This window comes from Thunnus maccoyii, chromosome 10 (genome assembly GCF_910596095.1).
Source record: "Thunnus maccoyii chromosome 10, fThuMac1.1, whole genome shotgun sequence".
Taxonomy (NCBI): domain Eukaryota; kingdom Metazoa; phylum Chordata; class Actinopteri; order Scombriformes; family Scombridae; genus Thunnus; species Thunnus maccoyii.
This window is the reverse complement of record NC_056542.1, coordinates 24,771,673-24,881,967: the sequence shown is the minus strand read 5'-3', so window position 1 is coordinate 24,881,967 and position 110,295 is coordinate 24,771,673. Positions and strand designations below refer to the sequence as shown.

At 39.1% G+C, this 110,295-nt stretch overlaps 3 protein-coding genes and 15 long non-coding RNA genes across 22 annotated transcripts in view; 16 read left to right on the top strand and 2 right to left on the bottom strand.

Annotated features, from left to right (window-relative positions):
• Positions 1–7,197: 7,197 nt before the first annotated feature.
• On the top strand, positions 7,198–20,352 carry ncam3 (neural cell adhesion molecule 3). 3 transcript variants are annotated; one of them, XM_042425320.1, is made up of 16 exons: positions 7,198–7,279; positions 12,198–12,269; positions 12,396–12,590; positions 12,725–12,862; positions 13,521–13,664; positions 14,012–14,129; positions 14,785–14,939; positions 15,144–15,274; positions 15,379–15,514; positions 15,646–15,813; positions 15,992–16,112; positions 16,864–16,990; positions 17,159–17,327; positions 17,553–17,739; positions 17,846–17,965; positions 18,634–20,352. In XM_042425320.1, the coding sequence occupies exons 2-16, from the start codon at positions 12,206–12,208 to the stop codon at positions 18,674–18,676; spliced, it is 2,016 nt and encodes a 671-aa protein (XP_042281254.1). In that variant the 5' UTR covers positions 7,198–7,279; positions 12,198–12,205; the 3' UTR covers positions 18,677–20,352. The 3 variants fall into 3 exon arrangements, with proteins under 3 accessions (XP_042281254.1, XP_042281253.1, XP_042281255.1); XM_042425319.1 differs by lacking the exon at positions 7,198–7,279 and adding an exon at positions 9,170–11,482; XM_042425321.1 differs by lacking the exons at positions 7,198–7,279; positions 18,634–20,352 and adding an exon at positions 9,170–11,482 and having other exon boundaries at positions 17,553–17,747; positions 17,846–17,935.
• A 2,495-nt stretch (positions 20,353–22,847) lies between these two features.
• Positions 22,848–48,544, top strand: mroh1 (maestro heat-like repeat family member 1). 2 transcript variants are annotated; one of them, XM_042424146.1, is made up of 45 exons: positions 22,848–23,007; positions 24,099–24,213; positions 24,474–24,619; positions 25,899–26,030; positions 26,200–26,362; positions 27,263–27,361; positions 27,676–27,827; positions 28,947–29,087; positions 29,274–29,366; positions 30,946–31,024; positions 31,409–31,522; positions 31,717–31,790; positions 31,890–32,012; positions 32,556–32,663; positions 32,909–33,053; positions 33,214–33,254; positions 33,722–33,863; positions 34,236–34,288; positions 34,671–34,778; positions 35,318–35,437; positions 35,589–35,711; positions 35,850–35,996; positions 36,467–36,493; positions 38,123–38,245; positions 38,340–38,419; positions 38,763–38,904; positions 39,172–39,267; positions 39,687–39,791; positions 39,959–40,094; positions 40,308–40,420; positions 40,689–40,841; positions 41,050–41,106; positions 41,372–41,469; positions 41,655–41,820; positions 42,208–42,377; positions 42,520–42,657; positions 42,930–43,044; positions 43,254–43,400; positions 43,533–43,599; positions 43,844–43,965; positions 44,144–44,293; positions 44,429–44,563; positions 44,826–44,928; positions 45,214–45,279; positions 45,386–48,544. In XM_042424146.1, the coding sequence occupies exons 2-45, from the start codon at positions 24,192–24,194 to the stop codon at positions 45,460–45,462; spliced, it is 4,911 nt and encodes a 1,636-aa protein (XP_042280080.1). In that variant the 5' UTR covers positions 22,848–23,007; positions 24,099–24,191; the 3' UTR covers positions 45,463–48,544. The 2 variants fall into 2 exon arrangements, with proteins under 2 accessions (XP_042280080.1, XP_042280081.1); XM_042424147.1 differs by lacking the exon at positions 36,467–36,493 and having other exon boundaries at positions 22,849–23,007.
• A 9,015-nt stretch (positions 48,545–57,559) lies between these two features.
• LOC121906067 lies at positions 57,560–58,808 on the top strand. The gene is made up of 2 exons (XR_006098526.1): positions 57,560–57,880; positions 58,420–58,808. It is a non-coding gene; the product is annotated as an uncharacterized LOC121906067 (long non-coding RNA).
• Positions 58,809–58,996: 188 nt separating this feature from the next.
• On the bottom strand, positions 58,997–65,024 carry LOC121906080. Its single transcript, XR_006098538.1, has 2 exons — positions 64,626–65,024; positions 58,997–59,324 (listed from the first exon to the last, which is right to left on the bottom strand). It is a non-coding gene; the product is annotated as an uncharacterized LOC121906080 (long non-coding RNA).
• LOC121906074 lies at positions 60,199–61,448 on the top strand. Its single transcript, XR_006098532.1, has 2 exons — positions 60,199–60,517; positions 61,059–61,448. It is a non-coding gene; the product is annotated as an uncharacterized LOC121906074 (long non-coding RNA).
• LOC121906069 lies at positions 62,858–64,109 on the top strand. Its single transcript, XR_006098528.1, has 2 exons — positions 62,858–63,178; positions 63,721–64,109. It is a non-coding gene; the product is annotated as an uncharacterized LOC121906069 (long non-coding RNA).
• Positions 65,025–65,546: 522 nt separating the features above from the next.
• LOC121906078 lies at positions 65,547–66,797 on the top strand. Its single transcript, XR_006098536.1, has 2 exons — positions 65,547–65,865; positions 66,408–66,797. It is a non-coding gene; the product is annotated as an uncharacterized LOC121906078 (long non-coding RNA).
• Positions 66,798–68,228: 1,431 nt separating this feature from the next.
• On the top strand, positions 68,229–69,480 carry LOC121906072. Its single transcript, XR_006098530.1, has 2 exons — positions 68,229–68,547; positions 69,092–69,480. It is a non-coding gene; the product is annotated as an uncharacterized LOC121906072 (long non-coding RNA).
• Positions 69,481–70,873: 1,393 nt separating this feature from the next.
• Positions 70,874–72,124, top strand: LOC121906073. Its single transcript, XR_006098531.1, has 2 exons — positions 70,874–71,192; positions 71,735–72,124. It is a non-coding gene; the product is annotated as an uncharacterized LOC121906073 (long non-coding RNA).
• A 1,435-nt stretch (positions 72,125–73,559) lies between these two features.
• On the top strand, positions 73,560–74,810 carry LOC121906077. The gene is made up of 2 exons (XR_006098535.1): positions 73,560–73,878; positions 74,421–74,810. It is a non-coding gene; the product is annotated as an uncharacterized LOC121906077 (long non-coding RNA).
• A 1,446-nt stretch (positions 74,811–76,256) lies between these two features.
• LOC121906068 lies at positions 76,257–77,481 on the top strand. The gene is made up of 2 exons (XR_006098527.1): positions 76,257–76,548; positions 77,093–77,481. It is a non-coding gene; the product is annotated as an uncharacterized LOC121906068 (long non-coding RNA).
• Positions 77,482–78,874: 1,393 nt separating this feature from the next.
• On the top strand, positions 78,875–80,125 carry LOC121906076. Its single transcript, XR_006098534.1, has 2 exons — positions 78,875–79,193; positions 79,736–80,125. It is a non-coding gene; the product is annotated as an uncharacterized LOC121906076 (long non-coding RNA).
• A 1,402-nt stretch (positions 80,126–81,527) lies between these two features.
• Positions 81,528–82,764, top strand: LOC121906070. Its single transcript, XR_006098529.1, has 2 exons — positions 81,528–81,831; positions 82,376–82,764. It is a non-coding gene; the product is annotated as an uncharacterized LOC121906070 (long non-coding RNA).
• Positions 82,765–83,694: 930 nt separating this feature from the next.
• LOC121906075 lies at positions 83,695–85,378 on the top strand. The gene is made up of 2 exons (XR_006098533.1): positions 83,695–84,448; positions 84,989–85,378. It is a non-coding gene; the product is annotated as an uncharacterized LOC121906075 (long non-coding RNA).
• An 867-nt stretch (positions 85,379–86,245) lies between these two features.
• Positions 86,246–88,010, top strand: LOC121906079. The gene is made up of 2 exons (XR_006098537.1): positions 86,246–87,078; positions 87,623–88,010. It is a non-coding gene; the product is annotated as an uncharacterized LOC121906079 (long non-coding RNA).
• A 4,057-nt stretch (positions 88,011–92,067) lies between these two features.
• On the top strand, positions 92,068–93,321 carry LOC121906066. The gene is made up of 2 exons (XR_006098525.1): positions 92,068–92,388; positions 92,933–93,321. It is a non-coding gene; the product is annotated as an uncharacterized LOC121906066 (long non-coding RNA).
• A 1,446-nt stretch (positions 93,322–94,767) lies between these two features.
• On the top strand, positions 94,768–100,153 carry LOC121906065. The gene is made up of 3 exons (XR_006098524.1): positions 94,768–95,043; positions 95,586–97,522; positions 98,981–100,153. It is a non-coding gene; the product is annotated as an uncharacterized LOC121906065 (long non-coding RNA).
• Positions 100,154–102,650: 2,497 nt separating this feature from the next.
• Positions 102,651–110,295, bottom strand: part of LOC121906064 (cholecystokinin-like) — a 7,735-nt gene continuing 90 nt past the window's right edge. Inside the window, exons 2-7 of one of the 2 annotated variants that reach the window (XM_042424742.1) lie at positions 109,863–109,911; positions 106,761–106,821; positions 106,507–106,571; positions 104,156–104,235; positions 103,590–103,779; positions 102,651–102,855 (exon numbers count right to left, since the gene is read on the bottom strand). In XM_042424742.1, coding sequence (XP_042280676.1) covers positions 102,722–102,855; positions 103,590–103,779; positions 104,156–104,233 — 402 coding nt within the window. In that variant the 5' untranslated portion in view covers positions 104,234–104,235; positions 106,507–106,571; positions 106,761–106,821; positions 109,863–109,911 and the 3' untranslated portion in view covers positions 102,651–102,721. The remainder of the gene's footprint in view (positions 102,856–103,589; positions 103,780–104,155; positions 104,236–106,506; positions 106,572–106,760; positions 106,822–109,862; positions 109,912–110,295) is intronic. The other variant, XM_042424743.1, reaches the window with a different exon arrangement.

Sequence of the window (110,295 nt, the reverse complement as noted above, 5' to 3'; positions counted from 1 at the left end):
AGTCACAGGCAACTGTACGTTCTGTGTTGCACCAAAAGACTAGAAATGTTATGGAAGGTTTAACCACAGAATAGAAAAAGTGGCCTCATTGCTTTATTTATGGTTGAAAGAAAATAATGTTGATTATTTTCATTACTGATTAATAATTCAATTATATTTTCAATTACTTGATTATATGTGTAGTCTCTGAAATATCAAAAAAATAGTGAAAAATGCCCATCACAACCTCCCAGAGCTCAAGGAGTCGTCTTCAAATGTTTTGTTTGACCAAAAGTCCAAATCCAAAAGATATTCAATTTACAACAATACATGATAAAGAAAAGCATAATTTGAGCTGAAACCAAAAAATGTTTGGCCTCTTTTCATTATTTGTATGTGTGTGTGTGTGTGTTTGTGAGCGAGAGGGTGAAAAGGGGGTCAGGGGGGTGGGGAGGGTTGTTATTTACCGTATGTGTTTAAGTCTGACATTTTCCCTTTTACCCTCATCAACTCCCAGAGGTAACGGCTCAACAAAAGAATAGGTCTCAGTGAACACTTGAGGCTGAGATAAGACCCAATAACAAATTACTTACAGTAATGCAGCATGGAAAGGTTACGTGCCAATGTGCCCAACACTGTGTCACTGAATGTCTACATGGGTTCTTCTGCCCCGCTCTGATGAAACGTGAAATATGAAATATGAAATATGAAAGTACAAGATAGAGAGAAAACAAATCTGTATTCATTCTTTATAACAGGATAGTTTAAATGCTTTGACTTTCAAACTTTCAAGAAATCTGTTGTCCATATTTGTGAATCCTGTATGTCATTAACATTCATTCATAAAATTCAACATCAGATTACTGACAGAAAATCCAAAGCATGGCGGATATTCATTCAATCAGTTTTAATGATGTTTTCTAAATGAGAGGCTGCATGTGTTTGGAAGAAAACATCCTTAGTGGAAATTCCAGTAAAACATCAGCTGCCTGCAAACCACTCAGAGCCTCCTGCAGTGTTTGGGCATAAATTCATTCACTCATGTGATGGCATGCAAAATAAACGGCAAGTAAAATAAACAGGGCTCCATTCTGGTAAAATATTGTTTGTATTCCTAAGCAGAGATGGGGTCAACAACTTCCCCCTCAGTTCAAAATGTCATGGGAAACTGTTTTAGCAACAGAGCTGTCGACCCATTGACACACATATATGTAATTTATGTGTTTCTTTGTTTTAGGTAAGTTAACTGATTCATCTGACTGTTAATGGAAGACTCATATGAATTCTGCCAGAGATTTCAATTACATCTCATGGTCTTCCTCAGCAGATGAGAGAGTTTGCAACAACGTGAAGATTATTTATATTTTGTTAAAGATATAGACGTCAGAGTGTAGAGATGCAGAACCAGCTTGCAGGTGCTCATTAAGTCCAAGTGCCTGACGAATTAATCCTGTTAAGTTTGACGCTGCTCTGATTGATTAGTCTTAGCACAATTTAGACAAGCGGACTACAGACCAGCCTGCCGTACCATCTGTCTTCCTACTATTGTTGTTGCTGATTGTATTCTGAATTTCAGTGACGTAACATGCACAGAACCCATCTACTGTATATTCTGACTGAATCCATCAGATTGGCTTCAGATGACAGACTGATGATGGACTGAATGAGTGAAGAACAGAGTTTACTTAATCATTTCTTCACCAGATTTAGCTCTTGCCACTTTTCTATCAACCAACAGACCTGAAATGCTGTCACACATTTGACATGTAAAAATATATTTGGAGATGAGATCTTAGTGGCAAACAGCTCCACATTTAAGCAGCTCTTGCAGCAAACATTTTATCAAAATTTCCAAATCTTTATCCCTGTGGTGTCTTTATAAATGGCTCAGCAGCATTTCCCTCACTTGATGTAAAATAATGTAATTCTGAAAGCAGTAGTGCTCAGGTCCTCACACTCGGATGTTGGTATTTTAATCAGAACAAAATGAACAGCACATCTGCAGCTGGATCTGCCAGAGTGGGTTTAGACGTTCTCGATGTTCAGATGAAAGATCTGATGAGAGACTTCACGGCGACATTCAGGATTGTTTAGACTGCCCAGCTGTTTGATGAGGGACATGGCTTTGGCTGAAAAATCATCTCTTAGAGTAGTGGCACACTTTGTACCAGCCTCGCCCTCTCTTTTACTTCACTCCACCAAATAGCTCTGGCAGTGCTGTTGTTGTAGGAATACTGCCAGAGTGCTGTTTCCCTGACCTTAAGTCTCTCGTAGTTTTTTGATCACATAACCCAAGTTCATTCTGCAAGTGGGTCATCTGTCATTTAACTGACATGAAATCATCTGCTCAGAGAAAACCAAGCAGATAAACAGATGTTAGAGGACCACCTGCTAATGCACTATGATTTTCCTATAGGGCACAAGAAGACAGGAAGAGAGGAGCAGAGAGCAGGAAGTCGTCTGGGTCACTCCCCTTGTTAGCTGATGATTTGTGGAGGTACGTGGGTCCTACTAAACACTGGAGCAGTCCAGAATAGACGTGACATAGTAAAAGCACACACAATCCAAGCACGTACGGTGGACAAGGGGAGAACACACTGTTGTGTTTATTTATTAGCTGTTTATGTGACAACAATGGTTGGTCTAAACAGAGGTTTTGATGGCCGTCTCTCTTATTGTCTTTTGTCTCTGTGTATAAATATAACCTGGATAAATATAGCGACCAGCTGCGTTGTTGTCACTTTCACATTGATAACAATAGAGAGCATAGGGAGAAAGGGAAATCTTCCATTTGTTTAGAGTCTGGACTGTTGCTATTTTAGTAACAGTGATGATACTATAGACGTGAGCATAAACAACGGCCCTGCGTGCGAGGAATCAGCACTACTTGGAATACTGTGATGCTAAAAAAAATAAGTGTTACACCATTTGCAATACCTACAAGACCTTCATGGTGATGGTATGACATCTTGGTCAAGCAACACTGCAGTACATGAAAAGTATTTTTCCAGAAATGCTGCATTAATTATTATTTGTAGGTAACTGTGTTGTGCCAACCAGTCATATAAATTGGATAAAGCCAGTGCCTTTTTAGCACTGCAGAGTGTAAACAACAAAATGGGGCAAAAGGAAAAATGCCCGTTTCAGTCAGTTCAAGTCAGTGTAAAATGAACAATAAATGTATCTTTAAAGATAGACGGTGAACCATTTCATTACTACTAGTTTTATGAAACATGATTTTGTGAATTCCCCAAGAACTGCTGCCATGGAGTTATCATTTGTTTGGTAACTGTCAGTCCAAGATTATGTGTTGGACCTTTAAATGATAAAATCAGCACTTTTTTTCTTCCAAATTTACAGTTTATTTACATCTTGCCTAAAGGGTATGGAAATAAAAGAATACATAGTAATAGGACAAACACATGTAGCATGCACTCAACTGACTCCTGACTTGGTATTTACAGCTGATTGAGAATGAAAAGCTATTAGTATATAGTTAGAACTGTTAGATTGTTATTGAATTTTAAATTTGGAAATAATAGTACTGCCATACTTTCAGCTGGGTGGAGAGGACGTGTGTAGGCATTACGTACATACAGGCACACGCACACAAACTATTAGTGTCACATGTGCAGGCTAAAGCACTGATCATTATCTTTGTGTGTGAACACTTGGTACTTCCTGCATCTTGATGTCGCAGTAATAGTATAGAGTGACGACATGATTGCACTGAAATGGGGGCAGTGACATGATTCTTCGTTTTACTTTGACTTGAAATATTTCTCGTTCTGTCAGCAGGAGGAATTTTACTGAAGTTGCTCTGAATTGAAGGAATGGAAGCTGTAGCAGGCTTGGAATAAAGGAGAAAGCAAAATTTCTGTTTTTTTTAAGTTTAATTGTGGGCTAATATCTATATAATACACACCACTGATCAGTTCAATCAAACATAAAGGAACAATGTGTGTCTGTGTTCAGGTCAAGAATCACTAAAACTATTCAAGTGAACTATCAGATTGAAGATTTACAGGATTTTTGATTTACAGTAAAAACAGTGAGAGGAACACAATCCTAAAGGCAGATGGTTTTCACCCGATATCAAATATACCTTATGGCCAGTTTCAGAGACTTAGGAGGATCTATGATACTGAGAATGAATATGAACACTAAGCTAAAGACATGTACACAGATTTGAACAGAGTGGTTACAACAAAAAGGTTCTCAGTAAAGCTTTGACTAGAGCCAAATCTTCGTCAGGAAGCAACTTCTAAACAAAAGACCCTGTGAACAACAACCACCCAGAATCTATTTCAGCACACAGTACAGCAACATGGCCTATGATAACACACACATCATCACTAAAAACTGGGACACTTTGCTCAGTGTTTCCCGAGCCTCCAGTCTTCTCTTTCAAAAGGGCACCAACATTCAAAGACAGCCTGGTGAGGAGTCACCTACCCCCACTAAACCCACTACATGATTCCCAAAACCCACCGGTACATTCAGATGTAGCTCTTGGTTCTTGCAACAGACAACACATTTGTGGATGTTTTTAGTCAAAAGACATTTCAATGCCAAAGCTTTGCTAATTGCAGCACAACATATGTTGTTTATATATACTTATATATGTGAGTCTGGCTGTTTCTACATCGGCTGCAAAAAAACGCAAGCTGCAGGAGAGACCGGCTGAACACAACTACACTATTAGGACCCATAACCCAGATACCTTGAAAGCCATGGCCATCAACGGGAGACTTTTTGGGTTTATACCCTCAGGGCCACTTCCTTTTCCAGGCCTAAACAAGGAGATTGACTTCTCCCCCTTTCTATAACTTCTTTTGTCATGGGATAGAGCACCTATGTGGATTTTTCTGTTGCTATACTATACTGTCATGTTATACTATACTGTTTTCATTCTGTGTGAGTGCTGTTTTTTTCTATCTCTGCATTTTATATAATATCATTATTCCTTCCTCTTAGTACTGATTATTATTGTTTTAATTATGAGCTTTGACCACCTGTTGACAAGTACTATTAAGGGTGATCCATTATGAGTATTTTCACACTGTAGGGTGTTATTAAAGTGCTGTTTACCTACAGTAGTGTATATTATCAGATTGTCCTTAACTTATACTCTAGGCTATTGATTTGTGATTGAATATTGACTCTTATCTCCTTCCTTTTTGTCATTATATATGTGAGGTTGTTATAATATATGTTTTCACTTGTTTTGTTGTTCTTACTGTTATGTCTCATATGTGGTCTCTTCAAGGGGCAGAATGCCATGTGACCTAGTCACATGACCACTTGTTTTAAATTGGACACCTGTTCTCATTGCACTTTATACCCTGATGAAGACTCTGAGTTGAAACACGTTGGTTTATCTGTGATTTAATAAAGAATATTTAAACTTATAATTGTATAATAATGCCTTGAATTCTTTTTAGACTGCCTACCAAAACCATGGACTTTCATTAAAAATAAGCTGGTTACATAAACCAATGGTTCATAGCTTATCTGTGTGGTAAAGATAATTGAAGACACGCACATACACACGCTCAGGTCTATTTTGTTCACACAAAGGGGGAGTGAGGGTGTGTCTTCTCCAGTCACGAGAGTCTGTCTCTGTCTCTCTCCCCTCTTCCTGCCGTCTCGTCCTCATGTCTTCAGCTGTCAACTCATTGTTTCTTTGTGTCTGTGTTACATGTGGCTGTGTTTGTATATACATTTTGTGTCTGTGTATTATATGCACACATATATAAAAATGTATTATGTCAAAGTATTATATTATTATACAATGTAGTTTGTGTTTTTGTCGTCAGACATGAAAACAGACACAAGAGTACACAGTACACGTGTATTGTCCATAAGTATCCACCCTGCTGAACTGTCCTTCATATGTAAACTAGCCTAGAACGTTAATAGCTATATACAGTAGGCTGCTAGAGTCAGAGTTTGTTGTATGATACAGTAAAAGCTCACAGCTCTGGTCAAAAACAGACACCTGTAAGTTTATCTGTGTTTATATTTTACCTACAACTTAAATAATTAACTATCATTAATTATTTTACATCAGACTATTAATTATTTTGAAGCACAACACATATTGTACTTGGACATCTGGTTGAGAATCACACTGTTGGCTCACTTTTTCTTGAACTTACAGTGTTTTTTCTTTAGATTATGTAACACTGTTAATTTACTAAAATTGAATTGGCATGTGTTTGTGTATTTGTGTGTGTGAGTTTTTGAATACAATTCTAAACATAATATAGAGATTTTGGCACCAACAGAGCAGCTATTGTTCTCAGTATTTTGTTTATTTATGGGTCACAAAGACAAAGAGAGGAACATTGAACACTCAGTGTCATGTGTGTGTTTGTGTGTGTTGTCCTGGATGAAAAGGCAACTTTCCATTAGTGTTGTTTCTAGCTAATATTAATAACTTAACAGGTAACTTGGTGTTACATTATTTCAAAATCTGCAGCATTCTCCATTTATTGTAAGAAAAAAATCTCTAATAAATTATGAAGGTTTTAATCCCTGTTAGAACTGTCACATATCTCAACATGTCAGTTGCACAAGACACACTTAAAGCAGCTATAATCAATATTTTCTATAATAATAATGTATTAAATGACAATTTGTCATGTGAGACGCGGTGCTCATAGTGATGAACCTAAAGAGAATCGGCTTTATATCATCCCATTGTTTAGCCGTCCAACTCGCAACTTCACTGTTTTGGTTCACTCTCACCGCTCTCATAGCATTGTTTTTGGCTGCGGCAGGTAGCTGCTCAGAGAAAAAGCTTTAAAAACCCACTGTACACTACCTGCTCAGCACCAGACTAATAGCTAAAGAGCCAAATATCTCCCTCAGGATTTGGTAGAGACCAGAAACTGAGCTCAAAGAGAGTCATTTGCAACATTATCAGTCAAATGAATGATAATGTTGCTCCATAACTGCTGGATGTGTAATGAGCAACTGTTTACTAACAAGTTCAACGCATCACCTTAGAGGACCAGTTTGTAAGATTTAGTGGCAGAACAAACTTGGAAGAAATGGAGTATAATATTCATGAGTATGTTTTAATCAGTGTATAATCACCTGAAATTAAGAATCGTGTTTTCATTACCTTAGAATGAACCTTTTATATCTATGTAGGGAGCGGGTCCTCTTCCACAGAGTCTGCCATGTTGCACCACCATGTTTCTACAGTAGCCCAGAATGGACAAACCAAGCACTGGCTCTAGAGAGAGCCTTTCGCGTTTTCCGCAAGTTTGTGTCTGGCCACCTGGCTAATGTAAGTCTCATATATTCACGCTCTCGCTTTAGCTCTGTTTCTCCTTATTTTTTAGCTTGCACAACCTTCTTCTTCAATATCTTTGTCTTTCCTTTGTGCTGCACAGGTATCATAATTTTGAGACTGCAACTCTTTTGATTAGCATTAGCTAGCTAAGTTAATGTAATAGCCTGTTATCATGTTTTAAGAGGTAAAAGCTGCTTTTGACAGCTTTGAATCTTGGCTGGCTAATGAAATTCAATGACCTACACATTGTCAACAACCAATAGGTGCACTCTCTCCAGCACCAAACAGGAAGCAGCAAACTGGGTAGATAGTAAACATGGCAGGAACTCCACGAAGGCGCATCCTTGCTGTCCCCGTTCTCTCAACCAGGGTCGTGTCCACATTCTGCGGTTTCTTCTCTTTTTCTTTCTGGCTGGTTTTTCAGAACAAACCACTGCACACCCAAGGGCAGCTGTGGCCAAGAGCTGCTTCTATTTATGCTCCATTGTTCAACAGCTTTTCTTCTTGTAAATTTCCAACAGCAGGATGGGAAATAATCTCAAAAGGAATCTAGTTGTAGTCTTGCAGACACTGCAAGATCCCCAGTCTTTGCAAAATTATGACACATTGTCTTTAGATGTGAGAGGATGTCAGACTTTAGTCTTTTCAAAGTCTTCTTAAAGTCTTCTAGTGTATGGTAGGCATTAGTTGGCCACGCTACAAAATTGAACTCTTCTCAGTTGTCTGGTTGGTGTTTTCATGCTGTTGTCTGTTAGGCTATTTATCTATACTCTGTCAAAGATGGTTTCCACAAGAAACACCACACTTTATCGTGATTGTATTGAGTTGATGAATAATTCTCTGAGGGTTTAATGACCCCTTTCACATACATGTAACTATTTAACGCTAAATAAATCATTGCTCAAAATATTAATTAAAACAGCTTTAACAGGATGCCTATGCTGGATGTTTGTTAAATAGATACACTTGCATTTTGACCAATGCAGCTGTCTGCATAAATAAGAATCATTCACTCACATTTTGCATAACTGCAACTCAAGCATCTTAAAGTCAGTGTTTTGCCCAGTCATGTACATGACTGTAGGTTTGACTGTGAGCCTCAAGTCAAAATCCATAAGTGCAAGCCAGCACTAAAACTTAACAGATCCATTTTAGTCATTAGTTACTGCAGCTACTGTCAACCAGCTGCTTTTACTGTGTACCATGTTTTCTCAGTTTTATGAATTACAATCGTTATCAAGTAGAAAAAAACACAGCTAGCAAGAATGTGCTGCAGAGTAGTTCTCAGAGTGTGCCCACCCTCGTTAATAGCCCTCGTTAACAGCCCTCATTATGAGCACACTCCGCTCTAATGAGCCATAATAGCGCTTCCTGATAATCAACCTGATAGGCGGCCCCTTTGGACTCTGTACCCTTTGATTGGCTGGCTGGACGGCGGTGTAGAGACTGATAACCTATCAAGGGGGAGGTGGGAGGGGCAGGCTGGCTGTTAGCCAATAGAAGTGATAGGACCCAGAGGAATGAAACTTGACTGGCAGCGGGCACTAACGCGACGTAGATGAAAGAGCAGTGACGTAAGCCGGGTGTTCATGGGCGTGTGTTCGAGGATGGTCATTTGGTTGACCCTTTTTATCTAACCAACGTTGTCACCATGGTAGCAACTTGCCTGTGACAGCACCCACCTGTCACTCAAAGCAGCCACGCTTTTAATTATACATAACTTTAAGCCTTAATGAAATTTAAACGGGTGAATTATGTAAAAATTCACCTGGCATACAGTTGTAATGAAAATGGAAATTAGCTATAGAGACCAAAACTGTTTTTTGTACCAGGCTGTAAACATGTTTATTTCTGCTGTAAAGTTGGGCATTTTAACATGGGGGTCTATGAGGATTGACTCGCTTTCGGAGCCAGCCTCAAGTGGCCATTGGAGGAGCTGCGGTTTTTGGCACTTCTGCTTGGATGAATCCCATGTGAGACTGTTTGTTTTTTTCTAGAAACTTTTTCAGGAATATTCCACAGGCGTTTTTCATATAAGACATTTGAACGTGTGATGAGAGGAAAAGCACAGGCATAGGGGCCTGAGCAATGAAGCAAGTGGAGCAAATGCATCCCCATTATTCAGTTAGGGAGAACAAAATTATGGTTGTGCTAGCCCACTTTTTGTCTTTTTAAAAATAAACTTATCATCATACAGTCCCCACAATCAGGTGATTATATTAAAGCAGCCTATATCAATGATCATTTTTCTATTCTCAACAACTGATAAAAACAAGTAATAAAAAAAATCTGACGCTTTTGGACTACCATTTTAGTTGAGACCAACCCATCATGAGAGAGACAGAAAGACAGAGTGGAGCTTTTCCTCAAAGCGCCAGAGTGTCTGAATTAACAAACCACTGAACATTTGGAAAGTAACTTGTTTAGACCTCTGCAAAATACTCTGCATTCATTTCAGTTTTAGTCAGACTTTGGATGGAATTATCTTTAAATATGATGAGGCATCACTCCATGTAATGTAATCTCTCATCCAGTTGCTTTGCACTGTGCTTTCATTATTATGATTATTCTCTCATTTCCTGATACAGGGTAAATGAGAGCTGTAAGTTTAGTCTAAGGGGAAGTAAGGTCTAGTCCTCAACTAAAATGGCCCTTTTAAGTCTTGAGGAGCAAAAATCACCCTCTGAGTTGTGCATTAAAATAGTCCTTGATTTGAGATAATGAAGATTAAAATAATCTGCATGCACCTGGACCCTGAAACCAACGCAGCTAAATGGTATTCAGCCGTCATTCATTTTACACCTGTGCTTTTCCTACTGTGACATGAATGTCTTGGAAAAAGGCCTACTGCACATGCTAGCTCAGTGACATGACTTATGCTGCGTTCACACTATCTCGCATGGTTGGGATAGATTGAAAAGAGTTGATGTTAGTCATAGGAGGGTTTGAAATACTTACAAAATTACATTATATCAATTAAATTTGGGTTTAATTACATTGAATGACAGACTTTGGCTGATGTAAGCAATCCAGGTTTGCTTGGTTTTCAGGCACTTTGTATTATTAAGTACCAAATCGGATATGTCTGAGCTTTCAGAAAAATCCCAGTTTCCCAGTTCTGGGTTTAAAAAATAGATTTTCTGATTCAAATCAATCTTCATTTGAATTATCCAATATCGATTCATAAAATCCCGAGATCAATCTTTTAATATATGCCTATTCCCATAACCCCGTTAGCCTTGTGTGGCCAACATTTGGTTCTTCATGCAACTGGATCTGGCCACGTGAGATAGTGGGCAATAACGTGTGTGTTACAGTTTGGATCAAGTTGGTTATGGACCAGGCTTTATGTGACTACAAATAAATTTCCATTCAACATTTTCCCTGCCTCCTGTGGACTTGTGAGTACATTGGGTTTCACAAGAAAAGTGGATTTAATTCAGTGGGACATGAGTCATAACTAATATACTTTGCAGATTAAATGGCTTAGGAACTTGGAACATGGTAAAACGGCCATTTTTAAATGAGAGAGGAAAAGATGATGGAGTGATAATAATATCTTTCCCCATCTCTTCTTCCCCTGGGGGGCTGCCTCCCCGTCTTTCATCCTGGAGGGAGAGGGTGGGGGGAGAGAGAGGAAGGAGTGAGAAAAAAAACAAAGATTGGTAAAGGTATAGAGAAATAATGACAGGCAAATGACAGATAGGACTAATTGTGAGGCAAAAAGACAAAGAGAAATAGAAAAGGAATGAGAGGAGGAGGCACGTAATTCAATCATCACCTCCCATTTCTCTTCATGAATGACCTACAGTAACTCTGCAGTCAAAGGAGGGATGAGGACCTATGTGCTTTCTCTCTCTCCCCCCACCCACTTCTCGTTTCCTCTCATGTCCTCTGCTCTGGTACCCCTATATAACCTCTGACACAGACCCTCTCCCTGTCATAGTGATGGTAGTTAGCAACAACAGGTGTCTGAGTGTCAGAGTGGTACTGGGTTACAGATATTTGAGGTTTCTTTGTGTGTAAACTTTATTAGATAAAACATTTGAGTGTTCTGTCCAGTTGAGCAGAAAACAAAAAAATTCAGACCTAAAAGACAAACTGTAGAGTGGTGATTTGAGGTGAACATGACAAACCAATCAGCTTCCATCCTGAGAATGGCCCTGCTGCTGCTGCTGCTGCTGGTGTACAGTACAGGTAAGATATTTTAACATTATTTAGATTTTAGCTGCAAAGACAATGTTGTAATGAAATGTTTTGATCCACATCACAAAGCAAGAGTAAGCAGAAGTTGTTCCTGGCTTAGTGAGCCTATGTTGGTCTTTTCAAGTGTAAGCATTGGATTTCCTCTTTTTTGTCCCCAAACTAAAGTTTCCATGTTTGTATAAACAGGGAAAACACTGGTTTCAGTTGGTTTCTGCCTGTCTAAACATTTAGAAAAGATATTTTGATTAAGCTGATGTTTTGCATTTTTTTTCACTATATAGCTATAAATATACATTTTATGGTTACCATTTATGTTTTGCAATCAGTTTTTGTTGTCTTCTGTCGTATTATGAGGTTTTTTTGGATTGGTTTTTTAAAGCAGAGTTTCGTGTCATAAAGTGGACTCTCTTTACACTTTAAAAGCACAGCTTTGCATAAATGTCTTATGTAAGGCCATTTTTATTTTTATTTTAATAAATATCATTACCGCTCCGTGACTCTATTTAAAAAATGTTAGTTAGGAAATTATGAAGAATTTACAAAGAAATCAGGAAATTACAAATATATAAAATCAATCTATTGTGTCATCAACTGAATCTTGAACTTCCCCCTAGAGCATCAGTTTCAATCAGGTCATTGTTAACTGGAAAACCATCAGTAAGATTTTTCCCCTTTGATAACTCCTCCCCCGTCCTGTCTTCTCTAGATGCTAAGATGGAAATCATTAACAGTAAGAAAGATGTGTCGGTGGGAGAAGACGTCTTACTATTGTGTAAAGGTGAGTCATGAAATTTTTCTGTGTGTCTGCAACGTCTCAGCTTGAACCTCTTCTAGATGCTTTAATATAAACCTACACATTTATTTTAACTCCCTCTCTTTCTTCCCATCTCCTCTCCTGTCTTAGCTGGGGGAGAAGGAACGATAACATGGAAAAAGGATGGAGAGGACGTAGACGAAGAAAACGTGCAACCAGTGGATGAGACCTCCTCTAAATTGAACATTAAAAAGGTTAGGATGTCGGATGCGGGCATGTATACCTGTCTGTGTGAGTTCGACAGCGGACACAATGATGAAGCTCAGGAAAGGCTGTATGTTTATGGTATGTAAGAACAATCATACATTATATATGTGTTGGTGCATCCATTCACAGATACAAATTCATGTTTGATGATGATGATATTAATTATTTTGTTGCTTTAAAATAAGCATCCTAACCCTTTTCTCTTTTGTCAGAGGGTCCATCGTTTGGCAGCAACAAGACCTACTATGAGTTTCTTGAGGGCGATGATGCAAGTGTTCCGTGCCAGGTGTCTGGCCGGCCAGCAGTGGACGTTCTATGGCTCAAAGACAAGGAAGAAATCCCTTCAAATGGTAAGACCAGCACCAATGCACTGTTAAAAATGTATCTTATTAGGTAACAGCAAGATAGTTTTATTTAAAGATCCCCTCCTGACATGTTTTAGACATATAAAAATGGAATTTTGAATAATAGTTTGTGTCTGATATGATGTTTCCACAAAAAAAGTTAAATTACCTAATTAGAAATTCTTAAAATTACATCTATTCCTTCTTCCTTAATAAAAATTCTGAATCTATGAATATGCAATATTTTTCACTTAAAAAGTTGAACTCCTGGACATAAGATGTCTCCTACACATTTTTGAGTGGAGGGGTACTTTAATTAAGGATTTGCTTCTGAAATAGGATTTAGATAAGTGTCTGTGACTGTTACTCTTTTAGATGTAGACATACAGTAGATACTGAATGTTTTGGTTGCATACAGTTCAGTGTTTCTTTCTGTGCTGTCCTTGTGGTGCAGCAGAAAAGGCTCTGCAGTCCGATTTCCTTGTCCAACTGCAGTAATGTCACTGAATACTGGGCTTTATCCAGAATCATAATTCTGTCTTTCTGTGTGTTTGTCTCTTCCGTTCCCTCTCCCCATCACTCTTGTTTCTGCATGTCTGTGTTGCACATCTGTTTTTCTTGCATCTCTCTATGTCTGTCTCTTTCTCTGTCGACATCACCTCAGAAGGAAAACGTGTGCATAAACGGAGTGATAACGCACTCATTATTGAAAAAGTTAAGAGAGGCGATGCTGGGACATACATATGTCAAGCCAAGATCAAAAATAGACCCGTCCTGGAAGAGCTCTCCGTCTCCGTTGTCGTCAATGGTCAGTATCTCCTTCATATGATTTAAATAATGACCAGTGTTTCTAAAAATCCATTATGACATGATTTTTTTGGTTCTTGAAAAATTTAATGTGTGCATGAGCAGCTATAGATGCTGTTAATAAGCCTTTAAGCATGACATTGACACACCTGATTGCTCATTGAGTAAAGATAAAAGAAAATCTGCCATGGAGTGTTGTGGTTAGGGATGCTTCAAGGGTTAGGCTCTATGCTTAACAAACACATTTCACCTTAAGTATTAATGGTGCCATAATACATTTGAAGCACAACATTTTGTTTTATGTAAAATGGGAAAACTTTTGCCTAAAATATGAGCCTCCCTCTGCAGCTCCTCCTTCTGTAAGTGTGAAAGAAGATGAGAAGAGAGTGATAGCTGGATCAGACACCAATGTTTCCTTGTTGTGTCTGGTGGACGGCTTTCCAACACCCACAATCACCTGGAAAATGTAAGACCTGGTTTTACCTATGTGGAGAGTTGGAGACGAAACAAAAAACAATAGACTGCCTTCTTCATTATGCATCAATGTGTTGACAATATACAGGATAGTACAAATGGAAACCAATGCTGATCTGAACATGTTTTCTCTCCATTTCACAGCATAATTTATGAGCTTATTTCAATTCATTTTTTTCACTTAAATCAGTTGACTAAGATGTTTTTCACAAATATTCAATTCTAATATTTTATTTTTCAATTACAATCTTGGTTGAAGACATCTACCAACTGTAACAAAACTGGGTTGTTTTGTGTTGATATTTAGACTAGTGCCCCCTGATACTTAGTATTGCTAATGTAGCATACCATCTTGTCTGTGTGCCGGAGGGTGGAGCAGAGTGCGTGTGTGTCCAAGGAGGAGGTGTGTGTGTGTGTGTGTGTGTCTGTGTGTGTGTGTGTGTGTGTGTGTGTGTGTGTCTGTCTATCTTTCTCCCCTTCCAATTTTTTCTCTGTCTCCCTCCTCCTCTGGTCTCTTTCTCCTCCCCTTCCTCATTAAGTTGTAAATATCTATAGCATCGCTATATCTCATATTTTGAATGCCTATTAGCAACAAATCACTGCAACATCACTCAGTGTGTATTTTGCTTTACATTTCCCACTTCCAGGCCGGTGGAGTTTGACCACTCACATCATCAGTTCAACTCCGACCGTAGCCAGTTGACTGTATTGTCTGTTGTCAGAGCCGACTACGGGGAGTACATCTGCACCGCCACCAACAAGATAGCTGAGAGAAATGCCACCATCACAGTTCATGTCTTTGGTTGGTTGAACTGTTTTTTCCCCCCACCTTTCTGATAACTCCATCAGAACATGACATAAAGATGAAACCATAAATCAGCATCGTCAACATGAACCTGCTTTTCAACCATGGTGTTACTTTATCCCATTGTATTAAAATGAAATGTGTTTCTTTAAATGTTGATATGGTGGTTACTGTCATGATGATGGAGATGTTTCATTTCAGAGGCCCCAGATGTGTCTGTGACAGCAGAGGAGCAGAATGTGTCAGTGAGTGAGCGTGTATCTGTGTCCTGTAATGTCTCTGGACATCCTCAGCCTGAGCTACACTGGCTCAACCCCATTGGACAAAGAGTGGTAAGAGTGCATGGATGCATACCACACACACACATCTCACTTAATCTGAATTTATGTTTGGTCTAATATGTGATTGGATGTTTGTTTTTGTGTCTGTTTGTCAGAGCTTTGCTTCTGGGCGAGTCCATGTCACGGATGGTATTTTGGTGATTGAAGACATGATGCCCTCTGATGGTGGACTGTATTCCTGCATGGCTGTCAGCCCCCATGGAAATGCCTCCAGAAAAGTTGCAATACTCAGTAAGACTTTGTGTCTTTGGTGAAGGAAAAAAATAGATGCAACTATGTTTTTAAACATCCAGTTTTATTCTTTTGTCATTTTCTAACTTTAGTTTTTCCTTCTCCAATCCTCCACCCTGCCTCCTCCATAGCCCAGCCTGGTCGACCTCACTACCTGTCAGTCTCACCTGGGCTCGCCTCAGTCCTCTTCTCACTCAAAACCGAACCCGTCAGTGGAGGAACAACAATCACAAGCTATGTCCTGCAGTGGAAGCAAAGTCCAGAAGAACAGTGGAAGGAGATCATAGTCCCAGCTTCAGGTAACATTTGCTCCTCATCAACAGTTTTGTATTTGTGTATCATGAGTCTCAGGAGAAAATCAGATAGTGAATCATGATACTCTATACCGTTTACACCTTAAACTATGTTCTGCCACAAATAATAATATGTAATTATGTACAGTAAATGATGTCTTTGTATGTGTTTGTGCTCTTTTAGATGCACTAATTGTCAACTCCCTCAAGCCATACACAAAGTACATGGTGCGTTTAGCTGCCTTGAATGCACGGGGACTGGGAGAGTTTTCAGACACAAACAACGTCCGCACACTGGGAATGCGTAAGTGTTACACACACTAACAGGATATTAGCAACACACACTGTCAATACACAGCAAATACACATTTAATGTTGTGTGTGTACTTATTTACACATGTCTATACATATGCATGAATGTATCATGTATGCAAATGTAGTGATGTACCATTTACAGTATGTGTATTCATGCGAGCTGCTGTGTATGTTGCACATACCGTATGTATTGAAAGCAAGGTTTTTCCTTCTTATCTGACATTATTCATTTTCTTCATCTTTCATCAAACCGTCATAACATTTCCATGCCATTATCATCTGCTGCCCGATGTTCATTCATGCTGCTGACGACACCGCCATCCATCCTCAGGAGGTAAAGAACTCACAGTGATCTAATCAACTAAGAAATAATAAACTGATATGCTTAGTACAGTAATAAAATCTAGTAGGTATGTGTTTATTATTATTCATGACTGTTAAATGTAAATGTATGGTCATCTGTTCTTGCAGTAGAGTCAACAGCCTACTCCTCACATAACTACTAGTCTTTTTATGTCCATGCCACATGAGAGTGCTCAAATTATATCTATCAATTAAGTTATAAATGTCACAATTGTTTTTTTTCTTATTTTGATTGATTGATTAACTTTATCATCCCAAAGGGAAATTGAAAGCATGGGCACAAAAAAGAGAACATGCACAATATAAACAAGTTGCAGTCCACAAATGACACCAGAGTCATTCAATTCTCTTTTCTTTGTCCCTCCGCCTCCTGCCTGTAGGTGAACCAGACAGTCCAGTTTTACAGACCAATGCGATGAAAATAGAAGCGAACTCCTTCTTTGTCCCCCTTAAAAAGAATGATGATGGAATTCCTCTGCTGAACTACAACATACGATACAGACAGGTACGGGAAGGCATGAGTCCATTTTTTGAGTGTTAAGTGGAGGTATACTTTGGACGACCTAGTATAAACAACCACTTATATCTCTCCCCTGTTTTCTGTTTCAATATTTTCATTTTATTTCCTGAACCTCCCTCTTTCTATCCTCTCCAATGCGTTCTTTTTCACCAGGATAAAGAGGGGGCTGAGTGGAAAGAGAAGGAGATGTCATCGGATGCTGATTCTGTCTTCCTCAAGGACCTGCCTTTGGGCTCTCAGTATCACCTGGAAGTGACAGCAGTCAATGCTAATGGTTCCTCTATCCCTGCCAAGTTCAGCTTCACCATCGCAGAACAGAAAGGTATGTAGCCTGTAGGAGCTATCCTGTATCCTTAGACATAAGATATCTAGAAATTTGGTTCAGACTATCAACAAGGAGCACCAGTGCAAATGGCTCTGAAATTAACGATACCTCAAATATATTGCTCACCACGACGAAGATGTTCTCCAAACTTCAATCCACTTTTAAGTAAATCATCGAAGTCTTTCTCCTTCCCCCTCCAACCCTCTCTCTCTCACCCTGCAGGCGGCGTGACCAAAGGCAGCGTTGTTGGCATCGTCATGTTGATCTTCCTGATTGTCTTCTTAGCGGTAGACGCCACCTGCTGCTACAGAAATCGCTGCGGTATGCTCATGTTCATCGCCGTGAAACTCTTTGGACAGAAAGTTCCAGGCCTCAAAGGGGTTGAAGATGGAGAGGGGACCACGAATGGGTAAGTGGGTATGTGTTTATGTCCTGTTCTCTGTGCACAATACATTGTATATGACAGCAAATTGGCATCATTGTAATTCAAACCTTTGTGTGTGTCCCTGCTGTAGAGAAGTGAAGCTGAATGGACTATCTACTCCGAGAGGCAGTGTGCAACAGGCAGAAGTTCAGACAAAGGAGGGGGGGCTCACAGAAGTCACCTGTGACAAAGCCCCTCTCACCAAACACGAGTACGTATATTCACTCCCCTTTACAGTAAACCTACTTGGATATTTAGTATAAAGTATTTAGAGTAAGAATAATCTGTGAAAACACCTTCATTTCACTTCTTATTCTCATATCTGAGCCATCTCTCTATAAACAGTCACAGGAACAAGCTGTAAACCAAATGCAAACTCCATACTGTGTATAAACCAGTTAGAAAAAATGACATTTTCTCATCTTATGAAAAGAAAATTTCTTTTCATTGTTTCACATATGTTAACACAAACCTAAAACATGTGTAGCACATATTCATCATAGTCTTTTAGTTTCTCATAATGACATGAGCAATATTAGCTTTTATCTTAATGTAAAGTAACACTAATTGTTTGGCTTGTTTTAACACCTGTCGTTGTCACTGGAAAGAAACAACAGTCACGTGACAGTTGAAACATGCATTTGAGTTTGTTGTCTTGAGGACTTCCATGTTGAAACTGAAGATACATTTAGTTACGAACAAAATATCACCTGGAATATCTGCTAGATCTGTTTGTAAGACAGTCTTGCTCTGGCTAATTTATAGCACATATAGATTAGCCAGGGCACATATAGAGTAAATTGTTATAACTCTAGTTTGTTTATATTTCTATATGTTTATATACCAATATGTCATTGATGAATTATTTTGTTCCCACAGGAAAACACAGCCAGGTCGAGACTTGCCTACTGCTGACCCATGAGTCCCGCAACTGGAAAAACAAGAAACAACAAATAATAAGTGTGGACCAACAAGTGGTAATGTATCGACAACAGGAGAAGATATCAAACCATCACTCAGTCTTAACAACTGACTGAGAAGAGTCAGCGATCTCTACATCAGATGCAGCTACGATGGGAAAAAGTCAAAGTGATTGATGTTGTCGACTTGTGTTAAAACTATAACAGCCTCTTTCAGACCTCTGTGCTATTGAAGTAAACAGTGAGAGGACAGCGGGCCTGTGTTCAGCCTCTCCTGACATCATGTCCTTTCCTCAGGATGAAAAACCTTCCAGCTTCCAGCTTGCATGAAGACTGCCAGAGACTACAGACAGGATATGATGTCATTTTGTAGTCTTTTTGTAGTTCTGTCCGCTCTGAGATAGATTAGTTCAATATAAGAAAACTAAAATCTCCTTTTGCAGGGTAATCATGATGTCTGTGTTTTACAGGGTAAAAATATCAGTGTTATTCTTTTATTCTGCATTTTGAATGTTGTACACAGACACAAAGTATTATTTTATTTTACTCTTTAATCATATCATGAATATCCTGTGTAATGCAGCTTTTTTTACCTTTTGTCTGTGTTAGTATAATGTCAATTCTTTTCATTGTTATTGACTTTTTATCATAACATTGCATTGTGGCTGCTACTGATCATTATCTTACTTTTAGATTAAATGTCACTGTATTCTGTTATTGACCAGCATAATCAAACATTTAAAGGGCAATTAAGCTTAAACTAAAACCAATTAACCTTAATATGATTATTATGCACTGATATTTATTGGTTTTAAGACAGCTTTACTGTCAAGCACTTACCTGTGAAAAATCTTTGAATGGGCAGCAGCTAACACTGGCCACTCGGAGGACCTGTAATTAAAAGCTACATTTATCTAACCTTCTTTAAAGTACCTGTAATAATAATGTAAATCATATATACATCTAAGTAAATGGACTAAGACTATAAGTTTTGTATTTTATAGTCATATTTTACAAATCAAACATCTAACTAACTCTAATGTAACTCTGCTGTTTTTTGTTCACAAGATATTTGACAGAAAGGTATGCATGTCTGCAAATTACCTGAAAATATGAATGAAGTGTTTTGATATTGTTGTAATATTGTATTGAACACTGTACATGGTTGTACATACACATGTTGTTACATCTTTGTGCTTTATAAAACATGGCCTGTTAAGCAGCTTTATGTGTTATTTGCCCATCAAATAAATGTTTTTCTTTCTCATTTTAGCAGCAACATCATCACATACAGTAAAATTATTACTATAACACCCAATGGAAAATGTTTTGGTCTTTAATGGCTGTACAAATCCTGAAAATCAGATATCTATTCAGAGAGCCAAAGACTGACAGGATTATGCTCCTTTCAAAAAGACTGAATTGATCCTGCAGATGACTTTAACAATAAAAACTAGAGTTCTATTTATTCAGGATTTATCATCATACCCTCCAACCCTGTCTCCTGCAAAATACATTTATATATCACTAAATTATTTTCTCAATAAAGTTGTGGTGACAAACATGATCACTGCCTGGATTATGTTCAGATGCAACACTTTTTAGTGAAGGAATCACTTTATGTACCGCACCAGAATCGTTGGTAGGTGGTCGGGGAGGATGGTGGACGTCCACATACACCGGCTCAAGTCGCTGCCCCTTTGCCCTCTTTGGCTGAAGTGCCCCTCTGGACAAAGTTAATATATATAATAATAATATATTATCAGAATGTTATTATTAATGATAGTAATACTATAAAGATTATTCTGATTATTATTATACCAAGTTATCACTATTGTTGTAAAGACAACAACATCAGGTGACTTGGATGCAAACTGTGATGCTGCTGCTGAAGGTGAACATGTAGTTGATAAAACAACATTATGCTGTATCATAGAAACTTTTATTTGATTATTTTATATGTCTTTTACTGGCTCTTTTTAAGTGTAAAGTCCCCCTCCAGTCATAAATGTGTTTTTCTTCTTGTTCCTTAAGTTGGATGTTTACCCTAATAGTGATGTGGAAACATGTAGCTTCCAGACTTTACAGTGAAGAAGGAGACATCTTGTATCTAGCAGTTAAACCTTTGAAAGGAAAAATATTTGCAGAATGTGTTTCAGTATTTTCATCATTTGGAGTATATATCTCTAAATATTTGTGCTTTTACTCTATTATGTTCTAATGAGAGAACACAGGCCATACATATCATACATACATCATGACCTTGGGACTTTAAATTTGCACTTACTGATAATTTTAATATTAGTTTTTACTGTGAAATGTGTGTATGATGTCTGCTATGTGTGACTGAACTCTCTTGTTCTCTTGTTCTCTGTAAAAGAGATCTTCATCTCAATAAAACTTCCTGAATAAACAAAGTGTAACTGAATAAATAAATACTTTGATGACTCTGTCTCCTGTGAGTCCTCCAGTCACATGGAGATGCAATACTAAATCACTGGAGTAACCCTTTAACATCTGGGCTCGTATCTGTCTCCAGATTGTTAAGTCACCAGTTGGTCGACATCTACAGTCAGGATGTTAATTTGCTGTTATATTTTCAAGTCTACACTAATGTAAAATACCAGGTAAAATCTCATAAACTGTGTCTTGTACTTCAGCATAAAGACGTGATCTCTAGCATGTTCTTTAGCTTGCACTGGTGGCTGAACTGTTCAGACTTCAGCAGAAAACATCTGCTGTGTCTGCTGAAGACATGAATGATCTGCTGGTGGAGGACAGCAAGAGCACAGTGAGAGTGAATTGAATTACTGGGACACACACACACACACACACACACAGTCCAGCACAACACCTGACGTTAACTTGTCTTATGTCACGCCAATTTGTCTCTAATGAGGAAGAGAGAATGAGTAAAAATGAAGCTTGTGTTTTCTTTCTGTTTGAAGGCTCTGGGAGTTTGAGCCTCTTCTCAAGCTGGCAAGAAGAATCCTGAAGAGATTTCACTTGTCTCATCACACTTGATTTATTCTGTCAATATGTCAACTCTGCTAATCATATCTGAACCAGGTCTCCACCCCTCTGTGCACCATGCTGCATCAGGTCACCTTCTCACACTCCATCAGAGATGTCGTGGTCCTGTCTATCCAGGAGAAGGTTAGACAGAGTTACACTGAAGACGTCCTGGTGAAGAGCATGAACACCATCACTGATGTCGCAGTGGGAGAGATCTGTGTCCTGTTTCAGCCTCAGACTGACCGAGACTCTGCTGCTGTCTTAGCTCCTCCACCTCGTCTGATGCCTCCAGCTGAAGTTTTGTCAGTCCCGGATGGTGAGACCATGAACGAAGAGCCCAACAGAGAACCAGACTCTGTTGTGGTTTCTCCTCCACCATATCCTGTTACTCCTGCTGATAGACCTCCTGACATCCTTACAACAGAGGTGCTTGCTTCTATACAGCGTTTGGAAATAGGCACTTGTTCTCCCTTCTTAGCATTTTTCCTCTCTTTTTCCTCATTGACTTACATGGGTTTTAAACTGGTTTGTTTTTCAAAGCCTTACTGGTCAGTCAGGCAGCCACCAGACTTTATATGCTACCTCAGGCCAGGCCACCAAACACTCACTGACTGGTGCCTTCACTTGCCTTTTTTTCTGGAGGACTTTTGTCTGGGCTAGAGGTAGACTACTATTGTTGCAAAGTCTCATCTAGGGCACCGATATAGTCAGGGCTGAAGATAAACCGTATTTGGTGACCCATCAGATTCTGTGAGCTGCAGTGTTGGTTAGGTTTAGGTATGAGTGAGATGGTTAGGGTAAGCGTAAGAATATCAGGGCAGGTCACAGAATTTGATGGGTCACCAAATATGGCGTAACATTTGCCCTGATTATAAGCTTATCATATATTATTTCATGTAACTACAGCTGTTAAATAAATGTAGTGGATTAAAAAGTACAATATTTCCCTCTGAATTGTAGTGGAGTAGAAGAAAAGCAGCATAAAAATGACAACACTCATGTAAAGTGCAAGCAGCCTGTCTAAAAACTGATGAAATGTGCTTAGTTAGACCCCCGCAGCAGACAGTGACAGTGATGGTAGTTTAGGTAGATGAGTTGCAGCTCTATGTGTCTCAGTGCTGTGACAGACTGTGTGTGTCCGCCCACAATGCTGCTGACTGGAAGCACATGACCAGGCGTGTTTACACCTGCAGTGACAGCAACACACACAGCGCTAACCTCCGCTGTGGCACTGACAGGGAAGTCTACAACCTAAACCGAGACGACAAGTAGCGTTAACGTGAGAGGTTACCGTTTACCGGACGCTCGCTGGGAGTCGGTAAGTTAGTCTTATTAGCGAGGCTGTGTTTTATATGTAATCAGTGATGTGTGAATGCTAGCTGCTCTTCCGTAGCAGCCGCAGCTAGGTTAGCATGCTAATGTTTTTCAGTAGGTTACTTGGCTAACACTGCAAGGTGTGTTTGTCTTTTAATGTCCTCATTTCGTAGCTTTGTTAACGTTAAAATTTACTGTACGAGTTAGCTAGCTGCTTCGTGTCCATCTGTAGTTGGTGGTAAATGCGACATAAGTGGTTTGAACAGGTGAGTCACTGTATCTAAAGCGAAGAAACCTGAAGTGACACATGTTAAAATATTTCAGCCTTCATACAAACAGTCCTCTGTAGCTCTTAGTTGGAGACAGTAATGTTGTCTCATGCGCTGCTTTGGCTGGTTGTCTGTCACGGAGGTTATAATGTCAGCTGTAAGCCATCATCACCTGGCCTGACAGTCATGTGAATGTTTGTCAAGGTTGTTTTTCAGAAAGCTCCTGTGCTTTGAAGTTACAAGCAAGTCAGATGACTTTAGTTAGATATATACAAATAGTTCTTTAGTTAGATATATATAGAAATTGTTGTTTCTGGCTTGGGAAAATTCACATTTTAAGTGAGGAAAAATCATGTGTGCCATATTTAGAGCCGACCGATATATCAGTCTGCTGTTATCATCGGCCAATATCAGCTTATCTGTATATATGTCGGTCCAATATACACCAATATTTTGTAATTTTTTAAAGTAATTCCCAGTGAAGTTTACTGTTTTAGTGCAATGATATCATTTTGGATCATAAAGTTGATTGTTAAACTGTCTGTAAAATATCCCGTCTCCATCACATATCTTTGTCACAAGTGATATAGGATACTGGCCAATATATCAATATCTGAATTTTTTTTACTCCCTAATATCGGTATCGGTATCAGCTCCAAAAATCCAGTATCGGTCAGGCTCTAGCCATATTATAGGCACACATACACAATACACAAAATATTTTCAATGAAAATAAGCACATGTCAGTCTGTGAAACCTTGACTTTACTGCTAATGCATTTTATATTAATATTCACTTTATATCCTCATTATACTCTGTTCCTTAGCTGCAGACAGCCTCCTCTGCCCATCTGTCCCCCAGGAGGGAAGCTCCGTCCTCAGCCACAGGCTCCAGGAAACCAACCCTCTTTCTGTCCACCATGGATGAGACAGATGTGGAACGTAAGCTCTTCTCTGTTTCTCTTTCTGCTTGTCTGTCAGCTATTTCTTTGCTCTACTGGACACAGCAGAAATCCAGTATTCCCCATTGTGTTCTAAAATTTCTTCAGGCTCTTACTCTGCTCAGATCATGTTTCAGACAGCAGTAGTTTTCTCAAATTACTTCCACAATCTGTGTTTATTCTGTTACTCTACATCAAATATTTGTTTATATGACTTTCTACTTTTTAAACTTTCTCTATCCTGTTGTGTTAATAATCTAGAGGTGACCCTGGCACTACTAGATGCAGCCACTGATAAAGATGCTGAGGTCCAGGAGCAGGTCAGGAAGTCTATGTTGACCCTGGGAAAACAGCAGCCAGACCGAGTGTTAGCCATGTGTCAGGACTACCTGCTGAAACATCCTAAGGTAAAACACCTCGATTATTGTAAACACCTGCCAGATTAGCATGACCACATGTATATGGTAATACTGTCATAACTCTGCCTCAACAGCTGGTGTTATTATTAGTATCAAATGTCAAAACTAGTTACTATCACATACAAGTGCTTAATTGCTGTGACTGTACTGTGTGATCATATTGTACACACTTAGAGTGAAAGCTGCAGGGGAAGTTCTGCATGCTTCTCATTTCTGATAAGGGGAAACACCGCCCTTTTAAACAGGCTTGCAGCAAACATTATGAACTGTTACCTACAGTATATGATTAACATGGTCAATGGTTTTATTACAGATCTTTCTTGACTCCTGTAACTCCAGCTAACAATAGTCTGCTGCTAATCTGTTAAACCCGGTCACACTTAAAAGGCCTCTCAGAGCCCCTAGCATGTGGTTTGCCAGCATTGTTAGAAACAGCAACAGCATTCCAGCTAAGCCATTCTTTCTAGAGGTTTCACTCAAGTTTAAGATGTAAACACTGCAATAAGTAGTTGTATGTGTCACAGAGACAAACTGAGTGTTAGTCTGGGGTTGTCAGATTTCACAAATGGCAGTCAAGCAGTCTTTTCTCCCCTGCAGACATTCAGTCACTCAGAACTGTATATACTGGGACATGATACAGATAGTTGTATTAGACCTTTGAGCAGGGCTACTTTATGACAATATTGTATCTGTAAAATATTTCTTAATTCCAGAAGATTTACTATATCACTATTGATATATAAATAACAAATATCACCCAAACCTAAAATCCAGTACCTTGACTGATCTAAATATCAGTCCACCTACAAGACTGCAAAGCAATAAGTCATGTAGCTTGAGGTTTAAAGGCAAATTTTGTGGTTTGTTTTCGACTTTGTAGCACATTCTGTCCTTAGAAATGTCGCCAGGAAACCATGAATCAGCTCGATGCTGCAACATCTTTTCATACAGTCACAGCCCTCAAGTTTGTGACAATCAGTTGATGAATCGTTACACTGAGGAAACGTTTTGATGGAAACATCAGTGACATAATACATATATGTCCTTTTTTATTGAAATGTTGTTGAAGGTACCGTACTGTATTTTACTATAACTATATGCCTTTGTGAAGGACTATTGCAAACATATTACTTGGTATTTGCAGCAGTTTGATACAGATAAATAAATGCTGTGTTCCAATTTTGTTTTGGTTTTATATTTTAAATATGCTCTTTACTCTTATTCCTGTCTTCCTTCTCTTGTTGCCTCTTTTCTTCTCCTCCTCTAGTTGGTAGTCAGTCACAGGGTTGTGATTCTTCAGACTATTGAGCTAATTGTTGGCTCCAGAATAGAGGCGATCAGTTACCCGAGGATAAAGAGCATCATCTCCCTGGCCTCAGATGAGATGACACGATCAAAGGTAGAATATGTCAAATGTTGAATGTCAAATTTTCTGTGTCTTGCAGAGAGTAGCTGAGCTTTGGACAAGATGACAAAGTACATGATTATCTACTAGTATTTGTGAAATTTACACAGTCTCTTCCTTATATCCATTTTTACTGCTGTCTCTGTCTTCCTGGCTCACTCAGGAAGTCATCCCCGATTGGCAGCAGGCGGCCAGTAATATTTTGGTTGCTGTGGGTAACAAGCACATCAATGACATCATGGAGGAGATATTGAGCAAGTTTCAGCCAGGTGTCTTACCTCACTTCTTTGTGGTCCAAACACTAGCCAACCTGTCTGATTCCAATGGTAAGAAAGCTATTACACACACAAACCAACTGGAGGAACACACACACACACACACACACACACACACACACACCAGAAAATCAGGACTTTGGCTGACAGGGCAGGTATTCACAGGTGACATGTTAAGACATTGTTGAGAAACACATGAACCTGTTAAACCTGTCCAAAAACAGCGTTTGGAAGCAAAACATTAAGCATAACACCAGAATACGTGTCTTTAGGAGCAGTCTCTTGTGGTTTTGAAATGATAATAATTAGTAGTATATTTTACATGGATTATGTAGCACTCACACCTGAAGAGATGTCCAGAGGCACTGAAGTGATCAGGACATTTATAATCAATTAGCACTTGGCATATAAAAAAGTTTTCTTATTCTTAAAGCATTGAGATAGAATGAACTGCAGGGTAAGACATGCAAATGAGTTTCACTGAGCAGTTTCAATTAATGATAACCACACCGAGAGTGAAGCAAGAACAGGAACTGGGAGTTAAAGAAGAATTTGCTCTGTTTCAGCCACATTTTGCCAGTGCACCATGTCTTTGTAATTAAAACTAAATATAAACTGGAGTCTCTGTTTCATGCTAAGGATGATGAGGGGCTTTCCAAACTTTCTTTTCTTCAGACTTAACACTGAAGAAAAGTAAAGTGCTACCAAGCTGTCAAACACATCTGTTTTGGATATATTGTTTGGATATACTTTGAATATAATATTAAATGATTCTGATCAGGATCAGGGCAAAAAATCCTTGCAGCATCCTTGTCATTCTCTCTCAGCAGTCTCTGAGACCTTTGTGACCAGACTACCTACTTTTGCTTTTGGATTGATGTAACATATTGTAGAGTTTTTGAGGAAGTACAAACATGTCATTAACGTCGTACTCCTCTCTTTGTTCTCTAGTTTATGGCATGGTACCTTTCCTGAATGCTATTCTGGGCACCATGTTGCCCATGCTGAGCATGGCCAAACAGGACAACATGAAGTGGGTCTTCTCCTCTGGTAAGAACCGACACTGCTCTCTGAGTTGTCAGAATTGTTGTGAGTGTATTAGCTCCTCTCCAGAAAGTCTTGAAACACAACATTCAGGTATTCACCCACACGTTTTGGGAGAGAAGAACATTATGCAAAGAAATTTCAGTGATAAAACTTGTAAATATTTTCAGGTCCCTCTGTAACCAAAAATTATTGCAACTTCAAAATATGCAACTGTCTCCTTTCTTTTTCTTTCCTTGCCTCTCTCTTGCTGTTTTGTCATCAAATTGTCCTCTTCTCTCCTCCTCCTGTTTGCCCCTGTTTTGTTTCTCTTCCTCCAGCTCTGTGTCATTTCAGCGACAGTATCTTAGAGTACCTGGCCAACCTGGACAAGGCTCCAGATCCCACAGTCAGGAAAGACACATTCTCCAGTGAAATCTATGCTGCTTTTGACATCCTCTTCAATAACTGGTTACAAAGCAGGGAGTCTAAGGTGAGATTACAGTAGCTCAGTATTTGGGGTTGAGTTGTACATTTGACAGCAAGTGATGTGTTCAGGGAGTATTTAGTGAAACTACAGTTTGATCTGGTGTGAGGAGGGGAGATGAGGTTAGCCAACTAAAGCTTGACATTTTGAGTTTTTGTTTCAAAGATTATGCCAGTCTAAGGTGCATATTTTGCAAGTGTTAGTGTGTTATATCAGTGTGTTACTGCAGGGTAACACCAAAAAATCACTACAAAGTACAATATGATGAAGCTTTCAAGACCATGAGAAATCCACCAGAAAACCCCTGCTAGTTGACTACGAAATCATCCATAAGAGGAGCCTTAAACACTGCATCACCATACCAAACACGCCTTTATAGACACAAGGGGATTACATTAGTAGATTTATTCAAGAAAATCTGAATCCCATGTGACTCTCATTTTACAGAGAATCATGATGCACTGTGAGAACCCTTTTCTGGGGTCATTTTCTGTTCCTGAATTGACACATTGACCACATGGTTACTACTAGTGTTTTTGCCACTATTTGGATCTGTTAAAGCCTGGTAAAGCATATTTTCTATGGGATCTTAAAAATGTAGTTACCACACAAATAACTGTTTGTGTTTGTATAGGCCATGTCGACCCAGTCTAACAATTTAACCGCTGTGCCTTCCTGCTGCATTACCGAAGGCAGGGAACTTATTAGAGCTAATTATTGTTCAGTGGAATGACATTCACAGCTGTGTTCAAAAGGGCACTGAATAAGCAAACAGAGAGTTACAAACACATAAACCCCAGAAAACAAATGAACTCAGAAGGATATTCATACTGTCACAGAACATTTACTAAAATCAGTAGGATCAGTTTTGTTCTATTGTCAGTTCTTTTACCTGAACATAAAAGTATATAACTTTAACGACATGGCTACCAAGTTGATTTGCAGTTATAAGTTGTTTTATCCATTGAATGATATCATATCTTACATAATTTTTAAACGGCTGTTGTTCCCCTTTTTATTTCCTTCCTATTTACAGACCCATTGTTACAAATGCATGAGAGGGTGTCCCCTTATGCCTTTCATGACTGTCACCTGACATCTTGTTTTTCTGTCTCTGTTTTCCAGTTGAGGCTAACAGTAGCTGAGGCAGTGGGCTCAATGTGTCATCTGATGGCCAGTGATAAACTGGAGGAGCAGATTCCCAAACTCATCCCTGCCATCTTGTCGCTGTACAAGAAAAACAACGAGCACTATGTCATTAGCAAAGTGTGTATAGACTGTTTATTATGGATTTTGTAATGTGGATCAAATGGTACACCGTAACTCTTTCTGTCAGCTATGATGTGCCTCAGCAGTGCTTGTGGTTTAAAACAGGTTTCCCATAACGGTGTGTGTAACATGGCACTAGTAATTGCGACATCACACTTTTTTTTTTCCTCTGCCTTCACTCAGAGTCTGTGCCAAGTGCTTGATGCTTCTGTCAACATGGGCAGCAGAGTGCTGGAGACACAACTGGACAGTCTACTCTTTGCACTGCATCAACAGGTACACATTACAAAAATAAATACATACTAAAGTCAATTCTGCAGCTTTAACCTTGAGTGAACCAGATGGTTTTGTTAGCTTTTCCCTAACGGATGACAGAGCTCATAAAAAGTGGGAACTAGGTAGCAATTCTTGTAGCAATTTCACTCCTCCCAGATTCACAGATATACATCCAGGTATTGTTGACCAGACATTTAGCAGTTTTTCACAGCTACTGAATTCAGGAGACACAATGTGACAAACATTTTAAATTGATAATAAACTTGCAAAAGAAGTTCTAACTTTCAGCTATTTCCTTGATTAACTTTTTTGGCATCATGGAAACCCACAATTTGTAATTTAACAAACTGATGTGAATAGGGTAATCATTTTGATGTGTTGTTGCAAAAGACAGAATTCAGAGTTTTTTTTGTTTGTCTTTTTTACATCGCAGTAAACTGGTTTTCCTCAGCGTGCAATGAATAAGATTATCAAAAAAGTTCCATTAAGGTATAAAATATTGTTGTGGCAGCAAAAAGTTTTCGCTGTCACTTTTTTTTCAAGTCAGAACTTTGATAAAAAAAAAAAAAACACATTGGGCGTGCCCGGTAACAGACCTTGAGCAAACCGCAAGCACAAAAGACTTGTTGTACCTGGATTTGTCTGGTCTGATTACTGACAGTTTCTGGTTAAACAGTCTGTGTAGCAATTTCTATCACAAGACTACGTTGTTTTGACACCGCACCAACTGTAATCCAGTCCGTGTGTCTCAGTCTCCCTGTTTAGTGACAGAACGATTCATCAAAGTGGAACCAAAAATCTGTGGCTAAATGGTGGGCACACTGGACTGGATTCCTTTTGCGTCTTATATTCACATTATGCTGCTTTCTTTCACAATATGTGTCAAATGACTGTAAGAGAGTCACTGTAGTCAGATGTTTTCGTAACCTTGTGACTCAGCTGACACTTGGTACGATGCCTTGACTGTTGCTACATTTTAGTACAGTGACTTTGCAAATTATCTGTGTGTATGGTGGGACTGCTTAATGGGGACGGAGAGTATCATTTCACCAGGATGTTAAAGCACCTTTTACAACAGTTACAGTTATCATTCCTATCCTAATCTTAGACCACATCTCCTAACTACATTTGTAGACACAAAATATGTGCGGAAGTGAAACTGACTGAAGTTCAGAAAGTCCAAATTAGCTGCTTGAAAGCGCAAATTGAATTTGAAAGGAGGCTTTAAAAAATGTGAAATTCTCAGTTCCTATTTTCAGCTTAGAAATTTACCCCAAGTAGGAGACTGTGATTGTACTTTAAACTTTTCAGGTGTGACGAAGTGCTATAAAAAGAGCACACGTGATCAGCCACTCCCTTGGGAAACCAAATAATAGTAACTGCAAACTATTTTTACTATGTATACAACTATTTTCTTCATTATTATTACTATTATTATTCCTACTATAAGCAAGAGTGTGTTACAGTGAGCCAGTTAAGCTGAATTTGATTGTCTTTATTTTCCCACATAACTCACATCATGACATATCACGATATTTGCTGTCTGAGAGCAGTGTAACATTTCCTTTGTCTCCCCCAGGTGTCTGCCCCCGTTGACTACAGTAACCCTCCTACTGTCAAGAACCACAATGAGGTCCTGCGCTGCTTCAGCCTGTTAGGTACTAAAGCTCTTCAGCTGCTGGTCGTGTTTATGTGTAATTATTGACTGCTGCTACTACATTAGATTATGCTAAACACTAATATGAGGTCTGTGGTGAACAAGTGTGGTAAAAAATGAACATGGTCCAACAGCATCAGGCCTTTCTATCTGCTTTAGTTCTATGGAGTCACAAGAACAGTAATAAGATCATCCAATAGTGTGTCAGACTCAATGTCCCCCAAGAGATAATCACATTAACCGTGACGGTCCATCTACTTCTCTCCCCTTCTCTCTGGTCTTGTTTGTGTTTCCTGTGTTTTGTCCTTGTTTTGGTATTTCTTTAACAATAAATGCATTTCACATTTTAACGTCCTTCTTTCAACTTCTCCTCTTCTCTTTCCAGCCAACTCTTTCCCAGATCGGTTGGTAATGTTTGTCATACAGAAGTTGGAAAATAGTAATGAGCGGAACAGGATGGGCTCCCTGGCTGTGCTACGTCACCTTATCAACTCCACCAGTAAGGAAATACAGTCAGACACAAGTATTACATACACAGTCCCCAACTCATACACACTGAGCTTAGAGGGGCAGTTAAAAGTATATCAAAGTAATAATTTAAATGCGACCACACTCATGCAGAGTATATAATCCATAATCCTCCTTTATCTATCTGTTTATTTGTGTGTTAATGTGTGTGTGTGTGTGTTGCAGCTTCCACGATGGAGAGCAAGAAATTGCTGATTGTGGCCAGCATCAGGCAACCAATGGCTGACCACAGCAACAAGGTAACACACGTGCACACATGCACAGAACTATTCAGCCAGTTTAGTTTTCCTGAAGAAGTCACATTGGCAGTTAAAACTCTGTCTGACTCTGTTTCCCAGGTGAAGAAGCGTGTGATCCAGGTGATCAGCGCCATGGCTCATCATGGCTATCTGGAGTTAGAGGGAGGGGAGTTACTGGTTCGATTCATAGTTCAACACTGTGCCTTACATGACACATATCAGGTACGACTGCAATGTCATTTATTTTATAAGCTTTGCTAAGATGTTAAATTGATTTGTGTGGAAGTTGTTGTTAAATTTCAATAATTTATTTTTCTTGTATGGGTAGCTTGTGTGATTATTTGTGTAACTGTTGATGTAAAGAGGTGTAGCTTTACTTTCTGAATCTTCCAGAGAAAGTTACACACACCATTATGGGAAACCTGTTTTTGAGAATGTTTGTTAAAAGAAAGTTAATAAAACTCAAACAGGTAAAGGGAACAATTATAAACAAACAAGCACATGCACACATGTATACTAAGTTCAGTGGTAATAAGTTATCAGTGCAACAGATGATGTAGAGCAAAGGCGTTAAATATCTGCAAATCTAAAACCTTTTGTAACACCCAGAAGTAAAGAAGTTAAAACATAGCTTGCTGATATAGTGGCTATTTGTTGAAACTTTTCAACATTCAATATCGATCATTTTGCATTGCAGAGGAAGAGATTAAGGGAAGTAAAGTAAAATATTCATTCCCATTTGTTCATGTATCTGTGTGACTCCAGCGTGGACAGAAGCCCACAGATCCAGAGGAGGTGACCAACGAGGCACTGAGGTCAATGTGTGACAACGCCCTTCATCTCCTCACCACCACCGTCGGAAGACTAGCTGATGTACGTATGGTATCTACCCATCCGTCTGATCTGTTTATCTGTTGGTGACTGATTCATCTACGTTCCCAGAATATTTTAACTGCTGATGTTGTTGCAGATTTTAGTTTTGCTGCAGTTGAGCTTTGTAACCAAGTAGTTGGGGTTAAATTTATATCAGTTAACAGCAGTTTTTTTCCATTGTCAGGGTGAGATAGATGAGCATTGCTCAGAAACTTAATATACTGAATGTATTTTGTCGTTTGTAGGTGCTATGGCCAAAGCTGCTGTACTATCTGACCCCTTCACAGTACAGCAATGCCACCACTCCTCTGTGTAAGAGTCTGATAGTGCTGGGCAACAAGAAGAAAGAAAACAAGGAGCCCAGCTTCAACATAGACTTTACACAGGAAGGTAGGTGGAAAATTTACTGACCAGGTACATCTATCAGACATGAACGAGAGGCATGAATTATGGAAAATTAAGCTTTACAAATGAATTTTTGCACATTGAAAATTCATCCTGTTCTGTATAATTGAATCCAAGCTAAATGTGTGTTATCTCTCCCTTCCAGTCAATCTAGCGTCTCCTCAAACACTAATGATCAGACTGCTGGTAAGTACAGCCAACAGTATAACACACTACAGTAGTGTCTGATGTTGATTACTGTCAATTAATTAATGCAACCTCAATGTTTAATCCTTTATCATGCCCAATAACCCTTATCAGTTGTCAAGTCTAATTTTCATTTGAATATTTCAGTTACAGTCTTTCATTATTTATCATGAATATTATTAGTATTATTATATTGATTTTTAAAAGCTGCTCTCGTCATATATCCAGTATGGAGGGATGAAAGGAATAATAAAATAATCCTACTCAGATGGTTCAGTTGTACTGTTGTTTTTCAGTTCCTGTTTTTAAGTAGAAGTATTATTATACAAACATTAACATACAATTTAAAAGCAGCTCATTTAAATTGAGGTACATAAAGTCAAAGCAAGTAGTCATCTGTAACATGCCTGATGGGTTTGTGTTAATCTACATGTGTTTGTGTTGGTGTTTGCATTGCTATGTTCCAGGTGAATGCAGCGTTTCCGTTCAATAGCAGAGGTCATGGAGCTCCATCTCTGTCTCTCCTGCAAATCCTCAGTATCAACATTCACCCAAATACAGAGATACTCTGGGAGAAAGAGATACCTCCTCTGTTGACAATACTAGAGGGTATGGAGATATAATCTCTTCTATGTATTTAGTGTATCTGTGTATAGTAAAGGTACAGGAGAAGGTGATACTTCCACCGCTGTCACTACTTAAAAGTGAATCGCTGCTCTACTTGACTTCATTTGGGCATCTGTAGGATGCAGTTTAGTTTGTTGTATTTTCATCAGCCTTTCTTTAGCCTAAGCTATGATTACTATTATTCATTACAGCTGAAAATTAAAAATAACGTTTGCTATTTAACCATCCGAAATTACTTGTTTTGGATGGGAGTTTACAGTTGGAGGACAAGAGTTCTTGTTCCTTTTCATCATTCATGCACAGTATCTGTTTTCTCCTCCATACTGAAGTCTGACTGTGTGCTGTATTTTCCAGAGTCAACAGCAGAGAGTCTAGATAAGAAGCACTGGGATGAAAAGCTGCTGAAGGTGTGTTTTTCTATATGAAAATATCATCTCATTTATGTTATAATGTGTAGTTAGAACAGTCAACCCGAAAGCCATCAACATTTAAAATTTAAATCTCACATTCTTAACAGGCTAAAGCAGTATTTAGTGTTATTTGATTATTTCTAGACTTCTCCATTCATCCATTTTCCTTTTATTAAAACATGACTGATAATCCCCATTCTTTTAGTATTAATGGTCCATAATGAGCAGCAGTAGACTGAATGATGTTCAGAACTATTATTTGGCTATTTATGTAGATTAAGACTGAGAGATTATGCTGTGTGGCTATTTGGATTCAGGAATATTTAATTCTGACTTAATTTGCTGAAATGTCATTGTAATATGATAAAATTTTCTCCAGCTCTTGTCTAAAACCCTGGCTGCTATTGATGATGACAAGTGGGTGTGTCAGTTGGCAGCTGAAGCGACAAGATATCTCTCCACATATAACAACGCTTTAGAGGAGAAGGTAAGTGCTTTCAAGAGCTTCACTTTACCCACAAATCATAGCAGTGTGTGCGCATGGAGGTGAGACAAGTATAGCTGCTACTAAGTATTCTAGTATTTTTTCCCACTTACCATATTGTTGCAGTCCAGTAGGCAAACTAATCAAAAATGAAATGAATGGCAGTTTGTTGTTTGTTAACTTGCCAAGACCCCACAGCAAACCTAATTTAGAGCTTCATGCAAGTCATAATCGAGCTCAAAAGCTGACAGTGTAGATCAGTGGTCCTCATCCTTTTTGGTTCATGACCCCTTTAAACACAGCCATGCCTCCTCATGACCCAGCTGCCACAAGTTTGTACGTGGAGAGGTGAACACCCCTTTCTACAGTATAGTATAGTATGTATAGACACATTAAAATTATCTTACAACCCAATGAGGGGACCCAACCTGTAGGAAGAGGACCAAAATCAGTACATACTACAGTATAGTGCCTATGTAACAACATAATGTGTTGTTTTACATGACAACATTCTAATCTATATTTTTTCTTCCCTTTTGTAGAGTTTCCTGTATCAGTGTATAGGAATGACTCTCCAGCAGTGTTTCAATAAGGAGCTGGTTAAAAAACAGCTGCAGGAAATCCTCCTCACAGCACGACATAATGACGCTATTGAAAGAGAGGTACAGTCTGTCTAAATCATAGATGGCTTATGGTGATTTCTTTGGTGTTGTGGTTTTGAAATAACCTGAAACCTTCTGTCACTGATTTGTTTGGGGATATTTAGACAGGGTTGAGGTCTAACGTTTGGTTTCTGTCCTCTGTATTTATCAGGGAGTTGCAATGGGCATCGGGCTGTGTGCAAACAGCCACTTAGAGGGAACTCTGACCAAGCTGGATGAGTTTGGCAAATCTGATGCTTTCAAGAAGTCACCAAGCATCTTCAACCTGCTCAAAGTACAAGAAACCGTTATGATATATCTCAAATGAAAATTGATTCAATAACATTGCATGGTTTCTTTATATTGGTTTGTATTACTGTTAATATACGGTAAAAAGAGCTTGTCTGTCTCTGTCTCTCCTTCCTTTCCTCAGGAACGTAATGATGTTGAGGTCGAGAAGGTGAAAAGCACATTAATCTTGTGTTACGGTCAAGTGGCTCTGAATGCACCTCCAGAAAAGATACTGACCCGCATTGATCAGGACATCCTTCGCTGCATCAGTAAACACTTCAATACGAAGGTAATGTGAATACCATGGTAACATGGGGATTACAAGGGATACTTGTTGAAGAAGGGACTTTTGGGCAGAGAATGTACAAACAATGATATTGATGATAATAAGAAATTAAGAGTTACAGTCTCTAGACTACAGGAGCCCATCATTTAAGATAGTCAGCCAAATAGGGGCCTGCATCTGGACACAAGATCTACTCAAAAGTGTAATCTGATTTTCGTTATTGTATGATTATTATAAATCTAAAAACATACAAATTTATATGAACATGTTGCATTACTACCTGTGTGAATTGTCTGACCCGCTGATCATTCATTTTTGTATAATATAACAGGAATTTAATGAAAAATTACCGTCTAACTGTCACGAGACATTTCTTGGTTCATGCAGGATGTTGTTTTAGACATAAGAACTTAATCTTGCAGATTACGGGGCTGTATTTGTGCTCATGACTTTATCGCCTCTATTTCATACAGGTTCTGGGGATTAAAGTAGAGACTAAGGTATCGTCACAGGAATTCAGGGGCTCTTTTTCTTTGTTCTTTTATCCTTCCTATATCTTGTCTTGCTCTCTCTTCTTGTATTTCTCCCTCTATGGCTCACACACATGGTGATGTCATCTCTAAAATCTTCACTGAAAGTTTACAACTCAAGAAAAACACAGCTTGACAAAATAAAGTAACTACATAGTCTTCATGCTTATACCCAGGCATATCTTTTTAAAGTTACATTTCACAATGAGAGCATCAGATTTTACTGTTAATGCCTTTTGAAGACGCTCATGAATGAACCACCATTAACAGATGACTTGTTTCTGAAATTCTTTGGTTGTGCTCACTGTAATAAGTAAAAATGCTTTACCTCAGTGAAATGTAGCTTTAAAGTGATACACCATCAAAAATCTTTTGAGTATCAACACTCACTCCTGGTGGGCTTGAAAGGAGGATATTTAAAAGTTTGTAATTTCCTTCTTGATAGAGAAGATCTGCTAAACAGTTCTGACCAGTTTTCCACAAAAAAGCTGTAAAGCATTCCTGAAGGGTAATTGACTTCTCTGCTGTCCACACGTATGTGCTTAGTCTGAACTGTCCCAACAGTCAAAGTACAGAAAAGTACAGCAAAATCTTACAGTATAATCCATGAGTTCAAGCTGACCTCAGCTGCTTTTCTCCATCAATGAGAAAACTATTAACTTTTTACAGTCACCTTTTTAGCCTTTGGAGTTGAGTATTTGATACTCTAAAATAGATTTGGAGTGGAGTATCACCGCTCAGTTTAACCCACTAATCTGATGTAAAAACAATTAAAACCTTTTATTTGAAGTGCTTCAAGTTTTGAAGTTTTTTAAAATATCTTTTGAATGATCCACCTCACTTGCTAGTCATATGATGCTGCTAAGTGATAACGAACAGAAAGGCATCACTTACAGTATGTCACTTTTTAAATGGGGTTGAAAAGCAAGTAGTGCTAACTTGCTACTACATTCTTGGATCTTGGATAAAGCAGTTTCACACCAATCCTGCATTATTATGCTGTTTTTAAGTTGTCAACATTAAGATTTTCTATTATATAAGTGAAATTACTACTTCACACATACAAATCCATATCCATATGATTCTGCACATTTATTAATGGTGGATTGCTCTCTAAATGCTCACCAGCGACTCACAGTGTGAAAAGGCTTTTATAATTTCTTGCTAAATCCTAACAGCTCTTCCGTCACTTCTTAGACCTGCAGGTGGTTTGCTGTTGAACCAATCTCCTCTAATCAACTCGGACTTCTGATCTCTTGATTTCTCTCCATCCATAGGCATGGGGGATCAATCTACAAATGCACTATTAGATTGATTTGATTGATTGATGGACTGAGTGGACTTGATTTTTATATTGCTGAAGTGATTTTTGGATTGTTTTTGCTTATACTAAGCTAGTGGTAGAGTTGTGTCTGCTAAAGGCCTTGCTGTTTGCATTCCTGACAATTTGGAAAATGCAGTTATCCAATTTTCTTCATGTTTTGACATTAATTTTTGTATCTTCGTATGTCCTCGTTTTCTCTGTTGTGTGTCTTGTACGTGTTTTGCATCTCTGTATTTGTCTACCTGCATTTGTGTGTGTGTGTTACCCCATTTCAGGACCTGACTATGAAACTGAGTTTGATTCAGAGTGTCGGGCTCATTGCCAGAGCCATCAGTGAGTGTGTGAAGAAACAAGGCTACATCTTCTCTCGCAAACAGGAGCTCATCACTGTCATGCTGGTGAGTAGTCCTTCATTTCAGTTTGCTAAAACAAGTCATAAATGTGTAATTGGTGATATATCAACAGTTATTTTCTGATTTCTTCCCTTGTCAGGATTTTATAAAGGCAGAGCCAGCTGATGCACTGCGGACTCCAGTACGCCATCTCGTGATGAGCACCTGTGCCAATTTAATGTATCCTTCACTTAAAAAAAATAATGAGACCCTCAGTGTACTTCTAAGACTTTCAGATTTGTCATTTATTCATGGAGTCAGCAGTTGACATTTTGACCCCTGGAAGAAATACTAATATTCTGTCATGTAAATGGAAAGTGTTTTACATGTATTTACTTTTCCTTTGGTCAAACATTTGGGTTAAAAATTTTCAAGTCATCACAAACATGTGAATTAAAATGAAATAAACTGACAATGTTTATTGCACATGATCAGTAAAAAATAATTTGTATGGTATCCCTATATTCTTCCATTGAGATTCTGTCATTTGCCAGTGTTTTACCTTTGACTATTAGTGCTTCAGGCCTCTGGATCCTGCGCTGAGTGAGAATGAGAGTTTTGACTTGCTGAAGGTGTGTGTGAACAGCGTGTTCTCTCTGCCATCTGAGACACACACTCCAGAGAAAACTAAAGAAGACGAGATACTGGACCCAGAGCAGAGAAAGGTGAAATAAAGCAGACAGAGATGTGTGCACACATACAATACACAGATCTGCTGGACATTGTCCTGTGCAACCACTAATCATAACACCACAACTAGATACCAAAACTTGTCCTTCAGTAACCGTTAGCAACAGCAGAATCGTACAACTCACTATTGATGTTTCTTCTTGTGTAGAAAGACACACAAACATTTGAAACATGTATACTTTATAAAACATTGTGTGCACTTTGATGCTATCAAACTAACATATCCTGGGGAATCTGTACAGGTTTTGTACAAAGACACGTTGGCTGCACTGCAGGAGCTGCTGAAGAGTGTACTGGCCAGGGATCCAACACCTGATGGCCTGCAGAGTGTCTTCAAGGTGAGGCTTGTTGTCTTAGTTTAATTAACTGTTTAATTTTAAGTGCTAGTAATATTTGTGTCATAGCACTATTCTGTTGTTTTTTAATTGTACTTAGAAACTGATTACTTGTTGATTTAAATCGTGGCAGCCGTTGTCACTTGGTGTGGTTACACTACATTCCTGAACAATAGTAATAAATGTGCCACCAGAAATCCCTCCCTTCCTTCAAGCCTCAACAACTTTCACCTCTGATGCTAATAGTCCTTCAAAGGACCAATTTTATACCAATTAAATACTTGAAATATTAATTTATTGTTTGGCTTATATAAAAGAATAATTAGAATCTGTGAACTGCCATACATCAAGAAGTCACTTTCCCCTGTGTATTATATAGTAACTGTGTTGTCTGACATCATGTGTATTTTTGTCCTGTGCAGCACATTGAGTCGTGGTTGAGCTCAGGTCAGGACCATGAGAGAGAGAGAGCTGTCACAGCCACCGCTCACATACTGGCCTACTACCTGGATAACCTGACCGTTAAGGTACAGAGACACACAAACACACACAAATATTGTGGATAATACAGATTTTTAATTACACATGCATGCATCCAGGAAACCCTCACCATCTATCATTGCTTTACACAGTAAAGATGTCCCTCACAAAGCTGATGTCCTCTCTGACTTTTGTTGTGTGCATGTGTGTCAAGAACATAGTGACCTTCCACAACCTTGGAGCCCTGCTGGGTCGACTGTCTCCACGCTGTTCTGACCCTCACCCTGCTGTACGCACTGCTGCTATCGACTGTCTATATTCACTGCTTTACATACAGCTACGATATGAAGGTACAGAGACACAGAGCCCATACCAGGTCACTTTGTTTAGGAGAGAACGTCATTTCATTGTCTGAATTTTCATGTGCCATCACACTGTACATCTAATTTCTAATCATTTATAAATATTTCCCTCAAAACTTGGATAGTTCATGTTGAACCTAAACTCTTCTTCACACTACTTCATTGTTTTTTTTAAATATTTCACTGAATGTCTGTGTGTAGGTTTCGCTCTAGATTATAAGGATGAAGCTGTGGACAGTCTGTTGACCCTAAAAGACAGACTAGAAAACCCTGACCACTCAGTTCTCTACAAGACCTGCTCTGACCTCACCAAGGTACACTTAATACCACTCAACAACGCCCTCAGCTGTCTTACAATTGAACTTTTTTTTTGATTTGTATTAAATCCTTTTGTTTCCTTGCAAAGTACATTATGGAAATCAGCAATAAACCTTTTTTTCCCCAATTTTCTGTTATGCCTTTACTCTGCTATCCATGGTAATATGCTCATACAGTTAATGGTGCCTTATTTAATGTTGGCATCAACATAGTGGTTACAGTAACAGTCTGTGTAGTAACTGTGTCTTCTTCTGTGTGCGTTAGGTGATGAGTAAGCGTCTGCCTCAGCAGCAGCTGACGACGTTAGTGTTCATGTTGTTTGAAGGGCTGGTTGACAGTCAGTCAAACTGCTGCAGAGCTTCATCTGTCATCCTGAATACACTGCTGAAGAACAGAGGAGCTGGACTACAAGAGATGGTAATGCAAACACACGCTAACCCTCACTCTCTCACACATACACACACACACACACACACACACACACATAAACTATACTCTCACTCAGCCCTTTGTTACGTCTGCTGAGGATTACCACACTGTGCTTTCTGTCTTTGCATCTTTGTATGTGTTTGTGTGTGTTTTATATGGGGATGGTATTATGGATATTGTGCATTTATGTGTTTAGGTCCCAGAGATGCTGGAGGTGCTCCATGTGCGTCTGCAGAACATCACAGAGGAGCAGGTAAGAAGCGACAGAAGTATTACAATGTTAATCATCACTATTTTTCATTTCACAGCTTTGGTTTTGACAGTTCTGGTGGCCTATGAATATATTATGCATTCTGCCATACTTTTGGTATTTTTAGCATGTTTTGAATAATTAAGTCATATAGACCTCTTTGACTTATTTTGCAATAATGATCAACTTCCTGCATAATTATATTCAACTTCATTATTATTATGTTGCAGTTGATATATAATAACGTGTGTTGTGTACTTGTGTTTAGGTGAGAGTGGCAGTGGGACAGACGGTACTAATCCTGGCTTCTCAGCATCTACAGACTGTTATTAATACACTGGTAAACCAGCCACTTCCATATGACAGGTACATACACACAAAACTTAGAAAAAAGTATATAAACTACACAAGCTCATAAAAGGTTTCACCAAATAAATTTGGTTACTTTTTCTTCAGATTTTCAGTTGCTATTTTTGTCTTTGCAGGACAAAGAATTTAGAGCCAAGAGGTTTTTTTTTGCTTCTGTAATAGTTTTCTATCTGTCTGTCCAGCTGGACCAGTGAGATGTGGATGGCTTTGGGAGCAGACCCCATTGTGGCCAATCAGATAATAGAGATGGTGATGGAGAAACTTCTCATCATGGCACCCTATGTAGACAGGAAGGAGTCGATGGTCAGAGGAGGGACAACAAAGGTGGCCACTAATCAGCCACTGGCTGTAAGTCACAAACACTCACAGACATGTCACTGAATATACTGTAGCCATTAGTATTAGAAGGATGATATTCAGATATGAATACTTTTATGCAGACACACACATCACTTCTGATTATAAATAAGAAAGTAAGGCTTCTAATTATAAATTACAAGGTTTCCACAAAATTTGAAGTTTGTCATAGGATGTTCAGTTTTGTGTCCTCTGATTAGGTGCTGTCGTGCAACCTAGTCATTTTATAAAGTTACAACAAATAGAAGCTTTCTGCGGCTACCTTTGACATCATGCACAGCACTCTTCATCTGGTTTCTGCACTGGACAGTAGCAGCTTCACACCAGAAAAAAGGATGTTAACATGTCCATGTGTGTCTGTGTGTTCTTTGTTTCCAGATGACGTGTGGCCTCAAAGAGCTGTTATTAAATGGCCAAAGTCAGGAGCCGGCAGTCAGCGTGTTTCCTCAGCTCTTCTCCTGTCTCACTGTCAGAGTGGGAGCCAGTGTTGGGGTCTCAGCACCGAAGGACAACAACACTAAACACACAGCCTCCTTCCATGTAGCAGGGTGGGCATATTTGTCTCTTCGTGTCTAGAAAAATATAGCTGAGCTATCTACATGAATTAGCTCTATAAATGTGTCATTTCAGGTGTAGCTGTGTGAGGTAAAATTTTGGTCTACTTTTTTTTTTTTTTTTTTTTTAATCCAGGGTAGCAGCTGATGCGCTGAGAATCTTATTGGCACGAGCCCAGTTAGATGAGGTGACGAAAAGACTGGATGAGGATAACGCCTGGGATGCAATGAAGGAACCAAGTACACACATTACTGGAGTTACACTACTAGCAAGGTACAGACACACTAAGGTGGCTGCGTGCAGTTTGGAAATGAAATAAGTGGAAAAAAACAGGATCAGGAACTAAATACTTTATGTGATGCGCAGTCCTGTACATATCTCAAGGGTCCAAAAACGTTTGCTGTGTTTTTGCTCAATCCTTGTTTTAGTTGTTTTGATGATTAAAAATGTTCTCTTTCTCATAACATAAGACTTAATTAATCATAATTTAATCCACTCAGTATACATAGTATGTCTAAATGTGAGTATATTTCTCTTGTCTTCAGGGCGATGGCTAAACATGCTGGTCCCAGGTTGCCTGCCATTGTAGAGTGTCTGTGTCCATCCTTAAACAACATCTATGAATGTCAGAGAATCACCGTCACTACTTTCTTCTCTGAGGTGATACACCATGAAATGTTGCATCATGTTTTTTAGTTTTTCTGTGTTTGAGTGAAGTAAAATAAACATTAGATTTATTTTCTTTTGCTTGCTATCATTTCTACATTACTAATAGTTATTCCATACCACTTACCAATTGTTTACATAGTCTATGGACAGACAAATGGAGAACATGATCTCTCTCTTTCTGTCTCATTTACTGAGTCCAGCTGTTAAACCATCATGTGGTGACAGAGTTGATGTTGATCGACGTATTAATGAACAACATGATGGAGAGAATATCAGATCCTTGCTGCACTGTCCGCATGTTGGCTGTGCGGGGGCTGGGCAACATCGCTGCGGGATCACCTGAGAAGGTATTCACACACTCTACGCTACCATATTCACACTAACTGTTAGATCACTGACATCTGACATTTTTATGGGATCCTTGGGACACACCTTTCATCTCTTTCTCTTCCTCCCACTCGCTTCCTGCCCCCCGCTAGGTGAATAAATACGCCAAGGAGCTGCTGGCAGCCATGAGTTCAGGCATGGAGGAGAAAGACGACCCGGGTAAGATGACCACAAAGTTATTTGTCATGTTAGAAAAGGCAAAGTTATAGTAATATGTAATATGGCTCACCTAATTTATTGCATTATTGCATATTTTTAAGGCTTATAGTCCACTGCTTTTGAGTTTCACTTTCCTTGATCCCATCCATCATGTTTATTCTACTTCAGCCACTCACTCTGGATAGGTCATCATTGATAGAAATACAGTTCTTTTTTTTATTTATGGCCTCGTGTCTTCCTGCAGGTAAACTGATTACTCTTGAGGCCATGTCAGGTCTGTCTAAAGTTCTCCTCCATCTGGACAAGAAGAATGTCCACTTACTTGTGGTTTATATCTTCATGAAGATTAAACCTTTCTTGGAGAGTGTAAGTTTCATTTTATCTTTCAAGATTTTATATGATGACATATACCACATTATAACTAATAATCATAATTATCAGAATTTGGGTGCAGTGCTGGAGTTGTTGAACCTGGTGAAGTTGCTTCCCACACATACAGACACATGTAACACTAATAGTATCTACTGGCTCTGTCTTCATCCAGGACAATGACGAGATCCGCTGTGCTTCCATCCATCTAATGGGAAACCTGTCCAAGTTTGGCTCAGGAGAGGCGGTGTTCAAAGACCAGATTCACAATGTTCTGGTCAGCCTGCTGTTACACCTGGTTGACCCAAACCCACAGGTGGTCAAGGTAAGAAATCTGCACTCACACACAGAAGCTTTCACAACTCCTTATTTTGTCTTATTGTGGATAAATCTTAGACTTGCAGGGCAAATTTCTACTTTGTTTCTTACAAATATGGATTGTGTTTTTGTGTTTGTCCAGGCGTGTAAGTATGCAATGCGTGTGTGTGCTCCTGTGGTGGGATCAGAGCAGATCACAACCATGTTTCAGAACCACCTCCATGAGGACAAGAGCTTGCACTACGGAGAGTTCATCAATGACCTCACCAAGTACCTGGTGAGATAAACACAAGTTTGGCTTACAGAGAATAAAATGCATTTGGATTGTTCTTTGTTAAATCAGTTTGATTTTGATTCCTGCAGGTTTTTTGATTATATGGAAATCTGGACAGAATATCTAGATAAATTGTAAAGATTTGGTCACATCTGGGATTAAACATAAAGATTATTTGCAAAATCAGATAAGATCATATTGTTAAACTATTCAGGAGACAATGTTTATACTTACTTCATGTTCAGTGCTTGTTTTGTGGTTTTAGATCCAGGACTTTCCAGGCATGCTGAACTTCTACCACATCTCAGTCATCCAGTTCTTCAAGAGTAACTGGTCTGAGGTTAGAGCAGGAGCTGCCATGTTTATAGGTACGACTTCAACCCTCTGTAAACTTGCTTCATATTGTAAACATCTGTGCAAAAACATTCTGGGGTAAAGTTATAAGTTTAAAATGCATTTATTAATTTTAAAATATTGTGCTCACAATGTTAGGAAATCAGCAGCAACTTATGTATAAATTTGTCCACAATCATCCAGCCCTGTTAGTACACTATACAAATGAAGCTGAAGCAATTGAACTCAAGTTGATGTATGGGTTAGAAACTGTGTTCTTGTTATATGATGTGACCTGATCATAATGTGTGTGTTATCAGGGTTTCTGCTGGGAAACCTTCCAGAGGAGCATTTCTCCCACCTCAACATGGGCACCATCACTAAAGGTGATGCACTGCACAGCCTTCACACCTTCATTTCCTTCAAAAATTAAAAACAAATATTCTGTTTGTCCTCTGGTGTTGACTGTGTTTTGTGTGTCTCCATCCTCAGGTCTAGTGATGCTGCTGCAAGATCCAGATCCTGTGGTGAGAGTGAAGGCCGCTGAGGCCATGGGACACTTCCACTGACACAAACAAAGATCCACATCCACACAAGAGTGATTCCTTTGAAGTTAATGACAAGTGCTATGTCACCACTACAAAAAAAAAAAACATGAAAAAACTATGTTTATATTTTGGCCCACAGTTAAAAACATTCAGAGCCCAGTGTTAAATTTGCAGTCATTATAACAGTATTTAAATGACACAAAACTGCAACCTTTATTAAATAAAAGAGGGACCAAAGTGTGGAGCTGGAAGCCAAACTGTTGCATCTATGTGACAGAATCATACAAATGATAATACACATACATATAAATATATATATATATATATATATATATATATATACACACATAAATGCACATATACTTAGCCGTTAGCAGCTTTATTTAGCTTATTTTGACACTTGGCTATGGTACTTGAAAGGAAGTGTTAATTCTTAAAAAATTATTTAGTGACCAAAGACTGTGTTGCTTTATACAGACTGAAGTTGTGTGTAGTGTTTACCAGAGACAAACTGTATGTCTAATTGCTTCTGTCAGTTGAAACATACCACACATCAAAGGATAAAAACACACTTAAGTAAATATGTTTTTAGAATAAATATAGTTTCTTCAAATATTATTTATGTGCAAATAATAAGAGTGATGCACATTACAGACAGTACATGACAGAACTGTGACATGACTCTGGCTGGTTGCTTAAGTGTGAGAGTGTGTAGTTATACCAGCATTTCGTGATAATGTTTGTGGATGTTTAGTTTTAGTTTCAGAAGAGCTCAATTTTAGAGATAGTTTTAGTGTCCTGAAGATCTCCCTATAATCAACCTGGTATCCATCAGTCAGGACTGAGCTCAATCGCTACCCTCCATGAGAATCCATCAAAATATTTTTAGATCAGTTAGATGTGTGGCACTACAAAAAAGAAAAGTGAATGTGAAGTCTGTAATAGAAATAACTGCTAAAATGCAAAATGCACAAGAACTACAGAAGACTTAAATTTCCTTTAAGGTTTTATAGTTGTAAGTTAAGGTTGTAATTAAAAGAAAACAGGGTGGTTACAGTCTCAAAGTTGTCTCCAGTAGTCCAGATCATCTCGCTGACTTTGTCAAATCAGCCAGCAATAACCTGTAAAATAACCAGTTAGTGATTGTTTTCACAACCAATCTCTAACAGCAGGAATCACTTATCATCCTTCTTATTCAAGTCCTGCTGTTGAAGCTGTAGCTAACATGTGAACTGGCTGATTCAGAGCAGAAGTAAGAAACTTTAACCATCTACAGTAGGTTTTTAACATATCTGTGCCAAGCTCACCTCCATTTCTAAGCCATAATGAAATTCTTTATAAATCACTGCCGCCACTAAAACTGAATAACCACAATGGCCCCTTTCTGGTGTGACATGATCATCTCTTTAGTGCACTTCACTCAGTTGTTTCGACCGCTGTCGGTTTAGTTTGCACACACTTTATGATTCAGTTTCACATTATGTTCCAAGAGTGCTCGGCCATGTGCTGTATGAACATTAATTACCACAAGAAAGTTTCCTGACATCCTGTGGCAGCCATCATTGATGTACCAACTAAATGACAATTCAATTGTATCATTTTAATATAGAAATCTTTATTTATTCACATCTTGCATTGCTATGAAACCCATAATTCTGAGAGAAGTGGACCTTTATTTATGTTTGTCTTGTTAGTCTTTTTTTTGTTTTGTTTTGTTTTACATCAGTTACAGCAGGTTAAAACTCGCCTAACTCTTTTTATTAAATCCTGATTCTGAACCAGCCAGTTCTAGCCAGTCAAACCATTACTTATCAGTGTTGCTAGATAAAACAGAGCAGTTGACCAGATAATACAGTTAGTGCCAAATGTTAATTCATGACATGTATTATACAGTACTATAGAGCTACTTTTAATATTCTTCTCTCTCACACTTTGAATGCACTTAATGTTGTTTCCGTTGATTCCGTTGGTGGAGTTTGTGCAGAGGCGTTTCTGGTACAGTTGCAGCTTTGGAGGTGTCTTACTTTCATATAAATGTACTCTGTGTGTGTGTGTGTGTGTGTGTGTGTGTGTGTGTGTGTGTGTGTGTGTGTGTTGTACTGTCAGGATGACGACATGTAACTTGACTTTTATATCTCCAAATTTATTCACTCGAACACCAACAAGGAGGGATGTAAAATGATCCGTTAGGTGTCTCCTTGTGAGCGTTTGAATTCATTTGGTGACAAAATAGAGAATCAGATGAAAGCAATACATTGTTTGTTCTAAAGATTATGATTATGTGTATGTCTAACTTCAATATTTCTGTTGCACTTTTAAGCTCTACAATGCAGTCCCTGATTTAAGAACTGAAAGGCAAACTAGGTGCTGAACCTGTTTAGCTCTTTTGCATCCTCATTTTAATTTCCTTCATGAGACACAAGTCACATGTGTAGAACAAGTTTATAGTTATGCCCTCATGTAACTGAAAACAGCTCCTCACTGCAGCCTGTGAGTCACATTAGCATTAAGCAGTTTGTTCAGTCCTGTTTGCAACAACCATTCGTTTTACTGCAAAATGCTAACAGTGTTAACAGTCCTACATAGTTATCTCAGGTGTGACAGAAAGGCAAATCTTTCACCACAATATGACAAGGTCTTGGTGGGAAGAAAAAAAAATAGCAAAACTAACATTTATAGTGTAAATTTATTATTAGTTCAATATAAAAGGCTGCTCCTGGATCTGTATTTATTTAGATGTTCTACAAACAGGGACTCATGGCTTCTGGCACTTTCTAACACTGTGGTTTGGTTTAGGGTGAATTGTAAATGGTAATTAGCAATGATCTCTGTTCATCTGCTGAATTTTAAAAGCTGTTGTAACTTTATAATGTTGATATTATTTTTCATGTCATCCACCTGTTTTTAACATGTTGAAGGTTGTTAAATATATGTCCCAGTGTGTATGACACATGAAGGTACAGCTATTTCAGACGGTTCGATGTGTGAATGTGTTGAAGAGTGAATGTGTGCATGTCACTTTTCATGTTACTGGACCAGAGTGTGGATGATGGCAATCAGTGTATTTAAAATGAAGAAATAAAGAGATACATGAAAACATAAATGGTGATTTTTGATTTCTTTTGGGCCTTTTAGTTGTTGCTGCTGCATTTTCTTTATTTTAAAATCCCTTACATGTTATTTTCACTTTAATGTGGTGAAAAGATACAGGGTAATCCTATATTTACAAATATATTGTAGAAAATATAGGATTGGCCTGGAAACTTGCAGCTTAATTTAGGGTTGATGTTGATAAAGGTTATTTGTCTTGTAGTGTGTGATACTAGACAAGAGTTCAAAAACTCCCTGAAACTTTTTACATTTTTATTCTTTGGTTCTTTGCACACACAGCAGACTCACTCCATCCTCCGATTAGTGTTTAAGAAGAGAAAGGAAGGAAAAAACATTTGGTCTGCACATTTCTGCCAAACTCTATGTCCAGTGGGAGTGTGTTTTTCTCTGTGTCCACACGTGCGCAGAGACAGTTCTTGTGATCATGCAATAAAGAGATGCTAAAAATAAAATCTTTTTAGAAGATATAAACTCTTGATGTTGTCAGAGGCCAAAAACTTTGATGATGCACCAACAGGAAATGATGCAGTGTTATTATTTAGTAATCTGATCCACCATCCAAGAAGCATTCAATTTCATGTCATGTCACAGTGTTCCTGTGGGTACCTCAGGCGCAATCACAAGTAGGTTCAAAAACAAAGGTGTAATAATGACATAAACAATGCTACCAAACTAATTGCAGCATATTTCCCTCTCAGCTCTTTGTTAATATCCCTTCATCTTTCTGTCTGTTCCCCTCCTTTCTCTGTCATCTTCTCATACATCTAAAGGGTATATGTATCACAATTGTTTTTTAGGAATTGATTTTGTCATCAGTTGTGAGAGAACTGTGGAGCACAAAACATGACATAATGGTGAAGTCATACCGTGATATTCTTGCCCAAAGACTGAACTCACATAGCAGGAATATGATCCTTACCCTGAAAAATTACGAGCCTATGCTTTTAAATGGCAATGCACATGAACAAATACATGAAAAAGGAGGAAATTATGTCAGGCAAGTGGCAGGGTAATTTACTTATTTGCACAGCACAGTAATCTCAATAGACAATATTCCCTATACAGATACTAATTAAACACTCCAAACAAGAACAAACCAGAAACTACTTAATGTATGTCAGAAACGTGCAGCACCCCATGTATTTACTCTCTGAAGCCTGCCGCACTCCAACTGCTCAGCCTACCCACTAATGTAGATGCATTAATTAAACCAGCCAATAGGTGGCTGCAGCACATCTGCCAATCAGGTGACACAGTTTGTATCCAACTAATATCACAACTTGTATAGATCAATAAATTCTGAACTTCCTATTTCCACAGTCCAATTACAGTTCCAACCTCTCTAACATTATATTTCAAATTATTGGAGGAATACTTGATCACTTCCAAATTGAACTGCAGTTTAGAGAGTAAGATGCACCTGACAGTAACCCTAATCAAATTCAGATTTCCCAAGACTGAACCCTAACCCGAATGCCGTCCTAACCCTAAAATAATTATGAGCCAATTACAATTCCAGCCTTTCTGACATTATATTTCAATTCATTATCATTATTAGTATTATCTGTCATGTAGACGTCCACAACTCAATGAGCTCAATGAGCAGCTCTGAATTTTCATGGCTTTCTTACATCACAAAGGATGTTTTCAATGTCACACCACAAAAGATGTTGTTGTCAGTGTTACATCAAAAAACATGTCCTCATCGAGCAAATGTGAAATATCATGGCTTTGTTGCATCACAAAGGTTGTCCTCAAAGAGCATGTATTGAATTTCATGGCTTTGTTACATCGCAAAGGATAAAATTTCATGGCTTGTTACATCACAAATTATGTCCTCAGTGTTACATCACAAAAAAGGTTTTAAGGGAGTTGCTCTGAAGTTTGATGGCTTTGATACATCAAAAAGGATGTACTCAATTGGCAGCTATAAAGTGTCATGGCTTTCTGACATCACATATGTTGTCGTCAGTTAGCGGATGTGAAATTTCATGGCGTTGTTACATCACAAAGGATGAAATTTCATGGCGTTGTTACATCACAAAGGATGAAATTTCATGGCTTTTTTAGATTACAAAGGATGTCTTCTGTGATACCTCACAAAAAATGTCTTCAGTGTCACATCACAAAGGATGTCGTCAGAGTTACATCACAAAGGATGTTTTCAATGTCACACCACGAAAGATGTTTTCAGTGTTACATCAAAAAAGATGTCCCCATTGAGCAGATGTGAAATATCATGGCTTTGTTACATCACAAAGGATGTTTTCAATGTCACACCACAACAGATGTTGTTGTCAGTGTTACATCAAAAAACATGTCCTCATTGAGCAAATTTGAAATTTCATGGCTTTGTTACATCACAAAGGATGAAATTTCATGGCTTTGTTACATCACAAAGGATGTCCTCTGTGTTACCTCACAAAAAATGTCTTCAGTGTCACACCAAAAAGGATGTTATCAGAGTTACATCACAAAGGATGTTTTCAATGTCACACCACAGAAGTCGTTTTCAGTGTTACATCAAAAAACATGTCCTCATTGAGCAAATGTGAAATTTTATGGCTTTGTTACCTCACAAAGCATGTCGTCAATGATACATCACAACGGATGTTGTCAATGGTACATCATAAGGGATGTACTCAGTGAACAGCTATGAAATTTCATGGCGTTAGTACATCACAAAGGATGTTTTCAATGTCACACCACAGAAGTCGTTTTCAGTGTTACATCACAAAAGATGTCCTCATTGAGCAGATGTGAAATATCATGGCTTTGTTACATCACAAAGGATGAAATTTCATGTCTTTGTTACATCACAAAGGCTGTCCTCAGTGTTACCTCACAAAAGATGTCATCAATGGTACATCACAACGGATGTACTCAGTGAACAATTATGAAATTTCATGGCGTTGTTACATCACAAAGGATGAAATTTCATGGCTTTGTTAAGTCACAAAGGATGAAATTTCATGGCTTTTTTAGATCACAAAGGATGTCCTCTGTGTTACCTCACAAAAAATGTCTTCAGTGTCACACCACAAAGGATGTTGTCAGTTACATCACAAAGGATGTTTTCAATGTCACACCACGAAAGACGTTTTCAGTGTTACATCAAAAAAGATGTCCTCATTGAGCAGATGTGAAATATCATGGCTTTGTTGCATCACAAAGGTTGTCCTCAATGAGCAGCTATGAAATTTTATGGCTTTGTTAGATCACAAAGGATGAAATTTCATGGCTGTTTTAGATCACAAAGGATGTCCTCTGTGTTACCTCACAAAAAATGTCTTCTGTGTCACACCAAAAAGGATGTCGTCAGAGTTACAACACAAAGGATGTTTTCAATGTCACACCACGAAAGACGTTTTCAGTGTTACATCAAAAAAGATGTCCTCATTGAGCAGATGTGAAATATCATGGCTTTGTTGCATCACAATGGTTGTCCTCAATGAGCAGCTATGAAATATCGTGGCTTTGTTACATCACAAAGGATGAAATTTCATGTCTTTGTTACATCACAAAGGATGTTTTCAATGTCACACCACAAAAGATGTTGTTGTCAGTGTTACATCAAAAAAGATGTCCTCATTGAGCAGATGTGAAATATCATGGCTTTGTTGCATCACAAAGTCTGTCCTCAGTGTTACCTCACAAAGCATGTCGTCAATGATACATCACAACGGATGTTGTCAATGGTACATCATAAGGGATGTACTCAGTGAACAGCTATGAAATTTCATGGCGTTAGTACATCACAAAGGATGTTTTCAATGTCACACCACAGAAGTTGTTTTCAGTGTTACATCACAAAAGATGTCCTCATTGAGCAGATGTGAAATATCATGGCTTTGTTACATCACAAAGGATGAAATTTCATGTCTTTGTTACATCACAAAGGCTGTCCTCAGTGTTACCTCACAAAAGATGTCGTCAATGGTACATCACAACGGATGTACTCAGTGAACAATTATGAAATTTCATGGCGTTGTTACATCACAAAGGATGAAATTTCATGGCTTTGTTAAGTCACAAAGGATGAAATTTCATGTCTTTGTTACATCACAAAGGATGTGCTCAGTGTTACCTCACAAAAAATGTCTTCAGTGTCACACCAAAAAGGATGTCGTCAGTGGTACATCACAAAGGATGAAATTTCATGGCTTTGTTATGTCACAAAGGATGAAATTTCATGGCTTTGTTACGTCACAAAGGATGAAATTTCATGGCTTTGTTACATCACAAAGGTTGAAATTTCATGGCTTTGTTACACCACAAAGGATGTTTTCAATGTCACACCACAAAAGATGTTGTTGTCAGTGTTACATCAAAAAACATGTCCTCATCGAGCAAATGTGAAATATCATGGCTTTGTTGCATCACAAAGGATGAAATTTCAGGGCTTTGTTAAATCACAAAGGATGAAATTTCATGGCTTTGTTAAGTCACAAAGGATGAAATTTCATGGCTTTGTTAGGTCACAAAGGATGAAATTTCATGGCTTTGTTACATCACAAAGGATGAAATTTCATGGCTTTGTTAGGTCACAAAGGATGAAATTTCATGGCTTTGTTACATCACAAAGGATGAAATTTCATGGCTTTGTTAGGTCACAAAGGATGAAATTTCATGGCTTTGTTACATCACAAAGGATGAAATTTCATGGCTTTCTTACATCACAAAGGATGTTTTCAATGTCACACCACAAAAGATGTTGTTGTCAGTGTTACATCAAAAAACATGTCCTCATCGAGCAAATGTGAAATATCATGGCTTTGTTGCATCACAAAGGATGAAATTTCATGGCTTTGTTACATCACAAAGGATGAAATTTCATGGCTTTGTTACATCACAAAGGATGAAATTTCATGGCTTTGTTAAGTCACAAAGGATGAAATTTCATGGCTTTGTTACATCACAAAGGATGAAATTTCATGGCTGTGGTAAATCATAAAGGATGAAATTTCATGGCTTTGTTACATCACAAAGGATGAAATTTCATGGCTTTGTTAAGTCACAAAGGATGAAATTTCATGGCTTTGTTACATCACAAAGGATGAAATTTCATGGCTTTCTTACATCACAAAGGATGTTTTCAATGTCACACCACAAAAGATGTTGTTGTCAGTGTTACATCAAAAAACATGTCCTCATCGAGCAAATGTGAAATATCATGGCTTTGTTGCATCACAAAGGATGAAATTTCATGGCTTTGTTACATCACAAAGGATGAAATTTCATGGCTTTGTTACATCACAAAGGATGAAATTTCATGGCTTTGTTAAGTCACAAAGGATGAAATTTCATGGCTTTGTTACATCACAAAGGATGAAATTTCATGGCTGTGGTAAATCATAAAGGATGAAATTTCATGGCTTTGTTACATCACAAAGGATGAAATTTCATGGCTTTGTTAAGTCACAAAGGATGAAATTTCATGGCTTTTTTAGATCACAAAGGATGTCCTCTGTGTTACCTCACAAAAAATGTCTTCAGTGTCACACCAAAAAGGATGTCGTCAGAGTTACATCACAAAGGATGTTTTCAATGTCACACCACAAAAGATGTTGTCAGCGTTACATCAAAAAAGATGTCCTCATTGAGCAGATGTGAAATATCATGGCTTTGCTGCATCACAATGGTTGTGCTCAATGAGCAGCTATGAAATTTCATGGCTTTGTTACATCACAAAGGATGAAATTTCATGGCTTTGTTACATCACAAAGGATGAAATTTCATGGCTTTGTTAGGTCACAAAGGCTGTCCTCAGTGCTACCTCACAAAGGATGTCGTCAATGGTACATCACAAAGGATGTACTCAGTGAACAATTATGAAACTTCATGGCGTTGTTACATCACAAAGGATGAAATTTCATGGCTTTGTTACATCACAAAGGATGTCCTCAGTGAACGATTATGAAATTTCATGGCTTTGTTACATCACAAAGGATGACATTTCATGGCTTTGTTACATCACAAAGGATGTCCTCAGTGTTACCTCACAAAAAATGTCTTCAGTGTTACCACACAAAGGATGTCGTCAATGGTACATCACAAAGGATGTACTCAGTGAACAATTATGAAACTTCATGGCGTTGTTACATCACAAAGGATGAAATTTCATGGCTTTTTTAGATCACAAAGGATGTCCTCTGTGTTACCTCACAAAAGATGTCTTCAGTGTCACATCACAAAGGATGTCGTCAGAGTTACAACACAAAGGATGTTTTCAATGTCACACCACGAAAGACGTTTTCAGTGTTACATCAAAAAAGATGTCCTCATTGAGCAGATGTAAAACATCATGGCTTTGTTACATCACAAAGGATGAAATTTCATGGCTTTGTTACATCACAAAGGATGAAATTTCATGGCTTTGTTAGGTCACAAAGGATGAAATTTCATGGCTTTGTTAGGTCACAAAGGATGAAATTTCATGGCTTTGTTACATCACAAAGGATGTTTTCAATGTCACACCACAAAAGATGTTGTCAGCGTTACATCAAAAAAGATGTCCTCATTGAGCAGATGTGAAATATCATTTCTTTGTTGCATCACAAAGGTTGTCCTCAATGAATAGCTATGAAATTTCATGGCTTTGTTACATCAGAAAGGATGAAATTTCATGGCTTTCTTACATCACAAAGGATGTTTTCAATGTCACACCACAAAAGATGTTGTTGTCAGTGTTACATCAAAAAACATGTCCTCATCGAGCAAATGTGAAATATCATGGCTTTGTTGCATCACAAAGGTTGTCCTCAATGAGCAGCTATGAAATTTCATGGCTTTGTTAAGTCACAAAGGATGAAATTTCATGTCTTCGTTACATCACAAAGGATGAAATTTCATGGCTTTGTTACATCACAAAGGATGTTTTCAATGTCACACCACAAAAGATGTTGTTATCAGTGTTACATCAAAAAACATGTCCTCATTGAGCAAATGTGAAATATCATGGCTTTGTTGCATCACAAAGGATGAAATTTCATGGCTTTGTTAAGTCACAAAGGATGAAATTTCGTGGCTTTGTTAAGTCACAAAGGATGAAATTTCATGGCTTTCTTACATCACAAAGGATGTTTTCAATGTCACACCACAAAAGATGTTGTTGTCAGTGTTACATCAAAAAACATGTCCTCATCGAGCAAATGTGAAATATCATGGCTTTGTTGCATCACAAAGGTTGTCCTCAATGAGTAGCTATGAAATTTCATGGCTTTGTTAAGTCACAAAGGATGAAATTTCATGGCTTTGTTACATCACAAAGAATCAAATTTCATGGCTTTGTTAAGTCACAAAGGATGAAATTTCATGGCTTTGTTAAGTCACAAAGGATGAAATTTCATGGCTTTGTTGCATCACAAAGGTTGTCTGCAGTGAACAATTATGAAATTTCATCGCATTGCTACATCACAAAGGATGTTAAGTTCAAAACATTGACTTGAGCGCGCTGACTGATATCGCAAAGACATTAAAGGGACATTACACTCATGGACACTTTCAATTCAAGTTCTGCTGAAAGACTGTGAAATCTTGAGATATTGATGATAATTGCACTGCATTTTATGTTCATGTTTTATAACTTGGTACAGTAAACTTACCTCAACGTTCCTCGTGGCTCCATTTATCTGTTTTGTCTGTCAGCCCTCCCATTACGAACCTAGCCCCTGGTCCATATATTCTTTATTCTTTACCCTGTAGCACCTAGTGGGTTACACATACGCTCACAATTTTTTTTAGGGTTAGGATGGTATTCTTGGAATTTGGGCTCAGTCTTTGGAAATCTGAATATGATTAGGGTTAAGTTCAGGTGCATCTTACTCCCTAAACTTCAGTTCAATTTGGAAGTGATCAAGTATTCCTCCATGGAAAAATACAATCGCCCCAGAAGGAGTCTTTGGGCATATTCCAAAGACTGAATCCAAATCCAGGAATACGATCCTAACCCGGGTTTTTCTTTTTACGAAGATGGAAGGCGTCCTCATTCACAGCTTCAGAGGTGGGCCTCAACACACAAGTCGAGCACTGCTTTCCCAAGGCCCAGTTCTTGCACGCTGACTCTGACCTCCAGAGCGGGAAACTCTCTGGCGGTACTTCAGCGACTCAACTCGGTCACCTCTGAAGCTGTGAAGGTCCGCGGTTCCATCTAAGGGAGCCTAGTCGACCTCAGCTCGATGAATTGATTGATTTGAAGGTCTATTTATAAACTTCCCTGTGTGGACTCATGACATCATATGTGATGTCATAGAAGGAGTTACCACTTTAGTACCATGACATCATCAGTGAGCTGAAACAGGCTGATTCACATCCTGTCATTACGTCACAGATGATGTCATGAGTTCAGTCAGATCTTGAGGACATTTGAGCTGATATCAGAAAGGATCTCTATTAATTAATCAATGGGTAAAATGTTGTTAAAGTGGAGGTTGACTGGACGTCTACACGACATATAATCATTTGAAATATGATGTTAGAAAGGCTGAAAGTGTAATTGGAGTGTGGAAACAGGTAGTTCAGCATTTATTGATCTATACAAGTTGTGATATTAGTTGGATACAAACTGTGTCACCTGATTGGCAGATGTGCTGCAGCCACCTGTTGGCTGGTTTAATTAATGCACCTACATTAATGGGTAGGCTGAGCAGTTGGAGTGCGGCAGGCTTTAGAGAGTAAATACATGAGGTGTGTGTTTCTGACATAATGTAAGTAGTTTCTGGTTTGTTCTTCTTTGGAGTGTTTAATTAGTATCTGTGAAGGGAATATTGTCCATATTACCTAACCTACACTTGAAATGACTGCGCTGTGTAAATATGTGAATTATCCTGCCACTTGCCTGACATAATTACCTCCTTTTTCATGTCTTTGTTAATGTGCATCGCTATTTAAAGCATATGTAAGCCAGTAGAGAATTGGGTCCAATTATATCTTTATTTTTCTATAGTTTCCTTATTTATCTCATTTTCATTTGTTAATCAATCTGTCAATCACTTATTTGACACACACACACACACACACACACACACACACACACACACACACACACACACACACACACACACACACACACACACACAGTCCTTATTTGTCATATCAACTAGAGCAAACTTATGATTGGTTAGAGGGAGTTAAGTCCCACCCTCTCTTCACGCAGAAGTCAGTGAGTTGCAGTGCGGGTAAAACAGCAGCGGTCGGAGCGGATGAGAAATAGAGAGTTAGAATAGCGATTATTAACATATCCATGAGATAAAATACTCTTCTGAATGCGTCAGAGGTGTGCGAGGGTCCGTGAGCCAGGAGTAGTAGTACTTTTGGCATTATCGTCTTGGTGAGTTGCCGAGCTAATTAGCGCTAGCGCATGCTAACTGTATTAGCCACACTGAGTTGATGTGTGAGGTGGCAGAAAACGTGTCTGTGCTCCAGAAATGCTTGAACTTGGCTTATCACTGCTGCTCACTGTTTCTGTTAACTATCTTAAGAGTTCAAAACTGAATATTATTGCTCTGATCATTTAAAAGAAGTAAGGTATGATGTTTATTTTGATACTGTGTGTGTAGTTATATTGAGATACATTGTATGATGAAACTGATGGATAAGGTCATTTACAACTTAAAGTTAAAACATCATAATTCATGGGTTAACAGCTAAAATTCATGTTGATTAAATTCATGTATAAAAAGGTTGATAAAAATGTATAAAATGTGGGAAATACTTACATTGAGACAAAACAAAACAACTGTACAGTTAAAAGAGAGAATTCATTTAATCATTATTGTGCTACAGTAATGTGTTGAGAATTATTATATTACTATGGCCATTAGAGAAAAGTAGTGACGTCATGAAAATAACAGTCCTGTCTTCATGCAGGCTGGGTTTTTTGAGAACTAGAGAACTGGATGTGGATTCTCCCTTGGATGGGAGATGGCTAGCCCCCAGTGAGATCTCTTCTTAACCTAAGGAGTGAGGAACCGAGACCTGAGAAGAGGACCTCATATCTTTTTGCTTTCACTCAAGTATCAGTGTGGTAGGACCACCACACATCCGACTACTTGAATTTTCCCCCCTGACTTGACATAAAACATTGACTTGAGCGCGCTGACTGATATCGCAAAGACATTAAAGGGACATTACACTCATGGACACTTTCAATTCAAGTTCTGCTGAAAGACTGTGAAATCTTGAGATATTGATGATAATTGCACTGCATTTTATGTTCATGTTTTATAACTTGGTACAGTAAACTTACCTCAACGTTCCTCGTGGCTCCATTTATCTGTTTTGTCTGTCATTCCCTTTTCAGCCCTCCCATTACGAACCTAGCCCCTGGTCCATATATTCTTTATTCTTTACCCTGTAGCACCTAGTGGGTTACACATACGCTCACAATTTTTTTTAGGGTTAGGATGGTATTCTTGGAATTTGGGCTCAGTCTTTGGAAATCTGAATATGATTAGGGTTAAGTTCAGGTGCATCTTACTCCCTAAACTTCAGTTCAATTTGGAAGTGATCAAGTATTCCTCCATGGAAAAATACAATCGCCCCAGAAGGAGTCTTTGGGCATATTCCAAAGACTGAATCCAAATCCAGGAATACGATCCTAACCCGGGTTTTTCTTTTTACGAAGATGGAAGGCGTCCTCAATCACAGCTTCAGAGGTGGGCCTCAACACACAAGTCGAGCACTGCTTTCCCAAGGCCCAGTTCTTGCACGCTGACTCTGACCTCCAGAGCGGGAAACTCTCTGGCGGTACTTCAGCGACTCAACTCGGTCACCTCTGAAGCTGTGAAGGTCCGCGGTTCCATCTAAGGGAGCCTAGTCGACCTCAGCTCGATGAATTGATTGATTTGAAGGTCTATTTATAAACTTCCCTGTGTGGACTCATGACATCATATGTGATGTCATAGAAGGAGTTACCACTTTAGTACCATGACATCATCAGTGAGCTGAAACAGGCTGATTCACATCCTGTCATTACGTCACAGATGATGTCATGAGTTCAGTCAGATCTTGAGGACATTTGAGCTGATATCAGAAAGGATCTCTATTAATTAATCAATGGGTAAAATGTTGTTAAAGTGGAGGTTGACTGGACGTCTACACGACATATAATCATTTGAAATATGATGTTAGAAAGGCTGAAAGTGTAATTGGAGTGTGGAAACAGGTAGTTCAGCTTTTATTGATCTATACAAGTTGTGATATTAGTTGGATACAAACTGTGTCACCTGATTGGCAGATGTGCTGCAGCCACCTGTTGGCTGGTTTAATTAATGCACCTACATTAGTGGGTAGGCTGAGCAGTTGGAGTGCGGCAGGCTTTAGAGAGTAAATACATGAGGTGTGTGTTTCTGACATAATGTAAGTAGTTTCTGGTTTGTTCTTCTTTGGAGTGTTTAATTAGTATCTGTGAAGGGAATATTGTCCATATTACCTAACCTACACTTGAAATGACTGCGCTGTGTAAATATGTGAATTATCCTGCCACTTGCCTGACATAATTACCTCCTTTTTCATGTCTTTGTTAATGTGCATCGCTATTTAAAGCATATGTAAGCCAGTAGAGAATTGGGTCCAATTATATCTTTATTTTTCTATAGTTTCCTTATTTATCTCATTTTCATTTGTTAATCAATCTGTCAATCACTTATTTGACACACACACACACACACACACACACACACACACACACACACACACACACACACACACACACAGTCCTTATTTGTCATATCAACTAGAGCAAACTTATGATTGGTTAGAGGGAGTTAAGTCCCACCCTCTCTTCACGCAGAAGTCAGTGAGTTGCAGTGCGGGTAAAACAGCAGCGGTCGGAGCAGATGAGAAATAGAGAGTTAGAATAGCGATTATTAACATATCCATGAGATAAAATACTCTTCTGAATGCGTCAGAGGTGTGCGAGGGTCCGTGAGCCAGGAGTAGTAGTACTTTTGGCATTATCGTCTTGGTGAGTTGCCGAGCTAATTAGCGCTAGCGCATGCTAACTGTATTAGCCACACTGTGAGTTGATGTGTGAGGTGGCAGAAAACGTGTCTGTGCTCCAGAAATGCTTGAACTTGGCTTATCACTGCTGCTCACTGTTTCTGTTAACTATCTTAAGAGTTCAAAACTGAATATTATTGCTCTGATCATTTAAAAGAAGTAAGGTATGATGTTTATTTTGATACTGTGTGTGTAGTTATATTGAGATACATTGTATGATGAAACTGATGGATAAGGTCATTTACAACTTAAAGTTAAAACATCATAATACATGGGTTAACAGCTAAAATTCATGTTGATTAAATTCATGTATAAAAAGGTTGATAAAAATGTATAAAATGTGGGAAATACTTACATTGAGACAAAACAAAACAACTGTACAGTTAAAAGAGAGAATTCATTTAATCATTATTGTGCTACAGTAATGTGTTGAGAATTATTATATTACTATGGCCATTAGAGAAAAGTAGTGACGTCATGAAAATAACAGTCCTGTCTTCATGCAGGCTGGGTTTTTTGAGAACTAGAGAACTGGATGTGGATTCTCCCTGTGGATGGGAGATGGCTAGCCCCCAGTGAGATCTCTTCTTAACCTAAGGAGTGAGGAACCGAGACCTGAGAAGAGGACCTCATATCTTTTTGCTTTCACTCAAGTATCAGTGTGGTAGGACCACCACACATCCGACTACTTGAATTTTCCCCCCTGACTTGACATAAAACATTGACTTGAGCGCGCTGACTGATATCGCAAAGACATTAAAGGGACATTACACTCATGGACACTTTCAATTCAAGTTCTGCTGAAAGACTGTGAAATCTTGAGATATTGATGATAATTGCACTGCATTTTATGTTCATGTTTTATAACTTGGTACAGTAAACTTACCTCAACGTTCCTCGTGGCTCCATTTATCTGTTTTGTCTTTTCAACCCTCCCATTACGAACCTAGCCCCTGGTCCATATATTCTTTATTCTTTACCCTGTAGTACCTAGTGGGTTACACATACGCTCACAATTTTTTTTAGGGTTAGGATGGTATTCTTGGAATTTGGGCTCAGTCTTTGGAAATCTGAATATGATTAGGGTTAAGTTCAGGTGCATCTTACTCCCTAAACTTCAGTTCAATTTGGAAGTGATCAAGTATTCCTCCATGGAAAAATACAATCGCCCCAGAAGGAGTCTTTGGGCATATTCCAAAGACTGAATCCAAATCCAGGAATACCATCCTAAGCCGGGTTTTTCTTTTTACGAAGATGGAAGGCGTCCTCATTCACAGCTTCAGAGGTGGGCCTCAACACACAAGTCGAGCACTGCTTTCCCAAGGCCCAGTTCTTGCACGCTGACTCTGACCTCCAGAGCGGGAAACTCTCTGGCGGTACTTCAGCGACTCAACTCGGTCACCTCTGAAGCTGTGAATGAGGACGCCTTCCATCTAAGGGAGCCTAGTCGACCTCAGCTCGATGAATTGATTGATTTGAAGGTCTATTTATAAACTTCCCTGTGTGGACTCATGACATCACATGTGATGTCATAGAAGGAGTTACCACTTTAGTACCATGACATCATCAGTGAGCTGAAACAGGCTGATTCACATCCTGTCATTACGTCACAGATGATGTCACGAGTTCAGTCAGATCTTGAGGACATTTGAGCTGATATCAGAAAGGATCTCTATTAATTAATCAATGGGTAAAATGTTGTTGAAAAGTGGAGGTTGACTGGACGTCTACACGACATATAATCATTTGAAATATGATGTTAGAAAGGCTGAAAGTGTAATTGGAGTGTGGAAACAGGTAGTTCAGCTTTTATTGATCTATACAAGTTGTGATATTAGTTGGATACAAACTGTGTCACCTGATTGGCAGATGTGCTGCAGCCACCTGTTGGCTGGTTTAATTAATGCACCTACATTAGTGGGTAGGCTGAGCAGTTGGAGTGCGGCAGGCTTTAGAGAGTAAATACATGAGGTGTGTGTTTCTGACATAATGTAAGTAGTTTCTGGTTTGTTCTTCTTTGGAGTGTTTAATTAGTATCTGTGAAGGGAATATTGTCCATATTACCTAACCTACACTTGAAATGACTGCGCTGTGTAAATATGTGAATTATCCTGCCACTTGCCTGACATAATTACCTCCTTTTTCATGTCTTTGTTAATGTGCATCGCTATTTAAAGCATATGTAAGCCAGTAGAGAATTGGGTCCAATTATATCTTTATTTTTCTATAGTTTCCTTATTTATCTCATTTTCATTTGTTAATCAATCTGTCAATCACTTATTTGACACACACACACACACACACACACACACACACACACACACACACACACACACACACACACACACACACACACACACACACACACACACACAGTCCTTATTTGTCATATCAACTAGAGCAAACTTATGATTGGTTAGAGGGAGTTAAGTCCCACCCTCTCTTCACGCAGAAGTCAGTGAGTTGCAGTGCGGGTAAAACAGCAGCGGCCGGAGCGGATGAGAAATAGAGAGTTAGAATAGCGATTATTAACATATCCATGAGATAAAATACTCTTCTGAATGCGTCAGAGGTGTGCGAGGGTCCGTGAGCCAGGAGTAGTAGTACTTTTGGCATTATCGTCTTGGTGAGTTGCCGAGCTAATTAGCGCTAGCGCATGCTAACTGTATTAGCCACACTGTGAGTTGATGTGTGAGGTGGCAGAAAACGTGTCTGTGCTCCAGAAATGCTTGAACTTGGCTTATCACTGCTGCTCACTGTTTCTGTTAACTATCTTAAGAGTTCAAAACTGAATATTATTGCTCTGATCATTTAAAAGAAGTAAAGTATGATGTTTATTTTGATACTGTGTGTGTAGTTATATTGAGATACATTGATGAAACTGATGGATAAGGTCATTTACAACTTAAAGTTAAAACATCATAATTCATGGGTTAACAGCTAAAATTCATGTTGATTAAATTCATGTATAAAAAGGTTGATAAAAATGTATAAAATGTGGGAAATACTTACATTGAGATAAAACAAAACAAAACAACTGTACAGTTAAAAGAGAGAATTCATTTAATCATTATTGTGCTACAGTAATGTGTTGAGAATTATTATATTACTATGGCCATTAGAGAAAAGTAGTGACGTCATGAAAATAACAGTCCTGTCTTCATGCAGGCTGGGTTTTTTGAGAACTAGAGAACTGGATGTGGATTCTCCCTTGGATGGGAGATGGCTAGCCCCCAGTGAGATCTCTTCTTAACCTAAGGAGTGAGGAACCGAGACCTGAGAAGAGGACCTCATATCTTTTTGCTTTCACTCAAGTATCAGTGTGGTAGGACCACCACACATCCGACTACTTGAATTTTCCCCCCTGACTTGACATAAAACATTGACTTGAGCGCGCTGACTGATATCGCAAAGACATTAAAGGGACATTACACTCATGGACACTTTCAATTCAAGTTCTGCTGAAAGACTGTGAAATCTTGAGATACTGATGATAATTGCACTGCATTTTATGTTCATGTTTTATAACTTGGTACAGTAAACTTACCTCAACGTTCCTCGTGGCTCCATTTATCTGTTTTGTCTGTCATTCCCTTTTCAGCCCTCCCATTACGAACCTAGCCCCTGGTCCATATATTCTTTATTCTTTACCCTGTAGCACCTAGTGGGTTACACATACGCTCACGATTTTTTTTAGGGTTAGGATGGTATTCTTGGAATTTGGGCTCAGTCTTTGGAAATCTGAATATGATTAGGGTTAAGTTCAGGTGCATCTTACTCCCTAAACTTCAGTTCAATTTGGAAGTGATCAAGTATTCCTCCATGGAAAAATACAATCGCCCCAGAAGGAGTCTTTGGGCATATTCCAAAGACTGAATCCAAATCCAGGAATACGATCCTAACCCGGGTTTTTCTTTTTACGAAGATGGAAGGCGTCCTCATTCACAGCTTCAGAGGTGGGCCTCAACACACAAGTCGAGCACTGCTTTCCCAAGGCCCAGTTCTTGCACGCTGACTCTGACCTCCAGAGCGGGAAACTCTCTGGCGGTACTTCAGCGACTCAACTCGGTCACCTCTGAAGCTGTGAATGAGGACGCCTTCCATCTAAGGGAGCCTAGTCGACCTCAGCTCGATGAATTGATTGATTTGAAGGTCTATTTATAAACTTCCCTGTGTGGACTCATGACATCACATGTGATGTCATAGAAGGAGTTACCACTTTAGTACCATGACATCATCAGTGAGCTGAAACAGGCTGATTCACATCCTGTCATTACGTCACAGATGATGTCACGAGTTCAGTCAGATCTTGAGGACATTTGAGCTGATATCAGAAAGGATCTCTATTAATTAATCAATGGGTAAAATGTTGTTGAAAAGTGGAGGTTGACTGGACGTCTACACGACATATAATCATTTGAAATATGATGTTAGAAAGGCTGAAAGTGTAATTGGAGTGTGGAAACAGGTAGTTCAGCTTTTATTGATCTATACAAGTTGTGATATTAGTTGGATACAAACTGTGTCACCTGATTGGCAGATGTGCTGCAGCCACCTGTTGGCTGGTTTAATTAATGCACCTACATTAGTGGGTAGGCTGAGCAGTTGGAGTGCGGCAGGCTTTAGAGAGTAAATACATGAGGTGTGTGTTTCTGACATAATGTAAGTAGTTTCTGGTTTGTTCTTCTTTGGAGTGTTTAATTAGTATCTGTGAAGGGAATATTGTCCATATTACCTAACCTACACTTGAAATGACTGCGCTGTGTAAATATGTGAATTATCCTGCCACTTGCCTGACATAATTACCTCCTTTTTCATGTCTTTGTTAATGTGCATCGCTATTTAAAGCATATGTAAGCCAGTAGAGAATTGGGTCCAATTATATCTTTATTTTTCTATAGTTTCCTTATTTATCTCATTTTCATTTGTTAATCAATCTGTCAATCACTTATTTGACACACACACACACACACACACACACACACACACACACACACACACACACACACACACACACACACACACACACACACACACACACACACACACACACACACACACAGTCCTTATTTGTCATATCAACTAGAGCAAACTTATGATTGGTTAGAGGGAGTTAAGTCCCACCCTCTCTTCACGCAGAAGTCAGTGAGTTGCAGTGCGGGTAAAACAGCAGCGGTCGGAGCGGATGAGAAATAGAGAGTTAGAATAGCGATTATTAACATATCCATGAGATAAAATACTCTTCTGAATGCGTCAGAGGTGTGCGAGGGTCCGTGAGCCAGGAGTAGTAGTACTTTTGGCATTATCGTCTTGGTGAGTTGCCGAGCTAATTAGCGCTAGCGCATGCTAACTGTATTAGCCACACTGTGAGTTGATGTGTGAGGTGGCAGAAAACGTGTCTGTGCTCCAGAAATGCTTGAACTTGGCTTATCACTGCTGCTCACTGTTTCTGTTAGCTATCTTAAGAGTTCAAAACTGAATATTATTGCTCTGATCATTTAAAAGAAGTAAGGTATGATGTTTATTTTGATACTGTGTGTGTAGTTATATTGAGATACATTGTATGATGAAACTGATGGATAAGTTCATTTACAACTTAAAGTTAAAACATCATAATTCATGGGTTAACAGCTAAAATTCATGTTGATTAAATTCATGTATAAAAAGGTTGATAAAAATGTATAAAATGTGGGAAATACATTGAGATAAAACAAAACAAAACAACTGTACGGTTAAAAGAGAGAATTCATTTAATCATTATTGTGCTACAGTAATGTGTTGAGAATTATTATATTACTATGGCCATTAGAGAAAAGTAGTGACGTCATGAAAATAACAGTCCTGTCTTCATGCAGGCTGGGTTTTTTGAGAACTAGAGAACTGGATGTGGATTCTCCCTGTGGATGGGAGATGGCTAGCCCCCAGTGAGATCTCTTCTTAACCTAAGGAGTGAGGAACCGAGACCTGAGAAGAGGACCTCATATCTTTTTGCTTTCACTCAAGTATCAGTGTGGTAGGACCACCACACATCCGACTACTTGAATTTTCCCCCCTGACTTGACATAAAACATTGACTTGAGCGCGCTGACTGATATCGCAAAGACATTAAAGGGACATTACACTCATGGACACTTTCAATTCAAGCTCTGCTGAAAGACTGTGAAATCTTGAGATACTGATGATAATTGCACTGCATTTTATGTTCATGTTTTATAACTTGGTACAGTAAACTTACCTCAACGTTCCTCGTGGCTCCATTTATCTGTTTTGTCTGTCATTCCCTTTTCAGCCCTCCCATTACGAACCTAGCCCCTGGTCCATATATTCTTTATTCTTTACCCTGTAGCACCTAGTGGGTTACACATACGCTCACGATTTTTTTTAGGGTTAGGATGGTATTCTTGGAATTTGGGCTCAGTCTTTGGAAATCTGAATATGATTAGGGTTAAGTTCAGGTGCATCTTACTCCCTAAACTTCAGTTCAATTTGGAAGTGATCAAGTATTCCTCCATGGAAAAATACAATCGCCCCAGAAGGAGTCTTTGGGCATATTCCAAAGACTGAATCCAAATCCAGGAATACCATCCTAACCCGGGTTTTTCTTTTTACGAAGATGGAAGGCGTCCTCAATCACAGCTTCAGAGGTGGGCCTCAACACACAAGTCGAGCACTGCTTTCCCAAGGCCCAGTTCTTGCATGCTGACTCTGACCTCCAGAGCGGGAAACTCTCTGGCGGTACTTCAGCGACTCAACTCGGTCACCTCTGAAGCTGTGAATGAGGACGCCTTCCATCTAAGGGAGCCTAGTCGACCTCAGCTCGATGAATTGATTGATTTGAAGGTCTATTTATAAACTTCCCTGTGTGGACTCATGACATCACATGTGATGTCATAGAAGGAGTTACCACTTTAGTACCATGACATCATCAGTGAGCTGAAACAGGCTGATTCACATCCTGTCATTACGTCACAGATGATGTCACGAGTTCAGTCAGATCTTGAGGACATTTGAGCTGATATGAGAAATGATCTCTATTAATTAATCAATGGGTAAAATGTTGTTGAAAAGTGGAGGTTGACTGGACGTCTACACGACATATAATCATTTGAAATATGATGTTAGAAAGGCTGAAAGTGTAATTGGAGTGTGGAAACAGGTAGTTCAGCATTTATTGATCTATACAAGTTGTGATATTAGTTGGATACAAACTGTGTCACCTGATTGGCAGATGTGCTGCAGCCACCTGTTGGCTGGTTTAATTAATGCACCTACATTAGTGGGTAGGCTGAGCAGTTGGAGTGCGGCAGGCTTTAGAGAGTAAATACATGAGGTGTGTGTTTCTGACATAATGTAAGTAGTTTCTGGTTTGTTCTTCTTTGGAGTGTTTAATTAGTATCTGTGAAGGGAATATTGTCCATATTACCTAACCTACACTTGAAATGACTGCGCTGTGTAAATATGTGAATTATCCTGCCACTTGCCTGACATAATTACCTCCTTTTTCATGTCTTTGTTAATGTGCATCGCTATTTAAAGCATATGTAAGCCAGTAGAGAATTGGGTCCAATTATATCTTTATTTTTCTATAGTTTCCTTATTTATCTCATTTTCATTTGTTAATCAATCTGTCAATCACTTATTTGACACACACACACACACACACACACACACACACACACACACACACACACACACACACACACACACACACACACACACACACACACACACACACACACACACAGTCCTTATTTGTCATATCAACTAGAGCAAACTTATGATTGGTTAGAGGGAGTTAAGTCCCACCCTCTCTTCACGCAGAAGTCAGTGAGTTGCAGTGCGGGTAAAACAGCAGCGGCCGGAGCGGATGAGAAATAGAGAGTTAGAATAGCGATTATTAACATATCCATGAGATAAAATACTCTTCTGAATGCGTCAGAGGTGTGCGAGGGTCCGTGAGCCAGGAGTAGTAGTACTTTTGGCATTATCGTCTTGGTGAGTTGCCGAGCTAATTAGCGCTAGCGCATGCTAACTGTATTAGCCACACTGAGTTGATGTGTGTGGTGGCAGAAAACGTGTCTGTGCTCCAGAAATGCTTGAACTTGGCTTATCACTGCTGCTCACTGTTTCTGTTAACTATCTTAAGAGTTCAAAACTGAATATTATTGCTCTGATCATTTAAAAGAAGTAAGGTATGATGTTTATTTTGATACTGTGTGTGTAGTTATATTGAGATACATTGTATGATGAAACTGATGGATAAGGTCATTTACAACTTAAAGTTAAAACATCATAATTCATGGGTTAACAGCTAAAATTCATGTTGATTAAATTCATGTATAAAAAGGTTGATAAAAATGTATAAAATGTGGGAAATACTTACATTGAGATAAAACAAAACAAAACAACTGTACAGTTAAAAGAGAGAATTCATTTAATCATTATTGTGCTACAGTAATGTGTTGAGAATTATTATATTACTATGGCCATTAGAGAAAAGTAGTGACGTCATGAAAATAACAGTCCTGTCTTCATGCAGGCTGGGTTTTTTGAGAACTAGAGAACTGGATGTGGATTCTCCCTTGGATGGGAGATGGCTAGCCCCCAGTGAGATCTCTTCTTAACCTAAGGAGTGAGGAACCGAGACCTGAGAAGAGGACCTCATATCTTTTTGCTTTCACTCAAGTATCAGTGTGGTAGGACCACCACACATCCGACTACTTGAATTTTCCCCCCTGACTTGACATAAAACATTGACTTGAGCGCGCTGACTGATATCGCAAAGACATTAAAGGGACATTACACTCATGGACACTTTCAATTCAAGTTCTGCTGAAAGACTGTGAAATCTTGAGATATTGATGATAATTGCACTGCATTTTATGTTCATGTTTTATAACTTGGTACAGTAAACTTACCTCAACGTTCCTCGTGGCTCCATTTATCTGTTTTGTCTGTCATTCCCTTTTCAGCCCTCCCATTACGAACCTAGCCCCTGGTCCATATATTCTTTATTCTTTACCCTGTAGCACCTAGTGGGTTACACATACGCTCACGATTTTTTTTAGGGTTAGGATGGTATTCTTGGAATTTGGGCTCAGTCTTTGGAAATCTGAATATGATTAGGGTTAAGTTCAGGTGCATCTTACTCCCTAAACTTCAGTTCAATTTGGAAGTGATCAAGTATTCCTCCATGGAAAAATACAATCGCCCCAGAAGGAGTCTTTGGGCATATTCCAAAGACTGAATCCAAATCCAGGAATACGATCCTAACCCGGGTTTTTCTTTTTACGAAGATGGAAGGCGTCCTCATTCACAGCTTCAGAGGTGGGCCTCAACACACAAGTCGAGCACTGCTTTCCCAAGGCCCAGTTCTTGCACGCTGACTCTGACCTCCAGAGCGGGAAACTCTCTGGCGGTACTTCAGCGACTCAACTCGGTCACCTCTGAAGCTGTGAATGAGGACGCCTTCCATCTAAGGGAGCCTAGTCGACCTCAGCTCGATGAATTGATTGATTTGAAGGTCTATTTATAAACTTCCCTGTGTGGACTCATGACATCATATGTGATGTCATAGAAGGAGTTACCACTTTAGTACCATGACATCATCAGTGAGCTGAAACAGGCTGATTCACATCCTGTCATTACGTCACAGATGATGTCACGAGTTCAGTCAGATCTTGAGGACATTTGAGCTGATATCAGAAAGGATCTCTATTAATTAATCAATGGGTAAAATGTTGTTGAAAAGTGGAGGTTGACTGGACGTCTACACGACATATAATCATTTGAAATATGATGTTAGAAAGGCTGAAAGTGTAATTGGAGTGTGGAAACAGGTAGTTCAGCTTTTATTGATCTATACAAGTTGTGATATTAGTTGGATACAAACTGTGTCACCTGATTGGCAGATGTGCTGCAGCCACCTGTTGGCTGGTTTAATTAATGCACCTACATTAGTGGGTAGGCTGAGCAGTTGGAGTGCGGCAGGCTTTAGAGAGTAAATACATGAGGTGTGTGTTTCTGACATAATGTAAGTAGTTTCTGGTTTGTTCTTCTTTGGAGTGTTTAATTAGTATCTGTGAAGGGAATATTGTCCATATTACCTAACCTACACTTGAAATGACTGCGCTGTGTAAATATGTGAATTATCCTGCCACTTGCCTGACATAATTACCTCCTTTTTCATGTCTTTGTTAATGTGCATCGCTATTTAAAGCATATGTAAGCCAGTAGAGAATTGGGTCCAATTATATCTTTATTTTTCTATAGTTTCCTTATTTATCTCATTTTCATTTGTTAATCAATCTGTCAATCACTTATTTGACACACACACACACACACACACACACACACACACACACACACACACACACACACACACACACAGTCCTTATTTGTCATATCAACTAGAGCAAACTTATGATTGGTTAGAGGGAGTTAAGTCCCACCCTCTCTTCACGCAGAAGTCAGTGAGTTGCAGTGCGGGTAAAACAGCAGCGGTCGGAGCGGATGAGAAATAGAGAGTTAGAATAGCGATTATTAACATATCCATGAGATAAAATACTCTTCTGAATGCGTCAGAGGTGTGCGAGGGTCCGTGAGCCAGGAGTAGTAGTACTTTTGGCATTATCGTCTTGGTGAGTTGCCGAGCTAATTAGCGCTAGCGCATGCTAACTGTATTAGCCACACTGTGAGTTGATGTGTGAGGTGGCAGAAAACGTGTCTGTGCTCCAGAAATGCTTGAACTTGGCTTATCACTGCTGCTCACTGTTTCTGTTAACTATCTTAAGAGTTCAAAACTGAATATTATTGCTCTGATCATTTAAAAGAAGTAAGGTATGATGTTTATTTTGATACTGTGTGTGTAGTTATATTGAGATACATTGTATGATGAAACTGATGGATAAGTTCATTTACAACTTAAAGTTAAAACATCATAATTCATGGGTTAACAGCTAAAATTCATGTTGATTAAATTCATGTATAAAAAGGTTGATAAAAATGTATAAAATGTGGGAAATACATTGAGATAAAACAAAACAAAACAACTGTACGGTTAAAAGAGAGAATTCATTTAATCATTATTGTGCTACAGTAATGTGTTGAGAATTATTATATTACTATGGCCATTAGAGAAAAGTAGTGACGTCATGAAAATAACAGTCCTGTCTTCATGCAGGCTGGGTTTTTTGAGAACTAGAGAACTGGATGTGGATTCTCCCTGTGGATGGGAGATGGCTAGCCCCCAGTGAGATCTCTTCTTAACCTAAGGAGTGAGGAACCGAGACCTGAGAAGAGGACCTCATATCTTTTTGCTTTCACTCAAGTATCAGTGTGGTAGGACCACCACACATCCGACTACTTGAATTTTCCCCCCTGACTTGACATAAAACATTGACTTGAGCGCGCTGACTGATATCGCAAAGACATTAAAGGGACATTACACTCATGGACACTTTCAATTCAAGCTCTGCTGAAAGACTGTGAAATCTTGAGATACTGATGATAATTGCACTGCATTTTATGTTCATGTTTTATAACTTGGTACAGTAAACTTACCTCAACGTTCCTCGTGGCTCCATTTATCTGTTTTGTCTGTCATTCCCTTTTCAGCCCTCCCATTACGAACCTAGCCCCTGGTCCATATATTCTTTATTCTTTACCCTGTAGCACCTAGTGGGTTACACATACGCTCACGATTTTTTTTAGGGTTAGGATGGTATTCTTGGAATTTGGGCTCAGTCTTTGGAAATCTGAATATGATTAGGGTTAAGTTCAGGTGCATCTTACTCCCTAAACTTCAGTTCAATTTGGAAGTGATCAAGTATTCCTCCATGGAAAAATACAATCGCCCCAGAAGGAGTCTTTGGGCATATTCCAAAGACTGAATCCAAATCCAGGAATACCATCCTAACCCGGGTTTTTCTTTTTACGAAGATGGAAGGCGTCCTCAATCACAGCTTCAGAGGTGGGCCTCAACACACAAGTCGAGCACTGCTTTCCCAAGGCCCAGTTCTTGCACGCTGACTCTGACCTCCAGAGCGGGAAACTCTCTGGCGGTACTTCAGCGACTCAACTCGGTCACCTCTGAAGCTGTGAATGAGGACGCCTTCCATCTAAGGGAGCCTAGTCGACCTCAGCTCGATGAATTGATTGATTTGAAGGTCTATTTATAAACTTCCCTGTGTGGACTCATGACATCACATGTGATGTCATAGAAGGAGTTACCACTTTAGTACCATGACATCATCAGTGAGCTGAAACAGGCTGATTCACATCCTGTCATTACGTCACAGATGATGTCACGAGTTCAGTCAGATCTTGAGGACATTTGAGCTGATATCAGAAAGGATCTCTATTAATTAATCAATGGGTAAAATGTTGTTGAAAAGTGGAGGTTGACTGGACGTCTACACGACATATAATCATTTGAAATATGATGTTAGAAAGGCTGAAAGTGTAATTGGAGTGTGGAAACAGGTAGTTCAGCTTTTATTGATCTATACAAGTTGTGATATTAGTTGGATACAAACTGTGTCACCTGATTGGCAGATGTGCTGCAGCCACCTGTTGGCTGGTTTAATTAATGCACCTACATTAGTGGGTAGGCTGAGCAGTTGGAGTGCGGCAGGCTTTAGAGAGTAAATACATGAGGTGTGTGTTTCTGACATAATGTAAGTAGTTTCTGGTTTGTTCTTCTTTGGAGTGTTTAATTAGTATCTGTGAAGGGAATATTGTCCATATTACCTAACCTACACTTGAAATGACTGCGCTGTGTAAATATGTGAATTATCCTGCCACTTGCCTGACATAATTACCTCCTTTTTCATGTCTTTGTTAATGTGCATCGCTATTTAAAGCATATGTAAGCCAGTAGAGAATTGGGTCCAATTATATCTTTATTTTTCTATAGTTTCCTTATTTATCTCATTTTCATTTGTTAATCAATCTGTCAATCACTTATTTGACACACACACACACACACACACACACACACACACACACACACACACACACACACACACACACACACACACACACACACACACACACACACACACACACACACACAGTCCTTATTTGTCATATCAACTAGAGCAAACTTATGATTGGTTAGAGGGAGTTAAGTCCCACCCTCTCTTCACGCAGAAGTCAGTGAGTTGCAGTGCGGGTAAAACAGCAGCGGTCGGAGCGGATGAGAAATAGAGAGTTAGAATAGCGATTATTAACATATCCATGAGATAAAATACTCTTCTGAATGCGTCAGAGGTGTGCGAGGGTCCGTGAGCCAGGAGTAGTAGTACTTTTGGCATTATCGTCTTGGTGAGTTGCCGAGCTAATTAGCGCTAGCGCATGCTAACTGTATTAGCCACACTGTGAGTTGATGTGTGAGGTGGCAGAAAACGTGTCTGTGCTCCAGAAATGCTTGAACTTGGCTTATCACTGCTGCTCACTGTTTCTGTTAGCTATCTTAAGAGTTCAAAACTGAATATTATTGCTCTGATCATTTAAAAGAAGTAAGGTATGATGTTTATTTTGATACTGTGTGTGTAGTTATATTGAGATACATTGTATGATGAAACTGATGGATAAGTTCATTTACAACTTAAAGTTAAAACATCATAATTCATGGGTTAACAGCTAAAATTCATGTTGATTAAATTCATGTATAAAAAGGTTGATAAAAATGTATAAAATGTGGGAAATACATTGAGATAAAACAAAACAAAACAACTGTACGGTTAAAAGAGAGAATTCATTTAATCATTATTGTGCTACAGTAATGTGTTGAGAATTATTATATTACTATGGCCATTAGAGAAAAGTAGTGACGTCATGAAAATAACAGTCCTGTCTTCATGCAGGCTGGGTTTTTTGAGAACTAGAGAACTGGATGTGGATTCTCCCTGTGGATGGGAGATGGCTAGCCCCCAGTGAGATCTCTTCTTAACCTAAGGAGTGAGGAACCGAGACCTGAGAAGAGGACCTCATATCTTTTTGCTTTCACTCAAGTATCAGTGTGGTAGGACCACCACACATCCGACTACTTGAATTTTCCCCCCTGACTTGACATAAAACATTGACTTGAGCGCGCTGACTGATATCGCAAAGACATTAAAGGGACATTACACTCATGGACACTTTCAATTCAAGCTCTGCTGAAAGACTGTGAAATCTTGAGATACTGATGATAATTGCACTGCATTTTATGTTCATGTTTTATAACTTGGTACAGTAAACTTACCTCAACGTTCCTCGTGGCTCCATTTATCTGTTTTGTCTGTCATTCCCTTTTCAGCCCTCCCATTACGAACCTAGCCCCTGGTCCATATATTCTTTATTCTTTACCCTGTAGCACCTAGTGGGTTACACATACGCTCACGATTTTTTTTAGGGTTAGGATGGTATTCTTGGAATTTGGGCTCAGTCTTTGGAAATCTGAATATGATTAGGGTTAAGTTCAGGTGCATCTTACTCCCTAAACTTCAGTTCAATTTGGAAGTGATCAAGTATTCCTCCATGGAAAAATACAATCGCCCCAGAAGGAGTCTTTGGGCATATTCCAAAGACTGAATCCAAATCCAGGAATACCATCCTAACCCGGGTTTTTCTTTTTACGAAGATGGAAGGCGTCCTCAATCACAGCTTCAGAGGTGGGCCTCAACACACAAGTCGAGCACTGCTTTCCCAAGGCCCAGTTCTTGCATGCTGACTCTGACCTCCAGAGCGGGAAACTCTCTGGCGGTACTTCAGCGACTCAACTCGGTCACCTCTGAAGCTGTGAATGAGGACGCCTTCCATCTAAGGGAGCCTAGTCGACCTCAGCTCGATGAATTGATTGATTTGAAGGTCTATTTATAAACTTCCCTGTGTGGACTCATGACATCACATGTGATGTCATAGAAGGAGTTACCACTTTAGTACCATGACATCATCAGTGAGCTGAAACAGGCTGATTCACATCCTGTCATTACGTCACAGATGATGTCACGAGTTCAGTCAGATCTTGAGGACATTTGAGCTGATATGAGAAATGATCTCTATTAATTAATCAATGGGTAAAATGTTGTTGAAAAGTGGAGGTTGACTGGACGTCTACACGACATATAATCATTTGAAATATGATGTTAGAAAGGCTGAAAGTGTAATTGGAGTGTGGAAACAGGTAGTTCAGCATTTATTGATCTATACAAGTTGTGATATTAGTTGGATACAAACTGTGTCACCTGATTGGCAGATGTGCTGCAGCCACCTGTTGGCTGGTTTAATTAATGCACCTACATTAGTGGGTAGGCTGAGCAGTTGGAGTGCGGCAGGCTTTAGAGAGTAAATACATGAGGTGTGTGTTTCTGACATAATGTAAGTAGTTTCTGGTTTGTTCTTCTTTGGAGTGTTTAATTAGTATCTGTGAAGGGAATATTGTCCATATTACCTAACCTACACTTGAAATGACTGCGCTGTGTAAATATGTGAATTATCCTGCCACTTGCCTGACATAATTACCTCCTTTTTCATGTCTTTGTTAATGTGCATCGCTATTTAAAGCATATGTAAGCCAGTAGAGAATTGGGTCCAATTATATCTTTATTTTTCTATAGTTTCCTTATTTATCTCATTTTCATTTGTTAATCAATCTGTCAATCACTTATTTGACACACACACACACACACACACACACACACACACACACACACACACACACACACACACACACACACACACACACACACACACACACACACTCCTTATTTGTCATATCAACTAGAGCAAACTTATGATTGGTTAGAGGGAGTTAAGTCCCACCCTCTCTTCACGCAGAAGTCAGTGAGTTGCAGTGCGGGTAAAACAGCAGCGGCCGGAGCGGATGAGAAATAGAGAGTTAGAATAGCGATTATTAACATATCCATGAGATAAAATACTCTTCTGAATGCGTCAGAGGTGTGCGAGGGTCCGTGAGCCAGGAGTAGTAGTACTTTTGGCATTATCGTCTTGGTGAGTTGCCGAGCTAATTAGCGCTAGCGCATGCTAACTGTATTAGCCACACTGAGTTGATGTGTGTGGTGGCAGAAAACGTGTCTGTGCTCCAGAAATGCTTGAACTTGGCTTATCACTGCTGCTCACTGTTTCTGTTAACTATCTTAAGAGTTCAAAACTGAATATTATTGCTCTGATCATTTAAAAGAAGTAAGGTATGATGTTTATTTTGATACTGTGTGTGTAGTTATATTGAGATACATTGTATGATGAAACTGATGGATAAGGTCATTTACAACTTAAAGTTAAAACATCATAATTCATGGGTTAACAGCTAAAATTCATGTTGATTAAATTCATGTATAAAAAGGTTGATAAAAATGTATAAAATGTGGGAAATACTTACATTGAGATAAAACAAAACAAAACAACTGTACAGTTAAAAGAGAGAATTCATTTAATCATTATTGTGCTACAGTAATGTGTTGAGAATTATTATATTACTATGGCCATTAGAGAAAAGTAGTGACGTCATGAAAATAACAGTCCTGTCTTCATGCAGGCTGGGTTTTTTGAGAACTAGAGAACTGGATGTGGATTCTCCCTTGGATGGGAGATGGCTAGCCCCCAGTGAGATCTCTTCTTAACCTAAGGAGTGAGGAACCGAGACCTGAGAAGAGGACCTCATATCTTTTTGCTTTCACTCAAGTATCAGTGTGGTAGGACCACCACACATCCGACTACTTGAATTTTCCCCCCTGACTTGACATAAAACATTGACTTGAGCGCGCTGACTGATATCGCAAAGACATTAAAGGGACATTACACTCATGGACACTTTCAATTCAAGTTCTGCTGAAAGACTGTGAAATCTTGAGATATTGATGATAATTGCACTGCATTTTATGTTCATGTTTTATAACTTGGTACAGTAAACTTACCTCAACGTTCCTCGTGGCTCCATTTATCTGTTTTGTCTGTCATTCCCTTTTCAGCCCTCCCATTACGAACCTAGCCCCTGGTCCATATATTCTTTATTCTTTACCCTGTAGCACCTAGTGGGTTACACATACGCTCACGATTTTTTTTAGGGTTAGGATGGTATTCTTGGAATTTGGGCTCAGTCTTTGGAAATCTGAATATGATTAGGGTTAAGTTCAGGTGCATCTTACTCCCTAAACTTCAGTTCAATTTGGAAGTGATCAAGTATTCCTCCATGGAAAAATACAATCGCCCCAGAAGGAGTCTTTGGGCATATTCCAAAGACTGAATCCAAATCCAGGAATACGATCCTAACCCGGGTTTTTCTTTTTACGAAGATGGAAGGCGTCCTCATTCACAGCTTCAGAGGTGGGCCTCAACACACAAGTCGAGCACTGCTTTCCCAAGGCCCAGTTCTTGCACGCTGACTCTGACCTCCAGAGCGGGAAACTCTCTGGCGGTACTTCAGCGACTCAACTCGGTCACCTCTGAAGCTGTGAATGAGGACGCCTTCCATCTAAGGGAGCCTAGTCGACCTCAGCTCGATGAATTGATTGATTTGAAGGTCTATTTATAAACTTCCCTGTGTGGACTCATGACATCATATGTGATGTCATAGAAGGAGTTACCACTTTAGTACCATGACATCATCAGTGAGCTGAAACAGGCTGATTCACATCCTGTCATTACGTCACAGATGATGTCACGAGTTCAGTCAGATCTTGAGGACATTTGAGCTGATATCAGAAAGGATCTCTATTAATTAATCAATGGGTAAGATGTTGTTGAAAAGTGGAGGTTGACTGGACGTCTACACGACATATAATCATTTGAAATATGATGTTAGAAAGGCTGAAAGTGTAATTGGAGTGTGGAAACAGGTAGTTCAGCTTTTATTGATCTATACAAGTTGTGATATTAGTTGGATACAAACTGTGTCACCTGATTGGCAGATGTGCTGCAGCCACCTGTTGGCTGGTTTAATTAATGCACCTACATTAGTGGGTAGGCTGAGCAGTTGGAGTGCGGCAGGCTTTAGAGAGTAAATACATGAGGTGTGTGTTTCTGACATAATGTAAGTAGTTTCTGGTTTGTTCTTCTTTGGAGTGTTTAATTAGTATCTGTGAAGGGAATATTGTCCATATTACCTAACCTACACTTGAAATGACTGCGCTGTGTAAATATGTGAATTATCCTGCCACTTGCCTGACATAATTACCTCCTTTTTCATGTCTTTGTTAATGTGCATCGCTATTTAAAGCATATGTAAGCCAGTAGAGAATTGGGTCCAATTATATCTTTATTTTTCTATAGTTTCCTTATTTATCTCATTTTCATTTGTTAATCAATCTGTCAATCACTTATTTGACACACACACACACACACACACACACACACACACACACACACACACACACACACACACACACAGTCCTTATTTGTCATATCAACTAGAGCAAACTTATGATTGGTTAGAGGGAGTTAAGTCCCACCCTCTCTTCACGCAGAAGTCAGTGAGTTGCAGTGCGGGTAAAACAGCAGCGGTCGGAGCGGATGAGAAATAGAGAGTTAGAATAGCGATTATTAACATATCCATGAGATAAAATACTCTTCTGAATGCGTCAGAGGTGTGCGAGGGTCCGTGAGCCAGGAGTAGTAGTACTTTTGGCATTATCGTCTTGGTGAGTTGCCGAGCTAATTAGCGCTAGCGCATGCTAACTGTATTAGCCACACTGTGAGTTGATGTGTGAGGTGGCAGAAAACGTGTCTGTGCTCCAGAAATGCTTGAACTTGGCTTATCACTGCTGCTCACTGTTTCTGTTAACTATCTTAAGAGTTCAAAACTGAATATTATTGCTCTGATCATTTAAAAGAAGTAAGGTATGATGTTTATTTTGATACTGTGTGTGTAGTTATATTGAGATACATTGTATGATGAAACTGATGGATAAGTTCATTTACAACTTAAAGTTAAAACATCATAATTCATGGGTTAACAGCTAAAATTCATGTTGATTAAATTCATGTATAAAAAGGTTGATAAAAATGTATAAAATGTGGGAAATACATTGAGATAAAACAAAACAAAACAACTGTACGGTTAAAAGAGAGAATTCATTTAATCATTATTGTGCTACAGTAATGTGTTGAGAATTATTATATTACTATGGCCATTAGAGAAAAGTAGTGACGTCATGAAAATAACAGTCCTGTCTTCATGCAGGCTGGGTTTTTTGAGAACTAGAGAACTGGATGTGGATTCTCCCTGTGGATGGGAGATGGCTAGCCCCCAGTGAGATCTCTTCTTAACCTAAGGAGTGAGGAACCGAGACCTGAGAAGAGGACCTCATATCTTTTTGCTTTCACTCAAGTATCAGTGTGGTAGGACCACCACACATCCGACTACTTGAATTTTCCCCCCTGACTTGACATAAAACATTGACTTGAGCGCGCTGACTGATATCGCAAAGACATTAAAGGGACATTACACTCATGGACACTTTCAATTCAAGCTCTGCTGAAAGACTGTGAAATCTTGAGATACTGATGATAATTGCACTGCATTTTATGTTCATGTTTTATAACTTGGTACAGTAAACTTACCTCAACGTTCCTCGTGGCTCCATTTATCTGTTTTGTCTGTCATTCCCTTTTCAGCCCTCCCATTACGAACCTAGCCCCTGGTCCATATATTCTTTATTCTTTACCCTGTAGCACCTAGTGGGTTACACATACGCTCACGATTTTTTTTAGGGTTAGGATGGTATTCTTGGAATTTGGGCTCAGTCTTTGGAAATCTGAATATGATTAGGGTTAAGTTCAGGTGCATCTTACTCCCTAAACTTCAGTTCAATTTGGAAGTGATCAAGTATTCCTCCATGGAAAAATACAATCGCCCCAGAAGGAGTCTTTGGGCATATTCCAAAGACTGAATCCAAATCCAGGAATACCATCCTAACCCGGGTTTTTCTTTTTACGAAGATGGAAGGCGTCCTCAATCACAGCTTCAGAGGTGGGCCTCAACACACAAGTCGAGCACTGCTTTCCCAAGGCCCAGTTCTTGCACGCTGACTCTGACCTCCAGAGCGGGAAACTCTCTGGCGGTACTTCAGCGACTCAACTCGGTCACCTCTGAAGCTGTGAATGAGGACGCCTTCCATCTAAGGGAGCCTAGTCGACCTCAGCTCGATGAATTGATTGATTTGAAGGTCTATTTATAAACTTCCCTGTGTGGACTCATGACATCACATGTGATGTCATAGAAGGAGTTACCACTTTAGTACCATGACATCATCAGTGAGCTGAAACAGGCTGATTCACATCCTGTCATTACGTCACAGATGATGTCACGAGTTCAGTCAGATCTTGAGGACATTTGAGCTGATATGAGAAATGATCTCTATTAATTAATCAATGGGTAAAATGTTGTTGAAAAGTGGAGGTTGACTGGGCGTCTACACGACATATAATCATTTGAAATATGATGTTAGAAAGGCTGAAAGTGTAATTGGAGTGTGGAAACAGGTAGTTCAGCATTTATTGATCTATACAAGTTGTGATATTAGTTGGATACAAACTGTGTCACCTGATTGGCAGATGTGCTGCAGCCACCTGTTGGCTGGTTTAATTAATGCACCTACATTAGTGGGTAGGCTGAGCAGTTGGAGTGCGGCAGGCTTTAGAGAGTAAATACATGAGGTGTGTGTTTCTGACATAATGTAAGTAGTTTCTGGTTTGTTCTTCTTTGGAGTGTTTAATTAGTATCTGTGAAGGGAATATTGTCCATATTACCTAACCTACACTTGAAATGACTGCGCTGTGTAAATATGTGAATTATCCTGCCACTTGCCTGACATAATTACCTCCTTTTTCATGTCTTTGTTAATGTGCATCGCTATTTAAAGCATATGTAAGCCAGTAGAGAATTGGGTCCAATTATATCTTTATTTTTCTATAGTTTCCTTATTTATCTCATTTTCATTTGTTAATCAATCTGTCAATCACTTATTTGACACACACACACACACACACACACACACACACACACACACACACACACACACACACAGTCCTTATTTGTCATATCAACTAGAGCAAACTTATGATTGGTTAGAGGGAGTTAAGTCCCACCCTCTCTTCACGCAGAAGTCAGTGAGTTGCAGTGCGGGTAAAACAGCAGCGGCCGGAGCGGATGAGAAATAGAGAGTTAGAATAGCGATTATTAACATATCCATGAGATAAAATACTCTTCTGAATGCGTCAGAGGTGTGCGAGGGTCCGTGAGCCAGGAGTAGTAGTACTTTTGGCATTATCGTCTTGGTGAGTTGCCGAGCTAATTAGCGCTAGCGCATGCTAACTGTATTAGCCACACTGAGTTGATGTGTGTGGTGGCAGAAAACGTGTCTGTGCTCCAGAAATGCTTGAACTTGGCTTATCACTGCTGCTCACTGTTTCTGTTAACTATCTTAAGAGTTCAAAACTGAATATTATTGCTCTGATCATTTAAAAGAAGTAAGGTATGATGTTTATTTTGATACTGTGTGTGTAGTTATATTGAGATACATTGTATGATGAAACTGATGGATAAGGTCATTTACAACTTAAAGTTAAAACATCATAATTCATGGGTTAACAGCTAAAATTCATGTTGATTAAATTCATGTATAAAAAGGTTGATAAAAATGTATAAAATGTGGGAAATACTTACATTGAGATAAAACAAAACAAAACAACTGTACAGTTAAAAGAGAGAATTCATTTAATCATTATTGTGCTACAGTAATGTGTTGAGAATTATTATATTACTATGGCCATTAGAGAAAAGTAGTGACGTCATGAAAATAACAGTCCTGTCTTCATGCAGGCTGGGTTTTTTGAGAACTAGAGAACTGGATGTGGATTCTCCCTTGGATGGGAGATGGCTAGCCCCCAGTGAGATCTCTTCTTAACCTAAGGAGTGAGGAACCGAGACCTGAGAAGAGGACCTCATATCTTTTTGCTTTCACTCAAGTATCAGTGTGGTAGGACCACCACACATCCGACTACTTGAATTTTCCCCCCTGACTTGACATAAAACATTGACTTGAGCGCGCTGACTGATATCGCAAAGACATTAAAGGGACATTACACTCATGGACACTTTCAATTCAAGTTCTGCTGAAAGACTGTGAAATCTTGAGATACTGATGATAATTGCACTGCATTTTATGTTCATGTTTTATAACTTGGTACAGTAAACTTACCTCAACGTTCCTCGTGGCTCCATTTATCTGTTTTGTCTGTCATTCCCTTTTCAGCCCTCCCATTACGAACCTAGCCCCTGGTCCATATATTCTTTATTCTTTACCCTGTAGCACCTAGTGGGTTACACATACGCTCACGATTTTTTTTAGGGTTAGGATGGTATTCTTGGAATTTGGGCTCAGTCTTTGGAAATCTGAATATGATTAGGGTTAAGTTCAGGTGCATCTTACTCCCTAAACTTCAGTTCAATTTGGAAGTGATCAAGTATTCCTCCATGGAAAAATACAATCGCCCCAGAAGGAGTCTTTGGGCATATTCCAAAGACTGAATCCAAATCCAGGAATACGATCCTAACCCGGGTTTTTCTTTTTACGAAGATGGAAGGCGTCCTCATTCACAGCTTCAGAGGTGGGCCTCAACACACAAGTCGAGCACTGCTTTCCCAAGGCCCAGTTCTTGCACGCTGACTCTGACCTCCAGAGCGGGAAACTCTCTGGCGGTACTTCAGCGACTCAACTCGGTCACCTCTGAAGCTGTGAATGAGGACGCCTTCCATCTAAGGGAGCCTAGTCGACCTCAGCTCGATGAATTGATTGATTTGAAGGTCTATTTATAAACTTCCCTGTGTGGACTCATGACATCACATGTGATGTCATAGAAGGAGTTACCACTTTAGTACCATGACATCATCAGTGAGCTGAAACAGGCTGATTCACATCCTGTCATTACGTCACAGATGATGTCACGAGTTCAGTCAGATCTTGAGGACATTTGAGCTGATATCAGAAAGGATCTCTATTAATTAATCAATGGGTAAAATGTTGTTGAAAAGTGGAGGTTGACTGGACGTCTACACGACATATAATCATTTGAAATATGATGTTAGAAAGGCTGAAAGTGTAATTGGAGTGTGGAAACAGGTAGTTCAGCTTTTATTGATCTATACAAGTTGTGATATTAGTTGGATACAAACTGTGTCACCTGATTGGCAGATGTGCTGCAGCCACCTGTTGGCTGGTTTAATTAATGCACCTACATTAGTGGGTAGGCTGAGCAGTTGGAGTGCGGCAGGCTTTAGAGAGTAAATACATGAGGTGTGTGTTTCTGACATAATGTAAGTAGTTTCTGGTTTGTTCTTCTTTGGAGTGTTTAATTAGTATCTGTGAAGGGAATATTGTCCATATTACCTAACCTACACTTGAAATGACTGCGCTGTGTAAATATGTGAATTATCCTGCCACTTGCCTGACATAATTACCTCCTTTTTCATGTCTTTGTTAATGTGCATCGCTATTTAAAGCATATGTAAGCCAGTAGAGAATTGGGTCCAATTATATCTTTATTTTTCTATAGTTTCCTTATTTATCTCATTTTCATTTGTTAATCAATCTGTCAATCACTTATTTGACACACACACACACACACACACACACACACACACAGTCCTTATTTGTCATATCAACTAGAGCAAACTTATGATTGGTTAGAGGGAGTTAAGTCCCACCCTCTCTTCACGCAGAAGTCAGTGAGTTGCAGTGCGGGTAAAACAGCAGCGGTCGGAGCGGATGAGAAATAGAGAGTTAGAATAGCGATTATTAACATATCCATGAGATAAAATACTCTTCTGAATGCGTCAGAGGTGTGCGAGGGTCCGTGAGCCAGGAGTAGTAGTACTTTTGGCATTATCGTCTTGGTGAGTTGCCGAGCTAATTAGCGCTAGCGCATGCTAACTGTATTAGCCACACTGAGTTGATGTGTGAGGTGGCAGAAAACGTGTCTGTGCTCCAGAAATGCTTGAACTTGGCTTATCACTGCTGCTCACTGTTTCTGTTAGCTATCTTAAGAGTTCAAAACTGAATATTATTGCTCTGATCATTTAAAAGAAGTAAGGTATGATGTTTATTTTGATACTGTGTGTGTAGTTATATTGAGATACATTGTATGATGAAACTGATGGATAAGTTCATTTACAACTTAAAGTTAAAACATCATAATTCATGGGTTAACAGCTAAAATTCATGTTGATTAAATTCATGTATAAAAAGGTTGATAAAAATGTATAAAATGTGGGAAATACATTGAGATAAAACAAAACAAAACAACTGTACGGTTAAAAGAGAGAATTCATTTAATCATTATTGTGCTACAGTAATGTGTTGAGAATTATTATATTACTATGGCCATTAGAGAAAAGTAGTGACGTCATGAAAATAACAGTCCTGTCTTCATGCAGGCTGGGTTTTTTGAGAACTAGAGAACTGGATGTGGATTCTCCCTGTGGATGGGAGATGGCTAGCCCCCAGTGAGATCTCTTCTTAACCTAAGGAGTGAGGAACCGAGACCTGAGAAGAGGACCTCATATCTTTTTGCTTTCACTCAAGTATCAGTGTGGTAGGACCACCACACATCCGACTACTTGAATTTTCCCCCCTGACTTGACATAAAACATTGACTTGAGCGCGCTGACTGATATCGCAAAGACATTAAAGGGACATTACACTCATGGACACTTTCAATTCAAGCTCTGCTGAAAGACTGTGAAATCTTGAGATACTGATGATAATTGCACTGCATTTTATGTTCATGTTTTATAACTTGGTACAGTAAACTTACCTCAACGTTCCTCGTGGCTCCATTTATCTGTTTTGTCTGTCATTCCCTTTTCAGCCCTCCCATTACGAACCTAGCCCCTGGTCCATATATTCTTTATTCTTTACCCTGTAGCACCTAGTGGGTTACACATACGCTCACGATTTTTTTTAGGGTTAGGATGGTATTCTTGGAATTTGGGCTCAGTCTTTGGAAATCTGAATATGATTAGGGTTAAGTTCAGGTGCATCTTACTCCCTAAACTTCAGTTCAATTTGGAAGTGATCAAGTATTCCTCCATGGAAAAATACAATCGCCCCAGAAGGAGTCTTTGGGCATATTCCAAAGACTGAATCCAAATCCAGGAATACCATCCTAACCCGGGTTTTTCTTTTTACGAAGATGGAAGGCGTCCTCAATCACAGCTTCAGAGGTGGGCCTCAACACACAAGTCGAGCACTGCTTTCCCAAGGCCCAGTTCTTGCACGCTGACTCTGACCTCCAGAGCGGGAAACTCTCTGGCGGTACTTCAGCGACTCAACTCGGTCACCTCTGAAGCTGTGAATGAGGACGCCTTCCATCTAAGGGAGCCTAGTCGACCTCAGCTCGATGAATTGATTGATTTGAAGGTCTATTTATAAACTTCCCTGTGTGGACTCATGACATCACATGTGATGTCATAGAAGGAGTTACCACTTTAGTACCATGACATCATCAGTGAGCTGAAACAGGCTGATTCACATCCTGTCATTACGTCACAGATGATGTCACGAGTTCAGTCAGATCTTGAGGACATTTGAGCTGATATGAGAAATGATCTCTATTAATTAATCAATGGGTAAAATGTTGTTGAAAAGTGGAGGTTGACTGGAAGTCTACACGACATATAATCACTTGAAATATGATGTTAGAAAGGCTGAAAGTGTAATTGGAGTGTGGAAACAGGTAGTTCAGCATTTATTGATCTATACAAGTTGTGATATTAGTTGGATACAAACTGTGTCACCTGATTGGCAGATGTGCTGCAGCCACCTGTTGGCTGGTTTAATTAATGCACCTACATTAGTGGGTAGGCTGAGCAGTTGGAGTGCGGCAGGCTTTAGAGAGTAAATACATGAGGTGTGTGTTTCTGACATAATGTAAGTAGTTTCTGGTTTGTTCTTCTTTGGAGTGTTTAATTAGTATCTGTGAAGGGAATATTGTCCATATTACCTAACCTACACTTGAAATGACTGCGCTGTGTAAATATGTGAATTATCCTGCCACTTGCCTGACATGATTACCTCCTTTTTCATGTCTTTGTTAATGTGCATCGCTATTTAAAGCATATGTAAGCCAGTAGAGAATTGGGTCCAATTATATCTTTATTTTTCTATAGTTTCCTTATTTATCTCATTTTCATTTGTTAATCAATCTGTCAATCACTTATTTGACACACACACACACACACACACACACACACACACACACACACACACACACAGTCCTTATTTGTCATATCAACTAGAGCAAACTTATGATTGGTTAGAGGGAGTTAAGTCCCACCCTCTCTTCACGCAGAAGTCAGTGAGTTGCAGTGCGGGTAAAACAGCAGCGGCCGGAGCGGATGAGAAATAGAGAGTTAGAATAGCGATTATTAACATATCCATGAGATAAAATACTCTTCTGAATGCGTCAGAGGTGTGCGAGGGTCTGTGAGCCAGGAGTAGTAGTACTTTTGGCATTATCGTCTTGGTGAGTTGCCGAGCTAATTAGCGCTAGCGCATGCTAACTGTATTAGCCACACTGAGTTGATGTGTGTGGTGGCAGAAAACGTGTCTGTGCTCCAGAAATGCTTGAACTTGGCTTATCACTGCTGCTCACTGTTTCTGTTAACTATCTTAAGAGTTCAAAACTGAATATTATTGCTCTGATCATTTAAAAGAAGTAAAGTATGATGTTTATTTTGATACTGTGTGTGTAGTTATATTGAGATACATTGTATGATGAAACTGATGGATAAGGTCATTTACAACTTAAAGTTAAAACATCATAATTCATGGGTTAACAGCTAAAATTCATGTTGATTAAATTCATGTATAAAAAGGTTGATAAAAATGTATAAAATGTGGGAAATACTTACATTGAGATAAAACAAAACAAAACAACTGTACAGTTAAAAGAGAGAATTCATTTAATCATTATTGTGCTACAGTAATGTGTTGAGAATTATTATATTACTATGGCCATTAGAGAAAAGTAGTGACGTCATGAAAATAACAGTCCTGTCTTCATGCAGGCTGGGTTTTTTGAGAACTAGAGAACTGGATGTGGATTCTCCCTTGGATGGGAGATGGCTAGCCCCCAGTGAGATCTCTTCTTAACCTAAGGAGTGAGGAACCGAGACCTGAGAAGAGGACCTCATATCTTTTTGCTTTCACTCAAGTATCAGTGTGGTAGGACCACCACACATCCGACTACTTGAATTTTCCCCCTGACTTGACATAAAACATTGACTTGAGCGCGCTGACTGATATCGCAAAGACATTAAAGGGACATTACACTCATGGACACTTTCAATTCAAGTTCTGCTGAAAGACTGTGAAATCTTGAGATACTGATGATAATTGCACTGCATTTTATGTTCATGTTTTATAACTTGGTACAGTAAACTTACCTCAACGTTCCTCGTGGCTCCATTTATCTGTTTTGTCTGTCATTCCCTTTTCAGCCCTCCCATTACGAACCTAGCCCCTGGTCCATATATTCTTTATTCTTTACCCTGTAGCACCTAGTGGGTTACACATACGCTCACGGTTTTTTTTAGGGTTAGGACGGTATTCTTGGAATTTGGGCTCAGTCTTTGGAAATCTGAATATGATTAGGGTTAAGTTCAGGTGCATCTTACTCCCTAAACTTCAGTTCAATTTGGAAGTGATCAAGTATTCCTCCATGGAAAAATACAATCGCCCCAGAAGGAGTCTTTGGGCATATTCCAAAGACTGAATCCAAATCCAGGAATACGATCCTAACCCGGGTTTTTCTTTTTACGAAGATGGAAGGCGTCCTCATTCACAGCTTCAGAGGTGGGCCTCAACACACAAGTCGAGCACTGCTTTCCCAAGGCCCAGTTCTTGCACGCTGACTCTGACCTCCAGAGCGGGAAACTCTCTGGCGGTACTTCAGCGACTCAACTCGGTCACCTCTGAAGCTGTGAATGAGGACGCCTTCCATCTAAGGGAGCCTAGTCGACCTCAGCTCGATGAATTGATTGATTTGAAGGTCTATTTATAAACTTCCCTGTGTGGACTCATGACATCACATGTGATGTCATAGAAGGAGTTACCACTTTAGTACCATGACATCATCAGTGAGCTGAAACAGGCTGATTCACATCCTGTCATTACGTCACAGATGATGTCACGAGTTCAGTCAGATCTTGAGGACATTTGAGCTGATATGAGAAAGGATCTCTATTAATTAATCAATGGGTAAAATGTTGTTAAAGTGGAGGTTGACTGGACGTCTACACGACATATAATCATTTGAAATATGATGTTAGAAAGGCTGAAAGTGTAATTGGAGTGTGGAAACAGGTAGTTCAGCATTTATTGATCTATACAAGTTGTGATATTAGTTGGATACAAACTGTGTCACCTGATTGGCAGATGTGCTGCAGCCACCTGTTGGCTGGTTTAATTAATGCACCTACATTAGTGGGTAGGCTGAGCAGTTGGAGTGCGGCAGGCTTTAGAGAGTAAATACATGAGGTGTGTGTTTCTGACATAATGTAAGTAGTTTCTGGTTTGTTCTTCTTTGGAGTGTTTAATTAGTATCTGTGAAGGGAATATTGTCCATATTACCTAACCTACACTTGAAATGACTGCGCTGTGTAAATATGTGAATTATCCTGCCACTTGCCTGACATAATTACCTCCTTTTTCATGTCTTTGTTAATGTGCATCGCTATTTAAAGCATATGTAAGCCAGTAGAGAATTGGGTCCAATTATATCTTTATTTTTCTATAGTTTCCTTATTTATCTCATTTTCATTTGTTAATCAATCTGTCAATCACTTATTTGACACACACACACACACACACACACACACACACACACACACACACACACACACACACACAGTCCTTATTTGTCATATCAACTAGAGCAAACTTATGATTGGTTAGAGGGAGTTAAGTCCCACCCTCTCTTCACGCAGAAGTCAGTGAGTTGCAGTGCGGGTAAAACAGCAGCGGTCGGAGCGGATGAGAAATAGAGAGTTAGAATAGCGATTATTAACATATCCATGAGATAAAATACTCTTCTGAATGCGTCAGAGGTGTGCGAGGGTCCGTGAGCCAGGAGTAGTAGTACTTTTGGCATTATCGTCTTGGTGAGTTGCCGAGCTAATTAGCGCTAGCGCATGCTAACTGTATTAGCCACACTGAGTTGATGTGTGTGGTGGCAGAAAACGTGTCTGTGCTCCAGAAATGCTTGAACTTGGCTTATCACTGCTGCTCACTGTTTCTGTTAACTATCTTAAGAGTTCAAAACTGAATATTATTGCTCTGATCATTGAAAAGAAGTAAGGTATGATGTTTATTTTGATACTGTGTGTGTAGTTATATTGAGATACATTGTATGATGAAACTGATGGATAAGGTCATTTACAACTTAAAGTTAAAACATCATAATTCATGGGTTAACAGCTAAAATTCATGTTGATTAAATTCATGTATAAAAAGGTTGATAAAAATGTATAAAATGTGGGAAATACTTACATTGAGATAAAACAAAACAAAACAAAACAACTGTACAGTTAAAAGAGAGAATTCATTTAATCATTATTGTGCTACAGTAATGTGTTGAGAATTATTATATTACTATGGCCATTAGAGAAAAGTAGTGACGTCATGAAAATAACAGTCCTGTCTTCATGCAGGCTGGGTTTTTTGAGAACTAGAGAACTGGATGTGGATTCTCCCTTGGATGGGAGATGGCTAGCCCCCAGTGAGATCTCTTCTTAACCTAAGGAGTGAGGAACCGAGACCTGAGAAGAGGACCTCATATCTTTTTGCTTTCACTCAAGTATCAGTGTGGTAGGACCACCACACATCCGACTACTTGAATTTTCCCCCCTGACTTGACATAAAACATTGACTTGAGCGCGCTGACTGATATCGCAAAGACATTAAAGGGACATTACACTCATGGACACTTTCAATTCAAGTTCTGCTGAAAGACTGTGAAATCTTGAGACTCTGATGATAATTGCACTGCATTTTATGTTCATGTTTTATAACTTGGTACAGTAAACTTACCTCAACGTTCCTCGTGGCTCCATTTATCTGTTTTGTCTGTCATTCCATTTTCAGCCCTCCCATTACGAACCTAGCCCCTGGTCCATATATTCTTTATTCTTTACCCTGTAGCACCTAGTGGGTTACACATACGCTCACGATTTTTTTTAGGGTTAGGATGGTATTCTTGGAATTTGGGCTCAGTCTTTGGAAATCTGAATATGATTAGGGTTAAGTTCAGGTGCATCTTACTCCCTAAACTTCAGTTCAATTTGGAAGTGATCAAGTATTCCTCCATGGAAAAATACAATCGCCCCAGAAGGAGTCTTTGGGCATATTCCAAAGACTGAATCCAAATCCAGGAATACCATCCTAACCCGGGTTTTTCTTTTTACGAAGATGGAAGGCGTCCTCAATCACAGCTTCAGAGGTGGGCCTCAACACACAAGTCGAGCACTGCTTTCCCAAGGCCCAGTTCTTGCACGCTGACTCTGACCTCCAGAGCGGGAAACTCTCTGGCGGTACTTCAGCGACTCAACTCGGTCACCTCTGAAGCTGTGAATGAGGACGCCTTCCATCTAAGGGAGCCTAGTCGACCTCAGCTCGATGAATTGATTGATTTGAAGGTCTATTTATAAACTTCCCTGTGTGGACTCATGACATCACATGTGATGTCATAGAAGGAGTTACCACTTTAGTACCATGACATCATCAGTGAGCTGAAACAGGCTGATTCACATCCTGTCATTACGTCACAGATGATGTCACGAGTTCAGTCAGATCTTGAGGACATTTGAGCTGATATGAGAAAGGATCTCTATTAATTAATCAATGGGTAAAATGTTGTTGAAAAGTGGAGGTTGACTGGACGTCTACACGACATATAATCATTTGAAATATGATGTTAGAAAGGCTGAAAGTGTAATTGGAGTGTGGAAACAGGTAGTTCAGCATTTATTGATCTATACAAGTTGTGATATTAGTTGGATACAAACTGTGTCACCTGATTGGCAGATGTGCTGCAGCCACCTGTTGGCTGGTTTAATTAATGCACCTACATTAGTGGGTAGGCTGAGCAGTTGGAGTGCGGCAGGCTTTAGAGAGTAAATACATGAGGTGTGTGTTTCTGACATAATGTAAGTAGTTTCTGGTTTGTTCTTCTTTGGAGTGTTTAATTAGTATCTGTGAAGGGAATATTGTCCATATTACCTAACCTACACTTGAAATGACTGCGCTGTGTAAATATGTGAATTATCCTGCCACTTGCCTGACATAATTACCTCCTTTTTCATGTCTTTGTTAATGTGCATCGCTATTTAAAGCATATGTAAGCCAGTAGAGAATTGGGTCCAATTATATCTTTATTTTTCTATAGTTTCCTTATTTATCTCATTTTCATTTGTTAATCAATCTGTCAATCACTTATTTGACACACACACACACACACACACACACACACACACACACACACACACACACACACACACACACACACACACACACACACACACACAGTCCTTATTTGTCATATCAACTAGAGCAAACTTATGATTGGTTAGAGGGAGTTAAGTCCCACCCTCTCTTCACGCAGAAGTCAGTGAGTTGCAGTGCGGGTAAAACAGCAGCGGTCGGAGCGGATGAGAAATAGAGAGTTAGAATAGCGATTATTAACATATCCATGAGATAAAATACTCTTCTGAATGCGTCAGAGGTGTGCGAGGGTCCGTGAGCCAGGAGTAGTAGTACTTTTGGCATTATCGTCTTGGTGAGTTGCCGAGCTAATTAGCGCTAGCGCATGCTAACTGTATTAGCCACACTGAGTTGATGTGTGAGGTGGCAGAAAACGTGTCTGTGCTCCAGAAATGCTTGAACTTGGCTTATCACTGCTGCTCACTGTTTCTGTTAACTATCTTAAGAGTTCAAAACTGAATATTATTGCTCTGATCATTTAAAAGAAGTAAGGTATGATGTTTATTTTGATACTGTGTGTGTAGTTATATTGAGATACATTGTATGATGAAACTGATGGATAAGGTCATTTACAACTTAAAGTTAAAACATCATAATTCATGGGTTAACAGCTAAAATTCATGTTGATTAAATTCATGTATAAAAAGGTTGATAAAAATGTATAAAATGTGGGAAATACTTACATTGAGATAAAACAAAACAAAACAACTGTACAGTTAAAAGAGAGAATTCATTTAATCATTATTGTGCTACAGTAATGTGTTGAGAATTATTATATTACTATGGCCATTAGAGAAAAGTAGTGACGTCATGAAAATAACAGTCCTGTCTTCATGCAGGCTGGGTTTTTTGAGAACTAGAGAACTGGATGTGGATTCTCCCTTGGATGGGAGATGGCTAGCCCCCAGTGAGATCTCTTCTTAACCTAAGGAGTGAGGAACCGAGACCTGAGAAGAGGACCTCATATCTTTTTGCTTTCACTCAAGTATCAGTGTGGTAGGACCACCACACATCCGACTACTTGAATTTTCCCCCCTGACTTGACATAAAACATTGACTTGAGCGCGCTGACTGATATCGCAAAGACATTAAAGGGACATTACACTCATGGACACTTTCAATTCAAGTTCTGCTGAAAGACTGTGAAATCTTGAGATACTGATGATAATTGCACTGCATTTTATGTTCATGTTTTATAACTTGGTACAGTAAACTTACCTCAACGTTCCTCGTGGCTCCATTTATCTGTTTTGTCTGTCATTCCCTTTTCAGCCCTCCCATTACGAACCTAGCCCCTGGTCCATATATTCTTTATTCTTTACCCTGTAGCACCTAGTGGGTTACACATACGCTCACGGTTTTTTTTAGGGTTAGGACGGTATTCTTGGAATTTGGGCTCAGTCTTTGGAAATCTGAATATGATTAGGGTTAAGTTCAGGTGCATCTTACTCCCTAAACTTCAGTTCAATTTGGAAGTGATCAAGTATTCCTCCATGGAAAAATACAATCGCCCCAGAAGGAGTCTTTGGGCATATTCCAAAGACTGAATCCAAATCCAGGAATACGATCCTAACCCGGGTTTTTCTTTTTACGAAGATGGAAGGCGTCCTCATTCACAGCTTCAGAGGTGGGCCTCAACACACAAGTCGAGCACTGCTTTCCCAAGGCCCAGTTCTTGCACGCTGACTCTGACCTCCAGAGCGGGAAACTCTCTGGCGGTACTTCAGCGACTCAACTCGGTCACCTCTGAAGCTGTGAATGAGGACGCCTTCCATCTAAGGGAGCCTAGTCGACCTCAGCTCGATGAATTGATTGATTTGAAGGTCTATTTATAAACTTCCCTGTGTGGACTCATGACATCACATGTGATGTCATAGAAGGAGTTACCACTTTAGTACCATGACATCATCAGTGAGCTGAAACAGGCTGATTCACATCCTGTCATTACGTCACAGATGATGTCACGAGTTCAGTCAGATCTTGAGGACATTTGAGCTGATATCAGAAAGGATCTCTATTAATTAATCAATGGGTAAAATGTTGTTGAAAAGTGGAGGTTGACTGGACGTCTACACGACATATAATCATTTGAAATATGATGTTAGAAAGGCTGAAAGTGTAATTGGAGTGTGGAAACAGGTAGTTCAGCATTTATTGATCTATACAAGTTGTGATATTAGTTGGATACAAACTGTGTCACCTCATTGGCAGATGTGCTGCAGCCACCTGTTGGCTGCTTTAATTAATGCACCTACATTAGTGGGTAGGCTGAGCAGTTGGAGTGCGGCAGGCTTTAGAGAGTAAATACATGAGGTGTGTGTTTCTGACATAATGTAAGTAGTTTCTGGTTTGTTCTTCTTTGGAGTGTTTAATTAGTATCTGTGAAGGGAATATTGTCCATATTACCTAACCTACACTTGAAATGACTGCGCTGTGTAAATATGTGAATTATCCTGCCACTTGCCTGACATAATTACCTCCTTTTTCATGTCTTTGTTAATGTGCATCGCTATTTAAAGCATATGTAAGCCAGTAGAGAATTGGGTCCAATTATATCTTTATTTTTCTATAGTTTCCTTATTTATCTCATTTTCATTTGTTAATCAATCTGTCAATCACTTATTTGACACACACACACACACACACACACACACACACACACACACACACACACACACACACACACACACACGCACACAGTCCTTATTTGTCATATCAACTAGAGCAAACTTATGATTGGTTAGAGGGAGTTAAGTCCCACCCTCTCTTCACGCAGAAGTCAGTGAGTTGCAGTGCGGGTAAAACAGCAGCGGTCGGAGCGGATGAGAAATAGAGAGTTAGAATAGCGATTATTAACATATCCATGAGATAAAATACTCTTCTGAATGCGTCAGAGGTGTGCGAGGGTCCGTGAGCCAGGAGTAGTAGTACTTTTGGCATTATCGTCTTGGTGAGTTGCCGAGCTAATTAGCGCTAGCGCATGCTAACTGTATTAGCCACACTGTGAGTTGATGTGTGAGGTGGCAGAAAACGTGTCTGTGCTCCAGAAATGCTTGAACTTGGCTTATCACTGCTGCTCACTGTTTCTGTTAACTATCTTAAGAGTTCAAAACTGAATATTATTGCTCTGATCATTTAAAAGAAGTAAAGTATGATGTTTATTTTGATACTGTGTGTGTAGTTATATTGAGATACATTGATGAAACTGATGGATAAGGTCATTTACAACTTAAAGTTAAAACATCATAATTCATGGGTTAACAGCTAAAATTCATGTTGATTAAATTCATGTATAAAAAGGTTGATAAAAATGTATAAAATGTGGGAAATACTTACATTGAGATAAAACAAAACAAAACAACTGTACAGTTAAAAGAGAGAATTCATTTAATCATTATTGTGCTACAGTAATGTGTTGAGAATTATTATATTACTATGGCCATTAGAGAAAAGTAGTGACGTCATGAAAATAACAGTCCTGTCTTCATGCAGGCTGGGTTTTTTGAGAACTAGAGAACTGGATGTGGATTCTCCCTTGGATGGGAGATGGCTAGCCCCCAGTGAGATCTCTTCTTAACCTAAGGAGTGAGGAACCGAGACCTGAGAAGAGGACCTCATATCTTTTTGCTTTCACTCAAGTATCAGTGTGGTAGGACCACCACACATCCGACTACTTGAATTTTCCCCCCTGACTTGACATAAAACATTGACTTGAGCGCGCTGACTGATATCGCAAAGACATTAAAGGGACATTACACTCATGGACACTTTCAATTCAAGTTCTGCTGAAAGACTGTGAAATCTTGAGATACTGATGATAATTGCACTGCATTTTATGTTCATGTTTTATAACTTGGTACAGTAAACTTACCTCAACGTTCCTCGTGGCTCCATTTATCTGTTTTGTCTGTCATTCCCTTTTCAGCCCTCCCATTACGAACCTAGCCCCTGGTCCATATATTCTTTATTCTTTACCCTGTAGCACCTAGTGGGTTACACATACGCTCACGATTTTTTTTAGGGTTAGGATGGTATTCTTGGAATTTGGGCTCAGTCTTTGGAAATCTGAATATGATTAGGGTTAAGTTCAGGTGCATCTTACTCCCTAAACTTCAGTTCAATTTGGAAGTGATCAAGTATTCCTCCATGGAAAAATACAATCGCCCCAGAAGGAGTCTTTGGGCATATTCCAAAGACTGAATCCAAATCCAGGAATACGATCCTAACCCGGGTTTTTCTTTTTACGAAGATGGAAGGCGTCCTCATTCACAGCTTCAGAGGTGGGCCTCAACACACAAGTCGAGCACTGCTTTCCCAAGGCCCAGTTCTTGCACGCTGACTCTGACCTCCAGAGCGGGAAACTCTCTGGCGGTACTTCAGCGACTCAACTCGGTCACCTCTGAAGCTGTGAATGAGGACGCCTTCCATCTAAGGGAGCCTAGTCGACCTCAGCTCGATGAATTGATTGATTTGAAGGTCTATTTATAAACTTCCCTGTGTGGACTCATGACATCACATGTGATGTCATAGAAGGAGTTACCACTTTAGTACCATGACATCATCAGTGAGCTGAAACAGGCTGATTCACATCCTGTCATTACGTCACAGATGATGTCACGAGTTCAGTCAGATCTTGAGGACATTTGAGCTGATATCAGAAAGGATCTCTATTAATTAATCAATGGGTAAAATGTTGTTGAAAAGTGGAGGTTGACTGGACGTCTACACGACATATAATCATTTGAAATATGATGTTAGAAAGGCTGAAAGTGTAATTGGAGTGTGGAAACAGGTAGTTCAGCATTTATTGATCTATACAAGTTGTGATATTAGTTGGATACAAACTGTGTCACCTGATTGGCAGATGTGCTGCAGCCACCTGTTGGCTGGTTTAATTAATGCACCTACATTAGTGGGTAGGCTGAGCAGTTGGAGTGCGGCAGGCTTTAGAGAGGAAATACATGAGGTGTGTGTTTCTGACATAATGTAAGTAGTTTCTGGTTTGTTCTTCTTTGGAGTGTTTAATTAGTATCTGTGAAGGGAATATTGTCCATATTACCTAACCTACACTTGAAATGACTGCGCTGTGTAAATATGTGAATTATCCTGCCACTTGCCTGACATAATTACCTCCTTTTTCATGTCTTTGTTAATGTGCATCGCTATTTAAAGCATATGTAAGCCAGTAGAGAATTGGGTCCAATTATATCTTTATTTTTCTATAGTTTCTTCTTTTTCTATAGACCGAGTTGAGTCGCTGAAGTATCACCAGAGAGTTTCCCGCTCTGGAGATCAGAGTCAGCGTGCAATAACTGGGCCTTGGGAAAGCAGTGCTCGACTCATGTGTGGAGCCCCACCTCTGGAGCTGTGATTGAGGACGCCTTCCATCTTCGTAAAATAAAAAAACAAAAACAAAATGAAAACAAATGGTTAGTATCATATTCCTGGAATTGGATTCAGTCTTTGGAATATGCCCAAAGACTCCTTCTGGGGCGATTGTATTTTTCCATGGAGAAATACTTGATCATTTCCAAATTGAACTGCAGTTTAGAGAGTAAGATGCACCTGACACTAACCATAATCATATTCAGATTTCAAAAGACCAAACCCTAATTCAAGAATACGATCCTAACTCTAAAGAAAATTTGAGCATATGATTGAAATAGCAATGTATATGAACAAAGACCTGAAATAGGAGGAAATTATGTTAGGCAAGTGGCAGGATAATTCACATATTTGCACAGCACAGTAATCTCAAGTGTAGGTTAGGTAATATGGACAATATTCTGTAAACAGGTGGTAATTAAACACTCCAAAGAACAAACCAGAAACTACTTAAAATATGCCAGAAATGCACAGCACCCCATGTATTTACTCTCTAAATACTAGCTAGTTGGCTTTGTGCATGCATCTCCCAAGCCTGGAGGCAGTCGGGTTAGGACCCCCCATCATGGTCTGAGCTTATTCTACACATGGTGTAGAAGCGTAAATGGCCTTATTCAGGGGTGTGAGTAACGTGGACATATGCACAGCAGCATCCTGGTCTACACCTTGTCTGTTCATAAGGTTTTATCTCTTGGAAATGACAGGCTCCTTTTCAAGGTCCTTGCTCACGGGGGCAACTCACGACTTGTGAAAACGGTGGTGTTAGTGTCAGCTGTGGTACACGTGACCCCCCCTTGGGCAATATTTGTCCATGTTCTCCCTTGAGCCATGATGACTCGGGGAAGGAGGTGTGCAGGATGTCGTATGATTTGTGACCCCTGCGAGGTTAGGCCATGGTTACACCCAGTTTCATGTTCCTGCTAACTGGGCTGGGTTCGGCCCCCTACTGCTCTATTCAAGCAGCTTGGATTATAAAATAGTAGGTGGGCTGCAGCAGCTAACCTTTAGCCAGTTTGTCTTAGTGAGGCAGTCTGGTGACATGTCGTGGCAGGGCGAACATTCATCGGGCTCCACCTATTGTACCCATAGAGTCCAGTAGAGGGCAGAGTCTGTGTGAGATAGAACAAAGGTTACGGTATTATAACCCTAGTTCTTAAATCACAGGCAGAGCCCTCTACCTGTTTACACTGCCGCTCCTACGGTGTTCTCTTAAGTGGTTTCTGTTAGCGGCAGCAGGACGCTGCCTCATACAGTATATTGTGTGAGACACACGTGATCGATAAGAGCATCCTGATTGGCCGGCTACATACATGCATTTTAGTGGGCCATTGTGTGCGTGTGATTGGAGGAGAGTATTACTCATAGAGTCAAGTAGAAGGCTCCGCCTTTGCCTATAGAACTAGGGTTACAATATCTTAACCTTTATTACTACCCTGTCTACATTGAATATGTAATATTTAAACTTTGAAACATTTTGTGTTGTAACTTCTGTCCATCAATAGGCCCACACCCTGCAGCAATGGGCAGGGCTGCATCACAGTGAGTGATGAAGACCACAGCAGCAACACGGGATGCCTGACGAAAGTGAAGCTTGATGGAGGACTAAAGCAGAAGCTGCAGGACATCTACCAACCATTCCTTATATTCATATCATCCTCTCAGTCTGCCCAGCCAGGAGAGACAGCGTGATTGTGCCCTGTGTTGGTGTGTTGATGGGAGCATCAGCTTGTTCAGTTGTTTCAAACAGAGGCATCCTGGGGTTGGGCTGTGGTTGCTGGATATCGGTGTAATCCTTCACATGTTCCTTTTGTAAAACAAAGTTTTATTCTATACAATTTTATGAGTACAGTTTTGCTGTTTGAGTTATCAAGTTTCCACATCAACCAAAAATGCAATAATAATCCATGATGACAAGTCTACTGGCCTTGTATTACATTGGCTTTAATGTTGTTACTGTACATTACATTCAAACAATTAGATGTGTAATATGTGACTTTTCACTTTAATACTGAAGGAAAAAAAGAGAGGAATCACATAATGTATTTTAAACATGTAACTATTAGATGTCATGACAGATGGAATAATGTCACACTGGCTGTTTATTAACACCTTTACACAACATTTCTGTCTTTACATTTTAAACTGAAACAGGCAGCAGGTTAGCGGATAAACTAGCAGCAGACTAACAGCTCCAGTCGGTAAAACAAACAAATGTGAGAAAAATGAGTGTTTACATACCAAGCAGAAACCACTGGCAGCTGCTTTGTTAATTCAGTCGTTAAGTCACTTTCCTCTTCACTTTTCTTTCGGTTAAACTCAACTCTAATGTGATTTGTCCAAGTGGCGTTGCTGTACGTCACTGTCCAAAATGGTGGAACCGCTCGCGCATGCACAACACAAATCGGGCAGTGATAAAACTTACCAAACAAAAAGCGAAGAAGACCCCTCAGTGTCTGTAAGAACAGTCAAGAGCAGCTCGACACTGGTTTAAAAATGGTGTCAGTGAATCACAAATGAATACGTATATTAGTGTCCTTCAGAAACTGCTGCAGTCACTCGGCTGTCTGCCGCCTCAGATGGAGGTATGCAGCACAAACGTAGAAATAAATGAATAAATGTAAAAATTCATAAATAAATAAATGTCGCAATGCATAAATGAGTAAATACATACATAAATTAATAGAAATAAAGAAATATATAAATAAATAAAAGTAGAAATACAGAAATAGCCTAAATAAAAAATATCTATGGAAATGTAGAACAGAAATCCAAGACATTAATTTATTTTTCATTACCAAAATATATTTATTTTTTTATGTATATATGTATTTGATCATTTATTTATTTATTTATACTTATGTCGTTTATTGTGGTCCATAGAGAAGGTGTCATGTTGTTCGTATGATGTCATAATGGAGCTAATGGTCCCTGACTGTGTGGACTGACTCAATCTGAAAGTTGTTAAATAGCGAGTAGAACAAATTGTCACTGTACTCTCTTTGTGTATTGTAATGCAGCAGCAGCAGAGTAAATATGAAGCACTTGAGCTCTTTCATAAGTCATGAGTCATTCAGTTATAGTCAATAAACTAGACTATTGTGAGTGTCAGACGGGAGGATACAGACATCATGCTTCGTGCTGTATGTTGGGTTTTTGTGTGTTTGTCTGTAAAGGAGAATCAGAATAAAGAGAGATGATTTAGCCTGTTTCCAAGTATACATATGTGGTTTGGAAAGTATTGAATCTTATAATGTGCATATAACTTTTAAAAGACAAGTATTCCCTCATTTCTGCAGTGTATGAAAACTTCATTTCATTTCCCAGGAGGACAGATTTCACATTGTTAGTCAGCTATGTGCACTAATGAGAGCTAACAGATGACTAATTAGAATTTAGGATTTAAAAACATAAAATTTCAGGATTAGATCTAGTTTAAATTTGTACACTGTTCAGGAAACTGAAGCTCATTATGAGTGCTAATCCTGGGAAAACCCGATCAATGTTAACAATGAATACTGATAATGCTCTGGCTTTCATCTTATCTAGTATCCCCTGGTGAATTACACCAAATATTCATACTCGGTTCACTGATGAAAATGCTTCTGGATCCTGAATGCAGGCAGCCGCTGCATGAAATGCCCGGGATCACCAAGTGTGCCTCTGAAAAACATAATTACATGATAATCCCAAACAAATATATTTGCATTTCTTGCTGTCATCAGAGGAACATGGATCTTTATTTGAATTTTAATGAATCTGAAAGTTGGTAGAAACATATCATTTATTACAGAGATTTAACCCTTCAGAGTGCGTACATACATACATAATCTTTTAAAAATAAAAAGAGAACCACTTCTATTCATATCAACAGTAATTGTACTCCTGATTTTTAATGCGTCTGCCACCAAGGTCCATTATGCAATCATGAGGAGACTCCCAAGCATCTCATATAGACAGTGCCATTTGCTGGCCAATACAAATCTTTTCACACTGCACATTTTTAGCCCGGGGTTACCTTCGGTTGGCGGGCTGAAGGTGAAAAGCTGCTTTTCTTCCAGTCCAGAAATGCTGTTACTTGTAACCTCTGCCAGCCTTTTAATATTGCATTACATTGTTTAGTTTAGTTGCAGGTGGTATGAATTCAAAATTCTTGAATGTGCACTTGTGTTAAATTGAAATGAATTAGGCTAAGTGTATTACCACATAATAAGTGGCTCATTGTGGTCCATAAGACGGCCGCAGATACATTCTGAATTGTCAGTAAAATGAGACACTTCAGCACTGCTTAAGATTTCCTCACTGGAATGAGTATAGTATATATTATATACCATATAGCTTTTACAATTTTTCTCTTGATAGTCACTTCTATTTCATTTTGATTGTTGAAAATCTATTCAAAACACATGACATTGCTAAATGTTGCTGCAGACCATTTCTGTTTATGTTATCACCAGTAAAAGATAACTTTACCTTGTGTTTGACCTGTTAGTTTTAAAGGTCTTAAAGTCTGATAATATTCTTTATTGTTATAAAATCCCATTAAAGACCAAAACCAACAATGAATTGAACCAATTAACAAGTATTGTCTGTGTGCTACACATCAGTAGTCCGCCCACACAGGTGTTTTCATTTATGTAGCCTGACTGGAGCTCTTCTCAGGACTGTGTGGGCGTGTACAGACTGTGACAACTCCTTCACTCTCCTGTTTATTGTGTTGCACCTGTTAGGGCAACTTTCAGCCATATCATTCTTATTAGTCCATAAAGTTATATGACAGCATGTAATTGAACAATGAAAGTAGATATTTGTGACCCATTTTTTAAAGATTTACATCTGAGTGAAAGAGCTCGGGGCTGAGAACCACAGACAGGGAGAGTTGGAAAATATTGAGAGACAACTAACATATTGTTGTTTTTTCTCTTTTCATTGGGATATCTTGACTATAACAAAAATACTGAACATCTTTTACATGTTGTGCTTAAATATAATGCTGGAGAGCTCCCTTTGTTTTTAGATTATAATGTTTCATCTGTTGTTGCAATTTTAAAAGTGCTCTCAAGCTCAGCATGGAGATTGGAAAATTCTTCTACTCTCTGCTTATATATTACTACGCTAAACTCCTTCTAGGGTCCAGTCACCCCTGGGTTACAGTAAGTGCAGTGTGAAAAGGGCTTATTTATATGGGCTTTTATTGGCGGTGTTGGGGGTTGCAACTCAGGGTTTGGAGAAAGCTTGCCATGCCTTTATGAGGAGTATTCGTACTCCTCCGCACTACGCCGCCCAAAGTCCATCCAGCCCAGGTAATCTCTGTCCTTTATCCTGTGGCTGGGGGAGAGACCACTGGCTCTGCTGGTGATGGAGGATCTGGTTTGGTAGCCTGGAGTAGACAGAGACAGGAAAGGGTCAAGTTTCATGACACTGACGATGTAATTAGGACAGAAAGATGTGTGTGTGTGTGTGTGTGTGTTGCGTTAATCTAGAGCACATTGAGAGCTTCACAACCAAAACATGATTCCACTGCTTGTCTACTTGCAAGTCTACTAGAGTGACTGTGAAATAACAGTGTATACCCTCTGAATGAGATTGTTGAAGTAACTCATGCTGACTTGTTTTGTTTCTATTCCTGTCTTTGTGTGTTCAGTCAGACCAATGAGCTCAGCAGGTCTCCCAGTGACTCAGTGTTGACTTGAAAAAGACACTGAGACACACAGTGATATAGAGAGAAGAGAATGAGGTCAGGAGATGTGGAGGGAAGGACAGAAGGAGCAGGCCGGCAGAGAAAAGAAAGGAGGGAAGCATAAATGGAAAAGACAGAAGGAAGGAACAAGGAGGAGGTATGGAAACATGGAGGGAGGACAGAGGAAGCTACTGTAGAGGGAGGTGGGAAATGCCAGATGGTGGGAGTACGGCACAGCATGAGTGATGGTACATTACAGAAGGATGGATGTTAGGAAGAGAGAAGACCGCAAGCAAAATAATATGAGAGGAATTTTATGTGTGTTGTGAGATGAGATGGCTAAAGGGAAAGACTGCAGCTCCCAATTACTCTTTCTATCCACCTCTTCTCTCTTCTTCTCTCCATGCTCACATCAGTGACATCCGACGGCTCACCTTTCCTGGAGATCAGTCTGGCCAGTAGCTGGCTCAGGCTGTTTCGAGCGTCTGCCTCCTCCCGGGGTTGGTTGTAGTTGGCAAGCTGCCCTGAGGGGAGCGCTGGAGCTGAGCGGACCTGGCGTGTGTGGTTGGGTGAAGGGGCAGGTAGGCTGTCTGACACCAGAGTCTCACCATCAGCTCTCTGTGACTGGAGAACATGAAAAAAGTAAAAAAAAAATCCTATATCTAATCAGTACCTAAATTTTGACTTTACTGTAACTTAAAATTGAAACAGTTTGCAAAAACTCACCCAGTTCTGACTGTTTATCAAGGACATGGCTTTTATGCATCTACCAATTATTGTACTTGCTTCTCAAGCTTAGTTCTGAATTAAATGAGTAAGATTGAGGCATATGCCACATTGTTGTACCTATAAATAATATAATGTTTCATATACTGAATGTAAGTGTTGCTGTCTTTCAATTTCTTTTTGTGTGATGGGTCATGATTATACCAGATTTTTTTTGCAAATCTTGACTGTGAGTGTATTACAGTGTGTGTGTGTGTGTGTGTGTGTGTCTCACCATTGACTGTGAGGGCAGACTCAGGGAACCACTGGACAGAGCAGCCAGGAGAACACACACACAGATACCTACATTCATGACTGGAGGAGGAGGAGAGAGGAGGACAAAATATAAGTTAAAATAAATTCAACACTGTCATTTTCCTGTTAGATCACTTGCTCTTTACTGTCTGTGCCTTTCAACTGCCTCCCTCGCGCTCATTAAATATGTGCTTCTCAGGGGGCGAAGTAACAGGTAATGCGACTTTTGCAGAAAGCAGCAATAAATCATTTCACAGTGGTAGAAACCACAGCGGTGGGGGAAGAAATTAACCTCTGATGGTTCTTCTGGAACCTAAGGCAAATATCATTTTGTCTGTCTTACACACTCTCTCACTCTGTCACAGAGTGGCGGAACAATTTGGTATTTAACATAGTTAAATGTGGCGCAGCTGTGATGTATGCTCACTGTCAGCATTAGCAGAATCCCAAAGGAAACACAACCAATTATCTCTAAATCTACATTTTGCTCTGTTTGCTGTTTTTTTTAACAGGGTTCACATGAAAGTCGGTATTAACATGACAGTGCTGAGTGAATAAATTACGTGAATTTCTCCCCTTTCTTCAATCTCTTTCTCACATAAGAAAATTTAAATATTGGCCTAGAAGAAGTCCTGATGTACTCATGAATTCATGCAGTTTCTGTCATATTGTCTATGAAAATGTAGTTTTACATCATTGTGATAAGAATATTTAATGTGCAAAAAAAAACTACACAAAAAATTCTTACAAAGGCTGGTATACTGTTTTCTAATACTGCATTTGTCTTGTAGCCTGGCTGAGAACAGCAGCATGTTAGTTTTGATAAATGACGCTCTGTGCCAGAACATTCTTCCAGAGGAAATTATCCAATTAGATAAAACCAACAATGCCAGTCGCTTTGAGGTTTTCAATTTCCAATAATCTAAACCTCTCTCTCTCGCTCTCTGTCTGTCTGTCTCTCTCTGTGTTTCTATTACAGCAGTGCTCTCTGTGGACCTCTCTCTCTCTTTTTACTCTAATGCACTGTTACTTGAGGTCTTTGTGCAATTGCACCTCAATTTTTCCTTTTTTTCATTCTTCTCCCTTTCTTTATCTAGTCAAAGCATAATCATTTCCTGCACTTTATGCATAAAAAACAAACACACAGGAGGTATAAATGTTTTTGACAAGTAGTAGCTAGTAGTAGTAGTAGTAGCATCTAGCTTTACTTTAAAGACTCTTATTTATTTGTTGGGGTGAATATTTCAACAGAGGCAGGAATCAGAACTCATAAACATGTGTGCTCCAAACAAAGATGTGTATACAGAGTCCACAGCTTCCTCCAGTTAGTGTTCACTGGACATGAAGATTACAGACATTATCAGCTCACTTCATCAACTAGAAAATACAGTACAGCATCTTGAGATGAAAACCTTCCACTCAGTGGTTTTAAACCAAATGTCATCTCGAATCTGTGTTCCTGTGTAATTTTATCACTGTAACTCAATACAACAGCCCATTTAGCCATTGAATAATTTTGTTTCAATTGACACAGTGGTGGTGTAAACAGTCATTCTCTCCATGCTAATATAATTCCTCTTAGCAGCTGGTCATTGTTTCTCATTCATTATTCAATGGGCTGGTAATGATGCGGTACTGTAATGTGTGTGAAAGCCCTCCCCTCTCCACTCCTCAGAATAAAAATTAAGCTGAATAAATTAAGATGGAAAAAATATATTTTTGAACACCTCCAAGCTCAGTTCCTGTACAAAGACAAACGCACAAAAATTCTCCAGGTGGAAGTTAAGAGAGGAAACAAAATTCCAATGCTCTAATCTGAATATTTGCACACTGATAATAGAAATATGCAGCTGTCATTATTTTACATTATTAAGTATTTTGTCATTAATATGCTTCAACATTTGGCAGTTTTGCCTGTTATATTATGTATTGAGGTTATATGTTTTATATGTTCCCTCAAAGTTTAAACTAACTGAATTAAAACTACTGATACAGATTTTTTATTATTATTTAAATGAAAATTTATTTAATTTTCATTCTATTGAAATGAAATTTTAAATGAAATGTGAAAATCACATTTCAAAAATTATTCCTTTCCTTGCAGCTTTACAGATCAAACATACACTTTTTGCATTTGTGCTGTGCAAAACACTAAAAGACAAAAAAGGCAAGACAAATAATTGAAAATGAAAGAAGTAATTAGCTCAAAGAACCAATCAGCTTCACAAAGTGTTTTAAGTATTTGTAATAAATTTGGAATTTGTCCTGCTGCAACAAAAACCCTGAAAACAACTAAAGGACACAATTTCACAATCAGTTTTTCATCCTTACCTGCAATTGTTGGCGTTGACAAGGAGAAGATTAGTCTGATGTTGAGCTTTGCTCCAGTGTTCAGGCTGTGAGTGAGTGAGAGAGAGGATGAGATGTTTTATACTGACACAGGAGGGGCCTGGACAGATGGGAGGAGCCTACTGCTGGCGCAGAAACTGATGCCGCTGATGCAACTGAAGACGCAAACAAGTACACATACTGCAACTGCACAAATGAACTGACACGTACACACGCAGACATGCACTCACAGTCACCTATATGAAGAAGGGTCGGGACAAAGGTGGCAGCTTTAATTATGTTGCCTCCCTCGCTCACCTGTGTGAGAAACAGAGAGATACACACACACACATTCACACACATACACACATTGGTAGTTTGAATATGTAGTTCAGAGAAGCTGAAAGGCTCTTTAACATGAAGTAAAATGCATTGCTGTCTGAGCATTTAAATGGCCTGCACACACACACACACACACACACACACATTAACATATACAGTATATAGACAGAAAAAGAGAAAAAAAGGGGGGAAATATTATATTTCCTTGTTCAGGTTTGTTTTTCCTTTGGATCATGAAAAAAGCTTAGATTATTCTGGAAGTTATTAATTCACATGTGTAGATGAGGAAACACAATGTAAAACATATCCTATGTTGCAACTCTCAAGCTGGAAAATATTTTCACTCCATCACTGCATTTGAATCTTTCATTCTGGTAGACCAGAAGCAATGTGTGCTTTGGTGCCCATTCAATCTCAGCGGGGGCGAAATGACTTGGTGGAATTATTTAGGTGTGGCAGGCCACCAGCCTGGTTCATGAAGGAAATACATTTCTCTCTGGTGCTTTCTTTTCTTCATGCCACCAATGATCACTGATGGAGCTCTGTCAAAATGAGACCAAAGTGGGTCAGAATGTAATTCTTTGACTAAATAAACCTTTAGTTGTGTGTGATGCATGTGCAGCAACCAGCATCCAAGAAAGAAAATGCTGCTGAAAGAGTTTCCTGATTTTTTTCAGACAAATATTTGTGTGTTTCATTAAAAATATAATCAGCGCACCACACACTGTTGTGATTATGATTGTACTTGATATCAGTAACAATGTTTCATTTATATCTTCACCTCATCTTTGATAGTAATTTTTTTCAGAGGAGACATTTGCACATCCAATTATCTCAGATGCAAGTATGTTGGAAAGTATCACTTCAGTCTTGAGAAAAAAAGATCCTGCATTATGCTCTTGCTCAGCATCACAATCATAATACATAGAATAAAAGTCTGACAGATCATAATAGAAACCAGCTGAACAATTAAGAAATGTTGTTGAACACATTATCCAAATGGTTTGAGGTCTGAAGAGAAATGCTTGAATGCCCCTCAAGCTTCAAGGTCAAAATTAAATAAAAGAAAAACTGACATTCTGGTTTTTTGTCTGATAAAAATCTCTGGAACTCAGAAAGTGCGATTTGTGTCAGAAAAAGAAAGTAACAGCATGACTGTGCTTTGTGGAAAAAGGCTGAGTGGCCTTCATACACTACATGGTATGTGCGGCACACTGCAAGTTAATGTCTTAAAAGCAAATTGCTTTAGTAATAATGCAATTGGTTTTAAACGTTTCATTAAAGCTGTAAGGTCTTACTTAAGCTTATAACTCACTGTTCAAGCTAAAGCATCAATTAATCAGTGATTGACTTCTTTATTCAAGTCATTAAAGGTTGCCTCTTTACTTTTAAATCATAAAGCTATTTCATTAAAAAAGATGTTTTATTATCTTCATCAGTCAAAAAGAGCTCTAGGTATGCAGCTGCTTTCACTTGCCAGGATCCATTATCATTCCTGTTATGTCCTGTTATGTACTGATTTGCTTGCAGGACTTGTCGGATTCATTTAAAATTCTTCATTTGTTCGGTTTCTGGCGAGGTCACAGGAAGGCTCTAAAGCATTTTTAAAATATTTCCATTCTTTAACTTTGTGTAGTTCAAGACCTGAAACTTTTCACTTCCCTGGGGATGTTTGCTGGCATTCAGGCTTAAATAGATATTATTATATTATTGTTATTGTGTTATATTTTGTGGGTTAACTTCGTCATTGCTTTTAGATGTCCTTGAAGTACTATGAAACTGATGCTGAGCATAGGCCTGCATCACCAGGCAGTAATAAACAATATTGGTGCCACAACAGCGAGACACTACTTTGTTTTGGGGTTTATATGTCCTATTTTAGAGTCAAGGAACTGCTAAACACATCAGGAACCACATCAACTTTTGTTTTAAACTCAAGGACAGAAAATCTCAAATAATCAGAGGTGACAGAAAGTTTAACGTTGAGCTAAGCTACAGAGACATGACACTGAGGACTGGCAATGAATTATCTGTAAATGTGAGAGAGAGGATGAGTGAGTGTCAGTGGACTACCTGAGTCTGTCCCCCTGTGTGTTTTTAGCTCTACTCTCGTATGTTAATGAGGCTAACATTAGCCTGATCCCCCTGTCACTGACAGCAGTGTATGGCGTTCACTCATACACTGTCAATGGCACCTGTCTAACTTCTTACCAGCACCATTTTCAAATCACCTGATTGGCCGTGGAGGTGCACTACAAGATTTACTGTCTTTATTCATTAACACCATCCTACCACTCCTCCCTGCTCCTGCTGTACAGTCAAGAAATATGAAGTGAAATATGAATATTTACTGCTCCTCCGAGTGCCTACAGTTTATTTGACTCACCATGTTTCAAAATCTCCTCTGTGGTGTCTTAGATATCGAGTGTGCTTATGAGAAACAGAACAAATGACTGGAAGCCAACTAATCCACTCTCCTCCTGCAGGATTTCATTACAGAGGTACAGTTGTAAGGCTCGTCAGACAGGTTCAAAGTCTGGTGTATGGGGAAAAAAGTGTCCTAAATAAATAAATAAAATAGCCTTCTGTGTAAAATAGTTATGTTGAAGGCGTGATGAAGCTGCTTTCTCTGTTTAACATAGACCTACTGTATTCTGCAGCATCTCCAGCATCATCATTTCTATACATTGTGTGCATATTTATATCACATAATATTACACTCACCTAGCAGATGCTGCTGTCATAAGCGGCTTACATTTTTTCGCATACACGTAGCCTACATCAGGAGAGATTTAGTGTCCAACATTTGACACAAAGACACACTATCTTTGCCTCTATCATAGATGATAAAGTCAGCATGTTTCTCCTCAGAATTGCATTCAGTATTTTTTTTTCTTTTTTTTTTTAAAGCTTTCAATGAGCTTGGGTATTTTTTGTTGTTTGTTGTTGACATTTTGACGTCACAGTAGGAAAACATAGACTGTAAATGACAGAATTAAAGATGGAGTTTCTGTTACCTGCTTTAGTTTCAGGCTCCCGGTACTGTGCACACACTGTTATGGCTTACTGGGACACGAGGATAATGGAATCATCATTAAAGTTATCAGTGACAGTTGTGCTTTTCCTGTTATAACAAGTAAAATGTCTGCTGTTGAAAAAGGCCTGTTTGGATTTTTTGGGCAGTTTGGCCTTAAAAAATCCCAACAGGCTGAACATCCTTTTCTATATATGATTAATTTCTTTGGACGTCTTTGGAGTCAGAGCTCAGTTGCTATTTCTGTGACTTTTTTGGCTGCAAATGGAGCAATTTCTACAAGCAAATTCTGGCAGACAAAAATGCTGCATACTCATGTGACATACTCTACTGGACACAACACTACATATCTAATGCATCCTTCATAACAGGGCGGTCTATTTAAGCCCTGGGAAGGCCTAACCGGCTCACTGTTT

Bases quoted from the DNA above. Each gene is read 5' to 3' on its own strand.
- ncam3 (XM_042425319.1), top strand. From the start codon at position 11,413: ATGACAAACCAATCAGCTTCCATCCTGAGAATGGCCCTGCTGCTGCTG. The intron at 15,515-15,645 runs GTAAGACTTTGT...CCTCCTCCATAG, and splicing joins CAGAAAAGTTGCAATACTCA to CCCAGCCTGGTCGACCTCAC. The intron at 17,328-17,552 runs GTATGTAGCCTG...CTCACCCTGCAG, and splicing joins CACCATCGCAGAACAGAAAG to GCGGCGTGACCAAAGGCAGC.
- mroh1 (XM_042424146.1), top strand. From the start codon at position 24,192: ATGGATGAGACAGATGTGGAAC. The intron at 29,088-29,273 runs GTGTGTATAGAC...GCCTTCACTCAG, and splicing joins AGCACTATGTCATTAGCAAA to AGTCTGTGCCAAGTGCTTGA. The intron at 42,658-42,929 runs GTACAGACACAC...TCTTGTCTTCAG, and splicing joins GGAGTTACACTACTAGCAAG to GGCGATGGCTAAACATGCTG.